General features: G+C 40.3%; 6 protein-coding genes and 1 long non-coding RNA gene across 12 annotated transcripts; 2 read left to right on the forward strand and 5 right to left on the reverse strand.

Moving 5' to 3' along the window:
* Positions 1-29,254: 29,254 nt before the first annotated feature.
* rpap1 (RNA polymerase II associated protein 1) lies at positions 29,255-44,152 on the reverse strand. Of its 3 annotated transcripts, none has more exons than XM_044166684.1 (27): positions 44,128-44,152; positions 43,041-43,240; positions 42,678-42,826; positions 42,331-42,423; positions 41,897-42,083; positions 41,546-41,710; positions 41,181-41,378; positions 39,548-39,663; positions 39,284-39,382; positions 38,828-38,929; positions 38,572-38,739; positions 38,245-38,424; positions 37,964-38,098; positions 37,694-37,864; positions 37,261-37,418; positions 36,942-37,112; positions 36,643-36,838; positions 36,214-36,323; positions 35,911-36,106; positions 35,434-35,580; positions 34,992-35,134; positions 34,216-34,648; positions 33,557-33,675; positions 33,222-33,453; positions 32,870-33,046; positions 31,939-31,995; positions 29,255-30,566 (listed from the first exon to the last, which is right to left on the reverse strand). In XM_044166684.1, exons 1-27 carry the CDS (start codon positions 44,136-44,138, stop codon positions 30,417-30,419), a joined length of 4,263 nt encoding a protein of 1,420 aa, XP_044022619.1. In that variant the 5' UTR covers positions 44,139-44,152; the 3' UTR covers positions 29,255-30,416. The 3 variants fall into 3 exon arrangements, with proteins under 3 accessions (XP_044022619.1, XP_044022620.1, XP_044022621.1); XM_044166685.1 differs by lacking the exon at positions 44,128-44,152 and adding an exon at positions 43,971-44,066; XM_044166686.1 differs by lacking the exon at positions 44,128-44,152 and adding an exon at positions 43,833-43,970.
* si:dkey-13p1.4 (transmembrane protein 151B) lies at positions 44,144-50,027 on the forward strand. 2 transcript variants are annotated; one of them, XM_044166689.1, is made up of 2 exons: positions 44,144-44,660; positions 47,628-50,027. In XM_044166689.1, exons 1-2 carry the CDS (start codon positions 44,538-44,540, stop codon positions 49,260-49,262), a joined length of 1,758 nt encoding a protein of 585 aa, XP_044022624.1. In that variant the 5' UTR covers positions 44,144-44,537; the 3' UTR covers positions 49,263-50,027. The 2 variants fall into 2 exon arrangements, with proteins under 2 accessions (XP_044022624.1, XP_044022622.1); XM_044166687.1 differs by having other exon boundaries at positions 44,145-44,660; positions 47,625-50,027.
* Positions 50,028-51,800: 1,773 nt separating this feature from the next.
* lrr1 (leucine rich repeat protein 1) lies at positions 51,801-56,467 on the forward strand. The gene is made up of 5 exons (XM_044166130.1): positions 51,801-52,395; positions 53,654-53,752; positions 54,499-54,751; positions 55,015-55,489; positions 55,592-56,467. Exons 1-5 carry the CDS (start codon positions 52,213-52,215, stop codon positions 55,845-55,847), a joined length of 1,266 nt encoding a protein of 421 aa, XP_044022065.1. The 5' UTR covers positions 51,801-52,212; the 3' UTR covers positions 55,848-56,467.
* dnaaf2 (dynein axonemal assembly factor 2) lies at positions 56,426-59,315 on the reverse strand. The gene is made up of 2 exons (XM_044166128.1): positions 57,144-59,315; positions 56,426-57,070 (listed from the first exon to the last, which is right to left on the reverse strand). The coding sequence occupies exons 1-2, from the start codon at positions 59,010-59,012 to the stop codon at positions 56,630-56,632; spliced, it is 2,310 nt and encodes a 769-aa protein (XP_044022063.1). The 5' UTR covers positions 59,013-59,315; the 3' UTR covers positions 56,426-56,629.
* Positions 59,316-61,233: 1,918 nt separating this feature from the next.
* Positions 61,234-65,046, reverse strand: LOC122861555 (Krueppel-like factor 11). Its single transcript, XM_044166129.1, has 4 exons — positions 64,850-65,046; positions 63,721-63,996; positions 62,280-63,270; positions 61,234-62,024 (listed from the first exon to the last, which is right to left on the reverse strand). Exons 1-4 carry the CDS (start codon positions 64,886-64,888, stop codon positions 61,723-61,725), a joined length of 1,608 nt encoding a protein of 535 aa, XP_044022064.1. The 5' UTR covers positions 64,889-65,046; the 3' UTR covers positions 61,234-61,722.
* Positions 65,047-75,892: 10,846 nt separating this feature from the next.
* Positions 75,893-92,909, reverse strand: grhl1 (grainyhead-like transcription factor 1). Of its 3 annotated transcripts, none has more exons than XM_044166801.1 (16): positions 92,733-92,909; positions 90,326-90,515; positions 89,974-90,047; positions 88,827-88,960; positions 88,504-88,739; positions 87,821-87,903; positions 87,325-87,478; positions 87,096-87,207; positions 86,484-86,578; positions 84,126-84,369; positions 83,216-83,343; positions 81,300-81,328; positions 80,938-81,023; positions 79,172-79,257; positions 78,502-78,566; positions 75,893-77,272 (listed from the first exon to the last, which is right to left on the reverse strand). In XM_044166801.1, exons 1-16 carry the CDS (start codon positions 92,750-92,752, stop codon positions 77,158-77,160), a joined length of 1,851 nt encoding a protein of 616 aa, XP_044022736.1. In that variant the 5' UTR covers positions 92,753-92,909; the 3' UTR covers positions 75,893-77,157. The 3 variants fall into 3 exon arrangements, with proteins under 3 accessions (XP_044022736.1, XP_044022737.1, XP_044022735.1); XM_044166802.1 differs by lacking the exon at positions 92,733-92,909 and adding an exon at positions 92,488-92,712; XM_044166800.1 differs by lacking the exon at positions 92,733-92,909 and adding an exon at positions 91,490-91,527.
* Positions 92,910-105,101: 12,192 nt separating this feature from the next.
* Positions 105,102-106,748, reverse strand: LOC122861789. Its single transcript, XR_006374570.1, has 3 exons — positions 106,095-106,748; positions 105,886-105,979; positions 105,102-105,747 (listed from the first exon to the last, which is right to left on the reverse strand). It is a non-coding gene; the product is annotated as an uncharacterized LOC122861789 (long non-coding RNA).
* Between the last annotated feature and the right edge of the window lie 19,348 nt (positions 106,749-126,096).

Genomic DNA, 126,096 nt, shown 5'->3' on the forward strand with positions numbered 1-126,096 from the left:
CTTAATATGTATAAAAAAAAAAATACCATAAGTGTAGAAAAAACAATTTACTGGTAAAGTCGTACATTCAGTTTATGTATGTAAATTACATACATACATACATACATACATACAGTAATCAAACTATGAAAAAAAGCTTTTTATGAGGTTAAACTGCAGCCGTTCTTTACCTCATCCATGTTCAATTTCCCATTTACTACTGTATGTGCTGCCATGTGTTTCTAATTAACTGCTTAGACGCACATAAGCAAACATCTTCTCTGTGTTGAAGACGTTTTCACAGTAGACTATTGCAATCCTTCATTTATGACAACTGGTGTTTTGAATAAAAGCAGAAGTAAAGATGTTGCACTGATGTGTAACTCATGTGTATGAATCACTGGTGAACGTGCAAAACTGTGTGGATTCATCTATATTTAGGCTCAGTTTGCACAATGCAGACAGTCATGTGTATTTTAGAGCCTGTAATCAAAACATACTCTACAACATACATTTTACTAAACTGTACCATGCTATCTTCATTCATTTACAGCCAAAATTGTCTTATAACACACACAAAAAATATAATTTTGCCTCTTTGTCTCTTACTGTGTTAAAGTATAATGGTGGAATAACGAAATCCTCACAAATGCCAAATTGTCAAATCTTCGTTTTTGTTTTCTTCTACTCTAAGTTACAAAGAGAACAGTCTTTGGCTCGTGTTCATAGCTGTCCGAGGAAGAAAACTGACTGAAGTGTGCAAAAACCAAGTGAAAATTGTTCCACAGCTTTCTAAACATTATATTTGAATTCATTCTCTTTATTTCTGTTTTACAATTCATGCCTATCCATCTTTCTCAAGCGTTCTGTTTCACCGTTTTTCTCTTAACCCAATGATCGCTTTACATGGACGCACCTTTGTGTTCTTCAGACACAAGTGCTTCAGTCACACAAGGCTTGCTTCTTCAGCCCACTGAAGAGCACCTTTACGTTCATTTGTGAACGTGTCAACGTCAGTACGAGGAAAATATTTTTTACCCTTCAGAGCACTTCACACTGCAGATTTGCAGAGCGACAGCAAACGTGAGGGTGGCTGTGGAGAGGGAGGAAAATAGCTTCAGGATAGAGGAACATAGAAAGAGCAGAGAAGACCAAAAACACCAGGAGATATTCCTGATTTTGAAGGGTCATCCTCTCAAAGACTTTAAGAGCCAATCTGATGGATCAGGGGAGATTTAACCTGGACACTGATAGAAGAGACCACAGGTGGCAAATACGCCTCTTATACAGAAAGGTGCTGCTGAATTACTAATGAGAATTTGTTACAAATGCAGCATCCAGGTGGAATGATAAGCACAGGAAATGCACAGAAGGTGGAGCACCCATAATGACGCCATGTGCCCATTAAAAGGCTTTTAGGACTTTAGTCATCTAATGTTTATACCAGGAACCACAGAGTTTCAAACTGGCAGATCTTTGTTGTATGTTTTTCACACTCTCACCTCGTCTGTCTTTCTTCTCTGTAAACTGTCAGCAAAAAATGACTGAAACTATCTTTTAATAATTCAGTATTTTCCCCAGAATGAGGGCACCAGACTTGATGAGCAGCATCCACAGATGTTTCTTCTCATCAGCACTTTGAAAGTTGTTGACCCTTCTAGCCATCCTCACCTGTGTTCATACGCCTCTACAGGATAATGTGGCCAGTGCTCTAACTTGTGAGACAGACGTGGGTGTTTGAATTTGAGAGTAGATTCATGATGCTAATGAACAACACATTTTAGCATCCTTTGACCTTACTGCATCATACATCTTATCATATGTCAGCCATGGGATTTTCTTTAAATACCTTCCTATTTAAGTCAGAGACACTTGCCTCAATGAATTAACCATTTTTAACAAACGATTATACAGTATACTTATTCTAACCCCCCTTAATTAACACATAGATGAACATTAAATCTTGTTTAAATCAATGGTGTGAGCATGTCAGCAGAATAATACTGAGAATTGTCAGTGGCTGTGTTGTTACACCTGCAAGAATATAACTGGACATTGCTAGTCAGCTGATAAATGAACCAATGATTGGAAAGCAAAGATGAAACGAGCAGGACTTAAGCGCTCTGACTGAACTGACTGAAGCGCTCTGCTTCATTTAACATGCATGAATAAATAAAAAATACTGGAAAGTTACAAGCCAGAACAAATGTCTGTCGCTAAGCATACAAACCCAGGCGTCCTGCTGCCGCCTTGAATAAACTCTCCTGACGTTTCCATCAAGAAATATCCTTTATCTAATCCTCTTAGCATACACTGCAAAGGAGAGACCCCTTTTCACCCTGAAAGCCAGAGGTGAGTGAGTTCAGGGCAAACAGGCCACTTTCAAACTCTCAACTATTATCTCTACTATTAATAACTAAGATAATAGATATTTTGTATGCTTTTATGCAGCCTCTTTTCTTTGTGGAGCTTCCCTGAGATTGTGTATCTTTAGACTGATTTTAGATATCATGTTGTATATTTATTTATGTATTTATTACCAATTCCGCATATAGCTTTTAAACTTATAGCATTTGATTGTTTTTTAGTTTTTTGATTAACAGTGTTTTGTGAGAGTTTTTCATTCTCCTATCCATTGTGTGTATCGACTGATGTAGGTGGCAAATGGTTAAATAAAGTTGAATTGAATTGAATAACGTGGACTCTTCAAACAATATTAAAACACACTTTCATGACTTCGTTTAAAGCATTTGTTTTTATTATGGTGCCACTACGTGCAAACAACTCGACAGGTCTAGTTTACGGGCTTTTAAACGTAAACTGACATCTGATTGCGAAGATTGTTATTGATGTTTGCTATATTTTTATTGATTTCTTTTTTTTATTGTTTGTTTTCAAATATGTGCACTCACTGGAATATAGCATGGATTTTATCCTGGTGAAATAAAACAAGCTGAATTGAATTTTAAAACACATATGAAATGAAAAACATGTAAAAATGTATCTCTACTGAGAAAAAATGTCTTTGCCCTCTCTCCGCCACCATGAATGTGCATTTACCAATTACACTGCAAACTACATTTTTTATTGGTTGAGGGAAATAAAATATACACCATCCAGTGTGGCACTAAGCAGGCCACCAAACACATAAACACATCAAGTGGACAGGTTCTTTCCTCTCCGGCCATGTTGTTGCCACAGTTCAAGGTCAATTTCAAGTTGGTAGCAGGTTTGCCAAGTACGGTTCAGGAATCGTTGTGCAGGCTCTTAGCTCAACTTCTGAGCGTCCACTTTCAGTTTTCAGTTAGCACACTCTCAAAGCCCCAAACTCGAAATTTCCCTCATGTACTCTGTGGGATCCTTCTGCAATTTTGTCAGGGGAAAGGAGAAAAATAAAAGGATTTCCACATGGTGATTTTGGCCACACTGGTTTCTACAGAGCTCAATCATTGCAAACCACTGATTGTGATGTCAGTCTCGTATTCTCCAGAGAGATCACTGCCAAATTTGACCAATGGATGACCTCAAATTGCCCCTCTGCTACGTCTGCTGTTGTACTGGAGAATTCCCCATGTACGAATTATAAGACAGTCGTTGCCTTTCAGCATCCAGTGTCTCTACATCCTTTTATCTTTACATTTCAATGCAAAATAAACACCACTGGACATGTTCTAATGCTGCTACAGCTACACAGTATGTTTTTTTTACAGGATTGTATTCTAACAAGGCTGTGAAAGCTGTCCAAGGCTAATACGCAAACTCCCACCTCTGCTCGTCAGTGTGCTATTGTCATTACAAAACCACATATAGATTCTAAGTCAAATACAGCAGCGGTCTGGAAAGACATAACATAAGTCAGCGGCATCTCAAAAAAAGACACTAGAGACTAAACACATGGAGCAAATCAGCTGAGATCAAAATTGTTTGTACATGTGGTTTTCTTTTCTCCACTTGTGCCAAAAAATCATTTCACAGGTATTTTTGGTGAGGGGAAAGGCATACTGCTGTCAGTGAAGCGACAACCCTGCTGCGTTAACCATGCACAAGATACAATTATAGAGATGATAGAGATAAAGATGCGATGTTAATAAAAACACAAGTCAACATTTTCAAGTAGAGAAAAAGAAAAGATGGGTCCGATTTAAGATGTTATCCTGTTGTTTTCTTTTTCAGTTTGATGTAAATGACATTGAACCAAAACAGACTAAGAGAAGGAACTGCAGAGACTTTCCTGTATTTGCACAATCACATAGAGAAATAAAATAATGGGTAACATATTACAACACCAGAGAGGTCAAGACTGTTTCCTGGTCTACATCATTACGGACTCTGAACATTACAGAGTCAGGATACTTTGATGCAGTTTAACATATACCACCTTGTTGTTGGGGTTAATGTTTGTCTTGTTTCTGTGGTAACCTAGGAAACAGAGAAAACAGATCACTGTAGTTCACATAGCTTCAGAAGTACATGATAGAATTTGTTTCCACTATCTAAAACATTAACTGTATCCTGAATCGGAGGTTTCAGTTTCAGCACCACAAAACCAAAGAGCAGGAGTTTTGTTTCTCCAAACTCAATAGACCAGAATGCAGTGCAGCTACAACTTGCAGGTTATTGCAGGTGTTCTTCACATCTTTATGTTCTTTATAAGCTTCTGGGAAACATTGGTCAGAAGTAAAGTAGAGAGGCCAGCAGGAGGTGAAGTAGATTACAATACTTCATCATAAAATAACAGCTGGAATGCAGTGAACATCACAAGCAGATGATATCTAAATGTGTAAGATTATGCAGGGGTGCATTTATACTGGAACATGTCAACTCCACTGATCAAACTGTAATTCTGATAGTATCATGAAAGACTCAGGTAGAAATGAGCACAGCCTTTACATTCATTGGGGTTACTTAAAGGCCACCAAGTGTCAGACAACAGCAGCTCACATTTTCAGTGTGGACTCAAAAAGTAAAAGCAGCTGTAAAATCAATATTTTTATAATAATAATGGATCAAATGACTTCAAGTGATGTGAAAGGGATTGTTTGTAGTGACAAACTCATAAATAATTAATTCAGAAACTCAGCATCTTTCAACTGGTTGTTTTGGTTTTTCGACCTGCAACTTTACTGTTTTGGTTCAGTGCCGTCATCAGCACCGTTTCTCTTTTTCAGGCACAGCAGGCCTAAAAGCCAAGTGTGCACTACCTGTCTAGCACAAAACAGCAAATAGACAAAGTTAGCAACAAACTGGTGAACAGGGTGGAACATTTAACAACAAAAATCTCCACAAATATTTCCTTCAGGAGCTGGTGGGGACTAAAACAGAGCTAAAAGGAGAATTACAATCACCATATGGCCAAAAACACAACTCCAAATGAATGCCAATGTTTGTGTAAATAATGTTTGTTGTTTACAAGTTGGCCATATCAACTTACAGTAAAAGGTAATGATATGTCAATGAGTGTTTCTTTGGGGTCTCCTTTACTGCGCTGCCCTATAAACTAGAGTATTATGGAGTGTCTTGAACTTTTTATGTATGACAGAGTGCTTTGGTCTACTTTTGGTCTACTGCTCAGGTTACATATCATGCCTGCATTAAGGGGATTTCATGATATTCCTCGAACAACTTGCAGGCCGTCCATGTACTGACTGTACATAGTGTCCGAGCTGGAGTCGTCCAGCATTAAGGCACCTAGCTGTCGTCTCTCTCTCACCACGTTCCCCTGACCTTTGTTTGACTACGTATACCATCTCTCAGGATGATCTCAAATCTAATCATGTAATCCAATTAGAAGAACCTCATTACTTTGAATCGCCTGCAGAAGTAAGGCTTTGTCTCAGGTCTCATTACGTGACATTTCTTCTTCCATGAATGGAGTCTGGTTTGCTGGCAGCAGGATGGTTAACAGTGGTTCATTTGAGAAAACAAGCCCACAACTCTTTCTCCTTATCAGAGGAGTATGAGCTATCTGTCAGCGGCAGACATTTCATAACTTAAAATACAGAATTTCTAAAAGTTCCTTTCTAAATAATCTCTTTGAAACATCTAATGTTACATTTCTTTTTGGGACAGTGTCAGTGTTGATTAAATTCTTTTTGACACTGCAATATAATATAAAGTGTTGCTGTTATTTTGTGTGTGTGTTCGTTTGAGACAAGAGTTGCATTACACCGGCAGAGCATGTGGTTTCAAACTTTTCTGTGAGTCACATCTGATTACCCTGAAGAAAAATAATGTGGCATGTTTTTCTTGTTATCCCATTTAGCATTGTTTGGACAAAATTTCTGGAAACACTGGTTTGTCTTTTTGGAAAGATTCTGAGACCGTTTGTGCATTTGAAAGTATGTATCATTTGCCAAAGGAGAAACACATTGATTGAAACAGGCTTTTTTTTGTTGACATCACAGTGTCTGCTTTTGTTTTGGCGTTGTTACAGGTACAATCCACATAATACAAAACTCATAGCCTTGACAGTTTATTGTTCGGGAAATGTAATTCCATTTTTCATGTGCACTTAAGGGAGTTCTGGATCAATTGCACCTTTTGTGGAGCTGCTGGGGGTTTGATGTCATACTCAAGGACAATTCAGACATGGTGGTTCTCTGGAGATGCAACAACTTGAACCTCTTGATCCTGTGATTGCAGGGCAGCAGCCAGATAAATCAGGTTAATTTTATGTGGCTTGAGTTTTTAGTGCCAGATTTCCTACATTAAAACTGACTTGAGCTGTTCAGAAATGTTTTCATCTTGCACTGCTGATCATACAAATTGCTTACACTGACATCTAAAATGTATGAAGTTATTTACATATTGAATAACATTTATGCCGTGAACACAGTTGATCTAGAAAGGCTATGAACCTAGGGAGTGACCTAAATATTCAAAATGTCACTTAGGATGATAAATGTACTGCCTGTGTGCATATTTAGAACATTTTATATGTTTTCCAGATCCTGCATTTGTACTTCTGTTTTACTGTATATCTAAAAATACTAAAAAGTAATAAAAGGCAAAATGCAGGATCTGAAACTAATGAGGATGACCATTAAAACTGCAGTAAGTTCTTTCTGCAGTGTTTCCTTTTCACTACCACATTTAATCCCTTTATTGTGTACAATATGCTAAGCCTCTTTATATCCATCACTGTATTATCATCTTCATTAGCTAACAGACAGATGTATTGGCAGACGCTGTCATGTACCGGTGAGCATGTTGTTTACCACCACAGTCAGCAGGAAACGACTTGCTCTTGATCTCTAATCTAATAAATGTGAAATATGAAGCTGTCTGGGTCTGTCAGGAGGTGTTTCCTCCATCTTTAGTGTGTTTGTCTGTGTGTAGAAGACTTATCAGGTCCCATCAGGAAGTGTCTCCCCATTTATTGTGTCCCAGTTAGTGTAAACAAGTCTCCCCATACCTCACAGAGCTGTTCAGACAATTCCTCTGTATCAGTTTGACATGACAGTTAATGGACCAAAATGCACCTAATATATCATCCAGTAGCTCTACAAGAAGTGGACAAATGAGATCTTTCTTCCTCTCTTCTCCTCTTGTTCTCTGTCTCTGTTGCTGCCTTATTGTTCTGTTGGCCGTGTTGACAGAACAGTTAATACCAAGCGGATCAGGTTCATCTAAGTCCATAAATATCACATTTCCCGGTTGATTTTGTGCACTTTAGCTCAAGGCCAGTTCATTTAAACTCTTCTGGGGACATAAAGTTAGGTTTATGAGTGTGTGAAGGAGAGAAGAAGAAGAAAGAGTTGTAAAGGCATGTTTTTTCTGCAATTTTCAGTAAAGATTAGACATATTCCAAAATTGCATGACAGTAAAATCTCCAACTGCATTTCATTTCCTCCCTTCTGGCAAAAAATCAAAACCTGACGCAAACTTTTAAACTGTTGGATGCACTGTCGAGGACCTTGACGCAGAGCAAACAATGAGATGATGCTCTCACAAACAGAAAATACCTGAACAGTCAAGGACTGCAAATGGTATACAAACTAGAGAAGAGCAGAGGAGAGAAGATTAGAGGAAATGATGAAGAAATGAATGAGAGAGAGAATAATATTAGAAAAAAAACTAAAAGAATATTGTCCTGAACTTAACTCTGAAATATAAAAGTCAGCATAATAAATTGAAACATACAGGAGCGTTATACTGTACTAAATTCAGTAACGTTAGCTGAAATAATTGACATAAAGAAAAGCAGAGGGGGAAATCCAAAGAAAACAGAACTGAGACACAGAGAAAGAAGTGACATGTGGAATCAAATCAAGAGACGATATTAGAGTACAGAGAAAAAAGTAAGATTTTGTCTGGAGTCTGGAGACAATTTCATAGAGCGCTGTGAGCCAAGTGAGAGAGGAGGAATGAAGGGGGGGGGGGCATCAGAGTGACAGAAGGAGTACATTGGCACTTTCTTCTGCACAGTCTGTGCAGCCTAAAGCAGTAGTTTGACATTTCAGGGAAAATACAGTTATTTGCTTTTTGGTTTTTTTTTGCTGAGAGTTAGATGAGATGATCCATACCACTTCCATACCAGTGTGTTAAGTATGAAGCAAGGAGACAGCAGTTGGTTAGTTTAGCTTAGCATAAAGACTGGAAGCAGGAGGAAACAGTTGACCTGGTTCTGTACAAAGTTAAAAAATTCACCTGCTATCCCCTCTAACCCCCCGCTCCCTAAAACAATTAACTGACATTTTTATATTTCTGTTTTTGTACGTTTAAATGATATACAACATATAAATTATTGAGCTTTAGAGGTGCTGGCAGACAGATTATATTACCTTTGGACAGAGCCAGGCTAGCAGTTTCCCCCTGTCTTCAATCTCCTGGTTGTAGCTTCAGACAACATTTTGGGAAATACGATAATCTGCTTTCTTGATGAGAGTTAGAAGAGAGAATCGATACCACTCTCGATACCATTTCTCAAGTATGAGCTTAGCATAAAGACGGGAATCAGGGGTAAACAGCTAGTCTGGCTCTTTCCAGTGTAAAAAAAAAAAAACTACCAGCACCTCTAAAGAGTAGTGAAAGAAAAGCAAATTAGCGTATTTTCCAAATGTTGAACTACTCCTTTGAGCTTGTCTTTGAGTTTCTTACAAAGTTAGGATGAACGTGAGAGGCAGAAAACAGTTTGAGGGTGCGTTTCAGTGTTTAATCATCGCCAAAACCAGGACCGCGATCAGGTCTCTGTTAATGTTACTTCTGGCTGCTAGCTCTGAAACGCTGCTAATCGCACTAACCACAACCTTCTGAGAAAAGAGAACAAGCCCAGCAGGGAATATTTTCTCAAGTCCTTTCAGAGGTTTGAATGTCAAAAAGACAAAACTGAGGAAAATATAATTTCAATAGAAGTAAGCCACAATGTAACATCAATCAGAAACACTATAGGCTTCTTTTTTGGATCAGTTAAAAGACATATCTCTATTGTCTGTGTATTTGCAGAGACAGATGCAGTCCTAAAGTTTGAAGACATGTTCCTGTCTGCCGTCCTGCCAAACATTAACCTCAGATCACATCTTCATTTATATTAGATATTACAAGAGGAAGTCGTGGCACAGACGTGAGCTGCGTAAAGTAATCCATCACTAAGCATGGAAAAGTGCATTATACAGCATTAGAGAGCGTGTGTGTTTGTTATTACCCATACTTACCACACGTCAGCAGGCCAAATTGTTGTTCCCTGCATGATTTCCGCTACAGAAATTCACTTAATAACAGACACATGTAGATGCTGACTCTTGTGCTCACTGATAGCAGCATCTCATCTCTTCCAATCAGATACTCTATGTCCACATACCATCTTAAATATTTAACATGTTGGCCTGGTTATTTTGTCTTTTCATTTTCCAATAATAACATTCCAGATGGAGCAGTACTGTCTCTGTAGAGATAAAAATCTTTCTCTAATAAAATTAAATATATCCATCAGTTATTTTCTCAGCAGGGGACTTTGTTGTGCTGGCCCTTGCATGTTGAAAAAATGTTAGACCTCTCTACATTTACACGTAATGACAGGGCTTCCCTTGTTCAATTTTATTTTTCACTTCATGATGTCAACTAAACCTGTCCAAATAGAGCCAAACTTTTCTGTTTCTGCATGGTAATGGCAACTCTTCAGTGTGTTACGTGAACCTAATGATTTAAACAACACCCCCATGCGTAAAAACCCTGAAAAGGCGAGTATTTGCCTGAAAGATGCATGGACACAAACCTTCCTCAGATCATGTGTATAATGACATAACCACATACAATGAATACAAATGCTAAAGTGTCACAATACATTCAGTTCTCTTGCTAAATATCTACAGTACAAGCTGGGAAAACGTCAGCCTCTTGTGATATCATGGTTACCTCCCTTGATGGAAACATACAGTACCTCAAGACGTATCACACCCTGCACTCTTGATCCTGTATCTGTTGATTGTTACCATCCTGCCCCTGTGGAGCAACTGGTCCGCTGCCTGTTTACGGTCATCTCATCATGCTGAGATGCCAAGAGAGACGATACTCTCCTCGACCCGTGGAGCCAGTACACCATCTATTACACAACGTCAATTTTCCCCTTGGAAGATGGAGGTTCATCGACTTTCTCTGCACTATTGTGTTATAGTGCAGGGATATTCATCTTACTCCTGGGTGATGATGGCGTCCAAAGCAAACCTGTTGCACATGGATCTACTCTCTTATCTTCGTCTCAGGTGATTTTTTTTCATCATGCCCTGTAAAATACTGCGATTTACTGCAGTGTAAAACTGCTGTGTGCATAGCCTATCGAGTCACCTCCCGGTCAATAAATACATCTACCCCCCCAAGCATTGGATTTTTATGATTTACAGGTCAAGACGTCTAGACTAGGCTAATTTTGGTTGAAAACTGTCTGAAAAAAGAGTTTTATAGATTACTAGATTTTAGGACTATATTTCAGCCTACTTCACTTAAAAAATTGTTCATCTGTACTGAACTTTTCATGGCAGGTTTAGTTTAACTGCTGAAAATAAAAGTAATTTGGGGGGGGCTCCGTTGTTAAACTTTAATACAACAATAGGGTTAAATACTGCTGAAACAATGGTTACGGTATATGTGTACTAGATGTTCAAACAAATTTGGACTTTTCAAACAACTTTGACATCTACATATCTTGTGACCTGCAAATCAGAACAATGAATGCTTACTGCAGTTTGTGTACGTAACTTGATGGGAAGGTTTTATGTCTGCTTGACATGCTGTGTGCTCTGAAGGTGCAATAGACACAAAGTTGAATATGTCATGAGATTATTGAATATTTTCAGCTTGAAAAACACCAGGACAAGATATGTAAGACTAGGTGCAGTGACATCATTATATCTGTTGTGTTGTTTATTATAGGGTCCTATGGCATTTTAATACAACAATTAACAAATGATAAAAAAAACTTGATAAATAAATAATAAACACTTGTTGTTGAGGTTTTCTTTAGCTCCTGCCTCTCTGCACACCTGAAACCAGTATCCCCTATTTACCAGACTCACAAACTGACAACGTGCTTCATGGTCAATAGGAAGCCCACTGCTGTTCACAGCCAGGCTTTAACATAATTGCCATCATTAAAAACAGGTCAAATAAGCTCACTGACCTGTTAGAGCCTCTGCAATTTGCAACAAACAGCTCCATTAAAACATCAATGATAAGCCATGCGGGCGCTTCACTGTTTCATTAAGGTTCTTCTAACCACACCAGTGTGGCTCTGGCTGTGCAATACAAGCCACAATACTTTTCCACCACAGAGAAAAGAAATATAATGCATGAAAAACACATTTATTAAATAATAAAGGATCAGTGTTGTAAAGCCAGGATTTGAGGCATGTAAACATTTTAAATGATCCAAATCTATCAGTACATATTTAATGGTCTGATGAATGCGGCCATGCCATGAGATTTGATACACACATTCCTGTTCCCCTCAGGATGAACTACAGTAACTTGATCCTTTGACTTTTCATCCAGCACCATCATCAGGTCCACATTATTTTATTCCTTGCAATACTTTGGTTTCTGACTAAAAACTTGCAAAACTAATGTAATTCTCATCAGCTTCAGTTGTACTTTGTGTTTAGTGCTAATTACCAATTGTTAGCATGCTAACATACTAAACAAAGATGGTGAACATGGTAAACATTATAGCTGCTTAGCATCAACATTTTAGCGTTATTATTGTGAGCATGTTAGCATACTGACACATAGCCACACAGAGCTGCTAGCATGGCTGTAGACTCTTAGTCTTGTTTCCTTGAGTAATGATGAAAATTTGTAAGAATAATGAAAATATTTTAGTAGCAATTACTCAAATACAACAAGCCAAAAAACTAAGAAATTAAAAGTGTGATTTTTTGTCAGATAGAGCTGCCATTTCTGCAAGGGGATCACATGAAGGCATCTGTTTTTAGAGAATGTAGAGGGGCCAAAACACAGGGACTGTGAAGAAAAACACAATATAAATATGGTTAGAGACAAGCTGCTGTGTTTAGTATCAGTACGGTAGTGTGATGCAAAACAGGCTCAAAATGAAAATACTTTCAACAGAAAATGTGTACACCATCAATATCCTAACCACTGCATCAGAAAAACATCAGAAAAAAAACTCTAGAGGGCTGCAGTGTGAGTCTAATATTTCCTCACAGGGGACGCTGATGATTTATTAGCAGTCCAAAAACTGTAGTCACCCAATATGTTTTGAGAAACAAAACAAACAGCTGAAAGGAAAAAGATGTTAATAATTAGGCCACCGTTGTTGAAACTAACACAGAGTTTATCAACATATAATGAGAGCATCTGAGTGCAGCTGTGAAGAACATTAGGGTTTGGCTTTAATTCTGAATTGAAATATGTAACAGTCCATTGAATCCTGTAGGCGACTTTCTCTTGTGTTTGCCCTCTTCTCTACAACTTACACATGTTTATTCATTCATACTGTCATGGTCTGGTTCTGCTTCTCCCTCATCCCTAGTGTTTTCAGTTGTTCTCTCCCTTCCCTTGTGTTTCCTGTTTGTTTGCTGGCAGTCCATCTCTCTCCTATACACCTGCAACCAACCACTCATCAAGCCCTTGCCGCCAATTCCTCTGCACACCTGCGGTTCATCCAGGTTGCTTTTTTACACAATGTAGCTACTCGCTAGCTATCAGCTCCTTTAAAGCTCATTAATTAACATGATATATCTTGTGGTTTCATGGGGGGTTAAGCTAAGCTAAACTAAGCTGACCAGCTGCTGGTGGTAGCGTCATATATACAATGCTGACATGACATAAGCGTATTTCCCAAAATGTCAAACTATTCCTTACTTTTTTTTTCCAGAATTGTAAAAATATATCCAAGAAAGCTTAGTTAAAACTATCCTACTTTCAGCAAAAGAGTTCTGTGTAACTGCTGACTGTCTGTTTTCTATCCATTAAAGGAAGCAGAGAGGTATTGGGAACGATAATGACAGCTCTGTTTGCAGGCTGAGAGAGTGACCTGTTTGCCCTTCACCTCGCCAACCTCTCACTTCTCTTCAGGATTTGGCTTTTGAACAGAGCAGAAGCAGCAAATTGATTTAAGTGATCAAAGACGTTGCTGCTGCTGATTCTCCTGAGTCAACACAAACTCTACAGTGTGTGTGTGTGTGTGTGTGTGTGAGAGAGAGAGAGAGAGACCTGCAGGGCTCGTCCTAATTCATGCTTCAGATCTGCGTTTGGCACAGCATGCGGTTAGATTCTGTTGTATGTATTTCATACAAACTCATAGTGCTGTATTTGATCCCATGGATTTACTCTCCCTCTATTCATGCTGGATCAATTAATCCCTCTGTAAAATGGTGGATACATTTCTTTGAGTGTCACAACCCCCACTAAATGATATGTTTCACCATCAGAATTTGATCCATTTGGTCTGATAACATTTGGAAAGTCTCTAGTGTGCTTACTCTATGGGCCCCATGATGCAGAAGATCATTTTATACCGGGAAGTCGAACTTTTTGGCTTCATACGCCACTGAGCAACTTTCATAGGAATGAACAGGGCCCCACCTCTGACACTATATCCAGTTCTCTTTATGCATACATGGTTTAGTGTCTCCTACTTCTGCACAACTCCAGCCCCTGTGGCAAGCTAACACATCCCAGACTAGCCACATATGGGACCTTAGCACTCATTAGTACATTACTCCAATATTTGGTCAAATAGTGTTCCCTTTGAAAATCTTCTTTAAACGTTGGTTTTGCTTCCGGCAAACATTTTTCATTTCAGGCAGACAGCAAAAATACCTTTGATGCGGACTGAGAACAAGTGAAAAATAATGCTCTGATTTTTCCTCTAAAGTTTGCTGCGGTCATAAATGGGGATAGTCCAGGACCAGTCTCTCCATGAAGGGAGACTTATTATCAACCCTGCATCCGACTTCCAGAAAGATCAGCAAACAAGTTGACCCACAAATGTTGAAGTAACAGCGTGTTACAGGGATTAGTAACTGTAATGTAATCACTGAATTTCCAATTGTTACTGTAAGTAATATGTTACTGTCAAACTCTGTCTATTTCTTGAAATTAGCTGAGCTACTCATCAGTCTTTTCACGCACCCTATGGAAATGGTAGAAGCCCCCCTGAGAAGACTAGAAACACACTTAGTTGGTAATACATATCCACAAATACACATACACACACACACACACTACACACTCCAATCACTCATCCCATCATATTTCAGGCTACGTCCATCAGGCTCAAGAGGGAATGGTTAAATTCCACAACAAATTCTCTCTCTGAGCTGGAGTCAAGAAAGGCAACTAGAAATTTACCTGAACTCCTTCCTGTCTCCTCCCATGGATGCCACATTTACAGTATTTGCATGACCATAAATAGGAGAGGAAACAAATCCCAGGCAATGTATATACTGCAGTACTACTGTAGCTGGTTAATCTGACAGGACAAGCTACACTATATACACATGCCAGCTTCATATCAGGAGGTAGGGGAGAGGAAAAAGAAGATTTCGGTCCAAGAGGAAACAAAGAATCTCGCCCAGCTCATCTGACCTCAGAACCTGCACTCAGAGGGATTTATTAGAAGAATATCTTTGGTTGTATTTTTTACATGGGCCTGACAGTAATGCTACAGCTGGTGTTATTAATGACTGTGCAACTCTCTAACGTGCATTTCACTGTCTAATGTGTATTGGAGGATGACGGATGAGTACGGTGATAAGTAAGCACAGTGTAGTTCTTCTTCGGAGTCTGGAGATCACTTGTTCACAGATAATTTATGATCTCTTTGTTTCTGGCAAAATCATCAGTGAAGAATGTGAAAACAATACAGAGACATTCCTGTTGAGAAGAGCTCAAGCCAAACATTTTTGGTTGTGTCAATTTGAACAATGTCAGCCATTAATTTTTTACCATATCAGTATCTCCTCTTGTCCTCAGATGACCTGGTATTTTAATCTGCGTTAAGTCAAGTCAAATTCAGTTCTACAGCCCGATATTAAATCTCTACGGGCTCACAACGAGGAGCCCGAGCTCTTATAAAATAAGAAAAGCTTAGAACATAAAGGAAAAACATACATGTGGAAAAAAACTGAAGGACATACAGGGACAGTTGTCAAAATATTGTAAAATAATACAAAATATTCTGATATCAAACAAGACTTGGAGTCAACAGCTATGCTCGCAGCTCTGCATTTCTTCGAGCTAAATGCTAACATCATCTTGCTAACACACGCACAATGTCTAAGATATCATGTTTATGTTTAGCAGCTAAAATGCTTACCATGTTTACCATCTTAGTTTAGTGTGTTAGCAAGCTAACATTTTCTAGCACTAAACACAAGGAACATCTGAGGCTGATGTTAGTTTTGCAAGTTTTTGGTCATAAACCAAAGTACTGGACAAATTTAAATTTAATGATGGCGCTACATGAAGTCACGGGATAGTTAAAGTTATAGTCATTAATCAGTGGATCACCAAAGTCATGAGGATTCATTCTTTGGGGACCATAACTTTCTGTACAAATATTCATGGCAATCCATCCAGTTATTGAGATATTGTGGACCAAAGTGGTCGACTGACTGACTGACCAACACTGCCGCTAGAATGGCTAAAAATCAACAGAAGGTTGTGACAGGAAATTCAAAATACAACAATAAGATTATAATGGATCCAGTACTTCTGTGATGATCTTACTACATCTCCAGTCTGTTTACATTTTCATGTTACAGGCTCCCTATTCACCACCAGCATTCTCTTTTTCCATCCACAACATATACACAGTTCAGAAACAAACATGCAGCTCCAAGTTACACTTGAATCTGTTCTGGGAATTGTTGATTCTGACTGATGTGAAGAGCATTTCTCTGTGAAAACCTGTGAAGATTATGGACACTATACGGTCCTTTGCACAGCCAGGAATGTCATGGACGTCTGCATATATGGAATGTCAACACAGCAGCACACACACACAAACACACAAGTCACCAGAACTAATGTGGCTCAACCTGCCAGCTGGATGTGAGTGAATAACAGCAAGAAAGCCAAAGAAGCAGGGGAGAAAGACCCCCAACTGCTGTGCACCCTATCCAAAACACATGTGTGGAATACGGCATACTGTATCAATATGAGCCTGAAGAGTTTGAGATCTTCCAAATTGACACCAAATTAATCACATCAATCTCACACACCATGTGAGAGTGAAATATCTGGATCAGCGGGGAAGGAAGTTCAATTCCAGATTTTCCCACTGTCACAACAGCGTGAGCTGCCTGCAGCCGGCAGCAGGCAGGTTCGAAAGAAAAGTGTATGCAATCTGCAGTTGTTCAAGCAAACAGGGACATAATGCCTATTTGTGTGTGTGGTCATACCTCCATATGCGAACCAAATGTGCTCAAAAAGGATAGATGATGAAGAAAACCTTTCAGAGAGAGGAGGTTTTAGTTAGTATGCATGTCTTTAAGGGGTTTGAATATTGACTACTTTAGAGTATGAGTTAAAGCTGCCATAATAAATATTTTTATGTTAACAGTGGATTACATGACTACTTGTATGTGAAGGGGATCTCTCATAGCAATGAACCTGCAGAGAATTAACTTATCAGACTGCAGTTCCCCTTTAGCTCAAAAGGGCTATAGCTTCTTGTAGCAGCATTTAGGTTTACTGGCCTGTAACTTTACTGTTTTGGTTCAGTCGCACTGCTCTCATAGTGTCGTTTTAGCCGCAAGCTATCTGTCCATCAGGAAACTCCATAAATCGCAGAGAGTTGAGGCAGAGCAGCCGGAGGACATCAGAGGGAAAACCAGAAAATATTTTTTCCATGAAATATGATCCAGTTTCACCAAAATCAGTGAATAAAGTTGTGTTTTTGTACCATAATGAGCGAGGCCCCGCCTCAGAAACACTTCGGGTTGAACTGGTGTGAACTGACGTACTTAAGCTGTCCACTTGTGATCGGATCACCCAAGACGCATGTTAACTCATCCAACTTTAGTTGCACTCCACATCTTTCTTGTGCACCCCCAGTTTGGGAACCACAGCTCTGGATAGTCCACAGAACACACTGTCAAATGTTTTCATAGGGATTTTTTTCTTCAGTAAAAATTAATTTATGGTCCAGTGAAAACTGATCATTTGTTCCAGAAGATGCCATAACTACCACAAAACGTTCCCATCCATTGAATTGGTGTGGAGGCAACATGAGAGGGATATTACTCAAAAAAAAAAAAAATGTCTGCATCATGAATTGATAAAACTAGGGGTATGGTGAGTTTTTGTTTTTTAATTTTGGATGAATCAACCCTTTAAACATGCTTCATGTAGTGGGTTGCATACATTGTTAAAATCAACGAGCAAGAACCAAGTCCTTACTCAGTCATCTGTGTCTTTTGGATGTTTCCAAAAGTCTGTCTCAATGACCTCACACACACACACTCGCACACACACGCACACACAGCCCAAGGCTTGGCTGGGTCATTAACTGGGTTGACTAAATCCTAAAGTATGATCATCCTGCACACACTCACACAATCAATATCTCAATATCTCTCTGTGTTTGAAAGTGCATGCGTGTGTGTGTGTGTGTGTGTGTGTGTAAGTGCATCACATCACACTGAGGGTGTTTAAGAGATAATGATTAACACAAAGCTCTTATTCAAAGTGATCACTTCAGTATTGATGGTTTTAATTGGGGGAAAAAGTGCTTCCATGCACCCACAACCCCTCACACATACACACACACACACATACAGAGCTCTTCGGTCTAATTAATTTGTGTGTACTGACTCATTCACTCTGGCCTGTTTCATCACCTGTTTTAATGGCTGTACTGGAAAAGCTTAATTTACATATACATCTTTTCCATTTATGTGGATGTTAATGTGTTTATAAAACACTCGTGGGTCATGTAAACAGGGATTAATTGTCTGTGGTGCCATCAGAACAGATTCGCTGTTATGAGTGCAGCCTTGTTAAATGATGGAAAGGAGCCTTAGAAAGGATCTTGTCCCTGACGCAATGAGCAAACAATCTGTAATATTTTCTTTGTGTCCCTAATTATCAACGGTGACTTTACAAAGTCATAAAACACTTCATAGGCATCAAAATAAAAATGAGTCATATTAAATTGGATGGCAAACAGCAGTGTTTGTCAGCTACAATAGAGGTTTTACAATCAGCAATGATTGGTGTCTTGCGAAAGGACACTTGGACAGAAGGAGCTGGGGATCGAAACACCAACCTTGTGATCAGTGGGCATCCCGCTCTATCGTCTGGTACCCCAGCATTGGGGTGCAAAACAAAAGGTCCTGCCCAGGGAATTCAGATGCCCGTCCAAGAAGTTTCCTCTGGATTGTGTCCACCAACTTGCACAGATTTTTTAGTCTTTGATAGGGAGAAAGTAGCATAAACCTTCCGACTGACTAAAGACACTAGACAAAACACTGAACGACTGGCAGCAACAACTGGAGTTCTGGCGGTAGACAACCCCGCAAAGGGAGATAGAGGGAATTGAGGGTGAGTGAACTTTGTAAAAAGAAACTAACTTCAATTTAGGTAAAGCTGTTTATTTACCGTTACGTCTCCCTCAGGTGGTACTCAAGTGATGTCATCAGTCACCAATGTCAGTCTCAAATATGAAACATGTTTTAAAAAACCTTTTTAAGAACGACTCTCAGCAACTGAATCTCAAGATTTAAGATTATGATCTTTACATATCACACACTATATGATTTTATCTTCCGACTGTCAACACCAACTGATCCAGACTGGAACCCACCCTGTCCAACTTGGGCCCATGAGTCGTCACGCCCAGATCATATTCAACAATCCAAAGTGTGTCCCCGCCTTAACTGGAATGTACTCTAATCTCCTGCAGTTTATTGTGTCTCAGTAACTCATGAGAATACAAAAGCTTATCTTCATTGATTTGATATGTGCACTCAAAAGACGAAGTTTTTGTTCAGCTGCGGGTCTCTTAACTTCAACAATGAAGTGTGAGTTGATGAATCATTGAGCAGATGTGCACATTAAGATCATCCATGGACGACAGTGTGAATTGAGTCTTATAGTGTCCTCCTGTAGCCGTTAAAGGCCCCATGAAGCTTCATGTATGTGGGCATATTGAATCCAAAGACAACTCTGTCAAGCCACCCTCATGAGCACTGAGGAGTTATAAATGTAATTCACGCAGAAGGAATCCACGAGCTGCTTGGATCCACCCTGTCCAACATAAAGTATCATCAAAGAGAAAATAAAGGCATTTGGGGTGTTGATGGAAGATGCAGCGGTGTTCTGTATAACTTACAGAGGTTATACAAGGACGAATTCTTCCTTGTTTTAAAGTGTGACTCGGTCTGAAAGCATATTGTTCCTAGCGATATCAATAACACTGTACTCGCCAAGTTAATTGCTTAGATCTGGGAATGTGACAATATTACTTAAAGCTGCAATAATCAATATATTTAAGTCAATTTATGCAACTATATGTAATGTGAAAGGTGTCGCTTGTTGTGATGAACCCATTATAGCACATTTCAGCTAATTGTTTTGGTTTTACACCTGCAACTTTACTGTTTTGGTTCACTCTCACCACTCACATCAACCTCATTTATAGCAGCAGCTATTTTTCCTGTTGTGTGAAAAAGCTCCTGTACGCTACCCGTCCAGCACTAAGTTCAGACAAAGTTGACTGGTGAACAAGGAGCATTTAGCAGCTAAAGAGCCAGATATTTTACTCAGGAGTTGGTGCAGATCAAAACAGAGCTAAAAGTATCAGACCTACATTTGTTTGTTTGGCCAGAAAAAACTCCAAATGAATACAAATGTTGCTCCATGTCTGCTGAAAGTGTAATAAGAAAATGTTTTGCTAAGATGTTAGCCATAACGACCTTATACAGTGATAATATGTCAATGTTGTGTTTACAGGTTGTTGCACTGCACCCAAGTGGCCAAAAAAACAACAACCCAACAATAATTTATATTACTTTAAAAGAAGTCAGACGTGGGAGGAACATTTGTGATTAGGCAGTCATACAGGTTCTGAACAATCCCCCAGGTTAGCCAGATTAATATAGGGGAGAACTGTGAAATTATAACCAAATTGTCTGTTATAAACATCCATCACAGTTTACATACTTTGCAATGAAGAATATACCTCCAAATAAAATGGTTTAGATACTCTAACTAAACTTGCTTGTTTACAACCTGTCTGACTGCTCAGGTTTGGCCCTGTTGCACTCTGTTGCAGAAGTCACTGTTTTTTTTTAAATTTTGTTTTGAGATCTCAGCAATTACTTGTATTGCATGTATTTATAGATTTTTCGGCCTCTTGGAGGCAGCACAACAAGCTGTAAACAACATTGACATATTAACATTTTTGTTGTTGGTTGTTTTGGTTATAAAACACTCCAAAGAGCTGAGGGGATCTGAAGAGTTGGGTGATAATTCTCTGTGGGTTTGTCACTATGAGTGACACCTTTCACACTACACACAGTCATTTGAATTAAAAAATATGTAGGTCAGGTGGTTTCAAGTGCACATGTACTACAAGTACACTGCATTACTTCCAGCCCACACTAACAATCAATACTATGTCTGGCAGTGGTTTCAGGTTCATAGCCTACACCTAACAAGGCAAATAAGGAACACCAAGTTACATAAGACCAGACTTAAATCCAGATTGACTCGTGAAATGGAATTTTTCTCTCTCTGCTTCTCCATCTGTTAATGTTTTCCCCATCTTTCTGTTTCTTTCCCACATACACACACACACCCTTGTATTTCTATCTTTATGAGGACCGTCATTGACATAATGCATTCCCTAGCCCCTTATCCTAACCATCACAACTAAATGCCTCACCCTTACCCTCACCCTAATTCTAACCTAACCCTTAAAACCAAGCCTTAACCTTCAAACAGCCCTTTGAAGTTGTGAGGACCGGCCAAAATATCCTCACTTTCCAAAAATGTCCTCACTTTGTGGGTAAAAACGTGTTTCAGTCTTCACTATGTAGCAAGTACAAGTACACACACACACACACGCATAACAGACAGCGGAAGTGAAGGAATTCCCAGGTGGCTTCAAGTCAAAAAACTCATCTTTTTTAAAATGAGCTTCTCATCACTTGACGGGGGCCTTTGAAAGAGTAATTTGGTGAATCCCATTCGCTCCCTTGCATGCTGGGACACATTGCCCCTTTAAATATCTCAGCCCGGCTGGAGAGGTCCAGCCCTCGTTAGCTGAGTGTTAAATATTTAATACTCCCCAAACTATAGAGGAAGAGAGAGACAGTGGACAAGAAAGCGAAGAAGAGAAAGCAAACCTGACGCAAACATATAGTGGCAGCGAGTCTGTGTTGTGCTTTGAACATGTACCCAGCAGATGACGTAGTTTGAGGGTAAAAATAAAGCATTATATGTGTAAATGTAGGCATTGATGAATAGTTTCTGTCCTCTTCCTGTCTGGTTTGTTTTAAACTTTTTAATGAATGACCCGGGGAGAACAGGCCATTTTAGAAGTTTGTAACACACACACACACACACACACACACACACACACACACACACACACACACACATTAATGAACACACCAGCTCCTCAACATTAACATTAATGTATTCAGTGTGTTCTTTTTTTCTTTTTCAAACCCTCAGTGAGGCTTGGTGGAAGGCACACATCTATATAAATTAATAAAGCTTTTGTGGGATGTCTTTCAGTAAATGCACTTAGTTTACATACTACACACAGACATAAACATGCATCAACACAGTCAAATGATTGCATGCTGATCTTTTTATGAATGCAAACTGCGAATGCCACACATACCCCTTAAAAAAAGGTTCACACCAGCAGCTTTGTAAAGTCAGATTTGCATTTCTAGCCTCTTTGCCTCTTACTTCATCTCTCTCTTCTTGTTTTTCAATTTGCCATAAGAGTAGCTGTGGCCTGAAGTCAAGCTTCGGGACATTGTGAAAGCATCACGTCCCCCCTCTAATATAATCAGTTTCAGTGAATTACAACAGCGCCTAATGGCATTAGGACCTGGTGACACTCATTTACTCCACTTACGTCCCTGCATGTCTCAGACTTTGGAAAGTTGGAGCACGGAGCTAAGAGAGTGACAGCTGTCTAAACAGCATCTCTTCCTGGTGAGACAGGAGAATTGCAATGAGAATTTTTCACACTCCTGAGCATGAAAATCTCACTCCAAAGTTGTCAAATTCTTCAAAGAGCATCTCTCATCTTGACTTGAGGCACCATCTCAATCTTTAGCTACAATAATCTGTCTGAAGGGGATTTTAAGGAGTTTAAATGAGTTGAGCTCCATTTTGTCAAAATTTAACATATTTGTCCAAAATGCAAATCCAAATCACAAACATCAGAGAAAGAGGAATGCTCTTCCTTTCCCTCCACACTCGGACATCAACAAATGATTATTTTCATTATAAATTAATCTTATGATTATTTTCACTATTAATCAAATGGTCTATAGAGCCCAAGATGACATATTCAGATGGCTTTTTGTGCCTGACCAACAGTCCTAAATCCAAAGATATTAAGTTTCAATAAAATGTCAGACAAGGAAATGCTGCAAATTTACATTCAAGTAGCTGGAACCATAAAATGTTTGGCATTTCTGCTTGAACAAGACTAAGAATATTAAAACGATCGCATGGATGAAGACAAAATGAAGAGATACCTTCATGTGACCGACAGCCTGACATTGCTATCCCTAGAGCTCCTTTTTTTAGCCACGCTAGCAGAGCCAAATGCTAGAGTGGCTAAAAATTACTTAAACTGTTAATCACTTGTCAAAATAGATAGCGATTAATTTTCTGTCCATCAACTAATTGACTAACTGGTTCACACAGAGCCCCTGAAAGGTCATGGTGGTATTTTGTTTCTGAAAAACTTGCATTCCCTCTCAATATGTAAATCTGGGTCCTTTGAAAAACGTCATGTGCCGTCTTGCCTGTATGCACTGAAAACTTAAATATTAAGAGGTTTTAAGATGTTTTGTATATATTTCTACATTTGATTTTACCTGTCTACAATAATCATGTGCCTATTTACTTGTCCATAGTGAACATGTGACTACTTGCTAACATATGTAAGCAACAGCCCAAAGGCGACCATTTTGTATTTGCCCTGAAAAAGGCCTTAATGGCTGCAACGCGTAGTCATGTGTTTAACTGTTACTATGACTAAATAGCTGTGAGATATTAAAGGCTTTTTAAATCATTACCCTCTTGAGTGCCTCAAATTTCTTCACCAATTCTAAACTATAGGATCCCCAAACTGAAGAGCACCAGAGGGACATCTTTTTCACACCCGAACAACACTCCATCCAAACTGTTTTGTAATAAAGTGGAAGCTTTATATTACATTTGTATGATGCCACTCTGTTGTGTTGTGACTGGTAGATCTATTTGTCTTTTAAATTAAAATTTTAAACACAGGAATGTAAGAAACTGTAATGTTAGTATTTAAAGTAGATATGAGTAGTGGAGACAGAAATGCTAAATTAATGCTATTCCGATGTGTGTGCGCGCACACATACTTCATGCCTGCATGAAGTAAGTGACCCACTTGGGCCACCCCAGTCAAAAAAGGACACGCCACTGCTACCGTAGCCATATGGCACCATAGAAACAACCACAACTGTAGCCGTAGCCCGAGCAATAACTATGTCCACAGCTTCAACCACAGCTCAACCCACAGCCAGGCAGCGCAGCAGCAGCTGTGGTTACAGCCAGTGGCTGTATACTGTTGGAGCTCTGCCTTTTGAGGAGTAATGAGCAATAAATGCATAATGTAAAGTGTCCAATCATCTCTCCTTTCTGTAGCATCTGCAGAATGTTGCCCTAATCTGGCAGCTCTCCCAAGGATTGGACCAACCCACTAACTCTTCCTATGGATCATTAGAAAATGTATTTGAACCAAGAAATAAAGGGAGCCAAACAGAGACTGTTGCTTTGGTGAAACATAATCACCAATTTCAGATTAAGTATACGCAAGCAGAAGCAAAATCAATTCCTGCCATAATTTATTCATACCTGAGTTGCATCTCTGCTTGCTCATAGCATGTTAAACACAGCAAGTGTGGCCCTTACACCTCTGAAGATGCTCTGCACTCTGTAACTAGAGATGAGATTGAGCTACACATTATATACAGTGAATGATGATGATACTGAGCTCAAGGGGGCCATAATTTATACACATACGTACATAGATGTATTATTATTCTACTTATGCAGCTAAGTCATTTAGTAAGCAACACAGTGGTCATAAATGATAGGCACACTGTCTCAGTCTCTTCCGGGGCTCAAATGCATGTTTTTTATTATCACAATAGGAATGTTAGCCACTTTCTTGGACATTGTTCCTTATTATTCCTACAGGAATGAGCATCTGACATTCTTTGCATTGCAATCACTTCAAACCATTTCTAATCACACTTGATGAGAAAAGACAAGATTTTAGATCTGGGTGGCAGTTTTCTTTGACTCAGCATGTTCATAGACAAGCTCCTCTGGGAGCTGCCCTGGTGTATGAATTTTTTATCATTTGACTTCTCAAATGAAAGGAATTCATTAAAGAACAGCAGCAGACTGGGGCAATAAATGACCATCTTTCTATTCTATTATTTTGTACTTGTTGCTCTGAAAATATAATTATTGTATCATGTTTGTATTCATTTGATATTTATACGTAGTGTTGGCAGATATCTACCAACATGGTATCAAAAGTCTGTTTATACAATACGTGTTCAAGGAGTTTAGATGTGCATGATTAATAGACCAATCCATATCCTGACAGCAGGTGAAGCACACTATACGGTGTATAGTTCATACAGTGATGTAGGTTGAAATCACTATGACAGTATTAATAAGAATATTTACTGATATCAATACTGTATATATCACAACATGGTAATGTACAGTGGTGGAAGAATTATTAAGATGTTTTAAAAGTAAATTGTAAAAGTGGCAATACCACAGTGTAGACATGCTTTGTTACAAAGTACAAAAGCTATCAAAATATACTTAAAGTACCAAAAGTAAAAGTACTCATTATGCAGACTGGACCATTTCAGAAAAATGTACATTATATTAATGAATTATAATAATTTATCACTTTTTAATGTTGCAGCTTGTAAAGGTGGGGCTAATTTGAATTACTTTATACACTGCTAGCTTGTGAATTTCCTCCCTTATCTTATCTTTTTATTTGTTGATTATATTTTGTATTATTAGTCTGAATCTGTAAAGTTTCTAGTAACTAAAATTATCAAATAAATGTAGTGGAGTAAAAAGTACAATATTTGCATGTACCCAAGTAGAAGTATTTTAAAATTGTACTTAAGTATGATGCTTGAGTAAATGTACTTACCACACTTAAATGTTACTTTCCACCACTAGCAATGTATGCAAAATCACATGCAACGCAATGAACTGTGTTTCACTGTTCGGCATCACAGGAGACCAAAGTCCTCATACAGTATGAGCTAAACAAAAACACAATAACATCAATGACAGGATGTAATCATGTCATCACAATATGATCCTACTGAAAGTCAGTAAACAAACCTCACACTGATGATGAAATATGTGACTGCTATGTTTATAAAATGAGTTAACTTCAGAGTCCAGACCAGCTAGACAGGGCTCTCCTATCTTGCCTGCAACACCCATGCAACTAGACAGTGAATGCACCGTGCTCTGGATGATTCGGCCTCTGTACTCTTCCTGCCTGCATTGTATTGCTCACATCAGGGCAGTTCTCAGATATGCAAGGTCTCAACTTTTCCACCCCATTACGTTTTGACAGCACACCTACATCAAAACCTTGATCTTCATGAAGCACACTCTTTGGAAATAACTTAACCTTTTACACGCATTGATCATCCTCTGAATTTCCTCAACAGTGAGCTCTTTGTGTGGTGCACCACCTGGATTCTATCTGCAGAGCTGACCATGTTGGTGTTGACTGGATTATCCAAGATTAGAAGAAAAACACTGGTAAACTGCTTTAAATTAGATTTTACGATCAATTTATTGGCTCTAATTGTCATACCTGAGAAGCATTTTAAAGCAGGACTTTCATAAGAGGAATAATCACCCACGATATTGAAACTTTCCCAGTTTATGCTTCCATCAAAGCAGAAATAAAAACTAAGCACCCACTTACTCGCAATTATTCATCCTCTTTATTTAAAGGTTTAATCTCAGAGGTATTTCTTTAATTGCCTCTTGATTCTTTTTAACTTCCTGTGTTAAAGCAGCTGAGTAAAGCAGGGTGAATCAGAGGAGATTAGTTTTCAGCTGTAGGATGTTAGAGAGTTGAAATACTATTCTCCAGTGTTCAATATTCTATCCTAAAAAGCTTTATTGGCTGGCAGGAGAGTGAGACGTCAATGAGACTCCTCAGATTGGAGAAAACCAGGCCCTGTAGGGTTTTGCCATGCTGGCTACGGGAGGAATACTTCAAGACACTTCTAAAACTTCAAGACAAAAAGGGGTGAAATTGTTGATGAGGAGGACAGACGAGGACGGAGAGAAGCAGTAGGAGATGAAGAGTTAAGACGAAGTGTTATTATGTCAGTAATACCTTTGTATGCTATCTTATTACACATAATTCAGTTTCGAGACTCAAGAGGAGGCAGGTGAACTGTAATGGTTCAACATTTTGGGAAATATGCAATTTCGCTTTCTTGCCGAGAGTTAGATGAGAAGATCGATACCACTCTCGTGTTATAAATAAATGTAAATATAAGGCTTCAGTCAGCAGATGGTTAGCTTAGTTTAGCATAAAGACTGAAACCAGTAGCCTGGCTCTGTCCAAAGGCATCACAGCTTGTCATTCTGATACTTTGATTTTTGTACGCATTAAACTAATGACATACGTGTTAATTAGTGAGCTGTGGAAGTGTTGGTAAGGAGATTTTGTTATCTTCAGACAGAGCCAGGCTAGCTGTTTCCCCGTTTCCAGTCTTTGTGCAAAGTTAAGCTAACTGGCTCCATATTTACCGAACTGAAGTTTTAAAGGTGTTAAATCAGGATTTTTCAGTTAAAAGAACTAACTTTTGATTTTGCAATCCAACACACCAATCACTTAATACGCTACTGAGTCTATTGCAAATAATGTGCTCCAAGGCATCTTTCAACAATAATCCATGTTCAAGGTTCAAGCACACACTCATAAATCATCCAATGCAAACAATACAGAAGGGATATAAGATCCTGATGGGCTGGACTGTTGTGACAGCTGTAGGAACAAAAAAAATAGAAGCCATGTATAAGTTCACTTACATAATGTTTTTTCTACAGTGGAAAAGCTCAGAAGAGGCTTGAAAGCTCCAGGACAAACAAGGATTATTGCTGAGAAATATTATGTAATCATCTTGGAAAAATGTATGTTTATCATTAAATATTTAATATACAAAATACTTTTTGGTCTTGTATTTTGTGAAAGCAGGTAGGACGTTTTTCAAGTCTAAATGTACTTTTGAATCGCATTTGCAGTCAATTTTGCAATTAAGTTAAGTTTGTGCTGTTTGCAGATTCCTCATTTTTGTAGCAGAACAATTCTGCACATTTCCCCATGAATGAGACCAAATACAGACCAGATGTGGAGCGAACCATGTGACCAGTATTACTGCCCACAGGAGGTGCCATTGTCTTTCACCGGCTAATTACATGCAAAGGAATTTCACTGGGAAACAAGAATCTAGAGCAGCCGATAAATCAGTAGACTTTTTGTCTGATGCCAGTCCACACTCTGACATGTTGGAAAATGGTGAAACTAAAAAAAAGAAAGAAACAAATTAGTTTGATCAGAAGCAGAAATACACCTTGACAACCATATCATTATAGAATAGACAGAGGCCAGAAGCTGAATGTTTCATAAGGAGTTCATGTTTGTGCTTGTGATGTTGAGCTGGGGCCTTTAAAGTATCAGATCACTATTATTTTATATGTAGTGCAAGAAGGAATTTGATACCTCCCTAAAACATGCAGGAGTTTGGTGTTCAACTAAAAAACATCCTGCTCATTTTGACAAAGATAGACTCCACCTGTTTCAGGGATCAAAACAGCCACATAACTCTCTCCATGCATTCAGGTCATCTCACCATGAGCTTCAAAGGACATCAGGTAAATGACTGTATGAACACAATCTGAAGACGCATCAAATAGTCTGTTATGAGGCTGATCTCACTCCAAAAGCATCTCTCAATTTGAAACAGGGAAGGTGGAGAGTGGGTTTTACAGCTGCAGTAAAATCATGAGATGCGTTGCTATCAAACATTTAGTAGTAGCCACAAAAATGCAAACAAAGGATCCAGTTGTGGTTACACCTCTTTGAAGGAATTGCTCACATTCTTTCTTTATGATGGTGTTGACTATGTTAGATAGTTATTGAAGAGCGCTTCCATCAGCCCACCAGCAACACGCTATGGTTCTGCAATCTGTACAAACCCTGGAGGGTTTTTACTTCTGAAAACACCATGTTTTCAAGTGCATATGGTCCCTCTGAGGCTATACCGCCAGCCACCGTGAGCATGAAAAGGATAGGAGGTTAAGAGAACGTTGAGATGGATGGATATACTTTAAATCAAAAGTTTGTGTGTGTTTGTGTGGTGTGTGCTGGAATTTTTATGCTTATAAATGATTAAAATCACCAAAACCTGATTTAGGTTTTCTGGTAATATCTTTCAGAATATTTATAATGTGCAAAAGTAGTTTGTAAGTTATATCTAAAAAAAAAAAAAGCCAAATCCAAGTGGAATATTAAGTATGAAGTTTAACTTAAGTTGTTGTGCAGTGGGACTCAATCCATTCCCATAACAACAAACAAGGGACGTACAAGCACATGCACAGGCATAGAAAACACACTGGCCCTTTATGGGCATTTTTCAAATCTGATTTAACATTGGCAACAGTTAGGGTGTTAAATAGGGTCTTTGTCTGTGAAGGACTTTCAGAGTGAGTGTTATTGATCAGTGACACTGAGAGGGAACAATGCATCTGCTTATCTCGATAGTCCCCAAGAGACCCACTCTTGATGGGCCCATTTTAAATTTGTTAAAACCCACTGGAAACTGTTTGCTGCACTGTTTTAATTAAATTGTGTGTGCTTACATTTGTGGTATGGCCGTCAATAAAAACAGGCCCTACAAAATCATCTCCAGTTAAATAGAATGCTTATGGGCTATACTTGCAGTGCTGAGACATAGTGATCAAAGAATAAAAACATTAAGGTTACACATACTTGAAATCAAGTTTTATTCACAAAATTAAAAAAAAAAAAAGACCTTTTCAGGCACTTGTAAAGTATGGCATTTGTCTTTACTCTTGAGATGCCAAGAATGGTTCTGGTCTGTTTTCCAAACTCATCAGACACACAGTAACTCTGGCGTTGTGCTGGTGTCTCAAGGAAAAACACTGAATTCCTCCCATTTGCTTAGAGGAAAGGTTTGCTGCACTGCATCTGCACTTCATTTTTAGCATTTGTATTTAACCTTTGGGTTGACTTGACTGGTTGTGTTTCAGTTCACACAAGTTAAAGTAACCTTAGAAAACCAAAACATTTAACAGACTTTCAGATCATTTCCACTGATGGTCTGTGAAATATAGTCTAAATATTATTTGCAAATGCTACTTCATCGAATAGTCGGCCAGATCTACCTCAGATTGGGTTCCCTTTAAGAAAAGAGGCCACGGAAAATCATTTTGCGACCTCGGTGGCTCTTGTTCCAAGTCAGATCTTGATGAGACACCTTTAGTAGTTGAAATTAATGTCTGACTTTGTCTCCCACCGCCTTCTCAGCATCTTCTACTCATGCTCTAGTCTCTACTTCAATTTGCTCAGTCCCATCCTGTCCCTTCCTCTGTATCTGCTGTTTTTGGCGCACTATTTTTTTTTATGTTTCCACTCCCCGCTGCCTTCAGTCTCCTTTGTCATCGCCACTGTCCTGCAGTCTCAGGATGCTCTCCAAACGTTTTGCCCTAATGGGAGGCAACTGATCATACATATCGAAGCCAAACTCTGAGTGCTGTTGTGGCAGACGGAAGAGCAGCAAGTGGTTCCTCAACACCTGGAAATGAGACAAACAGAGTGAGAAGGAGGTCAGAAGAAGCAGCAGAGGTGGTGGTGTAAACCAGTGATTCCCAACCAGGGAACTACTTGTACCCCAGGGGATACTTTTGTAGTTGCCAGGGGGTCTGTGATTGTGGTGTAGCTGAACTGATTTGAAAAAATTGAAAGAATTATTTGATTTAAAAAACATATACATTTTGATTAAGCTGTAACATCAGCGCACCAAACTAGTTAGCAAGCGAGCCAAGAGGTCTAAACAGCTAAAAGTAAAACGAAAAAGGATCGAAATAGATAGCTACAAGTAATGGATAAACAATTTAGATAGATAAAAGTATTGGGTAAATGGTTAAAATAGATAGGGTAAAGTGATGGAATAAACAGTTGAATTAGTTAGCTAGCTTAAGGGTAATGGATAAATGGTTGAAATATTTAGCTAAAAGATAGACTGACATAGCTAAAAAAAAAAAAAAAAAGGAAAAAATAAGACCAGCTTCTGCCACTAAAAGAGTTAGTAGTAGGAATTCAAACTTTATCAAACCAACCTAAATATTGACAGTTCAATATTGTATGAAACATGTATGAAAAAAATATTATAACAATATCCACTTTATATAAATTATTAGTGTTAAATAACATCCAGTTTAAAATACATTCAAATGAACATATTAGGAACATGGCATGATGTCTGTCGTTTGATCTGCCAGGGCTGTGCCAGGGTACATCAGACAAAAAGGTTGGGAATCACTGGTGTGAATAAAGCCTTCAGGTAAAGAACCACCTATATATATATATATATATATATATATATATATATATATATATATATATATATATATATATATATATATGTCACTGCAGGACTTAAAGTTGCAGTGTTAAAGATGGGATGCTGACCATTAAATGGTCTGAGTGTTGCAAATTTAGTCAATGATACTAGGGGAGCAAGGTTATCACTGAAATTACAGAAAAGCTGGAACTATAACAACAACTAGGTGTTAAAAGACATTATGGAGAAACAGAAATACTAAAACAACACATACAAAGAAAAAGTAATTACACAAAAAAAGAATAAAGATGTGAGGATCACCACATACATAACTAACCCTAAGACATAAAAGATTTAAAACAAAAAACTCCAAGCTACAATAACCATAGATGGTAAGAAAAACCATCCAGCAGGATAACAGTGACTTGGATGGTGGCCAACGAGATGAGAAACAGCCAGAAACAGACTGGTTTGTCAGAGGAATGTGGAGAGATTGTGGGGAAAACATCATCAGAACGTTACGTGAGAGGCGAGGTGAAGAGGTGGTACAATCAATAAACAGCTTGCAGTGTATAAAGATCAGAGAGAGAGGGAGTGTAAGTACCTCATCAGTCAGGTAGTAGATTTTCCTCAGCATACTGTGTCGAGCTGCTTCAACCTCCTGGAAAAGGACGAGGGGATTAAAGATCAAAGGCCCCAGTGATGTATTATACTGACACACTTTACCTTTCAGTGTTAACTAAAAAACTCTCCACCTGCATGTATGAATGTTTTCAGCTCCACTGCTCTAAAATAATGTCTTTGTGAATGAGTAAATAACTTTAAGTCACTAAATGTGTTTCTTATTCTTGGCTAACTTGGCCATAAACCACATATCGTAGAAAAGGTTTCAGTCATAGTCATCTGGACAATGTTTTGTCCAGATGACTGAAACCTTTTCTACGATGGAACACTCCTGGACGAATGAGGGACTACACTGTCCCATAAACCACATAGTTAAAGAACAGTCACATACCATGACTTAAATCAATATTTATGAACAGGAAGGAGCTAAGTTGAATGTGTGAGACCAACTCAGAGGCTGCTCCTTTCACAGCCAATCAATAACATGAGGACCGGTTTTGGAGAATCATAAAAAAAAAAAAATTTAAATCAAGATTCTCCAAGATTTTGAATCCAGTGAGCTCATATTTGGCACAGAAAACATGCATAAATCCCCATAAACCCACTAAGTACTTCTCACAAATCCAGTCTCTAATTCAGTGCAGCTGCAGCACCTTCCGGATTTGCTAAATCATTACATATGTGGCAGTTTCACTGTGGCTGATTAAAAAAAGCCACAAAGCACAATTTTAACATGAATACATAATCAGAAAAATTTGAGAAAGCAGGACAATAGACTTCATCAAGAGAGGCTTGGAATTGTTTTTGAAGCCTTTGGGAAAGCATAAATTATAAATAAAGGAAAAGACTCCCAGCTTTCCATCACTTTCCTTCGTGCAGGGATTACATGTGTGTGCTATGCGATGCTGTACCTGTGCTGCAGCGTCCTGAGAGAAGATGAAGGAGTTGACGTGAGACAAGGCAACCACATATAAGATAGGACACCAGCGGGGCTTCAGGGCCCCCGTTACCAAAGAGCGGAAGTAGAGACGGAGGAGAGGGAGAGAGTCTTCAGGGGGGGACGTGAACCGCTCGATAGGAATGGAGAGCTTCAAATGAAGAGACAGAGAGATAATAACTGAATCCAAATCATGTGTTATATGATCATAGAATATTTATGTTATAAAAGAGACAGACAACAATTGTAGATTCACTTCAAAAGGCTTCTTTACACATGAAAAGGCAACTAATGAAAATAAAAAGCAGTAACATCCTCATCGTTACCTGTTCCAGGGTGACTCCCAGCGACCTCAGCATCCCCACATGTTCTCCAAACACAGCCAGCTTCATGGTGGTGCTATACCTCCTCTGCAGGGGTAAGAGGACCCAGCAGCCAAACAGCCGGTCTCCAAAGGACACCGCTTCGTACTGGGTCACAAGAGCAGAGTACAAGTCCTGGAAGGAGGCTAGACCTGGAGGGGGGACGTTCAGATCCAAAGAGTCCAGCCTGGATTGCCTGTAAATGTAAGAGATTCAGTTTAAGTGGAGCTTAGCCACCTCTCTCTGTGATCAATTTCGATTTAGCACTATAAGACCAAAGATATTTAACATTATCAGACCTGGTCAGCAGTCTGCACAGACCCCAGGTCAGTTTCTGAACAGGTCTCTCCAGGAACAAGTCGCTGGAACACAAGAACACACAGGACAGGCGGGCGAGCTTGGCAGCAGGAAGGATCACCTACAACATGACAAAAAGTTCTGGACGTTAGTTCCAATAACAAATTTAATGTCAAGTTGCCTGACAGACACACTAGAAGAGAAGCTTGACAAGCAGACGATCAAAATGAATGACTAGTATTTATTTAACATAGAAATATCGATTAGGACAACAATTCACTATTTATTTTCATTATTGATTAGTCTGCTGATTATTATTTATTGTTTTTAAAACAATAAAATGTCAGAACATTTTTCAATTCAATTCAATTTTGTTTATATAGCGCCAATTCATAACAGAAGTTATGTCATTGCACTTTTCCTATAGAGCAGGTCTAGACCGTACTCTTAAAAGTTAAAATATGTACTATGTTGGCTAATATGCAATATAATTTCGTTTTTTTGTTAGTCTTACATCGCTCTCACAAATCCGTATCAATTTAGCTTACATTACAAAACACGCAAAAAAGAGATGTTTTGTTGTTTTTGGTGTGGACTTGTCAGAGTTAGGGTTAGTTTTTTTGTGCTATACAAATAAAATTGACCTGACTTGTTTATGTACCTTTAGTGCTTCCTCCCTCCAGACCTCCAGCAGCAGCAGCCACTGCAGACAGTGGGTCACTGCCTGCAGAGCCCCCTGTGGGAGCTCCTCCACTGCTAACCCTCCACCATCACACACCCCTGTTCGCTCATACAGGCTGACGAGTGGGAGGAAAGGCCAATCGGATGGGACGGTGGGGCCAGTGAGCTCTGGGAGGAGATGGGAGTTGATCCATTGGTTACGGCCAAGCAGAGCGTCTCGAGACATCAGTACGGATGGCTCAAGGTGGGCCAGGTGAGTGAGGTAGCAGCCTCGTATGGATGGCAGCTGGACGCAGGCTTCTCTCAGGAGAGCTCCGACGGTCTGGAGAGAGGGAGAGGTGAGGTGTTGCGTTTCCTCTTGGAGTTTCAGCTCTCCCAGCTCTATAGCCTCAGGTCCTCCGCTGTGGCCCTCTCTGGAAAGCAAACAAATAAAAATAAACTGAGTAATATTACAATAAAGAGGAAGCAAAGATTGTGGAACATCACTTTTGGTGGAAATGGGTCACCAGATAAATTGATCCAATTTCAAAGAAATGTAATTCTGAATAAAATAGAATTTGTGAAATTAGATTAAAATCATCTGCCTCGTTTTTCAAGCACTAATCTAAACTATTATTTAGAAAGAATGTATTATATGCAGTATACCAAACAAATAAGTAAAAAAAAAAAACATTTCAGGCTCTTTAGGTTGATTGTGTTGGCACTTAACTGGCAATTAATCCTAAATTAAACTTACTAAAGTAAATGTAAACTTACGATATAAAGTCCTTGCTGAAGATGATGGTGGACAGCAGTTCATGTGCCAGGTATTCACTGCCTGGTAATAACCATGGCAGCAGAACCAGTGCCACCTGGTGGTACAGTGATGCTTGCTTGGCTACTTGTGGCTCAATGGGAACCTGAGAGGAAATGAAAAGAAATGAAATTGGTTTGATGAAAGAAATGCAGCTGAATTTACACACAAACTGTCCATGGATCAGAATGGAAGGAAATCACACTGACACACACCTACTGATACTCTCTTTTCATACAAGACTGTGAAAGATCTGGTTTTTAAAATACAATAAACTACAGAATAGGGTGTGTTATTAGGCATTACTTCCAGCTGATAATGTTGCTGAATGAAACAAAGCCTAAACTGCACGTTTCATGTCAACAGAATACTGTTTATGGGGATTTGATTGAAGTCAGAGCCTACCAGTCTGCGTGCCAGCTGGAGCAGCAGGTAGAGGAGGTGGTGTTCATGACGGAGAAGCCAGGCTCTGGTGTGAGACAGGGTGGGCGTAGCCTGACTGCAACTTCGCAGGTAACCAACCACAGGTTCTGAAAGGAGGAGACCAGTGAACTAGAGAGTGGGAGAGAAAGTCAAACACAGAAAAGGGAAAAATTTAGATAAAATATATAGGATTTTGTGTGTCACTAAAAGATGGCAACAAAATATATGTTGCTCAGTGACAGGACAACATGTGCACTAGACTGCCAAGAGGCTGCAAACAAAGACTACAGTGGATGATTTTACTGATTAGTTCCTCATCTTTGGCTGAAGATGTGCTTAGATATAATCTAATGAAAAAACCTGCGGACTCCGCATTCCTCTGCACGTTGTCGTCTGTCCCGGTCCTCGCATGATAATAAATACTCCCTAAAGTTGTTTAAACTCTTCAGTAAGACCTACCTTGGAGCTGAGACCTTTGTGGATGCCTGTGACCGTTTCCAGGAGGAGCCCCAGGCCTGTGAGAAGAGGGATGGGGGAGCTGGGAACAACCGGCCCCGGACGGTCCCTCCATCCTGGGCAGGCCAAACCAGGGAGGCTGGGATTGGTCTCTGGGCCCACATGACTAGACTGGACATTACAAATGACTGAGGAAGACCTGGTGTAAAAAAAATGTAATAGAAAAAGTTCAGTTCAAAAGTGCAATTGATGAAGGACAAGAACAAATGTTATTACAACATTGGTCTCACAGTAAATCAGACTTACTTTAGGTTCTTTATCAGGCCTTGAACAACATGGTGGGACAGCAAGGGGAGGAGAACCTCAGACGTCAGCAGCTCCAGTTCTTGAAGAGTCTCTACAGGCTTGAAACAGTTCTGAGGAAGAGAGTCACATTAAAGTAGTTTTATTCAGCAATTTGTTTGAATTTTACAGTTACTCTCCTATGTTACATTTTATTGACGTGTAGCCAGAGCTAATAAATCTCAATTCTTGGGAAGTTTGATCACTTTTCAACCATATTGATGTGGTCAGATATTTTACACCTGAGATTCCACTGCCCTGTCATCTTTCAGGCATTTATTTAAATGCCTGAGATAACTGATAATGGATTTGCAAGTTCCAAAAAATTTGGCTTGGCTATGAGACAGTTACCTCCACACATACAGGTAAGAAGTACACGGCAGGACACAGTACCTGTCTGGAGAGCTGATGGTAGTAAGCTTCTAGGTAGGCCAGGTAAGCTGGTATCACAGCCAGGCTGCTCTCTTTCTGGACTGGATTATCAAGGCTCTTCACAAAGCCCTTCAAATGTCCCAACAGTGATGTCTGCAACCCTGTGACATGACCCCAAGATACTGGAGGAGGAGGAGGGCACTCTTCTCCCCGAGAGCTAAGAGGGTAACACGTAGATAAAAAAGGATTCAAAGGTGTGTTAATGTGATGCTTCATGTAGCAGCATGGTTTCATAAAACCACTTTAATCCTCATCTGTACCTGACCATGCCAGCCTGTAGCTCCTGATGGCAGCCAGCAGTGTGTGTGACCTGTGTGAGCAGAGAAAGCAGAGCCAGGACCAGCTGGAGCTGCAGAGGCAACAGAGGATCTGAGGGGTCCAGGACTCTGTGAACTGACTGTAAGGTCTTCGCTAAACCTGGATACAGGTCTCTGCGGAAATATAATGACAGTATAACAATAAAAGACGAGAACTGTGAGAGAAGAGCAGAGAGGATTAGACGGTTCTTATATGCGTTTTTTGTATGTATGTTTGGGAATCTTTCTGTCCCTGGTGGTCAGCTTGAATGTGTTAACTTGCATGTATAATTTGCAGGCCTGCCCATAGCCGGCTGCTACAGCCCACAGCCTGTAGGCCTCAGTGGTGATCCTGAGGGCCTCGGATGGTTCCAGCAGCAGCTCACTGGGCTCAGCACTCAGCAGACAAGACAGACGCTCCCTCACTCCAAGAGAGTTTAACTGGGGAGAGGAGAGAGAAAGAGATACACTAATAATGCTTATAGATGTGGGAATAATGGAATAATTCAGATTAAAAATTGGTATGATAATGAAGTAAACCCACAGGTTGGATTTCAGATCCATGAAGTTTAAAATAACTTGAACATGATCAATAAAGAAAGGTGTCTGCACACTTCACACACCACTGGATACTTTCATATACGCTAGTCAGTATCAGTATAGACACAGTTCATCCCTGACAGATTCCATGAGGAGGAGTGCCTAGCGATATTTACCAGTCTTGCACAGGCATGTCTGCCAGCAGTAGCCAATACTCTTAACAGCTTCATGGCGCTGGCCAGTGGGAGTCCGTACACAGACTGGGGAAGGGGCAAAGATGGCACTGTCCAGGAAGTGGGAAGGAACTCTAACAACACCATCTCCATCAAGCGAGGACAGTCAAGCACCTGAGAGAGTGAAATACATTTTTACTGAATTTGGCCAGAAGAAAAACATAGACAATAATAATTAAGTGTACTGCAAGCATGACATGAGATTGTTGCTACCTGGGTGGCAGATGAGGAGGAGTGCCTAGCGATACGAGTCAGGATCTCCAGGACGTCCTGGACCACTCGAGGAGAAGGTCGGACCACCTCAAGGATGTAACGTAGCCTGGGGAGCAGTTTCATCTTTAACAGACCCTGAAACACAAACAGAGAGCCAACAATAATCATTCAACCTTCATCTCCAGAACTTCTTAATTAATGCAGATTTTAAAAAAAATTAGAAATCTGACAAACCCAAGGAAAACAAGTGGAAAATGGAAAAATTAATTCTGCTTGTTTACCTTGACAACATCCTGCCTGGCCACATCATGATCACTCTTCCTCTCTTCCTTCTCCTTAGCTGTCTCCTTCATACTTTCGGGCAGCCCTTCATCGTCCTCATCTTCCTCCTCCTGAGCAGACGGCAGCAGAGGGAAGGAGGCCAGGCCGCGGAACCAGGAGAAGGTGCAGTCCAAACACTCCTGAGAGGGTAAACACTATACACTGCACTATACTATGCAGAATCACTTCATAATCAAAGACTTTGGAGATAAAATGACACAATCACTTTGTAAATGAAAAAGACTGAAGGTTTTAATGACACCCTGTAATGATTCAAGTTGTCTTACTTCATCCTCTGCACACACAAGGAGTGCTTTAAGTGCATGCACAGCTGCAGACATCACTCCCTCCACACCGTCGTCCAACGCAAAGCGGAGCAGGAAGAGCAGGCCGGCGTCGAGCAGAGTGGACACCACGCTGCCTTTCAGAACTGGCAGGTACTCCCCAGCACGAGCCTACAGGTTGAGAAATGCAGCCACATGAGTGTCTACAGACATGTGCCTCTGCAGGTATGCGTAACGCTGTATTTGTCTGTTTGCGTACCTTTGAGAGGATGTTGGCCAGAGTGCTGAGGGCCAGACTCCTCTGCTGGATGACCTGACTCCGGGACAGCAGGAAGAGTTCCTGCAGGGAGTAACCTGCCCTCTGTAGACAAATCCTCAATGTCAAGAATAAAATCATAACAAAACACCAGACCAAAAACCAGGAGCCTTGTTTAAAGAGCAAACTTTGAGATGACCCTGGTTTGACATAACGACATTTAAAACTACAGGTAAAATGTGAAGTTGTCTTGCTAATATCAGAATCTAACTTTGTAGTTAGTTGGTACTGCCATTATGTTAAACTTGCTTTGTTAGTTATTGAAAACAAAAGAAAATCATGGAGAATATACCTGAAGGTGTTATATACATTTTATCAAAGACTTAGACCAAATTAAAGACACAACGGAGAAAAATTGATAATAGTAATAATTTAGATTCGGACTTATTGCCTACCGACCTCAGGCTCCTCTCCATGGTGGTGCAGGCCTAAGTGGGTGGGCAGATCCTCAGTGGGTGGAATCAAGGTCCCTGCAAAGTCAAACCGAGCCTGCATGGCCTATCAGGACACAGAACAACAGAATGTGTTGGCTCACACATCTTTTCACCTGTCACTAAGGCTTGAATGCAGAAAAACACACTAAAATGCAATATTTGAGTTGAAATGAATGAAAATGACATTCTTCTTTTTGCTCTACTGGTATCGTAAAAAATATCTCTGTACCGTCTTGGTTCCTTTCCTTCTGGGTGCAGGCAAGTCTCTCATCCACTCGAGCTTCTCTGGCTCCAGCTTATTCATGTGGACCCATTCCTTCTGAGGCTTCACCGGCAGGTCCTCCTCTGAATTCACACACATAGGAGGGCAAAAGTATGACTAGTAACAAGGTATGATTGCTTGTATTAATTGGTACATCTGTTGTAGCCAGCACAAATAAAAGTGACAACATGTGCCACCACTGTAAACACAAACTACTGCTACACTGACAAAATAATCCACAATTGTAGCAATTGTGCTTCCTCCTGAGCCCTTGAATGAAGCCACAGGAACACATTATCAGCAGGGGTGCAGATTTTCCAGTTTAAAAAAAAAGGAAAAATCACTTGAACAAAAACACATTATTTGAATATAGAATATTACACAAACTCACCGCTACACATATCAGCAAAAAAGCACAGTGTGGGGTCCTAACATTATTGCAAATCACATCTTGATAGCAGATATGACGTTATGTCAGTAAAACAATATGATGATATGAAAACGGCAAAGTTAGGAAATGAACTTTAGCCATCAAGATAATTACACTTACAGCACAGAGTTGACCATCATGACAATACTAAACTTTTTAAGTGCTGCTGTTGGTTGAAAAATTTAACTTGAGTATTTATTTCATGCTGGAGAGACAGATCAATAAAGACAAAAAACTATAGGACACTATACAAAACCACCTGGAAAGCTTTTTTCAATAGTTAAAATAAAAAAAGATAACACAGGTAACAGTAACCAGGAGAGGTGGGTTGTAATGTGACAGAAAAAAAAATCATGCAATATTGCATCTTGCAATATAATATACCCCAGTCACCTGGAGGCAGGGTGCTGCAGGACCCTCAGCACCTCTACTTCCCATTGCTATGGTTCAAGATGCTCTGTAAGAAGCTGAGGCAATGTCTGGCTATTTATTCTCAAGTGTTGTTTTCTCTAAAAGGGAAGGTAGAGGAGACACTAAATCATCTTTGGCCAGAATAACAGAATGACAGAAACAGCTCTGTTCATTGCATTTTTGGGGAAAATAGAATAGTATAAATGATGTGCAGGATCTGTCTTCATATGATCTATTATCAACACTTTCACCAGGACTCTGCGTATTCTTTGAATGATCTGCAGTAACTTAATTGCAGAGAGTGGCTGCTTCTGGCTCGGCCTGGCCTTTTTGTTAATCACACAAAGTGAAGTCAATGATCAGCTTGATGTCTGGATTTTAGCCATGCAGCTGAAGCATCCCACATTAGTTATACAATTAGAAAATTGACACTTAGGAGAGTGAGGAGAGTGAGAGCAGAGAGGAAAATGCTCAGGTGAGGGAGATAAAGGCAGGGATAGAGTCGGAGAAAGCCGGCAGTGGACAAACTCTGTCTCATTTACATTTGATCTGCTGTGGTACATTTAGAGCTTCTCCCCCAACATGTACAACTGATTGAATAATTTCACAGTCTTAGCAACAAGGTTACAATTTAACTTAAATACTTAACTTTAATAACTTAAATAATGTTGATTTATTCATATCAGCAGCAACAGCAGAGACCAGGAACAACTGACAAGACAGAAGTGATGAAAAGGGTTTATTTTGAACCCATCATACCTGTCACAGCAGGTGGCACTTCCTCCTCCTCTCCTTCCATCTCTACTTCTTGGGGTTTCTGAAACAGCACAGCAGCACTGGAGGAGTCTGACTCACTGCTCACATTTTTGCTTTTGCCCCGGGGGTGTTTGGATGGGGAGGTAGAGGATGCGACGCTCTGGGCTTTGCGAGATCTAACAAACTCCACCAGTCTAGGATCTGGGAAGCAGAAATAATCGTATTATACGCAGTGGTACCAACAAAAGGGGAAAAAAAGGTTTTGACGTACTTTACTAGCTAGGATACAAACTCAATACAGATCATGTCTTCATCTCTACATATATTATATACTAATTAACTATCATTTGGACAACATCATTGCCTACCAAGCTGAGATAATAGTTTCTTCTGCTCCTGTAGTATCTCAGACTTAGACATCCCCTGGAGCTTAGCCTGGTTCTCCCTGTGGATCCTTATGGTCTCTCCTGAGCTACCTGGGCCCTCAAGCCCCTGACCAGACACCAGCCTGGGACCTGAGACTGCAGTTGGCTCTGGTGATTGGAGAGGAGCGAGCAGACAAAGAGAAAGGGAGACAAAAATAATATGAGGTTCTGTGGTAAAAGAGAGAGGATACTTTTTTCAACAATTAAGGACCAACTCAATTATTCTTTAAGAATTCCAACATATCCGCTGACATGTGTGTTACATTTACAATAATATAGCTCAAGCCTACTTACGATCATGTGCAGCGTCACACTGATCTGTTTCCATACTGGTCTCAGGAGGAAGGTTCTGCTCCGTGTGTCCAGGTGTCTGAGCAGCTTCAGGTGAGCAGTGTAACGGTGCCTTTCCCTCTTTAAGTCTCTGAGCTGCAATCTGACATGCAAAGATACTCTTCTTTCCACCAGCTGAAGACAGTGGCCCCTGGTCGTAAGGACGAATAAATTTATGGAATTAAGATAAATGCAAACTAAGTTTAATTTACCCATCTCCAAATTATTGCAACAATACAATGAGTGAGTATGGACAAACTTGCTAATATATGATTCTGTACATATAGAGAAGCTCTTTCCTTCATTGTAAATGGCCAGAGTTTGTTGTGATTTCTTATACACTTTTAAGGTTCTATAATCACACAATTTATGAAGATTGGGAATTTATGTCTTTTTACCTGACTGCTGGTTTCTGAGCGGTGCAATACTTTGGGGAATGCCATGCCTGTAAATGCTGGTAGAGATACTGGTGTAGAGCTGGTATCTCTCTCCTTAAAAAAAAGAATAATGTTACAGATCCACTGGTGTAATAAGAGGAAAAAATCAACTACAACTGTGTATTATGTCAAGCAAAACATGATACCAGCAAACATGGATAACTGAGAAAATCTGCTGAACAAAATTTAAGTGACACACTGGATGCATGTATACTTGGAAAGGTCCAACTGGGAGAATATGCTACTTTATTTAGTACACAGTCACTGATTCACACTACACATTTCTAGGTTTTACAACAGGCACTTACAACAATCCTGGAGAGAACAGCACTGATGTGAGTGTCATGTCTGTCCAGCCTCTCCTCAGCATCCTCAGCCTCGAAAGTGACACGGCTGGCTTTAAAGCGAGACTTCTTAGGAGGCGCTGGCGTCAGAGACGGGAGCTGGTCTGGCAGATCTAGAGGAAACACAGAATTTTGACATATTAAATCATCTTACTTATATATGGTCCATTGTTAGCTGTTACATATACCTTAAAAATATGACACCCTTAAGTGTGTAACTTATGTCTGTTGAATATCATCTGACCCTCATGTTGATCCTGGGGGAAAAACCCCAAATTATTAAACATTTGTGATACTAAAAAGGAGAAAAAAACAGAAATCTTTTACCTTCTATGGTGACAACATCCCTCTTTCTCCCCTCATTCTCCCCGTTATGATCCCCTCCTTCTCCTCCAGCCTCTCCTCTCCTCTTGTCAGGTCGGCGGACCACATTGGCAGCAGACGGGGCACCAGAGGTCAGAAACTGCTCCTGCTCTCTCAGGAGGTCTGCCTCAGAGTCACTTGGCTTGGGACGCCGCAACATTCCTCTGAAGGACACAAGAGATGATTTTAAATACATTGACACTGTTGTGTCTAATTCTCTTTCCCTATTCAATTGTGTGTCTCCATATTTCTACCTGAACCCAACCTGTTATTTCTCCAAATGATGGAGAAACAGACTTTGACACAAGACTACTGGAGTGGAAAGGTTATGATGATTCAAGGGGCCCAAAGCTGGTGGGTGCCCACAAATATAACTGCGTTATGCCCCTGATTACAGATAAAGGATGACATTTTAACTGAATTGAAACTCATTGAAGCTGTCATCTGGTTCATCATAACGTGCTTAGCTGATAGCTAGATATGGCAGATAGAAGACCATCGTAAATTAAGAAAGTACTGTGAATTCAACATGTCTCATCTGCTTTCGAAGTGAGGCTGAACTTGGTTAGCGTGGCTAATCTTAAGGCTAACTAACGTTATCTCGGAGTATAAGAAAGGACAAAAAGCGACAACCTTAAACTAATTAACCTAATAAATTATCCATATCTAACGTTAGCTAACTACATATTGCTTTTTTTGTTTTCACGTGTAACGTTAGCTGTTAACTAACGTAACTTAACTACATCCGACACGCACCCGGGATGAATGTAACGTTAGCTTAACGTTAGCTTGAAATCCCAAACCTCACTCAGTTGAAACTAAAATACCAAACAGTAGCACAACAATGTGGCTGCGTTTGTTGCTTTGAAATGTTTTACAATCGTGTTAGCTAACCTTCAGTTAAGTGCTGGATCCGTGACACAACACACTCAGTTGACCACACGGAAGATGTTTTAAGTGACACCAAGCTCCGCCTTCAAAATAAAAGCTTTGCCAGCATAAAAAGAAAGGAACGCGATTTGTCGTGGGACGCCAAGGGTTTACCTCATACCTAAGCTGCATCTCGCGTTATCTTTCCTCCCTCCTCCTCCGGGACACTGGACAGCGCGCCAGGCATCTGGATAAACATAGTGCAGTGATGTTTTTTGTATGACACATGGTTTTATTAGTTCATTAAAACTGCCGACCCCTGGCTGCTGACAACAAGCTTCTCTGACTGCATCATGGTCAACCTCTGCTGCCTTTGCTGCGGTGAAATCCCTCAACCCCGCCCCCCTCCGTCCGGCCAGTCGGGACCACCGCGGGATCCCCGCTCCGTGCAGCAGCAGCAGCCTGCTGGCTCCGGCCCAGACGGTGTGTTGCTGAAGGGGGGACAGAAAGGGGAAGCAAACGGAGGGAGTAAAGCCAGTGAATAAAAAAGAGTGAGTATATAATCTCTCTCTGACATGCGAAAAGTGCAGCATGCTCTCTTCCGATCTGGACTCTGCGGAGGACACGGCGGCCAGCGCTCCCAATGATGCTGAGGGAGAGGAGCAGGAGGAGTTGGAGGAGGATTCACCGGCTGAGAGTGATGTCCAGGAGGAGGTAGGTGTGGACATACCAGCCATTCATTATCTTATTTTTAACTTAAACAAAAAAAAAACTTAAAAACATGAAGAAACATCAGCTAGGAACAGTTCTGATCAAGGAATTATTTTTAGAAAAGTAGAAGAAATAACAGCAATTCTCACTTGTCGTGCAATAAAAATAAGCTAAGATGTAAGTTTCCTAAGCTTATTTGCTAGTGGCTCACTGGAAAATAAATCCTATATTGACATATCCTCTCTGTGCCATCACAGTGCAACCTCTTCCACCTGCAGCCTAACAGCCTCTCTGCTTGCTGAAATGTCAGAATAGTCCATTTCACATAGTGGCAGTTGAATCCAGTGATGTGGAAAGATACTCACTGACAAATTCATGCATGTTTTTTTTTTTCTCAAACAATAAAGCCAGACCATGATTTCAAGCACTGGTCAGTCCTTTAAGCGTACGTCTTTGTGTCTGCGTTTGCTCCACCATGCCCTCTGCCTTTACTGTCATGGAGTAATTACTGTGATTCCATCTGGGGGACTGGCTGTGTGCAACCAGCCATGGGCAGATAGTAAAAGAGCACGTTGTCTTACCTCAGATCCATCGTCCATGTAACTGCTAAGTCCTAATTTATACTGTGGAGTAAATTAAAGGACAATTTGTGTACAAGCAACTTGTGTCTTTTTCACAAACGCCCTATTTATCTTCAGCCAACAGATTTAGTTTAGCTGCTTAAAAACTATTTCTAAGGATATATTGTCATCCCATCTGAGTCACAGTTTATATTTGTTTGATTGGTGTAACCTTGGCTTGATTTGAATTTAATCCTTGTTTGCTCCATAAATAACTGAGGTGGAACCAGCAAAGTGACATCCCCACCCCTGTGTCCGTGCAGTAATGGATGGGCTGGTTGTCAACAGAAATCCTTTCACTCCACCAGAGGCAGTCTACAAGAGCCCAGGATTTCATGGGCACTGTTGTCACCACAAGAACCAGACAAAAATATTAGAACTTATAAAGTCATTCAGAAATCTTGATAGATGTGATGACAAGATGGGATCAAATTCATTTTTAAATGCTCCCAGACTACCCTCCTTCCAGATGCATGCATTAAATGTTGCAGTCCTGGTTTAATCTCTTGAAGCGTAAAGGGCTGCGCTCTGGCTTCTTTTACTGTTAGTGTTACTGATGAAATAGCTTTAGGCCAGTGTCTCTGCTGAATGGGACAATTCGACTGGTGGTCAGTATTGCAAATGTGAGCGCTTTCTGTTTGTCTGCCCTGAGCTAACTACCCAATACTCAGCAGATAAGTGTGTGTGTGTGTGTGTGTGTGTGTGTGTGTGTGTGTGTGTGTGTGTGTGTGTGTGTGTTTAAGCAGTGCTGGGAGAAGTATTCAGATTTTTTTCTGAGGTAAAAGTAACAATATCATAATTTAAAAATAGTGCATTACAAGTTAAAGTGCTACATTAAAATTGTTACTTAAGTAAAATCAATGAAGTATTATCATCAGCATGTTACAGTATCACACGTAAAAGTACTACTTATGCAGCAGAATGGCCCCTGTCAGTGTTTTATTATTATATATGATGTATTATTTCATTATTATTACTGATGTGTTAACATGTGAGCAGCATTTTAATGTTGCATCTGGTTCAGGTGGAGCGAATTTGAACTATTTTACACACTGTTGGATAGTTTAATGTATAACAATGTGTAATTTTTTATCAGCTATTAATACGGTTTGTAATAAATTATTTTTATTATATTATTCATTTTTAAAGTAACTTGTAACACAGCTGTTAGATAAATGTAGTGGAGTGAAAAGTACAATATAGAGGAGTAGAAGTATAAAGCAAAGTACGTAGTTATATTCGACCACTCGGTTTAACTGCATGAATGCATGCATGAGCTTAAGTGTGTCAGGTTGGGCTGCAACTAACAATGATTTCCGTTATCGATTTATCGTTTGATTATTTTTTGACTACTTATTAATCTATACAATGTCAGAAAGTAGTGGAAGTTCCCAGAGCCCCAGGTGAAATCTTCAAATTGCTTGTTTTTTTAACAAACAGTCCAAAACTCAGAGGTATTTAATTTAAAAACCACATGTAACAGTGAAAAACAGTAAATCCTTACATTTCAGAAACTGGACCTGAAAATATTTGGCATTTTTTATTGAAAAATTGCTTAAACGTTTAATCGGTTTTTCATTTTTCTGTAATTATTCTGTAACTTTCTGCTATTTTGCTGTAGCTAGAGCACCATTTCTTCTCTATTTAAAGCTAAGCTTCATTGCACGCCCATAAAGTTTGTAACACTTGTAACTAAAGACCTGACTAATGATTTGGCCGGCTGATGTTATCGGTCGATATTAGTTTATCACCTGTATCGGTGTATTCATCGGCCAGTAAGGAACAAGACATTGCAGTACAAAAATATGTTTGATGTAATTTAGAAACAGTGTCTCCATTAACATATTACGTCCACCAGAGAACACTCAGAATTCATTATTAACCAAATTTAATGGACCCTTATTAAATTGTTGTTTAATGTGTGTTTACTACTATTGGCTAATACTGTATATTGTTAAAAGATTTTCAACTCTCAAGTATCAGTACAAATGTTACTCTGTGATATTAATATGACGACTTGCAAGTACATTTGGCCTCATGCAATATAAATTAAATGAAACACCTCAGTTAATATTTTGTCCGTCAGCAGCTTTGGCTCACAGCCTGCCAGGGACACTACGTGGTTTAATTGAATCCTGCTGAGTTTTTTTTTTTGTTTGATTTACTCTGTGCTTAGGTATGGAAAAGCTTGGCAATTTATAGTGCAGCTACGTTCATTTGCATTTCTGCTGCAAGTCATAATGTCCCTGCCATGTTTCAGGGGCTTCATTGCTCTAAGTGCCTTTTCCTCATTACTCTCTCTCTCTCTCTCTCTCCTTCCTTTTCTTAATTATCTCTCTCTCTGCAGCAGCGCCCAGTGAAGCAGTCCCTGGGTGCTTGTGTCTGCCGGGAGTCCCATTGGCGCTGCCTGCTGCTCTCTCTGCTCATGTACAGCTGCCTGGGCGCGGTGGCCTGGTGCCAGCTGACCCGGGTCACCAAGATCAGCTTCAACTCGGCTCTCACCTCCTCCTTCCCGGCCTCCTTCACCTCCTCCCTGCGGGGGGCCTCCGGGATGAGCGTCGGAGGACACTCAATGATCTACCACGACAGCCCCTGCTCTGACGGCTACATCTACATCCCTCTGGCCTTCCTGCTCATGCTCTACGTCCTGTACATGGTGGAGTGCTGGCACTGCAGAGCCAGGAGCGAGCTGCAGTGCAAAGCAGACGTGGACAGCGTGTATGAGCGCGTGCTGCGGATGCGACAGGCCCAACCTTGCATATGGTGGAAGGCCATCAGCTACCATTTTGTCCGACGGACACGGCAAGTCACTCGATACCGCAACGGGGATGCCTACACCACCACGCAGGTGTACCATGAGAGAGTGAACACCCATGTGGCTGAGGGGGAGTTTGACTACAGCCACTGTGGGATGAAAGATGTATCACGTGACCTCAGTGGCTTGGAGGGGCATCCAGCAACTCGCCTGCGCTTCACCAAATGTTTCAGCTTCACCGAGGCCGGTCCAGAAAATGATTACCTCAACCAGAGAGCCAGGTTCTTCTCTGAGATCGAGGGTTTGGACGATTACATGGAGGCCAGGGAGGGGATGCAGCTGAAGAATGTGGACTTCAGAGAAAACCTGATAGCCTATGTAGACCCAGATAGGATGCCATGGTACACTTCTCAGGTTGCCTTCTGGCTGGCAGCTCTGCTGATGTTGTCCTGGCCTCTGAGAGTGCTGATAGAGTACCGCACTGCTTATGTGCACTACCGCATAGAGAAACTATTTGGGTTAGAGTACAGCCACAGCAGCCCCTCTCCTCTAGACGAAGACCGGCCTCTGGGGAATCACACTGGTTGTGTTATTCCAAGAGTAGACACACTGGACAGCACTGAAATGGAGTGGCACATACGCTGTAACCACCAGGTGATTCCTAGCTACTCCGAGGCCATGCTGATAAACATGAGCACAGCAGACTCTCACTCATTACAAGACACTGAATGCACCTCGTCCTCAAACTGCTTCCTCCTGGACAGCAGCCAGACTGCTCAGAGCTACGGCGCTCTCCAAAGCCAGGACGGCAGCGAGCAGCACAGCGAGCCCAACAGACGAGGGGATGATGGAGGAGGAGGCAGGACGAGGACCATCACCAGCTCCAGCTGTTCCTCCATCTTCTCCTGCCGCGGAGCGCTGTTCCACTCCCACCTCTCCTCGGACACGTCCCGCTTCTCTCTCTGCCGCATGTACGGCTCCCAGCGCACTGTGGCTCTGTGGAGGAGCCGCAGCAGCAACCTGACGGACCCCTGCTGCGTGGACGAGCAGTGCTGCCGGTCCGACTCCAGCCAGCTGGCGCTCAGTCAGAGTCCACCAACTTATAGAGACGCCCGGTTCTTCCCAGTTCTCATTATGCATCGGTCTGAGGGATTTGGCGGGGAGGACGGGAGGGAAGTGAGGCGTTATTATATACGGAGAGGGTCCTCCTGTGTGGAGACAGCTCTGTGAAGGACATAAAGAGACCTGCTGATAAGTCAAGATGGATTCAAATCAGTAATAATGGATGGTGTTGTAGGGTTGGGCACTATTTGCTCCATAGACAGAGTGACGTTAATGCTCTTTCAGGAAATTCCACTGTAAATATGAAGTCAAAGAAACTTAAATACTTTCTATTTTTTAACACAGACAGCAAAAGGTCAGAGTCCTCGTATTGAATTGCACATGTCCATATTATTACAGTTAAATTGTCTGTATGAAAACCGTCACCTCTGCAGTGTCACACTCTCCCTGAGGCAGCAACAGTCTGTCAGCTACTGTGTACAATGACAAGAATAACTGATTAAATGGTGCATACATGCCGCTGATACATGGAAACTGCACGACCTCAGCATCCTACTGTTTTCATCAAAATTCATATTTTTCAAAAATCACAGGAAACAAAGCTTCACCACTTCTTACTTTGACATTGTATGTGTTATTATGTGTGTGTGGGGAGACTTACTAAAAGTGTGCCACTTAGAGGCAGATGAAAGAATAATATAAGAACGTTGCATGTTATTACCAAAGGTATTGTTTTTTAGTTGATTCATAGACAGCAAGGTGAAACCAAAGACATGAGTGTTCTGTTTAGTTTTTTCCCCAAATGATTTTATTTAACACTACAAAGCATCTGTTGATGAGGGATATGCTGAGTGGAGAACATGAACTGGATGTCAGAATGTAAGCAATAAAAGTAGTTCTGAATTATTGCAGTATTTAATATCAATCAGGAGACTTGTGAGGTTTATGAGTCTGTTTACTTGTACACTGCCAGATTGACAGGAATATTTATAAAGTGGAAATGCATAAAAATAGTATGGAGTCATCTAACAGGATGGGGTTGTGGGGTTTTATTCTCTCAAATTAGTTGATTAAAACTTGCAATGAATCATATCACTGTGGCAAATTTGTACCGCCCCTCTGTGTGTTAATACAGAAGACGAGAAAGACAGGAGAGGAGAGAGAGCAGAGTTAAGTTTCTCCTGTGGTCATGTTGATCTGAGGTGACGATGTCAGACACTCTCAGACTCACAGCTCTCTGGTACCTCTGCCGTCCTCAAGTACAACTACAAGGGAAGAACCACTGTGGATAGATTCAGGAATGACTACATTGCAGTTGCAAAACAGAGGGTGGTTGGTACAAAAACAAAAGTTTAAATTCAGCATGTTATTTGAACTGGAGAGCCACTTCTGGGCAACAAACAGGTATATAGCTGAAGAATAACAGCAATATAGTGTTTTTTTATATTTTTTGTACAGTTCTTTCAAATTCATCTTATTCTGTGATCATATAAGTAAGGCAGTTTGTCATGATACTCTGGGGCCGGATAGTTTTTATTGGTAAAGATTTTAAAATACATATGAACTTAACTGACACTTGTAGACAAACCCAAAAGTGGATATAAAATTAAACTGTTGTTTTATACATCAGACCATGAACCTTCATTTTAAACGTTATGGCTAATTTTCAGGCCATGACCACAGGAATGATAGATAAATAAAGGTGGCATCAGCGGTGGAAGAAGTATTTCGATCTTGTACTTCAGTAAAAGCAATACTACAAAAATACTCCCATTACAAGTAAAAGTCTTGCCCCCCAAACGAAGGAAAAGTACAGAAGATATTATCAGCCCAAAATAATTGTAGAATGTTATACAGTAGTATACTATAGTATTACTTTACTGGATTATTATTAATTAATTATCAGTGTGGAGCCAATTTTTACTACTTTATAAACTACTGAGTAGTTCAATCCATAACAATACATCATGTTTATGAGACGACCATGTGATCTGTATAGAAGATCTGCAAAGTAACAACTACAGCTGTCAAATAAATAGTATATTTCCCTAATATATTTGGGAAGTCTTTCTTTCTGCTGACCACTAGATGCCACAATTGCTAAGGACTATATTATTATTGTTATATTCTGTAGTATATTTCTTCATGGGTAGCCAACATTCAACTGTTCACTCAGTTAACTATAAAAATGTTTACAAACCCATCTACTGGGTGAGCATGAAACACATTTTTGAGAAACCTTGGAAACAGCAGTTTGATAGAAAAATAAAATAATAATAATTCCATGGTAGCCTACACTTAATATTTTTTCCAGAGTTTCAATTGCATCTCAATCTTCCTCAGCAGATGGAGTTTTGCTCAGCTGTCACGGATTTATTTCAGTGGCGCAACGTTCAATAAAGAGAACCGTGGGATGCAGTTGAAAGCTCCAGAAAAAACTAGTAAGTGCACCTTGAGTTAATTATGTTAGTCAAACGTCTATAGGTTGCTTTATGACAAAGCATAACTTTAAGTTATCAGCTAGTAAGGTGGACTACACATAGAAGTGTTTGTTCTTAACTGTGACTGCGGTGGAGATTATTAAATAGTCATTTTTTATTATTGATTATTATTTTTGTCTGACAAAAACACATAACTGCGTCACTTATTACATATTGTTCATGTAGATAGTAATTAGACACCAAACATGGGGGCCTGTCCCTCTCCTGCTCAATGTGCGCCCGGGCCGAGTTAACGAGCGCTTCACTGACGTCACTTCCCAGGCGCGCGGGTTCGTGCTAACTGCAGCTAACCAGCCAACTGACAACCGGAAACTATCCGGGACGTTTACAGTTTGTCAAGATACTGTCAAGCTAAGTGTCGTTTCCCACGAAAGGCCAAGGCTCAGTATACCCGCTGTAGACTGTGTGTAGTGTCTCCGACGGCCGTTCAGATGCAGTTCTGTAGAGACGGCTGCGGTGTTGTTGACATCCATGACGAGCACGGGCGTGTGTTGTGTCACTAGTCACTAGCTAGCGGTACTTTTTTCGCGGAAGTTTTCTCTCTGGTATGCATTCAGACCTTTAGTCCGCTCGGACGCGGCATTAAGCCGGACTTCAGTCTGTAGTATTTGGCTGCGATGAAGCTGCAATGTGATGTCGAGGTGGTGAATCGGATGCTCCCCACGTTTGGGATGAAAAGTCGAGGGAAGGGGACGAGAGCGGTGCTCTCCATCGGGAAGCATTTGGACAAAACGAGTCAACGCAGCAACATTTACATGATGATCTGCACAGCCAAAGACAGAGTAGGCTCCAAGTACAAGGTCAGGCTCTGTTGTTGTTATTGTTGCTGCTCTCTCTGTCCTCTGTACTGTAATAACTACTGCTGGTTGTTAAAGCTGGAGTTGCATTCATAATTTATACCGGGGTGTGTGGCCTCTGTTGTCGCTGTCCAAATTAGCCTGATTGCAAGATGCGTCTAATTATATTGTTTTTTTAAAGCTTAAAGATTTAGTTAAAATTTTGGTCAGGGTATTTTATTCATCATTGAAGGAGTATTTCAAGGGCAGCTAAAGTCTGAAAACTGTAGAGTAACCTCGTCAAAACACACCCATCACACACAGATACAAGAAGAGGAGATTTTTAAGTAAAATTACTGTGGCTGCATATTAAATATAATGTGAAATTTAGTTCCTAAAACATGCAGGTGTATTTAACAGTCTAAACAGTGTATTAAATGACAGTTTCAGTTCAATTCAATGGGGCTTTATTGACAGATGTTTACATTGCCAAAGCAAGTTTCTTTCACATTTAACAGTTAATAAACCTTTGTCATATTGAGGGTCTGTTTATCTAGGATCTGTTAATATTCATTTATATATGTTATGTCACCCATCCATTCAGGCATTTGGCTCCTTAAACTCTACATTAAAAAAGAAAATAGAAAATTAATATCTTAAAATGAATATCAAAACAAGGCAATATGTACTTTCGTTCACTGTAAATTAACAGTTTGATACACAATATGGTTCATCCAGGCAGCAGATCTACGACCCAATCGCAGTCTGAAATATTGTCCTCTTAACAGCTTGGACAGTGGACGCTGTTTTGAATGTATAGGTCACATTAAGCATTTTTACATGCTACATTCCTCTTAGCTCTCACAATAAGTATAGTTTAACAAGCCAGAAAATGCGAGCTCATGTTATAACTTATTTGTTTGTCAGTAAAACCTCCAGATCTTCTACTACAGTTTCTTCTTGAAATGGACAGTATCAAACAGACAATAGCAAAACATTTTTATTGACTGTATTTCTGCTTTTCAATTAACTTAATCCTGGGAGTCACTTAGTTCTTCTTTTTTAAATTACTCATCATTATCTTTCCCAGAGAGATGTAGATTGGAAACCCTAAAAGGTCATAGCTCTGTAAAGATGCAAACCTGCATGGTGACAAAAATGATTTCAGTATTCCTGTTTAAACTTGTTGAGACAGTGAATCACTCTTGGTTAAATGATGATGCACCCTAATGTTGTGAAATGTATTTTTCCATCACTGACATTTGCCAACTTTCTCTTGTAGCTAAAAGACAACATAGAGAAGTTCTTCACTTGGTTTGTGGAGGAAGGCAAGGCCACTGTGAGATTAAAGGAGCCTGCTGTTGACATTTGTTTGAGCAAGGTACGACATCCAACATGGTGTAATTACAGTCTGAGTATAAAAGTGTTAATAAGCAAGGTTGTTTTTGCCCAGAGCAAGATCTTCATGTTTATGATGAAACAACTTCATCTTTATTTCCTTGAAAAAATTCATTTAACAACCAGACAGACTCACACTGTTGTTTTGACTGCAGCTGATGTCTGGTCAGACACCATAGCAGCCTCATTGTTTCCAGCTACTGTAAAGCCCTCCTGGCTGTGTTGAGGCAGTGGTGACCTTTCACCTAGATTCTAACACAGTTCAACCTCTGTCACGTTGACAGAAATGCACTCACACACCCACAGACAGGCAGACATCACATTAGGCAGGTAAACAGGGAAAACAGGAGCTGCCAAATTGTGAGAAATGTGTAAACCAAACTTCCACAATTTTATAAACACCACGATACCACCGCCACAAGCTACGGCCTAAAGAATTACCATAAATTTAAATGAACACCTCAATGTGTCTTTGGGACAGGTATTCAAAAATTGCTTCTAATCCCTGTACTTTACATCCTGAATCACACACATTTATATTCCCAGCAGCAAAAAGATCTTCGCGTTCATTCAAAGGAAGTGTGTCAAGATATTCCAGGCCAGGGAATTTAGGTTAGATATTTCAAGGAATCCGGTCATACGCCACCACCTGAGAAGAGACTGATCTTCTGCTGTTTCTGTTTCTATCAGTCCATTGATCCGCTTGTAACTTTATTTACTGATTTTTAGGCCGATGCCAATAGCTTAAAGAACTTCCTCTCAGCTGCTCGTTTGGCGGACAGAGGAAGCGACACGAGCAGCCTTCCTCTCTCCACACTCACTCCTGTTCGCGCCAGAGACGTAGAGCAACCCAAGAAGAAGCTAACCATCGTCTCCAAGAAGGACTACCCCCTCACCTCCAGCTTCCCCTACTCTCTGGAGCAGCTGCAGGTCTCCTACTGCAAACTGTCACGGGTGGACATGCGGATGCTCTCCCTGAAAGGTAGAGTGAGTCGATGGGGTTGTTTGCAACATACTGAAAGTTAAAAATGTTAGCCTATTGGCATTATGGAAAATGTAGGATCCAGTGTTTTAAGAGCATGAGACTAAAAGTCAGGATATCTCGACTCCTGCTGCTTCAATTTTGACCGTTCTTTTTTTTAATTTATCTCTTGCAAGTCCTGCAACTTTATGGGAGTGCAACAATAAAGAGCTGGAGTACCCCTTTTTAAGAGGTTGTATTTGTCTTTGGTTTTGTTTTTGCAGCTCTCCGCAAGCTAGACCTCAGCAACAACCACATCAAGAAACTCCCTGCCACCATCGGTGACCTCAGCTGCCTCTCTGAGCTCATCCTCCACAACAACCACCTGGAAGCCTTCAGCGAGGCCCTCTGCCTATCCACCCTGCAGCGGACCCTCCAGCTCTTGGACCTCAGCCAGAATCGACTGCAGTCCCTCCCCGCTCGGTTTTGCCAGCTCAGGGAACTAGTGAACCTCAAACTGGATGACAATGAGCTCGTTTGTTTGCCGTTCCACATCGGCCGACTCTCGAAGTTGAGGTTCCTGTCAGCGGCACATAACCAGCTGGCTGTGTTGCCCGGTGACTTCCGTAAGCTGAGTCTGGAGAACCTGGACCTGTTTGGAAATCCCTTTATCCAACCTAACCCTCTGGACCACACAATGAAACTTACATTCCCCCTTCCACTTCAAGAGATGGCTTCCAGAGCTGTGGCCAACCTCAGGTTAGAACTAAACATGCTCAGTATATAGCACTGCATCTTCGCGGTGGTTCATAAGTTCTTAGAGCAAACTCCTAATTATATTCTGTCTCATTCACGTCACAGGATACCGTACGGACCTCACCTCATCCCTGCCCACTTGTGTCGGGACCTCGAAGTAGCCAAGACCTGCGACTGCGGCCGTGTCTGCATCAGTTTCTACATCAAGACAGCAGTCAGCATGAACCTGCACCAAGTCTCTCACACAGTGGTCCTGGTGGACGACATGGGGGGCACAGATGCTCCGGTGCAGCAGCACTTCTGCTCCCTCTCCTGCTACTCCGAATTTTTAGACAACTCCCTCCAGAGAGGAATCAGATGAAGAAGAACAAACTCTTCCGTTTTGACAGCAAACACACCAACAGCTGGAAATTGATTTCGCAATAGTTTGCAAGCTATGAGGTACTGTAGGGCAACAACAAGAGGAATCTGCAGTAGTATATCGCTCAGTGGTCCAGTAGTTTCTGGTAATGCCTTTGAATGAAAGGAGAATACTGACTCTCTTCAAGCTGCCTGTTTTACACTTACATTCAACTTATAATGCACTTCCCACACATCAAAAATGGGGTAAGAGACGAGCATAAAAATTTTGCACCTGCTCCATCTGTAACTCAGTGGCACTGGCTTTATGTAACTCACACAAACTCACAGCATACAGTGTCATACGTTGTCTTTTCTGCCTCTTAGAGCAGACTGCAGGTTCCCCTATTGACCTACTTCAACTCGGCAGGGGAATAAAGAAATTAGATGAATTAAGAGGGTTTTTTGTGTACACAGTGCCTCAGGGTCCATGAGCATTGGCTAAAGGGAGTTGGTTTTTACCATGCTAATGACCCACAGTTTTTATATATATATATATATATATATATATGTGAAAAAAATTCATTAAATAAAGTATTCTTTATGATGTCCTAAGTAGTTTATTCTGGGACATTGAAATGATTCATGTGTCATTTTTGTCATGTATTCAATTGTAGAAATGGACTGTAGGAATGTGAAATATGAACATCATTTAATCTCATTGGACAGACTTAACTGATAAAACCTGCATATAAAACCACTTTTAAAAAATGACAACCTTCTCTGAACCCATGCACACAGTCCTCAGTCCAGCTCATATATCAGAGAGTTTTGGAAGATGATCCCAGCAGATGTGGAATGATCGCTGATGATCGTTTCGTTTCCATCTTTATCAATTTCCCTTAATAACACGGGCGGTGGCTCGCTGTCGTGCTCTGGGTTTTGGAGGATTTGCTCTGTCGGCAGGTCATCTTCGTCTACGTTCTCCCTCTCCTCCGGCTTTACTGAGCCCGTGGCAAGTTCCTCAGACCGGAGGGTGACCCTGCTGCCTGGACCTCCTCTGCTTGACCTGTTCGCTTCATCTGTCGCAGGCCCCTTGCTGGACTCTTCAGTCCCCTGGGAAATGCAGCAGTCCTTTATGTTGTTCTGGCTTTGAGTGTTAGCTGGTGTGGAAGACACGGCAGCGATAGTAGTCTGGGACTCCTCACTGGATCCATGATGTAGAAATGCAGCATCTGTTTCCACCTAGAACAGAAAAATGTAAAAGTTAACAGCAGCTTAGTTTCATCCCACACACTTGTGTCAGAATTGACCTCACCTTTCCATCTAGAGTCTCTTTTGTCTTTTCAGTCTCTTCTTTGATGTCTGAAGTTTTCATTTCAGAGTTCAGATTTACTTCGCCCTCTTTTCCTTTGCAAGTTTTATGTTCAGCAGTGATTAAAACAGGCTGGTTTTCTGATTCAGGTGAAGCCACGCATGAGTTTTCTTCTTCGGCAGAAACGTCCATGCATTGGTCAACAGTATCACACTGAAAACTTGCTACACCAGAATCCCTTTTCTCTACTGCTGTGTCACATCCATCTTCCCTTAAAGTGTTATGTTCATTCATCCCTTTATCTTCATGTTGCTGCCTTTTCTGTGGGTTAAATTTTCCAACTTCTTTCTCATTCTCCTGCAATTTCTCGTCCTCCACACATTCTTGGCCTTTTCTTATCTGCTTCTTCCATTTTGCCACCCCCACACCAATTTCCTCTACTTCACTATTTCTCCCTTCCCTCTCCTGCTTTCTCAATTTTTCCTTCTCACCCACTACCCTTTCTTCTGCCGCTACACCTTCCTGGCCTCCCCTCATCTGCTCCTCTCCTTTCTCCCGACCTTGTTCTTTCTTTTCTTCACCTTTCTCAACCCATGTCTGCTGCTTCAAATCCTCCTCTTCAGTGTCTCTTTCTCCCTCAACGCCTCTTTTCTCCTCCTCCGCACTGTTCTGGCCTTCCCACTCCTTCTGCTTCCATTTCTCCTCCTCTTCGACCTCACTTTTTTCCTCCTGCCTCTCACCATCACTAACACTCGCAGCAGGCCCTACAGCGAAATCAAAAGCTTCATTAGAAGGAAGAACGGGCAGTGTGACTGTAAGCTGTCCTCTCTGTTTGTTGAACTTGGCCTCTCCTTTATCTTCATCCACAGGGTAGGATAAGGGCAGCTCCAGTCTGTAGGCTGGTTTCTTGGACTCCAGCAGCAGCCTTCCCTCTTTTACCTCAAGGCTGGCGTCTGCGACCATCTTTAGAAGTGGCAAATCGATGGTAACTACTATCTCTTTGGGCCTGGGGCTTTGGGCTGAGTCTCTAGAACACCTGAAGTCCTGTATATCAATAAAAGATCGATATTTTACTGTGTAGTTTGGCTTGGTTGGCTCTTCGGTTTTCGGAGGCTGGATCTGGAAGCTTTTAGGTTTAGCATCACTGCTGTTTTTTGTCGCAGGGGATTCTGTAGGCTTGGTTCGCGAGGGTGTGGTAGGTCTTTGGTCATCTGGGTATGGGAATGCGAGAGGGTCGGGCTTCTCTGAGGGCCCCTTGGTTTTATACCCAGGTATGGGTTTTCGGATGACACAAGGCTGCGGGGTGCCTTTGTATTTTGTACTCATCTCTCTCACATTGTTTTTATCCAGAGTCACTTTGAAAGCATTCTGGATTCCCTGCATGGCGGTGGTGTCCACCATATCCATGAATCTCTTGTTTTTGCTTGCAATGTAGAGAGTGTCGGGGTGGAAAATAACATCATAGATCATGATCTTGTTCCCCTTTGGGTCTGTGTCTTGCCTCCCTGGGTGCAGACTGTGAGGCAGGGACCAGCACTGTCCTCTGCGGCCTTCCTCCGACACCCCCCATTTACTTTCAGGCTTTCCAACTTTTTCATTGGCACAGATATTGATAAAACACTTCTGCTTGCTGTTCACACTCGTCCTGAGAGCCCTAAATGGTTCCGGGTGGATAAATTCAATCGTGTTTCCTCTTTCCTGCTCCAAAAGTTTGATCTCCTCTTCATACCTTTTCTTATTCTCAGGGTCTGCTAATTCTTGGGCGTAATCGCGCAGCATTTCCCTGAATTTCTCGTCTTTGAGAGCTTTTGACAACCTGTCGATTTCATCCACTGTCATGTTTAGTTCTTTCAGCTTATCTCCAACCTCCATGATGATTACGAGGAGAGAAATATAGTTAACTTAGAGGCGGATGAAGTTAGCGGTCGCAACCTGCCACACAACTTTCGTGAGCTAATAAACGTCCAAAAAAAAAAAAGCCCAGAAGCGAAGTTAGCTAAATTTAAACAGTGTTAGAAGCTGTCCTCGCCGGAAAATGCTGAAGTCGGTCTCGTTTTATGTCCATTTACATGTGTTTTAGCTCGCGTTGGACCTCCAACTGGCAGCAAACCTTCCTAGTTGTGTTGATGTAACCATAGCAACACGAGGGCCATTGGTGCAACAAGGAAACACTTCCCTCAGAAACATGTTTTGATCAATAAATGAAAAGAGTTTACTGAATAAATATAAAAGTAACAATTAAAAATGTATATAATTTAGGTTAATCAAAAGAAAATAATATCGGTTAAAAACACAAACCTATAACGGCTTAAATGTGTTATAGATTTAATTCACTTTTGATTAAATTTACCTTTTTGGCAATTGCTTTATTTTTTTAGCACTGTGAATTGACCTTATATATACAGTTGTACGCCTTTCTAAATAGGCAATTTTCACAGCAGAAATGTTGACATGTCACAGTAGTGCTTTGTTATATTCAAGTAACCCAGGAACAAGACAGTGTGACAGTGAGACAGTATGCACAATACCAGAACCAATTAAATTAGTTATTAATGGAGGATAATACAAAACTGTTCATTATTTTTTTAGACCACACTAGACAACCCCTGAATAAATTTTGGGTTGCTTATTTAATAGTGTAATTAAAAAGTCAGGGACAGAGGCACTACCTTTAAAACTAGCTTTATGTCAATAACACTAACCCCAATTGTCAATTTAACATCAATTTAAAGTCATGTAATCGACTTTGGATGATTACAATGGGTTTTTTCACAACTCATTAACACCAATATAGTTTCATGCACACAAAAAAAACACAAAGCGAGTGACATTGACTCTTACTTTACGCTATGGCATTTTTAATGACACATGAATTGAACTGTGATTTAATTTATATTTCTAGTTTATATGCCTTTTAATTAATTTGCAATTATTACAAAATCCCTCCTAAATTCTGTTTATATATTTAGTGCTGCAAACAAAATTTCCCTGCAAATGAAGGTAAGTTTAAAAACAAGTAATACTGGCAAAGGACACACAAAAATGTACATTCCCAAGTACCATTTTCTGTCTTTGTGCACCAAATGTGAAGTGCATTATGATCACCTCTACTATTAAACTGTTATACTCCACTAAACATGATAAATTATCTTCTTTTAAAAACTACAATGTTCTCCCGTAGTAGTGTAAACGGTGCAACGAAATGAATCCACCACCAGATGTCGCTGTAGACCACTGCTCAGGTGGCGCACAGCCAGTGTGTATGTCGGTCAGTAAGGCAAAGGGGCGGGTATGCAGGGAAGAGAAGTGATTGGTCGCACCCCCAACAGTTCATATTTCTCACTGTCTGATTGGAAGAGGTGTGCAGTTACTAGGTGTGGGGCCACTAATGAATGTGTGGGTGAGAGCAGCACAGAGAACCACTCTTGATCCAGCAGCATCTTAATGGCTTCTTTTTATTGTTTACTTAATAAAATTTCCACTCGCATCCTCCCAATTTCTCCAGTTGAAAATGCCTTCTTTCTCACACTCCATGTTCATTTATATGGCCAAGAATAGACTTCACGAATAAGGACAACTTTCTCCTTTCATTTGTAACCACAAGAACAGGAAGTGTTTGTTAATTACACCAGACTGAATACAGATTTTTGAATGAATAAAACTCAGTGGTGTATTATGCAAGAATCACACAGCCCCCACCGCCTCCTTGTCCCCATGTGACAGAGGTGAATGGGCTCAAATGATCTATAATTAATAAACTCATCACAAGAGGCAAACAAGTCTCTGTCTGTTTTGTCTGCTAACTCATCAAGCTCTCTGGCTCTGAGCTAATGAACTGGCAACTATGTCCCCACAGGGTCTCACCAATAGAGGTTTTATAACACCAAAAAAATAATAATTTCATATAGCCAATAGACCAAAAGAGCACGGTGGATGGGTGGGGGCCACAGTGTGACACACACAAGATGTGGGAAGGCACCACTCACTGTATTTCAGCATGAGACAACTGTGAATCATTGCTGACTATATCGAAATCCCACACCTCGGTTTTTCCTGGATTAGATATTTGAAAGGTCACAAAAAGCACAAAAAATGACTATTTTAATATTTTGTTTATTACAAATATGTATTAAATAATATGAAAAGTTAGACAGGGAGATATAATCAAGGTATAATCATAGTACTGATGATTAATATTCATATTTACACTGTTTTTCATGTTAACATTTTCCCAAATATGACAAATAAATGCATAGTACAACCAACAATACATTTACATAGACATATCTATCAAAAGTCTGTTGATCAAAAGTGTTGCAGGAGGGGTGAAGAAGGTGAAACGTAAAAGACAAACTTCATACAAAGGCTTTGGCAAGAGTGCATACATATTATCGATGATAGCAAAGTAAACAAAAGAAACCTTTAGAGAAAAACACATGTACAAATGAGCAGTAGAGAGGGAAAACGAGTCCAGTGCATGTTTTTTCTTTCATTCCCATGAGTAAAATAGCAGCAGCCTTATGTGCTTGGCTGCTCCCTGTGGTATCTTGGGAGTGGGTAAGATGGCAGCAGTGTTCATTGTCTACTTTGAGCCGGCAGGCACCAGCATGCTCAGTGTGGCAAGGCCAGGTTTTGAGGGAGGTGTTTTGCCAGCAGCCATTTTGTTCAGGCTTCGCACATCAGCCTGCCAGGAGGGAATTTTCTTTGTGGTCAAGTGGCGGCGGGCGTGTTTGGTGAGGTGATCACTGCGCATGAATCGCCGGTCGCACACGGGACACACAAATTTTTTCTCGCCGGTGTGTGTTCGCCTGTGGCGGGACAGCTCGTCAGAGCGGGCAAACCTCTTATCGCAGCCGTCCCAGCTGCAGCTGAAAGGTTTCTCACCTAAGGGAGGGCAACAGAGAGAGAAACAGGAAGAGTAAGGAGTCAGCAAGTGAGTCACACTGCAGTCATAAAAACCTTACACAACACCATGTCGTGTCTGAGATATAACAATGAGCTCACTCTCTTCCCATCAAGAATAACAAGGCCAAGAATGTTTTACAAACAGGATGCAACACTCATCTGTGGTCACATTTTATTCCACATCCGCACGATTATCACCCAAACCAAACACTTCCATATGCAGTAAACCCTCACCTGTGTGTGTTCTTAGGTGAGCCTTGAGGTGCGAGCTCTTAAAATACGTCTTCCTGCAGCCTGGGAAGTTGCAGACATAGTTTCTCCTGCGGGAAAAGTCCATCTTTGTGGCTGTTGTACCGCCGCTGGGCCCCGCTGGCACGTACACAGGGGCCGGGGCCAGAGGTAGCAGCTTGGTGTTGCCCAGGGTCATGACAGTCTGAGGGCAGTGAGGGGCCTGAGAGACGGAGGACTGAGGGAGAACCAGCATCACTGTCCCCTGGGGCATCGCTGAGCCCATGATGAGGGACTGCTGGACAGGGGCGGAGTTAGCTGAGGTGGGCTGGGGGAGGATGGACGCAGTGGCGGTCCGAATCCCGGTATTGGATGTCTGGACTGCACTGGGGATGAAGGCTGAGATTATACCTGATTGGCTGCTGACAGGGAACATCTGGCAGATGATTTGAGGACTGGTGACTGAAGGCGGGGACAGGGTTGCAGGAGCAGGGGGACTGTATGGGCTGTTTTGCAGTTGGGTCTTGACAGGAGTGGGGGTGGAGATGCTGTCCAAACAGGGTTTTGAGGGTCTGGCTTGCTGCTCTGTTTTTGAGGCGAATAATGTGGGTGTGAGAGGAGCAGGAGGAGATGGAGGTGTGCTCATCTGCTCAGTCTTTGTAATGCGTTGCTGCTGTTGCTGTCGCAGTTTTTGCTGCTGGTAGACTGTTGCAGCCGTTACGGTGTCTCTAGTTTTCTCTGGACTGGGGGCCACTGGAATGTGGTGTTGGCAGGGGGCGCTGTCTGCGGTGTGGCGAATGACGCTGGTCGCCATGGCTCTGCAGGACTGTGGCAGAGGGGGGAGGGAGGGGGTCTTTTCAGCAGTGGGTGCCAGGACAGGGTGAGGAAGCCCGGACCGACAGTGCTGTGAGGACACAGCCAGGCCAGAGCTGGACTGGAGCACAGTGCTGGATGTTGAAGTCTCAACAAAGCTGGGGCTGTGAGGGGGGGTCATACACTGGAAAGAGAAGGGAGAGAAGAACATTCGAAGAATTAACCAGTGTACCCCGGTACCACTGTAATAACATGGAGCATTTCTCTAGCTTTACAGGGGATAGTGTTTGCAGAGATAGGCATCACAGGTGGCAAACAGGTACACACGAGACTAATGATCACTTTGAGCTATAAACTGTGATTTTTATGACCCTGCCTCTGAGGGGAGGAACTCTGTCTGAAGGTCAAACCCCCTTACTGTATCATTTATTGCTGCAGCGCATCTCACCTGTGCCAGCCTCATGTCATAAACCATGGTCCCTCAGTTATCTTTACACATTCACATCAAAAGGCCATGGGGTTGACTCTCACGTATGTGTTTACTAAACAAACATGTCAATGGTTTCATGGCTCTGTGTGATTTTAGCACCAGCGTCTAGCACATGTTTGACCTGTACAGCATGATGTCACTTACCAGGGAGGAGAGGGACACAAAGTCCTTCGGGGGCTCTGGAAGTTCTGGTGGCAAGAGGGAGTCGCAGGAGTCCGAAGCCGGGGTGAGGGGCCTGGGTTTGCAGGGGTTGGGCCTGTTGCTGCCGAGGAAGTGGCCCTGGCCCCAGGAGCTCATACACACCAGTGCTTCAGCTGCCTCCAGGTCCGTGTACTCCAGGCCAGTTCCACTAGAGACAGACTGTTCGCTGTCATGCCTCCTTCTCTTCACGTATGCCTCACAATGATCCATGTACTCATTCTGAAAGGAGCAATAAACAAACATCAGACAAAGGAAGCCAAATGAAAGTACTTTGTTATTGCCACATCACGGGGTTATCGTGGTTATTTTCAACTGCATGACATGCTTTGTGTTGATTCAACTTCCACTCATGTCATAAATTCAAACAAAGGAAACTTTCCAATTCTATTAACCAGAATGGGGGCAATTTCCAGTTATCATCTGCTCTGTCAATGTTCCTAAATCTTAAGTTCCCGGCCAAACTGCACGATGCTGCCAAAAAGAGAGGGGGGTGCTGGTGACTACACCCCAGCCCAGCATGCACTGCCTTTGGCTCAGAGCCAGGACACCTCCCATTGCCAAATATAGACCAAACAGTGACGTGCTGCCGAGATGAGCCATGTGAAATCCCACAAAGCGGGTTTGCATCAGGAAGTGGGCTTATTACGTTACAACTTCATAAAACATTTTAACAGTAAACAAAGCATATCACTGATCCTCCTCAACAGAAACCAGATTAAACTATTTGTCGGCACTGACCGGCTTCCGTACATGTTTAAATGTAATTTACATTTTTATTTCACATTATCATATACATAGGTATATTGCCTTTTAAAGACTGAATAAAAAGCACCAAAAAAAGCTAAATAAATGTATAATAGTTTTACATTTTGATATAATATAGTTGATTTGGCATCACCGGGACGCTGACGTGACACAAAATAATATTAAAACTGTACATAAATGTTGAATTTAGCTGATGACTTGGATTGAGTACTGAAATATCACTCAGCCAGTAAACAAGTGATTTTTACTTGACTGCAAAATAAATGTCGCGCCTAAACTAAAGTAACAGTTTTAAAAAATGTCTTACCCCGTTTGAGTCCATCTCAGTAAATTTTCGCGATGGCATTGAAGAATAAAATATCTAAATATCACTTTTTGTGTTATCAAAGCCAGTGTAAAACGAAGAGACAGTGGTTGCCAGTGCTGCTGCCTGTACTGGGGCTGGGTTGAGGTCGTTTTTTTTCTCTGACTGGCTCCCTTTTCTCTCAGCTGTGTGTGTAAAACACAGGCAGGCGGAGAAAAAAAAGAAAAACAAAACTCACAACACGCACCGGCGGGTGGCAACACTCGGCCAATCACAATTGAGTGTGTGCGGAGCTTCGGCCAATGGGAGAGCAGAGAGCGCGTGAACAGCGCGTGCTCGCTGGACGGTTGGAGGAAATAGGGTGCGTGGCCGTTGGTGGGCGTGGCCGTGAGAGTCAGCAGTGTCAGAGTAAACCCGATGAACTGCCGTCAGCCAAATTAGGCGAAAGGTCGATCCAGTCTATGCTGCATTCACGGGGTGTAGGAATAACCTGCTGAACAAGACCTGTCCAAAAAATTATTTTATAAAAATACCTATTCGCCATTCAGCATTGTAAATCTGCTTAATTAATATATTATGTTGAAGATAAATTGCAATTATAGCCGAAGTGAAAGGCCTACGCAACAGCTAAGTGACAGACCAAATCTCTTTTTCTATAGTCTACACAAGGCAAACTCACAAAAATATAGATATGGCCTACTGTATTGTTGCTGTGCATTTTTAAGGCTAAAGTTTATCACGAGTTTTTATCAATGTAGTTTCTGAAATTTCAGTTGAGACCATATCATATTGAGACTAGTGCCATCTTTAGATCAAAGGTTATTTAAAACGTCCCTAAAATTCTTTTAGATTTTTAAATAAAAGTAAGAATATAACTATTTATGGCCAAAGGTCCAGGCATAACTGAAGTCAAAATGCAAAGGTTTGACTTTAGATGACTAAATAATTTCAACCAGCTTTTGAAGAAGTTGAGTTTATAGTTTACACTTTGCAGCAACTCTCGAGGAAAGATTAAGTAGGCTAGGTTAATACACATGATAAACTTAAACTAAAACTATGCATATATAACTTCTTGTTGCTACTGGGAAAGGTCCATCCAGGGAAACCTTGATTTTTCAAGATGAACTCTATTGTCATCTTGAAAGCGAGGGGTCCTGGAGGAAAGTCATTTGTACCACCTTTCCCACAATCCTTGAATGCAACACCAGTGCCAGCTGAAATGCGGGGTTCTGTCTTATTTCTTTGGAGCTGTTCTTGCAGCTTTTTCACAGAAAAAGCAGAAAAACAAGTGCTTAACCTTAACTGTCATCACTTTAACATTTCATAACACAAACACCAAGTCACTAAGCTACAAAGTAAGTAAAATGCTTTGTTTTACCAATGTTATCATTGTAGTCTTTAACCATATTACCTGTGTAATAATTTATCATTATCCCTTCAAAAGCAGATATTTTAATATTTTTGTGGGTTCACAGTAAACCAGGCCACCCATGAGAGGCCCCCTATTAAACTCTATAAATAATTAAATTAGGCAACAATGGTGTACCCCACTCTTGGTCATGATCTTGACACTGTTTTGTCTCTGAGTGTATATTTAAGGGTAATTATAATGCTGGGGTTGAGGCAACCTCAGTGCTTCATTTATATCCATATGGACTATATTAGATTTTTGATTTATATTATTATAGTTGCATTTGCAGACAAATGAATCCTTGAGATGAACAATTTTCCATAGGCATTCTAGTCTACATGGTGCAGGGAAAAGGATATTGTGCTTTGTTCTCCTGATGCTAAATATATAATTTAAACTTTGTAAATGTTAATGTATGTTGGGCTGCTTTTCCAGTGGCCTATTGCCTATTTCTATGAGGTCATTCCCACAAGTACATGTCAGAGAATTCAAACTGGTCTTCATCTACATTATGCTGTTACATCAGCTGCATTTGGAAGAAGAAACGTGTCAGACGTCCCAACAAACTTGTGGAAGCCATAATATGAAAAAGGCTCCAATTAAATGCTTTAAGAAATATTTACAAATCAATATAACAAAGATGATTTGTGTGTTTGTTTGCAGCTTGTCTGCAGCAGAAGGGAGTGTAGCAGGTGTGTTGGCCCGGCCCTGGCAGCGCCTGGCTGCTATCGAAGGCCTTGCCTCAGTATGACTCACATACACATGACCTCAGGGAGCAATGAGGGCTTGGAGCTGTGGCAGTGTAGCTCCAGTGCCAGCAGTTAGCAAGAAGAGAGGGGAAGAGGGAGGAGTTACGGGGAAAACAAGTTGAACGCAGGCATGACAGGCAGCCTGGCCTAAGTACAGCAGCCTGTTTGTGATATAAGTGGGGCAGTCCACTTCATCTTAGTTAGGGAATCTAGAGGAAAGGTTACACTGGCCCTATCTGGGCCTCCACATGCACACCTCCCCTGTCCAGCCAACTCCCCCAACTCAGGAACTCTAGGAGCGGACTCAAAAAGGGGGGAGTTGCCCCAGCAGGGTTAAATATACCACCCGGGGACTATATTTCACTAACAGCCTCGGAGCTCTGACAGGCAGTGTCATATAGACAAGAGTGCTACTTCCACAAGAAGTGTATCCACTCAAAATGTAACATGTTTTTATATTTGATAACAGGTTTGACCATAATCAACACATAGCTTATTATAATGTTGTTTTGTATTGATATTCATTTGAAAATATCCTTCAGATTGCTGTGAAGAGTAACGAGTAAGACTAATGAGGTCTTGAGCTGTTCACAAATTCACATTGTTTTAAATTGTTTCAATTCAGTCTCAATTCATTTTGGATCACCAAAACTCACACTGAAGACTGCAAATGTATGACGTGTTTGTCATACATCACAAGATTGAGATCAGATGTTATAAAAGAGCTCTCAAGGTGGGGATACTTCAATGAGATTGTTTATGTCTGGTTTTATGTTACATATTTTTAACATTTAAAGCTAAAAGCTACAGAAATTGTATACAGCATTGCAAAAAAACTCCCACCTTCCCCTTTACAGGGGTTATAGATATGATTATTCAACAAGTCCCTATGGTTAAATGACCCAAAATCATCTGACACATATTATCTTCACAGGAATACATGATTTCACTGATAGCTTTTACCATACTAATCATAGTCAGATTTATCCTTCCATACATTTGTTGGGACAGCCAACAGGAGAGAAACAAATGAATACCTTATGGAACAAAAGGTGTTGTGAAATCCCTTCGCTGCGCTCTTGTTTAGGTTTACATTTTTGTGTTTTGATGGAATGCAGTCGAAATAGATTTTGCAGATTGTTGTTGAAGATACTGTAGTAACACTTGGCTGTTATGCTTCTGAATTACTTTCCTACTTTTTTTTCTTATTACTTTGCAAGGTTTGGTGATAATGTTTTAATCACAGAAGCTAATGCCAACAAATATTCAGAATGCTTTGTGAGCTCAGCTGAACTCGTGGAAAACACTGTCAGTCAGTTGCTTCCCACCATCAGTACAAGCTGGCATCTAGGTGAAAGGACACAGCAAGTCAAGATACCACAGGATGTGACGAAAACCTAAAAAAAGGAGGATCCTTCCTTCCTTCTTTCACCTATCTTTTTGTTGCCTTCTTGATTGCTTTTTCAATTTCAGATCAATGCAAATACTGGACTTGGACGGGAAAAGAATTGGAAAACTCTTACTCTGCCCTGTTTAAGTATGTAAAATGTGATGGAGAAGCACATAACGGAAAAAAGACAATGCTTTACTATTGCAGACATCTGAAGTTCAGGCAGACCAAAATTATGTGTTAAATGACAAGCCAAAGTAAGTGGAGTTGGTGTGAGCAAGTACTCCTCCTGAAAAGATGAAATGGTGTTTACTTCCCCGATTTCTGTGCGTCAGAATGTTATTTTGGCCGTCAGTGTATTATTTATGCATGGTGGTCTTAAACAGTGGAGGTATAGACTTTCATGATCAAGGGTTAATAGATCATATCGTAATTTTAGTTTTGCAGTGAGCAATCTCTTTAATACTCAAGTGGGCCGGTTGATAGACAGCCTCGGATTCTTAAACATGGACAAGTAGCATGTTTATATGAGGATGTGTATATAGTTCATAGAAACAAAACAAAGTGAAAGTGAAATCTCCCTGTTAATGTCTAAAATGCTATACCATTGTTCTATGAACTGTCACTGAGCCCAGTGGTACTAAAGCACAGCCACTCTGTCGAGCTTTCATTTCCTGTTCCTGATAGAATTGTTATCCTTTGGTCTGTATTTTTTAAGTGCATTATGTGTTAAAGTGAACTCAAGGATCACTTATTGCTGGAAAGGAGATTTTTCATCAACGAAATAACACATTTGTGACTAATTTGTGTGAGTGTGTGTTATAGCTAGTAAATATTGCCTGACAACAAACCACAGATGATCTGACGTATGAGCCACCTCTTACAGTCAACTCTGCACTGAAGGATGCTTTGTGTACCACACAACATGCGTGGCCCCACCCCCTCTCCTCCTACACATTACAACGAAGGGACAACGGGAATGCCTCTACAATCCCCTGGCTCCTGATTGGTCGGAATGGGATTCTAAAGCCAATCTGTTGCTATGAGACACTGAGTCGTGTGCTGCTAGTTCGCTGTCTGTTGTCCTAGCAACATGGGGAACAGGAGGCAGCTTTGAGGGCTCCCTGGAGTAGCTCCCCTGGAGATGGTCTGAGCATGTGTGGTGCCTAATGATGAAGGCTTGGAAATCTGTGATATTATTAAATAACACACTTTGAATACATTTCTGTCTGGTTGTCTGGCTGCTGAGGAAAATTGTATTCTTCTGCAATTGCTTGCCATACAGTGCCCTATGATAGAAGTACATGCTGTTCCATTCATCATCTCCACTTTCAGAGACCTACAGTAGTATACTGAACAATTTTTGTATGTGTGCAGTGTTGCTGATGATCACAGATACAACAGACTTTACCTTCTGTGAAACTTCCATCTCAATTAGTCTTGTCAGTTTTTTTGTATTCTCACATTTGTCCTGTGGGACGCGAAGAGCGACAGCAAAGCTTCCAGTGAGGGAGTCTCCAAGCTGAGCGGTGAAGTTCTCCAAAGTTGTATTTATATCTGCCTGAGATGCACTCCTGAACATGCACTCCTGAAACATTGGTATGACAAATCTCAGTAGAGAGCGTCTGTACGATTTCAGTGAACATATCAGCCAGTGTAGCTTCTGTGTCTGACTCCCAGGTCCCTGCAGCTAACATACTCCACTGTGCTGCAGAGATTTTTTCAAAATGTTTCTTTACAATGGGCAGAAGAGCCGCTGGTGGTATGAGGATAGTGTTGTCCATCTGGGATCCGGATTGGTCCATTTTGGACAACACGCAGACAAACACGCGCATGCTCACACGCACACACACAAACAAAAATTTTGCTAAATGTGAACCAGCAATAATACAACGTAATAGTTACAGATGGAACATAAATGCAAACAGTTTCCACTCACTCACACTGAAACTGCTTGGGAGCTGTCAGCTCATCACTCCCGAATTAATGAGCACAGCAATCAATTAATCATTCACGAACCAACGCCGATCATCAAACAATGAAGACAAAGACAAAAGCTGCAGGATTTGTATTTTTTTTCCAAATATGTGGAAATAAATTCTCACATTGAATCAAAATATTTTCTCATATGATCACTGATTATGTTTATTCAGATTTCAAAATTAAGTTTGAATTAAGCTATTTTCTTGTATGATCAATAAATTATTACCACATGAAATATTGTTGTCTGTTTCACTGTATTTTGGTGCTGGGAACGAGAGAACATGCAAAGAAAAAATCTACACATTTATACAAATGTATGAAAAGTACAACATGGATCTTACAACTTGTGTGCACTAAATATGGATTTTGTGAGCCAAAAATCATCTTTTGGCCTTCAGGGGCTCTGTAATAATCTTGTCTGTATTTTAGTCCCATTGTTGTATAAAAATGTGTGTGTCCTAATTGTGTGCTTGGATACAGCTACTGTACAAATGTACAGTTTTGATAATATTCAATAACAGAAGAAGGTTTGCACTGGTCTGTGTAACATGATGACATCTATTAAAGGCTGATTAGTTTGAGTTGTTGTTCTGAATTAAATATTGCAGGTTGTCCAGGTCTGCCACATACAGTATTGCACATTTTGTTGTATTAAGATGGATAGCCTTGTCATTTACAGCAGAGATAAAGAAGCATTGATTTTAGAGATTCTAATACAGACCATCCACTCAAGAATATCATTAACATTGCATGAAATTTGTGCACACACACACAACCACTGCTGTGCTAACACACACACACAGGGAGCACTTTAATACTTTCTCTCATTTTGCCTCAGAAGGACTGTCGATGTGCTACTGCAAATGGACTTTGTAAGTTTCAACATCATATTTACAGTGTGTGTGTAGAGCTGCTGATGGCAAGAGGTTGAATAATAGATGAGAGATCAAGCTTTTTTCTGAACCTCATTAGATTCTTGTTCTGTGTTTAAGAGGCATCGACTTTCTCTGTAACAGTCTGTTTTTAATAATAATTTACTCAATTTGTTGTGTAATGCAGAGACAGATCAGAATATGATGTTTGGATTAATTCTGTCACAAATTTAGGTGCGATTGCTTGTTTTTCTGAGTGCTGTAAACCTCATTGTGTTTATTCAGTGGGTTGTGACTGCTAAATGACTATAAGAGGAGAAGGTGGTCTCCACTCCACATTATATTCATGCAACTTCTCATCGCACTAGCAGTCTGTCAAAGTCCTACATAGTGCAAGTGTGCTGGAAGAACAGTAAAAGGTCATGGTTTAACTCTGTGGGTACAGTAGGTGTGTGTCTATTTTCAGTGCTATATTGAAATCATCATAGATGCTATTTCCAGTACCTACAGACTGAATCACAGAGGTACAATAAATAAAAAGACATTTCATCCTGTTCACCAAGTCCACACATGGTGAGTGAACAACTTCACAGCCGGAGGGATTTTTTTCTTTGAAGAGTGGTTCTATAAAAAAAATGGCATGATTCATAGACACATTGGAACATACTGACTCAAACAGTGAGGACAATGCAGACTTTATATTTTATCCCTGTTGAATAGCATTTGAAGTCGCAAGTCTGTATTGCTGTAATTACAAATAGAATTGACAAAGCAAACAAAAATGTAGTGATGGAGCGGATGATCCCTGGAGAAAATATAAAAAACTTCATTCATTCTTATTGGAATATTTATGTATATGAAACCAGTGTAAGACTTCGAAGGAGACATTATCATTAAACTGTATGTGTAAACATTTTTCCGGACTCCAGCCTGATACCAGATATGGAACAGCACGTATTTCTGAGGTAACTTGAGAAGGATTACAGTGCTAAGATAGGAATGTGTTTAGTTTTCTCAAAGTGCGAAACTAGAGCTGCACTCGGGATGTTTGAACTGCATCAAAGTAGGTCACTTGTGGTCTGGTCTGCCAAGGGTACACTATACTGTAATAAGAGTGTGCAATTTCACAGGGCAGAACCCAAAGTGGTGCAGCATTTAACCTCAGACAAGTCACAGATGTCGAGATCTCGACTTGTTAGTCCATCAAACAAAATTGAGTCAGTCACCATGCGAGGTTCTTCAGAGAAGTAATTTCACAGTGATGTAGACTGGATATAATTTTAAAGCATCAAGACTGCAGAGTCAGAGTCTGCAAAAACAGGTAACATCTATGCAAAAACATAATTTACCAGCGGTTTGAATGATGAATCAACTTCATCTGCATCTAAGTGATAGCCCATGGTATTGTCATACGTAACATAGGTACCTTTAAATTTTGAAACTCTCCTCCAGCTATGTGACATGACACAACACTGAATCAACTGTAGCCAGTTTGTGAATGTCACAGCCATGGCCGTGCCCCAGTGTTTCCCCCGGTGTCTCCCAGTGCTCCCCTGTCTGTCTCTCTCTGTCTGTGTTTGGGCGTGGTCTCCCTTCCTCACTCCCCTGGCACCCGGCTCTGCTCAGCCTGCACACCTGCCATTCATCACCTCACCGCCTCTCCTGTATATCAACCCTGGCTCTTCTTCCACTCGTCACCAGATTGTTGTCTCTACTAATGTGGTAATTTACTTCTCCAGCCTCTTAGGCTGTTTATGCTAACAACTATTCCTCGTACTTAGTTTATGCTTGTGATTATTGCCTGCTTGCACCTCTCCAGCCAGCCACACTCACACCCTTGCCTCCGTTCCTGCCTAACCACGCTCTGCTGTTTCCCATCACCCATCTGTCCTCAGGCCCCTGCCAGCCATCATCTCCTCTCTATTTCACCTCCATTCCCCAGTACAATAAACCTTAATAACTTCACCTCACTTCTGTGTCTGTGTCCTGCACTTGGGTCCACCTTGCAACTACATCGTAACAGAACGGTATGGCCAACATGGTTCCAGCAGACACAGATGGCCACCAGCCTTGCTTGCCTTTTTCCTGGCACAGCTTTGGAGTGACACAGGATGTTTTTTATGAATATCCAGACTTCCTCAGGCACCTCACACGTTTCTGCAAACAGGACGCTGAATTTGCCCAGATGGTGGTATGTTCCCGGTGGCAAAGTTATATTTACTTTCCTCCTTGTCCTGTTCCTCCTGAGCCTTTCCCTCTAGCCTCCTCTGCACCCAAGCCTCAGCCCCAGGTCCCAGAGGATCAGCCTGCTAGCATCCAATTAGCTAGCCTTCAGTCTCCAAACCTCTGGCCTGCTAGCCATCAGTCTGCTAGCCACCAGCATGGTAGCAATCAGTTTGCACCCCAGCATGCTAGCCTCCAGCCGGCTTTCCAGTGTCAGCAACCAACCTGCACTCCAGTCGATTTGGGCTTGAGTTAGTGATCCTGCAGCCTTCCTGTCCTGAACCGGTGACCCCGATGCCTTGCTTCTCTGAATCATTCATGCCTTAAATGAGCTGTTTGAGGAGCCACCCTGACATCCAGCAACACCTGTCCCAGCTGACACCTGCTCAAAAAGTAATTTTTGTAACTGCAATCATAAAAATGTATAGAATAGAATCTGGACATTATTTTAATTACTTTCAGTCATAGATCATCTTTAGGGATACAAGCCAAATAATAATATACTACTTGTGTATATAAACATTCCAGGTTTTACCAGTGCAAAGCATCTGTGCATCCCTGACACAAAATCATACTCTGGGGTTTGTAGTCTTATGGCATATATGGACCCAAAAAAATGGAGGAAATTGATATGAAATTAAGAAAAAAAAAACACATAATTGTCATACCATTAAAAATACCATCACTCACCATTTTTTAAAAGTATAGTATATAAGTAAGTAAATATTTAAAAGTCCAAAAAGGAAGAAAAAAACATCTTAATCCAGACAAAAAACAAACAAGCAGACAGATTAGCAGAGATTAGTAGAGTTAAATGTTTGGCCAATACCCATATTATTCTGTACTTCACAATCACCGCTTACTCAGTTGGAATCATTAAATTTCTATCCAATTCCAGTTTGTTAACATAACATTTGAACATACTGTTAACAGGAAAATATGATGGGAATCGCTCAGAATCATCTATTCAGTGGACAGAAGCTGCATATTGACACCAACTGTGGGTTTAAATGAGGACATCTCAGGAATAAACCTAAGAAAAGAACAGGGAGAATGAGAGAGACAGTAAAAGAGGGAGAGACCAGATGGCCTTGCACTTAAGGGCAGCAGGTAGCATGGCAGCGTTGGCGTGGCTAGCTGGTTAAATTATAACTAAATGAGCCTTCCGGCTTTTCTGTACCTGCACGCTTGAACCTTTAGAGAGTGTAATTTTTTATGATGCTGCCTGTACAGCTATCAGACTGTTTTTGCAGCCCCATGTGCTGTAGGTGGTGGCATCATGAGTCCAACATCTGACAATTATGATAAACACATGAAACATACTCATGCCTGTCACACTGTAACTATCACATCATAAAAGACCAGTGAGAGGAATGTGATTTGTCCGCCTCCTGAGCAAACTGAACAGTTAAGAGCTACATTTTAATAAAATGTCGTTCAAATGTATCATAAATAATATGAAAAAGCCTTTCAGAAATCAAATGTATGCTAACAGGTTATTTCACACAATAGTGGTGGACTGTAGCAGGCGCTTGCAGCACTGTGAGGTTTTGCTTAGGCACAGCTGTGCTTTGAGCTAAATGCTAACAACAGAATGCTAACATGCTTACAATGACATTAACATGCTGATGTTTAACGTTTACCATGTTCACCAGTTAGTTTAGCGTGATAGCATGCTAACATTTGCTTATTAGCACTAAACACAAAGTACAGCTGAGGCTAATGGGAATGTCATTGGTTTTGCAGGTATTTGGTCTCACCAAAGTGAACACATCTGTACCAAATTTCATGGCCATCCAGGCAATAGCTGCCGAGACATTTCACTCAAAACCACAAATGTGAACCTCATGGTGGCTCCAGAGGAAATGTCAGGGATCACCATCAAGTCATCAGGATTCATCCTTTGGGGAACATAAATGACTGTATCAACATTTCATGGCAATCCATCTAATAGGTGTTGAGATATTTCAGTCTGGACCAAAGTGGTGGACCACCTGATTGACATTACTGTCCCTAGAGATAATCAAACAGCCAACAGGTTGAGATATAAATGAGAGCCTCCTTAAATCAAAGGGTTTGTGTAGAAATTTGTGGCCAAGTTTCCGACAGAGCAGCTTCTCTGCACCAGGCTGGCCTGTCATGCCTGTTTCCTGTCCACAGGGTTAGGGTTGATGCCCAGACATCTGTTCCTGTGGACAGACAGAAAACACTGGCACAGGCACAGTTGATCTCTGCTACAGCGCAACACATCAACCACTGACAGACCTACTATTACTTAATTAAACCATTTCATATCCATAGATTACACATCTATTGTAAGATGGAAAGTTTGTAATATGTAGGCTGTGCTTGAAAAAGAATAAAAAAGGTCAAATGGTATGAGTGAACATGAGGAAGAAAAAGTCTTAGACAACTACAGCAGCTACTGGAGAGCCTTTATTGGGCACTTTGTGCATCAGATCCTTTACAAAAAACATCAATTAAAAACACTTTTTGTCCCTTGATATGTAATGTTAGAATAACTTCATATAAAAAGGAAAAAAAACATTATATTATTAGGAATAATAGAAATTTGGATATATATAGTAAAAAACAAACAATGACCCATTTCCGTTCTCTTAATAAATATATACACAATAAGTACTGAGATATAAAAGGATGGATAGATCCCTTTTTTCAGTGGATATATACAACAATATTTTCATTTTTAAAAACAGTTATCAGTTAATATGTATTATATACTGTTGTATACTGTTTTTTTTTCTCTGAATGTGTCTGAACCTAAATATCATATTGCACTTCCACAATAGCCTGCGTGGACTGTACTAGACATTCATTGACCTATTTCATCAACATTCAGAACACTACTCACACTAGGGTAGCTGTGTTTTAGCATTATTATCAATATATTTAGTAACTATCTAATACTTACAAAGAGGCCATCATTTAAATTGATCTGAGGAAAAACATATTTTAAGCCATTTCACTCACAAACGTGTATCTTATGCTAAAAAACATTTATATAACATTTACAATACTCTACGCTAATTGTATGATGGTTGAAGAAGGTTTTACACACTAAATACTGCCATGTTGTTTAGTATTAATACACTGAACCACTGGGGCTCCATCAACAATTTGCTGTCTTCATTTTGTGCACTGAATATCCAACTTTACAGATTGTAATCATCAGTGCTATGGCTTTAGGAAGGGAAAGACGAGGCGTTTCTCCTCATAAAATTCCAACATATGAGAGACACTGCTGCTTGCATAGCATGAGGTATAGCAGCACCACAAATGCTCTGCACAAAAATGTACAAAAGTAGGCACTAATATTTGAGATGCAACTTACTGAATACAAAATAAAGGTGTCATAACAATCAAACCTGTCCTCACTTGTTGATTCTTATGCACAGAAAGGTTTTTAAATGAATCAAAAAGTATAACTTAATATCTAATCAACATTGCTGTCTATTAAGAGCTATGGCTTTTTAAATACCTCTTGTGGGACTTTGTGTTATAAAATCTGTTTGATGTTAATACAGCACAAAGACAACGATGTAATTTTCAGATCAAGTCCATAATCACTGCATGGCTACACGTGTAAACCACTACTCCTGATGGCTCTGTTTCATTCGTCCTCCATCCCTCTGTTCTGGGTGATGTCACGTCCTCCTGTCCAATCAGATTTCAGTGAGGGTGAGTTTGTACATGCCGCCCAGTTCCTCCATGGTGATCTGGAAGGTGTCTTCGTTGGAGTAGTGTTTGATGATGTTGTCGTCCATGTGGACTAGAATCCTATTATAAAACAGATATGTGTTAGTGGACTGTTTATTTCATCCTCAACCAAAAAAACTGAAGACTAAAATTCTGACTTATTTGTAAATAAATTGATTAAACTGAAAAATCAATCTACTGTATACATATATGTTTGTAAAATAATACTACAATAATAATTTTATCATTTACTTTTAATGCAGTACTTTGACATTTTGGGAAATACGCTCATTCACTCTCTTGAAAATGTAGCTACAGCCAGCAGCTGGTTAGCTTAGCTTAGCTTAGCATAAAGACTCAAAACACTGGGAAGCAGCTATCCTGGCTCTGTCCTATGGTAAAAAAAAAATCTGCCTACCAGCACCTCTAAAGCTCATTACTTAACACATTAGATCTTGTTTGTTTAATCCATACAAAAACCAAATAGTATAAACAACAGGTTGTGGTTTAGGGGACTTGTGTGCAGGACTATTTCTTGGTCGGGCATAGTATCTTCCTGGAGTCGTGTTCGCAGTGATATTTAGTGAGCTTTAGAGGTGCTGGTAGGTGGATTTTTTTTAACCTTTGAACAGAGCCAGGCTAGCTGTTTCCGGGCTTTGTGCTAAGCTAAGCTAACCAGCGGCTGGCTGCAGCTAAATTTTTACCGAACAGAAATGAGAGTTTCAATGGTATCAATCTTCTCATATAACTTTACGCAAGAAATAAGCGTATTTCCCAAAATGTCAAACATTGATTCATTGTACTACAGAACGATTTTGCTCAACACCATGGCTTTACCTTTAATATGCAAATGCAATCATTGCACAAGTTAATTTACCTTCAATATCCCAGTTATGGTGATGTCATTCAAGCCTGAATGGGTCTGTTTCTACAGCTCATGATAGCTCATAGCTAGTTTGATTGCTAATGCTCAATTAACTCACAAATGACCAACTAAATACCCATTAGATACATGTTTGAAAGTTTAAATTAGGCAAAATGTAAGTTGTGTTTGGTGTTAGTGTAAAGGACTGCTGTGTTGTGATGGTGTTTGACCTCCCTGTAACGTGGATATGACATAAATCAGCCAGTCATGAATCTGGGAAAGCCAAGGGTTTGATTGACACTTTAATTTTTTGCATTTTGAAGGAGACCTCAAATAATCTTTATTTGCCTGCAGCAAGCCCTTGAGGAATATCAAGTTTGGTCCTTCACAAAGTGTCAGACATAGTGTAATATAGTGTAGGAGTGTGTTACTGACTCATACTCACCCTTTCTTGCACTTCTTATAGACCTTTCCAACATTCTCCAAAGGTATTTCATACTTCTCTGCAATCTGGTTGAGAAAAAAATACAAATCACTGTTTAATTATTGAAAGAAACATAAAAGCTTAAACAAAGATTGTCCTTTACCGACACCTGGTTCACCAATCATAGCTCATGAACTCCACTGTTCTCCATAATTACTGTACATGACCCTTGTACTCTGTCTGTCACGTTAAACTTGATGACCCGTAAAGTAACCTTATACCTGCCTCTTTCTATTCTTCTATTTCCTTTTGCACACCATTTTCCCACATTCTCCTCTTCTTCTCTCCCCCCAGGACTCCTCCACTTCCTCTTTTCCACAACTTTTTCCCATCCCTCCCCCCATTAGCCCCTTTTGTCCCCTCTCTTGACTTTATTGTCCCCGTGTCCCCTTTTTAGCCCACACACACCCTTTCTCTCTCTCTTTCCCCAATCCACTCCTTGTTCTTATTCTTCCCTACATTTTTCCTGGGTCGTGGTCCTGTCACAGCCCATTTAGCCTGCCATAATTGCTTGGACACACAAGAGAGAACTGGGTCTCAAGCTGCAGTGTGCACGGCCGAGACCACCAACATGAAACAGAAAAGGTGCAATACTAGCCACTACCAGTACAATGAAGTAAGGACAACTTACAGCTTCCACCAGGCCTTTCAGCGTGGGATTCTTCAGCATGAGGGCATCAAACACCTCCTCTGTCTCCTTGCGCACATACAGCAGGACTGTGTGGTGAGAAGAGGGAAAAAAAGAGAGAGAGAGGGAGGCGTCAAAGTAAAGCACGTATGTTCATGGATTGGACACAAAAACAAACCCAAATCTGGCCTCAGACAAAAGTCACTGGCAGGCGTGAAAGCGTGTGTTTGCGTCAGGCTGAACAGCTTGACTGCTGGTTTGGTTGACGTGTGTGGGTTTGGGGATTTGTGGCTTTACAGCATATATGTCTAGATTTTGAGGTAGTGATGCTCAAGCACATGCACACATATGTTTAATCCATTAGTAAATTTGTAGATATACTGTATAACGCTGCAGGCCTGCTTGAGTACTCCAGACTCGAAGTGGCACCGGGCCCAGACAAAGCACACCTAGAAAGCACACTCATCATACATGGTTGGAAAGAGACAGACCCACCTCTCATTCACTACACTCAGTCTTCTCAAAATAGATAATGCTCTAAATAGATTTTCTCATATTGTTTTCCAACCTGTTGCAGGAACTTGTGATATTTGTGACCTCTAAATACAACAAATACTCTTTTTGTTTTCTTCCATTTAAAGACGTAACTATGTGCACAGGAGTTTTCACAGGGTGGAAAGTGACTGTATGGTGGTCTTTGGTTTCATAATGCTACAGTATATATAGGCCACAGTTGCTTCGCTCATTGTGGTCTGGAGCTGCCATGGATAACTTTGTTTGATGGACGTCATTTCAAGGAGGCTGTTCAACACATGATTGGCAGTTCTCTCTTTCACTCAGACGTCAACGTGATCCCTTCCAAACCATCGCAACACTGCCAATTTCTGAATTGAAAAAACATGACAGCTGTTGTGGAAAGATTGTAAAACATCACCTAAACCTTTAACTGAATTTAGTTTGCCATGTTTTTTTTTTCTGAATCTTGCTTCATCTTATATTTATGACACCTACTTCAAATAGTTCCTAGATTCAGTTGCAGCACTGTCTAAACCAGTGGTCCCTATGTTTTTTTAGCTTGTGACCCCTTAAAATAAAGTCATGTCTACTTGTGACCTCTCATCACAGGTGCTCTGGTCTTATAGTGTAACATGAGTTGTGAGCAGTTCAAAAACCACCAAAGAGTCATTTCAGCTTCTGGGATTGCTCATTTGAAGGATTTTTAGAGGCCTGATGAGGTGAAAGTATCCACCTTTTTCACAAGAAAAGCAAAAATCTATCTATCTATCTAAAGTATCTGGTGAAGCCTCAATTTTCAACCTCACTGCAAGTGTATTCACGCAGACTCTGTGTGAAACAGGTTTTAAATGATCAAGGTAAAGGCCAACTGTTTAAAACTTTGCTCTGCTTGCTAAAATACATCTTAGAGCATCTATTTACCTATTGAAAAAAAACCTGTTTTATACCTATGAATAGGATATAGGGTAAAGGGCACAGGCTTGTGTGCATGTGTGTGTGCATGTAGTGATCAGAGGTATTTTGTTGGGTCAGTGGAGGCCTCTGGGAAGTGTTTTGAAAGACCTGGAATGATCACATGGCCCAGAGAGTGTGTGTGTGCGGGTTGTCCTCAGGGGCCGATCACACACATGCATGTGCTTGTGTACACACACACTTTAACACACTGATTTAGCCCCTGAGAAGAGCATCACTCAAAGACCCCTGATCAGCATGTGAACAGTCAAAGCACTACACTACAGAAACACACACAGTACCTTTCTTTGGTTCCTCCACTCTCGCCATCTTGTTAGGGGGTGAACTAAACTCATCATCACTGAAGGGTAGTCTCTTCATGCTCGAGCTGCAGTGGACACACACACACACACACACACACACACACACACACACACACACACACACACATACATCAATCACTGCTTAAATGCCTGTAACTACCAGCTAACAGGCTATAAAACCCACACATATGCACACAAAGCCCACGAGCATTTCTTAGAAACAACACATGTATCACTGTATGCCTTTTACTGGGAAGGTGCCAAAGGTTGTCTCAGCTCAAAACTAATAAAAAGCTAGTGTGAAAATAGAAAGTGAGAAATCAGGGCTTCTGTAAACTCACCTTTCCTCTCCATCTTCTGTCGGGAAAGGCTGCAGAAGAAACAGAAACAGACAAATTAACCTATATGAAAGATAAAAGTAAAAAAAAATAACAACCAACCATATACAGTATAGTATCAGAGATGGCTTTAAATTGCTAATAGTATTAGCTATAGATGTCTTAGAATTGAGTACCCAATATTTATGGCAATAAACAACATTAAATATGATTTTAATGTATATCCTGCAATGAAAGTGCATGTTTAAAAAGTACAACTGCTGCAGTTCTAACTCTGCATATCAGCAGCTAAATCAGTCAGCCAGGTCAAAGGCAAAGTCAACAGCTAAGTCCAAAAGGTTTCCTATGTTGACCCATTTATTCTTTCTTTCTTCACTGAGAAATGAGCCTCGTTAACACAAACCAGCTACTCAGCTGTCTAGTTTTATATGTGGAGCAAAGGTTGTACAGTTACAGCTACAGGGGGTCACAGAATCATTTTCAGGGGTCACAAGGTAATTTATACAATAGGAAAAACATGTTTTCGAGATTTCACAAATTGATCTGATCAGTTTTTCCCCTACTTTGAGCAGATTACTAATAAGCCTCTTGATTAATAAATACATAGGGACAATTATTTATTTGAACTCTGCTGCTCTGCATATCAGTTGCTATCATATCCTCTTTTTAGGCAAAGCAAGGCAGTTTTATTTCTATAGCACCTTTCAAACACAGAGGCAATTCAAAGTGCTTTACACATGGTGAAGAAATGCATTAGAATGACATTTATTATAATACGATAAAAAGCTAAATAAAATCAATTAAAATTGAATAAAATGAGATTTTCAAAATTCTGGTGGCTGCATTTGTTACAGTAAATCACAAAGTGCCTTCAACTAATTCATTATTTTAAATAATGCATGAGATCAATCAAAAATATGTTGTTTTTTTAATTCTTGGAAAGTTGCCTTATTTCAGAGGCTTTTGCCCTGCGACTGTATTGATCGCAGGCGTTGCTGTTAATAGAATTCTATTCTGAAAGGGTAGCTAAACCCAGAATGTATCAGAAACTGATAGCAGCTCTGTCAGGTTCAATGTCATCGGCAGCACCAAAAATAACCTCCTGTCCCTCCCTCAGCCTCGCTGGTACCAAAGTAAACTTTGAGATTCAGAGAAAGGGAGAAAGAGTAGTTTTTTGTTACTTGTACTCAGCTGGGACTGCTCATAATTTGACCAACAGGGGGCACTGAAAGTTTACAAGAAGTCCAATGTTTCCTTTTTCCTGCAGAGTCATTTTGCTCATCGTTCATGTCACAGAAAACATGAAAAGTGCCTGAAATTACCCAAATGACCTAAAAAACGAATGTGTGCATGCCAGTTGTACATGCACACACACACCTCTGTAAGTGTCATGTGACGTGTTCGTCCTGACTGGAAGAAGCAAAGCTCAGAGTCCAGTCACCGAGAAGAGGGCTGCTGCCTGTCAACACTGATAAAAACCTGACAAACTGCACGCATGCTTGCTGTTGCCTGCTGTTAAAGTCCTCTCTCTGTCTCCAAATCTACCTCTTTATTTCCCTCTGAGCATGCGAACACATTAAGGTGACAGTGGTAGTATCTTCTGAACCCCCGCAGTTTGTTTTGAGTCACTGGTAAATGATTCATCCTGTATGTAAGCAGTCTGAAATACAGCCATCAGTATGTAGGACTCCAATCAGAGCTGGAAACTAGAACTCTCTGTTCCTGCCAACTAGCAAGCAAGCAGGTCACCTCGACCCAGCTGGCTGATGAGTGGGTGGAAGCTGAAAACAACAAACTGTTTATGGACCACCTAAGATGCTACGAATGGTACATAATGGTCAGAAATGACAAACAAGACATGTGATTCCATGCTGTCCTAAACAGAACTGGTGTTTTTTGTGTCTGTGACTGGCACTCACATGGCGCTGTAAGGTAGAGAAGTGAATGTCAGGAATGAAAAGGACAGGCTGGGTCTCGAAGTCAGTCATCATCTTGAAGATGGTCACATCGTTGCGTTTCTGGAGGATGGGCACTTTGACATCTGCAACTGGGAGGAAAAGACACAACAGAGAGCAGTTTAATAAGAATGGCCACTTGGGGGCAGCACAACAAGCTGTAAATGGTTTGGTAATTTACATGTCCAGCAAACAGAGCAACATTAGCATTTATTTAGCCGCAACTTGCAAATGTTAGTCCAATATTAACTCTATTTTTAGCTCTGTTTTGGGAAATATCTGGCTCTTTAGCTGCTAAATGCTTCACTATGTTCACTAGCTAGTCGCTAACTTTGCCTGTCTGCTGTTTGGTGTTGGACAGATAGCTTACAGTGGGTCTAGCAGAGCTTTTTTTTTGCTGAAAACAACAGCTGCCTTCTGTGGCTGGAAACAAGGCTGATGTTGACAAAAGTGGTGAGAGTGAACCAAAACTGTAAAGTAGTGGACAATAAACCAAAACAATGAGCTGGAACAAGCTAAAACGCTTTGTAGAGCTGAGAAGAACTGCACAGTTGAGTGATATTTCTCGGTGGGTTCATCACGCATCCACTTTCACATTACACATAGTAATTTAATTTGACCCATTGTTCACGTAAAAATATTGATTAGTGCAGCTTTAAGACAAAAAAAGGGTGAGAAAGAGGAACTTGTCTGAATTTGTCATCTTGACTTTGACATTGTTTTGTTAAGTGTAACAGATTGTTTCACTGTACACTCATACAATGAAACTCTGGGATTAGATAGGAAAAAAACCCTGATCAAATAACAGCAGGTTCAGTTTCAATCCCCTGCTTGTGCATATTATACAAGGTTAAAGTGCTCCTGAGTGACTCACAGGTCAGGCCAGGGTTGAGCTCGGTGACCTTCCCTTTCCGGCGGGACTGCTTCCTCTCCTCGTCTCGGATCTTCCTCTCAGCTCCTTTGTCACAGAAGACTTTGATCTGGCAGTAGGCGCGGTGGATGGGCTTGTTGCTGCGGTTGTTGTAGCTGTAAGTGTCGATCTGCAGGTTTAGAGGAAGACCCTTCACGCCCTTCTGAGAGGAGAAGTCTGTGCTCAGACAGTTGACAGAGATGAAGATCTGCGGAGAGGGGACGGAGGGAGAAGACGGGACAAACGAGACAAAGAAGATGGGAACAGTTGTGTTTAAAGCAAAGAGAAAATGTCCAACTTCACATGTATGAAGTTGGGGAAATTAAACATAAAAACAAGCTTTTTCAGTTAAAGTCAACAACAACTTGGTGATTTCATTATTAAATGGCTGCTTCTAAATCATAAAGAAACAGAGGTTTTCACTTCGCATCACTGAAACACTGAAAACCTTTCTGCAGCAGATGGCTCATTGTTCAGTCATCACACTGCATTCAGTGTTCTGTGTTGCCCTCTATTGGTCAACTCCAGTAATCACAGGCTCATATTTTTTCTAATGAGCTTCTCCTTTGTCCTCCTGGTGCTTGTATTGAAAACAGGTTATCATTGTGTCAACAAAGCACACTATCATAACAGAGCGTTTAATAGAGAGGATCCAAGGGGTAAACAGCAGATATCACTGATATTATAAATATTATATAAAGGCTAAAAAAAATCTGTGTGAATGCATTTAAAACCCTCTGGAGTCTGTCCGTTCATCGGTGAGCATGTTTAAAGTGGGGCATTCACACACTATCTCATTTATGTCTGTAGACCATAAGACATTTTGTTTTGAAAGAAGATTTTAACTTTGAATTATTCATATTTTCAGTGATTTACTGGCATACATAGACCTTCAATGAAAAAGGCACAAAATGTTTTGATAAAATCACTTTACATAGACTAATCTTACATTTTTCTGCTGTATTTGTGTGTATAAATAGTAAAACAATATTTTTTACAACCTTGAAGTGTTCAACAATAATATTTGTGATTATCACTATAGATTGGTACATTTTTAGAAGCGTCTGTGTGGTTTTTCTTGTCTTTTGGGTTTCTGACAGCTTTATACTTTGTTAAATAAGTGATAAGTCAGACTTATAGCTGAGTTTGTCACACATAGAGCAGAATGTGATAACACCAGTAAATTGCCCCAGAGCAGGCAAACATAAGGGAGGGGCTGCCTTTTGCAAATACACTGCAAATACATATGCTGCAGGGCAATCACCCCAGGGGCAAGCTACACATACACACACCTGCTCACACATACACACACATGCACACTTCATCTGTCATCAAACAGATCGATGAGGTCAATCATCATTGATGAGATGCTGAAACAACATGGCAGGGCGGCACTTCCAAAAATACACACACAGTGAAGTAATGAACACACACAAGGATGAACATCCTATAGACACAGGCCTAGAGTCATGAGACAGTTAGACCCACATCCTGGTGTGTGTGTGTGTGTGTGTGTGTGTGCGTGTGTGTGTGCGCGCAAGAGTGGTTTGTGCATGCAACTTTATTTATGTTGATTGTAGCCTAGTCAGTTTGTTAGCCACGTCCTCCATCCCAGCCTGACAGTGGGTCAGTGCCAGAGAGCGACATGAGGGTCAACAACAAATGAAAAATCAAGAGTGGAAGAGGACAGGAGCTCCTCCTTTCTGTCACCTCTCCTGCCTGTGGAACAGGATTTTATTTCTTAACTGTCCAATGCAGCCCTCGCCCCCTCCGCTAAGTTTCCTCATTCCTGCACTCTTTGTTGCTGCTGTCTGGCGTGCAGAAATACTTTAACACGCAGCATCACAATAGGGGTGACAGGCAGGTTGGACCAGTCAAGGCTGTGTATATGCACAGAACAGGACAACTTACACAAGCACACACACCTCCATGTCTCTACGCAACAAAACTAAACACACAATTAGGTGACAGCATCCTCACTTTTCTATTTAAGCCCCTATTTTCTTTAACAACTGTTTTTGGAGGATCACAATGAACAAAATGGCTGATGATCATCAACAAAGGGGTGTCAACACCTGAAACCTTAATTCTGGTCTGTGGTAAAAACCACACAGGATCTTAAAAAGGAGGAGTAGTCTATTTTTGGCTTAAGTGTGTTGATGTGAAAAGTTTAAGGCTCATATTAAGAGTTCAAGACAAGGAAGTATATGGAAACCAAACGCTGCTATTGTTCTTACATGAACACAGAAGGGCAAACAGCAGCCTTCATACAAACATGTCTAATTGTGTGTGTGTGTGTACACGTTTCTTTTATTGTCTTACTTTGGCCTCATCATTGGTATCCCAGGTGAAGGAAATGGCGTTATAGGAAATCTCCTCGATGTTGCCGATGGTGTTGAAGCTCTCCTTGTAGTCAGCTGTAACAACAGACAAGAGTTCAGTTTAGAAGTAGACTGAGATACACAACTGAACCAACCAGGCTTGTGTAAAAGTGCAAAATATCAGAGGTGTTGTAACTGCACAGAATGTATTCAGAAACAAATCGATCCTTTAGTCGGTCAGGACAGAAAGAAAACTTTACTTTTATTTACTAAGTTACTGTATGACACGGTGAGCTTTTAAAGGCTGCAGAATTAATCCCTAGCCAACCCAAATGAACTGTCACAACCAAACAACACCTTTTCCTGTCAGTTACCGCTAAGCTGCCCTTTCAACCAGCCACTTAACTGTGCAGACACGGGAGGATTAATCAGCCCACTCCATGACAAAACCAGGATGAATCATTGAAATAATTTCACCAGCAGTGCACAGTTTATATGACCGTTTTTAATGTGACCCTTTATTGCAGCACTCTTGTTCTGCCAAATAGTACTAATAGTAGTAATCTTTTTTTAATGTAACTGACAGTTACATAAAAAAAAAAGGACTTCTTACCAATGTCCAGACACCTCTGTTTGGCAGTGTGCTGTCTGGAGTGCCAGTACTTCCAGTGTTTCAGCTGATCATCTCTGCACTTCTCCTCTCCAAACACCACCATCACTACACTCTGGCAATGCATTAACACACACAGTGACAACTTAGTATGTTATAATGATATTCAGCATGTGATTACTGTCAGTAATCCTAAATTGTTACTTGTTTCAGGTTTATCTTTCGCTCTTACCCTGACTTTGGTGATGGGTTGCTGCATGCCTTTGTTGTCAACCTCCCTGAGGGTGATCGGGTAAAACTGGCCCTTGTTGAGGTACGTCATTGTCCCGTCACCTGTCTTCTGACGCAGAGACTTGGACGCCTCAAGAGTGTACTCGAAATTATTCCTTAAATGCAGTGAGAAAACGGCACAAGTAAGTAAACACAAGAATAAAACATCAAGAGACAGCATTTATTTTCTGTAAAAGTGGATAACAATGCAATAACACCATTAAAAAACTTGGTAAAGCATAATGGGGCACGCTTCACTTAGCCGCTGCAGCTAAATCGTGACCTAAAATCAGTGTGTTTTCAGATAACTCCCGTGTGTGCAGATTCTTGTCTTTCACACAGAGGGGGAGTCTGGTGTCTCCCCTGTGACTGCGATGAATGAGGCCATTCTGCGCTGTTGTGTCAAATGCTGAATGGCATTGGAAGTCGGACGGTGGGCCGGCGGCAGTGCGACTTACCCCGGCACGGTGTCAAACTGAGGGTACTCCTCAGGCGTCATGGAGGCCATACGTAACTGGAGATCCCCTGGGAAGGAAAACACCTGTAGAACACAAAGAAAACAAATAAAGCATGAAGTGAGGCGCAGCAAAAAGAGGATTTTAATCAGCTACTTTGCTTTGATTTTAAATTATTTGTTTTAATAGCCTCTTCCTATAATTCACCAGAGGGATAATAGGATTTTAATTTAGTGCCCCTCAGGGACTTTTGTGTAGATTTTATAAATTTGTTCTTCCACTTCATCCCCATTTCTCTTTCAAATGGCTCTTCCTTCATGCTGTTAAACCCCCTCCTGTAGAGGGGTTTTGTTGGGTTACTCTTTTCTAAGGTAATTCCCCTCCAGATTAAATAGAGAAAGAGGACAGAGAAAGGGCTTTGGCTATTGTGGGAGAAAAGTACAGCACTTTATTGTGTTGGTGAGACAATGGCATAATAACACACTGGCCGCTATTTTGGCATGTTCAAATAAAACCAGGGAAGGCTGAGCCCACCGCTGGCTCCGTGGGATCAGGTGAATATCCTATTGTCTGATGGCAGAGATCTGAGAGAGGAGAGGAGAGGAAAGCGAAGGAGAGGAGGAGGAAGGGGGGGTTGTAGGGAGAGCATTAGCGGGGTTTACAAAGAGGGGGATCGAAACACACACCTCCTGGGAACCATCCTTGAAACTCTCGGAGAAGGTGGAGTCAGGGGGTGTGCGGGACTGGGTGCTGGGGCTGAACTGGACCGAGTTGTGGGTGAGCTGGCGGTCGAAGACGCCCACATGGTTGTTGGTTTCGGTGCAGTTGTTTGGTATGGTCACTGAGAAGCCATGGGTGGGCACCTCTGTCTTGACGGGCAGGTAGTTTGGCACGGTCGCGATGGAAACTGTGACGGTCGTGTCTGAATAGTTGAAATCAGCAAACTGACGATCAGGTTTTGTGTTTATAAGCTGCTCATGTCTGCTTATGTTATTGAATGTGAACAGACCTGGTGAAGGGAAATGGGCCCTCTTGTCCTGGGCCAGCTGAAGAATATTGATGGGCCCCTTGAGGACCTGGATCCTGTTCTCCATACCAGCTTCCTGAAGTGGAGCTGTAGAGTGTCCTGCCTGGATCTGGTGTCTGCAACAAAGAAAGACAGCACATATGAAGTAGTGGATTTAAAGTGTTATCCAGCATATTGTTTTTGTATAAATTATCATAATCATGATGATATTCATCTATAAAACTCCACTGTCATAGTTTCCAAACTGTCTCACATGTCTTCTCTCATTTAAACCTTGTAACTACAGTACATGAGTCCCATACGCCAAAACTGACATATACAAACTCTTTCATATACCCAGACATGAGCACATATACGCATTCAGGACCTACATTTTAAATAACATTAAGATTCTATATTTTCAATCATATTTCAACTTATTCTTAGCTGTTATTTTAATAGCTTTAACTTGTACTTTTGGTTGTATATATGTGTTCATGTGCTTTGTGTTTTTTATTGTATGTTTTGTGTTTCACTGCTGCGCAACCAATTGCCCTTTGGAGACAAGTAAAGTGATTGCTTGATTACCCTTAGTTAACCGATACGTACGCACTAATCTTGGATTAAACAGCTCTCAAGTTAAATTCTTTTACTCTCCTTTGAGATTTTAAAGCTTTATCTGTTACTTTTATGACACTTGTGACTGTTTTTATTTATTCTTTTTGTGTCACTTGGTTGTGTGACTGTAAATGTCTTTTACTCTCAGGTCTCTCTTGAAATAGAAAACTTGATCTCAATGAGATTACCCGATCAAATAAAGTCTTGTGAACCTTGTGTTTTAACTTCTAATGAAGAACAAATCTAGTGGGTTGGACTCCTAAATTGTGTTCACGCTAAAAACAAGGCTGTTATTCTTCCTGAAACAAGGTGCTTTCTCCAAAGATGAACATGTGTGTGGTTTTAAATAGATTTTAATAAAATGAGCTGCATTCTGTACTGTACTCAGCTCCCACATATATGCAAACAAACACACAATTCAGAGAATGTGAAAGAGCTTAAATCTCTCCATTCCCTTCATGCCATGGTTCCCCTCTGCTGTGCTTTTATTTTTAAAGAGGGGTGGTGTTAGGTGAGGGCTGCTGCTGCTTACCTTTTGTTGGGATCCACATCACAGACCAGTGCTTCTGGCTTGCTCTGGGGTATTGTTCTCTTTTCCCTGGGCACCTGTATGGGAGGGTAAACACAGCCGCTCAGCGTCTGACCACATCACATCCAACAACACGGGTCATCCTGCTGTCGATATGAGCAACTGGATCAGTTACATGACATTGGCTCTGCCTCGCAGATGTTGCTTAGTGGTCGGATGTCAGCATGAAGACAGATCATACATGTAAAGCCTGTAAGGATTCGGTAACTAATCCCCTGAGATACGATTTTGCACTTTTGATTTATGATAAAAAAGCTTAGAAAGTTGGAGAACTTTTCCAAGGTTTTCCCGATACCTTATAGTAGTCGTAGAGCAGGCCCAGAGCTGCGGCGCTGTCCTCGTCTCCATTTATACTCATCATGGCCTTGGTGGCAGCCGTCAGCGGGTTCTCCAGAAATGATTTCCAGGCTTCATCTTCTGTGGTGAAGGAGCGACGCTGGCCGCCGTAGCCCGGCTCGTTCTGGAGAACCAGGACCGCACGCTTACTGTGGGAAGACAGAGTTTCATATGTTACTGTGTACAAGCCGATTATTAAGATGTTAATGCTTTTTTTAAAATGCAGAGATCTGCTTATGTGACGTCATTTTAAAACAGTAGTATCACATGATACTTCAAAAAAAGCAATAATTAAAGGCATTACTTCAAATATACTGTATGGACACTACTTATATAGACTCTAGGATTAAGCTCTCCTTTTATGGGCTTCTCCTTCTCCGAACTGACTTCATTCACAAAGCCTACAATCACGGCCCTGTTCAAAACAGCCAAACAGGTTGTAAGAGCGAGAGATCAACCATGCAGATGTTCTTTATCTGTGAGACCAGTTGTTCAAGCTTTTCAACGATTGTGCAACAAATCTCAGCCATCGAACCACCGAGGTGTCTTGAGAAAAAGATGCTCTACAGGCTCGTCCAGTGTGACGACTCTGGTTCGGGGATCAGTCATTGGCTGAGAAGGTGTGCAAGTGACACGTCTGACTCGGCTACATTCCTGTGTTTAAACGGAGCCATGTTACTGTTTTCGTAAGAGAACCTGCTTGCAAAATAAATAATCAGGAGTTTTTTATGCACAGTCACCACCTGCGTCTTTCTCCTCTTCTTCCTCTTCCATCTTGTGAGGCCTCAAGAGTCATTGCTTTGTAAACAGGACTGAGTTGGACCAAAAAGAATACACCAGCGTACATTTTTTTAGTTTCTCATCTGCTTGCAATGGTCTTAATACGTTAATTTAAGCTCAGTGGAATGAAAATACAGCACTCAGTTTCGCCAAGTGAGAAAATATTGAACATTTCAACACTGAAATTGTCTATTTACAGTAAATTTGAATGTTTGCTCAACTTATATTTACTTAGACATGTTAAGCCTATACTGACTAGAGCAAAGTAAAGTCATTAGTCAGGCTCTTGTTATTAAAGCTTCATCTAGATCATTTTCCTTGTCAAACTTTGGAAACTACACACCTGTGTAACACATCTTCAATCATCCTGCCACCAGATCCATTTGCTGATTTTCTGCCACAACAGTAATTATGATAATGTGTAAACGGACTGGTTCAGTTTCCATGTTGAGTATCTACAACAAATACAGCTTTTTTACCTCTCAATGGTCAAAGCAAAGTGATAATTAGTAATCCTATAGCTAATTGTCCTATTCAGAAAAAGGCAACCTGATAAGATCCATTATTTACTGGCAATAAAACTCTAAGGAAATGTAATCCATTACTGAAACAAAAAAAGAGTGATTTTTTTTCAAACAGAGATTAAAATTAGATTTCACTTGTAGGAAAATAAGTATTGCAGCATGAATTCACAGACATCTGTCACTTTTAATGTACAAGAGCATGAAAAAACATTTTTTTTCTGTGTGAACATTTAAAGAAGTGTGCATGAAGTCTCCAGTTTTGACACAAAACATTTGAGTCACGTAGAGTAAAACATATAACCTCATATAGCCCCGTGCTTGCTTACATTGTCTGTGCAAGTAGTCGGGCCAACGCCTAACAGGTGTACAATTTCACTCCCCTAAAAAGTCTCATGTCGTTGCCCTCAAAAAACATAGAGCATATAAACTAAGCATTTACTCCAACATGAAAAAAATAATCTTTTTTATGTCTTTAGCGAAGCTGTTGATCAAAACTCTTACTTGGAAATAAAAACATCAGAAGAGACAGTTTTCTTTAGCTGACAGCTCCCTGCTGAGGTCCATGTTTATTCCTGAACAAATATCATTAAGACTATCCACATAACTGCTGGAGCTTAAAGCAAAATCAAACACTAAACCTCCCATCGCTGTCACGGGACTGTTTTTAATTCTAACAGGCGCCGCTGCTCGCACGACAGGTGGAGATACACCTGTACAGGCTTGCACATGACAGGTGAAACGAGCGGAGTTACACCATGGGAAACTATGAGATATAATCACTTTCCCGCTTGGCTGCCAGTCTTTAGAATAAACTCACCCTTAAAAAAGAAGCCATAATAATCAGAATGCTTAAATGTTAGTAAAATATCAGGCAGCAGCTGCAGGTCAGAGGTGGACCGCAGTGTGACCTCCACTTTCACAAATCCGTCCGTGCATGGAGTCAAAAAAAAAGGTGCAAAAATAGTGTAAAGATCCAAACAATATTTAGAGTCAGTTTTACAAGCTTATAGAGTCAACCTGCCCTGTTGTGCTGTTTAACAGTGGAGAGTCAGGGCAACTTACTTGTCATGCTCCTGTGACATCTCGGTCGGTCGAACTGGACTTTCTAGTTGGTACTGAAAATCCGATCCGTCTTCTTTACCGTAGAAAACTCCGCTGGATGAGGGCCGCGGCAACAAACAAGGTGTCCCCTACTGAGAGAACGGGTTTTGTCAGCTTTTCTCGCTTTTTTGGAGCAATGCTGAGAAATTGAGGCCGGTTTTACCTGTGACAGGCCCGCGGATTGGATTACTGGTGGACAGGAGGGGCGGGGCCACACTGTCAATTACCCTCTCTGAAGTTGTGATTGGCTCACCTGGTGGCCTACCTGGAGCTGGAGAGGGACTCAAGGTGAACCAGCGGAAGAACAAGGTTTAACAGCTGTGATTTGATCATGTTGGGTTATTAAGTGGGGGGCAATATACCGTATATAGCCTATGCAAATACTTAGCCTAATTATTTTTAGGCTAAAAAGCAAAATTAAAAAGGTGATTAAAGGGTTAAAGGTAAAAAATGTTGATTAAAGAATAAAAAAGATGATACACAGAAGGACATACAAATAAAAACTAAGGATGCACCAGTATTACAACTGAAGCCTTTTTCTAAGACACTGGAGAAAATTAAATGTATTTACACAACCCAGTGGTTGGGTGCTAATTTAAGGACTGGAGGAGCAAGGAAGACTTCATTTGGGCATGATCACTGCAGCATTATACATTAGCAATAAGGGTATGTGTTAAGTAAGAATACTTTATGTTCATGTGTGGACTGATGAATGCCCTCCAACGAGAATCATTAAAAAAGGTTAAAAAAAATGAATGGGTATCTGCAGATATCAAGTGCTGATCCGATATCAGTGCTTTCTTTTCCCCAAATGTAAAATCTATACCTGTGTGGAACTCATTACAATCATTTTTATGTAAGTTAACATGAGGCCAGACATTGCTGTGACCCGAAAAACTGACCCAGTTTATAATGTCATTTACAAAGAAGCTGTTTTTATAGGACAGGTCCCCTTTTAAAACGATAATCAGGTGCCCATATGATCATTGAAACAGGTTTTACTTGCTGTAATCATTCTTCCTGTTCATTTTGGCCATTATGAAATCCCTTTCTAACAGGCTTCCAATGTAAAAGGTAAGGGACAAAATCCACAGTCCACACACAGACTTGAAAAATTATGAACCTATTCTTTAATGTGGATCAGTTATGTCATGGCCGATATGTAATCAGCTTAAAAAGGTCAGTTTTGGCAACAATATCAGTCCGGTGTATTGTATTGGTGAATCATGACTCAAAATATGCAACTTTCTGACCACGGCCGTGAATGTGTTATGCACTGTTATAGAGATTTATAGTGTTTGTGGTGGTCATCAGTGACCTCGTGGTGACCCTTATTACAATTAATTGCTAGGAAAAATGGAAATTTGAACACCTACAATTTCCAAAACAACTGGGCAAACTACATCTCCTGATGAAGATCCTGTGATATGGTCGAAAGCTCCACAACAGAGAGTTTTCCACTAAATGGACCACTTTAAAAACATGATGTAGGGCCACTTCAGTTCTTTTTTCCTGAGAATCATAAACAACCAATTGCATTTTAATCCTACAAAGTTTATCTTTACACACTAAAAGCCCTTGGATCTGTCCGTTTACATCTTTGAGCATTTTGGAGCCTGAAAATTTGGGGAAATCTAGTTCAATAAATAAAATAACAAAATAAAGAGAAATAAAAGGAAAGTAAAAGCAGGTAAATGAGTTTAGGTGAGTTTTTCTTTCCTGCATTACATCCCTGGAAGGCACACTGAACCCTAAAATCTTGTTTCAGATGACCACGCATGCAAACAAAAAATGTAATGTAATATTTTCCTCCGTATGAGAGTCAGTTTTCCATCCTGCTTAACTGTAAGTGAACCTTTCTCATTCTTTATGAAGAAATACTCCCACCTGTAACCGGATGATGACACAGAGTTGTTTACATTTTCCTGGAGGACAGATTACCATCAGTCTGCGCAGCTGCAGATCAAAAACAGGCAAATTAGTCCTGAAACCTACAGAATCATCAGAAGTGTAAATATAAAAAGAATTATTAGCATGCAACCAAATTAGGGGGGCCACTCTTAACGGTTAACGATCTACAACATCCTGAAGGAAGCGGCATGAAACAGGAGCAAGTTACTGTCAGTGGGGCTGCATAAAATGGGGAGTTTTTCTATGGAAGTCTGGTATAGAAAATTAAAACAATTAGTTGCCAACTTTAAACAAGTTTAACATTAAATGGCCCTGGGAATATCTCTCTGTCACATATTTTGAGCTGCTCTGACATATATGTTTGCATTGCCCCTACTCTTTATAATCCTCTACAACTAGCTGTGGGCTGATTGTTATAAAATAAACATACATACATACATGTACAATAAAACCGTAAAACCCAAAAACAACAGATGAAAAGAAACACGCTGAGTGAAAACAAACAGCTTTGTTAGACACAGAGGGGGCTTAAAAGATGCTATCAGCAATATTCAAAGTTTCTCCCTTCTGAGACAGATACTAACAGTAATCCCCCCACCACACTCTCTCTCTCGCTGACACACACACACACACCAACACATACACAACCTCCTGCTCCTGGATCCTGGTTTACTGTTTATTTATCCCAGTGGAAGGACACCTGCTTCTCCTGGAGCTTGTTTGTGTTTGCACTGAGGACATAATACAGTGAGGGAGGGATAGGAGGATGTGTGTGTAGTTTCATGTATCTGTGTGTGTGTGTGTGTGTGTGTGTGTGTGTGTGTGTGTGAGGTGAGGCTGGGAATGTGTGCCTGGGCTGCTGATGGTGGGTCTGACTAGATACTGACTTGACAGCGAGCCGAGAGGCCAAATCATGGGGGGAAAACAGACAAAAGGAAAAAAAAGTACGGATCAAAGCGTGGGATCAAACCTGAATAATGATCTGCCAAGTTACTCTTGCGAAGTGGAATATACTTTAGACTTGGGCAGATAATGAGTAAAAGTACAAATACAACAATGCAAAATTACTCCATTACAGGTACATGTTCTGTATTCAAAAAGTTCAGAATTGTCAGCAAAAGTACTTTAACATAAAAGCAAAAGTACTCGTTCTGCAGAAAAATGTCTATGACTGACATATTATTATATATGACATTATTAGACAGTTAATACTGAAGCATCAGTGACCGTGTAGCATTTTCCTGTTGTAGCTGGTCGAGTTTGAGCTAGTTTATCTAGTTTATATACTTTATTTACAGTTAGGTATTTAGTCCTGTGGTTCTCAACCTAGGGATCTGGCCCCTCCAAAGGGTCACAAGACAAATCTTGAGTGGTCAAGAGCTGATTAATAGGAGAGGAAAGAAGAAAAAGTGACACAAATTTGTATTCACCTTCTGGACTTTGCTCTTATCTTTGCTTTTTTGTGAAATATTGGATCATTTTACCTCTTTGAGCCTTGAACAGTTATTTAAATTAAACAGTCTGAGAAGTGTAGAGGGAAAATGTCTCTTTGGTGGACGCTAACAACTCAAAGACATCTGAAATGTGATAACAGGAACCACAGGTTTAATCTTTAACAATGCATTGTATTTTATAGTCTTAAATGTTTTAAATTTTAATGTAAAATCTAAATTTGTAAATAGTAACTATATCTGTCAGATAAATGTAATGAAGTAAACAGTACAGTTTTTATAAATACAGGGGTGTAGAGGTGGCAAGTGGCATACAATGGCAAAACTCAGGTAAACTAGCTCACAATCGTACTATTGAGCAGTATGTAACTCAGTGTTCTGGTAGCTTCAAAGAAGGCGTGCCACGATATACCGGTATTGATGATAACCTTGATATTTAAAAATTAAATATTAATATCATGTTAGAAATATTACACATACGATAATATTGTGTAAATAATCCAGCGCCTCTTAAATCATTTTTGTTTCTTTCCGTTCTCGCTTTGTTATAGTAGGTGGTTGCCACCCGCCATAAAACATAAAGAAGAAGAAGAAGAAAATGAAGAAGACGCAGTAACTAGCTAGTTAGCTCGTACCACAGTGTGTGGCTACTACTGCCGTGCAAAATCAAGTTATGGTTACAGACTCTCTCTCTACCTCCCTACACTTGTGTTTTGAGTGTAATTCTTTCACCAAAAAAGAGACAAACACACAATAAACAAAGTTAAAGATGAATTTGACTGATATCTCTTTTTTTCACATTTTCTATAGATATCGCGATAATATCGTTAGCGTGAATTCTTTTGGCCACGATTATCGTGTAGTGAAAATCTGATGTCATGACAGCTGTACATCAAAGACAAAGACATCTGTAGAGAAAGTAGTTGTTTCTTGATGAGTTTCAGTCTGTCTTCCACTGAAACAGCACTTTTCAGAGTCTCAAATGACATATTGATGCACAGTGATGCAGGAGTGTGTTTTGGTGCTGCTGGATCTCGGCAGCTTTTGATACTGTAGACCACAGCATCTTAATTGACAAACATAGGCAGTGGGTCAGTATCTCAGGGTCAGCTCTGGAGAGGTTCCCACCTCTCTGATAGAAGTTTTTCAACTTTGCATCCTCATCTCCATCTCTGTCTTGTGGTGTCCCCCAAGGTTCTGCTCTGGGTTCTTATTTTGTTTGCCTTGTAAGAACTTTTAAAGGTATGTCTTATCAAACAAAGCAAGTAGAACTTACTTATATAGCATATTTCATTTTCATGACCTCTGATTTATATTGGCTCAGCAGGTCAGAGAGGTACTGTGGAGCAATGTAGGTCTTTATAGGCAACATTTTATAATCAAGTGTTAAACTAACGGGAAACCAATGCAAAAAACTCTCCCCTGTTGGATTTAAGATCTGTGGACACGGTGGACACCTTTTAAAAGCAACTCAAGACCCACCTGTTTAGACTTGCCTTTGCTTAGTTTTATTTATCTATTTTTATCTCTGTTTAATTTATTACTTTTATATTGTGTCTGTATTTCATGTCTTTCTTTTTTTATTGTGAAACACTTTGTGACGTCCGATCGAGAAAGAAACTTCCTTCACTTAATAACTTACAAAAACAGGAGTAAGAACCCTAAGAAACACCCCAAAAGAGAAAGAAGACCCAGTTTAATAATTCCTGTCTTAAGGAGAGAATTCATTTTTGTTTCAAAGCAAAAGAACAACTCATTCAGCAAGTTTTTTAAAGCTTTAATTAAAGTCTGCTCTCCAACAGAAGGGAACCCACACCCAGGCCAGGCTTGCTGTAGTTACTGGTGTTCAATAGCCCGAGGCAAAGAGATGAGCTCATGGAAGAGACGGAGACACACAAACATACAGCAAGAGATGAAAAGCGCTGCAATAAACCACAGACAAGTGGACACCTAAATGTGCCATGAGTACTTTCTAATGTGCACCCTGTATGCACATGCAGCCGATCCCAACAGCTTCCAACGACTCAAACCCTCCAGGACGCTTTATGTCATCTTTGTCAATTTACTTAGCGGGATTCAGCCCCCCGTCCTCGCTCCCATCCCTATTTTCCACCTCCCTCATCCCAGAAGACAGTTGGTTTTTAATGCTGTGCCGCCTCACTCCAGGCATCTAACCGGGATGGAAATAAGATGCAAATCCGTCCCCACTTTTCTAGCATGTAAGCGCTTGTCTGAGTCGAGAGGACTTGTAACTGTATTGAGGTCTGTTTGAGTCACAAGGACCCCTGTCAGCTCAGGGTTGAAGTCAGGGAGCTCATGGTGAAGCTTGCTGTTATTGGGTAAACATGGGAAGAGCATATATGAACAATGAAATGTGTAATGTGTTTGAAGATCATTATCATGTGTCTCTCTGAATGTAGACACTTTAAGGTTTGAAATTATATGAGATCTGTAGGACTATCATTTACATCTACTCAACTCTACCTTAACAGATGAGTCTGATCCACAAATATAATTTATTGACATTGTGGGATTGTCCTTGCTCCTGTGTAACTGATTACTTGTGGTTTTCTTTTGCTAATACAGCCCCACCAGCAGGGACTTTCTCACTCTGTCATTCTTACATGAATTCTTGATTTATTTTCTTGATTTACGTTTATTTAGTTTTAATCGGAGGATATTTTAGCGTTTCAGGGTTGAATCCAGGCAGCTCGATGGTCGTGATGTTTTTCACTGTTTTGCTGAGGCTGGGGTTAGATGGTATCGCACTGTTCCCACTGATGACAGTAAAAACAGTCGCCGACACTGAGGGTACGGCAGACCCGCATGCTGCTCCGCAACTCCCTAAACACACACACACACACACACACACACACACACACACACTGAGAAGGAAACAGGTCAGTACTTTTTCCAGGTGTTATGGGATTCTGGGATTCTTAATGGAGTGTTTGTGTGTGTGTGTTTGGCTTCACAACACTGCTGATGTTTTTAGCTCTGAGCTGTGGATGTAATTGAGCATTCAGTCTGATTAAAGGGGCCATTATTATCCACAGACTGAAGCAGACGGTGCAAAGAACTGAAACCATTAGTCGATTAGTCAGTTAGTCGATTGAGGAATATTAATCGGCAACTATTTTTATAATTAATTGATTGTTTAAATAATTTTTCAGCTTCTCCATTGTGAGGATTTCCTGCTTTTCTCTTTTTTCTGTCAGTGTAAATTGAATATCTTTGGACTGTTGGTTGAGCAAAACAAGCAATTTTCTGGCCCTTTTCACTATTTTCTGACATTTTATAGACCAAATAAATAATTGATCAACTGAGAAAAAATCTGCACATGAATAAAATTATCATTATCTAATAAATTTGTTATCTAATAAATCATGGGCCGAACATAGCAGATCAGTTAGTTCAATCAGATCAATATCCTTTTATATCTATAAAATCACGTTCCTCAGATCTGGATCATCATTCCCTCTTCAGTTAATCTTATTTTAATTATAATTCAAATAAAATGTCAAACCACTAAAAACTGTGATGAAAGAAAGTCTGAAAATATATACTGGAAAAGTGCAGATATTATAAATTCTAAATGATTTTCTTTATCACTCTTACAGGGAAATTTCTCCTGGACAAGGAGCAGCAGTACCAACGATATAAAAACACCACCGGAAAACATCGGATGAAACACATCATAGCGTTGGTCGTTATAGTAAATAGATAAAAGTGCAAGATGCTGTGTGGACAGAAAATAAAGATTAAAGGCTGTAGTTAAAAGGTTTAAAAGGTTTAACTGGTTTAACTGGCACAAAAGGTTTAACTGGCACAAAATAGAGATGATGTGGGATGTTGTATCAACTAATTGCAAAAAAAGGTTAATTGTTTTTCAGAGAATTTTTAGTATTAATTTTTCCACTAAACATATATGTGCCATCATCCATCACATATATCTGAGCAGCATATAAGCAGCAGAATGTGGCAAACCCCTTAGCTCCATTTTCTTTACCTATATTTTCATCCACTGTTACATATACACAGTGTTTTTAGGGACCAAATGTCAACAATTTCCACTTTGACATCTACAGAAACAAAAACAAGAAACAAATATACAACTAAATAAATAAAAAAACAAATAATCCAACCTTCCAACACTTGCAAGGTCATGTGAAGATTTCCAACATCACCTGAGCTTACAGTACATAATGGCTAAATGGCTGCCAGATTTCTTCATAAACACTGGGTTTGACTCTCAAAGTGTATGTTATAAATTCCAGTCCCATAAAATGTGTCATATTCACATATGAACAAACGTACACTCTTTTTGCTCTTAAATTAAGATCCAGAGTGTATAAGTGAAATTAAAACACTGGAATATTCACAATCAGTATTTCCGTTCAGGCTTTACTCTATGTGAGGTCTGCTCTGATTTTCATTGTTCATATATTTTGTATTGGCATAAATGTTCTTTATGGTGAAGATGTTAAACATGTTGTGGGACGTCTTCAGGTTTACATATCAACCAGGCAGTGATTTGATTTCATGGCACAGTAGCTGCTCTGTGATATTATTTTCAAAGACCCAGGACTACACACACACACACACACATACACAAACATATATACACACATACACACACACACAAACAAACAAACAATCCAGTAGTTTTCAAAACTGCAGCAGCTCAGACACAATGCAGATTACACATATCCCACATTCTCTCAAACCTCAGCAAGATTAAAAACACAGACATAACCCTAAAGATTTAAACAGATTACATATTTATTATATTTAGCATGCGTTTACTGAGGTCGCACTTGTTGGTTGTGAGAAAATTCCAATACGCACAGATTTGATATTAAATTTAATAAATTATGAAGTCCATATAATGACTAGTTTGAACAGAAGAAAGAACAACAGGATGGGTGTCTCATGCTGGATTATGTTAAAAGAAAAACTCACAAGTCATCTATTCAACACTGACACCAATTCTTCATGCCTCATACTGTAAAATGCCTCTGCTGTAAACCAAATGAATGTTTACATCTCCCTTCAGCTTCATTTACCTAACAACTCATTCAGAGGTGAGATGATGATCTGGGAGCCGTTAGTGTGGGCTTCAACCGCCTGACAGATGCAAACACTCACAGTAACCCGAGCACTGTATTGTGGAGCGGCTCTACAGGTCCAAACATTTCCATGGGTACATGTAGAAGGATGTTTGAAGGCAGGATATACCCAAATTACACTCAAAATATATTCTACAGTGAATTAGAAGAAAATGAATTTGTGTGCATCCATTATCTTCCCAATTCACCTTCCTCTCTGAGTGCTACTGTACCTGTCAGGCTGAGTCTCTATTTTCATATATGTTTAATCCCATAAAAAGTGACACCTTACTAACTGTTTTGTATTTACAGTCAGCTACAAGTGTGAGGTTTTCATAAGCAGCCAGCGCTGGCCATGTGTTGGCTATTTGAGGAATGCAGGCAAACAGTACACACCACATTCCTACTTGATCATAGACGCTTCAACGCGCTATTTTAAGACTCATATCCATGAGAAATTTGTCCCGTTCATACACACAGACACATGTATTTCATGAGCAAAGCAGACATAAGTCATGAGAGATACAATGACAGAAATCTTTAAATTTTCCTGCAGAAAAGGAAAAAAAACAGCTCAGTATTATCAATTTGGATCATGCTCTCCAGTTTTAGTTACTATCGGATGCAAAAACATTCTACTATTGTTAGACTCTGCACTCCTTTGAGTGTTTTAGTAAAGAGGTGAGCAAGTGTGATCATGTAAATCACTTCCTGCTGCTGTAAGATCCCAATAAAACGAGATCTCATCAGATTAAATTCCTCAATCTTCTCATCAGGCCTCAGACAGAGGTGGTGGTTTGTGTGGATCTGCTTGATTGGCTGCATGTTTACAACCTCTACATTTCATATAATATCAATTTTGCAGCCACCCTGAGCTGATAAAGCATCCAAGCTTCAGTGTTATCAAACAAAATCCTTTGATGATTGTTCAACCTTCACTCATCACAGTCTTGTGACTTAGAGGCACCTTCAGAAACACACAGACAATAATGTGTGCATTATTCATGATGAACAGAGAGTGGTGGAGGTTCATGGATGGGACAGGTGAGGTGACTTGTGACTGAAGGCGGTTATTGTTGAAGAAAGCGTGGGAGACTGCCAAACAAGCTCTGCCACTTGTCACCTGGTTCAGCCTCCCGTTCTGCCCAGTCCAGTTTGGTTTCTGTTGTGATTGATTCCCTTCTCACTTGCATAAGCAGCAATTCTCACTTTTTATTGCATGGAAGAAGTAGTCAGATCTTTTACTTAAATAAAAGTAGCAGTACTATAATGTAAAAATATATTTTGTGATGGACATTAACATTTGTAACGGAGTATACTGTGTTACAAACCCTATTCAACATTTTACTTACTTTTACTACTTTGTGTGTTTGTGTTATCAGCAAAATGTACCTAAAGTATCAAAAAGGAAAATCTCTGTCAGTATTCTATTTTTGTATATTGCTGGACTACTATTACTGATGCATTAAGGTGGAGGTCATGTCAACTTTTCTAAAATCTATTCAAAAGTTGTATTTGTCACATGCACAAACAAGACGTGGAGTGAAATGTAGTGTGGCTATTCTTAAGACTAGTGTGAAGAATGAGAAAAAATGAAAAGGATTACAAAAAATCTAATTATACAGTAAAATGCTCAACTGTTAACATGCAAACGTGCAGAGCAATGCAAAGGATTCACAGAGGACAACATGCTAGGTATTTTTTATAGTGTTGTAGCGTCGTTGCATCATATTTTATGCTCATTGCCGGTTTTTAAAAGCTTAATCTGCAAAGTAGCTATAGCTGTTTTATATAAACGTGGAGGAGTAAAAAGTATATTTGCTTCTGAAATGTAGTGAAGTGGAAGTAGACAGTAGCATAAAATGGAAATATTCCGGTAAAGTAGGAGTACCTCATAGTAGTACTTAAGTACAGCACTTGAGTAAATGCACTCAGTTACTTTCAACCACGTGCATGGACTTTTTGGCACACTGCAGTAATACTGTAAAAATGTTGTTTCAGAGAAGCTGTTTGAAGAATTTGCCATTTTTCAGCCATCAAAAGGTAAAGAGGAGAAAGAATAATCTGTCGGCAGCTGAGAAAGAAGAGTTTAGAAAAAGCTGGATTCATGCGTGCTTTGGGACTTCATGTCACCTTCATGTGTTCGGGCATTTACGTTCACTCTCACCCACGCACACACATTCACACTCGGAGACACACCACTCAGCAGAGAGGAATCCTTCCTGAACAGATTTGCTGTCAAACCTGAAATGTGTCTTCAAGAGGAAGCAGGAAACAAAAGCAGCATCTCAAAAGTTTCTAGAAAATATTTTTAGTTCTAAAACAACAGGTTTCACAGACATTCACAGTCATTCTGAGTTGGTTGCATGTTTTCCTGAAGTTACAGTGTAATCTCTCTTAGATAAATTACGTCTTTTTTTAAACTTTCACAACTGTCAAAATGACATGATGAAGCCGCTGTGTTGAAGGCCCTGTGCTGGGCCTGATGCATAAACACCACATAGCATCAGTTATGTTTAAGTTCACCGAGGGGACTTTGTACAGACATGTTGTAGTTCCTTTCTCCACCTGTTGGTAGAGATGTTGCAACACTGGTCAAAGTGTCATCAGGCCTTTTTTCTGTTTCACTGTTCCCCCCTAAACAAAACCTTCAGATGATACGACAGTACAACCAGAAATATGTAAGGAGGAACTAAACTGTCATTTTAATTCAATTTAAATCCTAGTTTGTCTTTAAGACGTTACTGGAATGGGGTTTATTTTATTTTATTTGGAAATTATTAGAGGTCAAATATTCAGATAGTGTCTGTAGACAACTTAACCCTATATTTACACAGAAGAATAAGAAATTGTTTGACTCCAGTAAGGAGAGATGTTACACATGAAAAGTGTAAACAACTTTTTCTTCATCAGAGTTCACAGTAATCAAAACATGTGAAGATGAGAACAGAGCAGTGAAGAGTGATATAGGAGAAGTTTCACTCAGGGATTATCAATTAGATTTATCACAACATACAAACATGCACACACATGCACACACACACACAGTCTCAGATTTGATTTCTCTGTGGCGATACAGACAGCAGGATCTCAGGCAGCATGTATAAACCTGCACTAGTTTCTGTTGTCTTTAAGCCAACCGTTGCTGCTTGGCAATTACTGCGATCTTCATATTGTGAAGGAACTGCTGCAGTGAAACCCATTTGTCCTCTCCACCTGTTTAACCTGTAACATACAGAGAAGCAGCAACTGTGGCGCAACACTGAGCAGACCCTGCCTCATCCTACACATGCACAGTTGAACAGGAGGGTTTGGGGAAATCCTTAAGAAATTCAGAAGAACTGTTTTCATACTGCAGTCAGGTTTATTTTGAGTAAGTGAGTCGAGGAGGATCCCTGCGTTGGTGAAAAGTAAAGCGTGAACTACCAGAAAATAGGTTGGAGGCAAGTGACAAGACATAATAAAAGTCAGGCCCCGACAGAGAGCAGGAGAAAACAAGTTTCACTTGAACCAGGGCCAAACTTCTGAGCCGGAGGGGGGTGAGAAACAAGGAAGATTGTGATGAACACATTACATTTATAAAAAATTATAAAGTTGATTAGTGGAAAACAATAATGGAAAACAGCAGGAAAGTTCCTCATCAGCACAGTCATGCTGTATTTTGTAATAGTATTTTTCACTGAGTATAATTAAATTTCTTCTTCTTCTACTACTTCTTTTAGATCAAATAAATACATTAATACAGTTTTCAGCATTGCTCCGACAACATTTTATTCTCTGGCAGCATGGAGGGATGCTTGTTAAGACATTTAGAGTTTCTTGTTGGGAAATTTATTTTACAGGTCCATCATTTTCTAATAAATTTGTAGGAAGTTTCCCAGAAAAACATGCAGTATGTAATCTACAGGTAAAGTGGAGGAAATGTTCTAAAACGGGTCTTTTAGCTAGAGATGAGTTAGTTGGGTTGAGTTTATAAGCTGTTATGCGAATGCTCCTTTTAAATAAATCTTGCAGACAATGCAACTGAACAACTAATTAAATAGATAACGAAAAATCCAGTTACTAAAAAATGTTGAGATGTTTGGGGGTGGGGGACTGACTGAGTATTTTAAAATTTTAAAATTTGTATTTTGTCATTGGAAGTATTATTAGTTCTAAAAGATATTCATATTAATCTCCAACCAAATTTCAGGTTTTCGCAATCTTTACAATCTATATAGCTGATAAACACTTTGATTGCATCAGTAAAATCAATCTTGACTTTCTTCTCTCTGTCTCAACATCACATGTCAGGCTTTAATGTGTGAAAGTACAGCTAAAACAACTTCTTTACATGCATGTCTTTTGTTAACTGTTCCACAGACCAGTCAAACCAGCAACACCTCTGTCCTTGGTCCATCCCAGGGTGGAGCAGAGAAATCACTGCAGTTGACAAGTTGGGTTAGGCTAACCGTCACCTCTGTTTGTTTTTTTGCTGTTATGTGGGTCAGGGTTTGACTCTGTGCGCTGAGATTTGTTCAGAGAAATGTATGAAATATATACAAACACATGGATGAAGATACAACTGCATGTTCTCACAGAAGATCTTGAGAGTTTGTGGCATATTTGTTTTATTTCATTTAGAATATTCTTGTTTTTATTCACTTTTGTGTCTTTTGAACGATCCTGTCTGTTGTAGTTGCGAGGTTGTAGAGGTGATCAGTTAGTTGCAACAGTGAAGACGCAGAAGACTTATAAACTGTTCAATAAAAGGATGAAGAGACTGAAACAGTAAGCTGGGAGACACAGAAGAGGATGATGAAGATAAAAGTATTGATGCAGACTAAACAGAACATTGTATTTTTATGATGTACCCCTCTAAGCCAAGTGCCACTTTAGAGTCAGTTGATTTTCAGAAGCAGAGCATCAGCATGATCACTCCCTCTCTGCATTCACAGGAAACGTCAACAGCACCACATGTGTCTGTGCAGCAGTGCAAGCTAAAGGCCAGAAGAGGGCAGTGTGTGATAACATTTATGTGATATCAACATTCAGTAATCAAACCCACTCCTCTAGCTCTGTTTTAAGAGAAACAGGTTGTATAACATTAATCTTTTTCAAACATTTTTTTCAACACACCTTCTGTTCTGTTCTGCCTGAAGGCAAGAAACCGAGCTTCACACACACATCTGCACTGCCTCATACAACACACAACTTCACACAACTAAAGAGGGCTTTATATGCTCTCAGCCTTTTCTGACCCCTCTATTTTTATGCAAATGTCTTCCTGTAGGACAGTGTATAGAAGCTCTCGTCTATGGAAATTAGTGGCAGGCTGTAACTGACGCTGCAGATAAAAGACAATGTTTGATATAAGGCCTCTTAGCTGGGAGGCCTCTTATGAGGATAATACACTGCTTTTTCACTCACACACATGCATGCAGCGCACACATGCATGACTCTTTGTCTCTTTTCTTTCTGCTCTCCTGTCTCTTGCTCATGAATATTTCACCATTTTCATTCCCTTGTTGAGTTTTGCTCTTGGTTAGAGAGAGAACCCCCCCCCCCCCGCCCCATCTTCTTCTCTCCCACCTTCCTCATTCTTTTATCTTGATGAGTGATATGATGAGGGGGTTTGGTATTGATCTGTATGTTTGTACTGAAGGAGCAGTACTTGCAGGGTAATGCCTAAACACCAGGGGTGCTCACTAGATTCATCATCCATGTCCTGGTGTATGTTTTTCCCTTTTGTCTGCAACTTGAAACCTCCCTCTGATATCTGAAAATGATTTCTGCCACAATTAAGAAACTGATTAAGGAGAAAACCACTCTGCGCTGCAGACATGCAGCAAGGAAGTTAAGGCAGTAGAGGACATAAATGATCATTTGAAAAATAGTAGACAAAGGGGGAGACATGGAGGATGGACAGATTCTCCGCTCCACGCAGGAGAGGAAACAGGAAACAGGAAAGTAAGACGGGAAGTGCAGCAACAACATCATCCCTCCCCTGCTGTTCCTCCTCCTCCTCCTCCTCCTCCTCCTCCTCCTCCTCACCACACACTCACACACAGATGTTCCCATGTACTTTCCCCTCCCTCCCAATTCTCTGCACTTGTAAAACGTCAGCGTGCTGCTGGTAGCCATGGAAACCGCTGCGTGCCGGGCCCGCTTGAAATGTATTCATAAGAATCATGGCGTGGAAAAAAAGGGGGCCATCCCTCCCACTAGAGGAAAAGAGGCTGCATTCATCACCATGACGAGGGCAGCGCTGGGTGTTAATATGGTGGATTCTTGGTTGTGTTGTTTCTTTTGTTCTGACAGCGTACATGGACATATTATAAACACAATCAGAGTTACAAGTTTTCAAGAACAATGGCTTAAACAGCAAGAAGGATGTGGACATTTTGAATGGATCCACTTAACATGTAAACATCACACACTCATACACCTACAGTACATGTCAATGTATACACTTACAGTTTATATACACATGCTCAAAGGATGAGGGCTGCAAATTAGCTTCATGTAGACATTTGTTATACTTTACATCTGTTGCATTTGTCCTTCCAATGTAACAATGTTTATCTGTATTGTCCCTGTTAAATAAACAGACAAATGAAACCACTAAATAACTTCTCATAATAATGAATAACCTAACAATAATAACTTACTTACACCTACTTTCTTATGTGTCTTTTTCTCCTTCTCCACGTCCCCAGAAATCTGGTAGCCTAGTGGTTTAGATGCACGCCATATAATAGCAACATTTCAAGGCATCAAGGTATATTATTACTTACAGAAAAGCTGTCAAAATATATATGTGACTTTATACTATATATTATTGTACAATTTTGTGTACTTCATGAATAAAAAATAAATCACCCACCTACACACCTTCCAGTCTTGGTTTTGGCCTGGTTTCTCTCATCATTGTGTCTGCTGGTGCACACTGCGATCCAGTTATCAGCCCAGTTAACGCCCAGGGACAGCTGTCATGGTGGAATGTAAACAGCACTGATGGAGTCACATCAAGACTCACGATTAGAGAGAAAAACCCTCTACTGTTAACAGTAGAAGCCACAGACTCATCCTTTATTCTGTCGTTCTTCCTTTGTGTGTGTGTGTGTGTGTGTGTGTGTGTGTGTGTGTGTGTGTGTGTGTGTGTGCAGTACCAGGTGTCGGCCAGATTACTAACCAGTCGGCGATGACACACTCTCCTGGCATCCTCCCTCTGTCTGCCCCCCCCAGAAAAATCCTGTCTGTCTCTGTCTGTTTGACTCTCTTCATCTGTCTCGCTCTCTGTTGTATGCACTGTATGACCTCACTGCCCAGAGATCATACAAGGATGCCAGTGAGCATGTCAGTCTGGTTTTTATTCTTTCTTCTTTACTGCCCTTGGTTTCCATGGCAACAGTCAAAGTCAGGGAGTGGGAGAGAGAGAAAAAGAGACACTGAGAGAGGCGGGTTTGTAGACATTAATCACGGCAGGATGCAGGCCATTTAAGGCCCTGAGTGTGACTGGATTTCATAAGATTAGTTTTATGAGCGACTGCACTCTACAGTAATGGATATACACTTAGTTACCAGTTTATTGGGTACTCCTAGCTAAAACTAATGTAGTCTAATACAAAAGCACTGCAATAAATACTACCTTCATGTAGGTTGTATTGTTCAGTTTTTGTTGAAACAGTTTTAGGGGAGTTGATTCAACTAGTTTAGAGGCTGCTGTTTGAGAAATACCTCTCAGTATAATCTAAATAATGGTGTATAGTATATGATGATGAAGGGAACACATACAGTTACAATAGAACAATAAGACTGAGAGTATAGAGCCATGCTAGCAACTGTGTTTAGCATGCTAAGTTTGCAGACATTTGTCAGTTACAGATTACAATTTGTTTTCAAATAAATTGAAGGATTAAGTGTTCGTAAACTGGAAAATGCATCGTCACAAAGCTGAAAACAGGGCTGTTTTTTTTTTTAACTCATGAAAAGTTGACTTTTTAGAGATACGTGGTTCTCACAGGACAGCGACACCACAAACATATGATGATCTTATCGAATATGATGCATTGCTGTAGATTAAACTACCCAACAGTATATAAAGTAGTTAAAATTTGCTCAACCTTCAACACCTACAGCAGTAAAATGCAACAGACATTAATGCAGCAGTAATATTAATCCAGAAACATCAGATATAATAGTGAAACACTGCAGGACTTTTACTTGTAGTGGAGTGTTTCCACAGAGTGGTATTGCTACTTTTACTTAAGTAAAGGATTTGAATACTTCTTCCACCACTGCAGAAGAGAGAAATTTGGTGCAAATTAGCCCCTTTTCAAAAGCTCTCTGCTGCATCATCACAGATCAGGGTCACCTTGGGAGAGGAGAGGAGAGGAGAAAATAGAAACGAGAGCAGAGTGCTCGTCATCAGAGCAGAACGTGACCTGAGGCCTGGACACAGATTGAAGCCTCTTTCTGTCTCTCTCCCTGCTGTCTGTGCTCCTCAGCCTTTTAGCCAGATATACCTCAGTGAAACAAAGCCATTGTGTCGACATTGTGTTTTGCACCTGTGAGAGAAAAGCATTGATCACAAGTGTAAAAACTGAAGACCATGCAGATCTCCATCTGTGTGAGTCTGATAGTGATACACAACCAGCTCAGAGCAGACAATAGCATAAAGTAAAAAAATAAATTAACTGATACTCCTGTCATACACCGCTGTATTGTTATTGTTGCTGTAAATATGCTTTTAAATTTAGGATGATTACAAAACCCAAACTGATGAAACACATACAAGCACCAAACATCTATCTATCTATCTATCAGACGTTCCATATTTGGGTCATAAATCATTTCCTGTTAAAGCACTTTACTTCCTCCAGGGATATCCTTTGTATGTTAATGGCCACAGGATATTTGGACCAGTTCTGTCTCCATGCCTGTTCCAAATATAGCATTTAACACAGTAAATTAATATAAATAGTGAATGAATGACATTTTAGCCCACTTCTTTATCAGTCACTAATTCATCATAAAGTAACCGTCTAATGATAAAAGAAAAAAACATTTTTAACTGATTACAGTGGTGTCTGAAAGTTTACTTTAGATACTCAGGATATCTTCTCTGTTTTCTTTTCTTTTTGTGGAGCCATTTTTAATGATAATAGAGAGCGTGGGCAGGCAGCTCACATTGCTATGGTGACAAGACCACAGGAGGTGAGAAAGGCAAAAGAGTAGGAATCATGTTAGAAATAAAAGCACTGACATGGAGATAAAGAGGCTCACACTATGGCACAGGGAAAGAGCCTCTCATATCATCTCTAATGAAAGTGTAATGTTATAGAGGAAATGTCAGCAGCTCAATGGTATCTACAAACACTTGAGTTGAAGGGCCTTGGCATGGTGGAGGCCTGTGTGGCATTCAAATACACCTCCGTACAAACACACACATACATGCAAAACCCCACAGTGAGCCTGGTTAAAGATCCAGCGGCTGGTAGCTCCGTCAAACTACATTTTGTGTTATGTTTTAACCTGTTGCTGAAACATAATTGAATGATGTCTGATTGGATTTGATTTATAGAGCTGAGGCAAAATTGTTCAAATCGATTGGATCAGAAGATTTTGACTATAGCAAAGGTTGAGCGTGCAGATGCTGCTGACTGATGCTCCTTCGAACTCCACTAGCTACATTCTTGTTTTTTATCTGTTTTTTTTTTTTTTTCCGCTTTATTGTTGAAACACCTATTGCTTTTGACAGTAATGCATCATCGTTATCATTGGAAAAAAAGGAAGCTGGGGTTTGGATTAAAGAGCAACGGACTTTGAGCCAGATCAACTGGACTTGGCAGGCACCACGGCGGCTGCTGTGATCGCCCAGGAGGAGAGGAAAGACAGCCGGGACAGGAACCATGCTGGCCCAGCTTGGATGTAAGGCTGCTCCTGTTGCCTGTCTGGTCTGGACGAAATGGGACTCAAGCGTATCATATGTATATATGTGTATAAATAACTGTATATATTGTTTTATTTTATAATTTATTTTATGTTACCCTATTTTAATATGAATTCAATTATCTGTTATGTTCTATGTGTGTAGCATGAAGGGGCTACAAACTTTCATTTCATTATACAACCTTGTGTTGTAAAATTATAAATAAATTACCTTGTACCTTGTAGACGTGAAGCTAGAACCAGCAGCTGTTTAGCGTAGCGTAACACTGGAAACAGGGGAAAACAGCTAGCCTGGCTCTGTCTGAAGGTAACAAAATCCACTTAACAGCACATCTAAAGCTCACAAATTAACATGTTATATTTTTTAATTTAATTTGTAAAAAAACTGAAGTGTAAAAACAACACATTCTGATTTTATCTGTGGTTATGTTCTAGTTGCATTTACTGCATCCGTCCAAGAAATAGTCTTGGACAAAATGTTGTTTTTACAGTTCGGTGTTTGTACGATATAAACAAACGAAATGTGTTCATTAGTGAACATGACTTTGTTACCTTTGGACAGAACCAGGCTAGTTGTTTCCCCCTGCTTTCAGTGTTAGAGCTAAGCTAAGCTAACCGAGTGCTCCTTTCATCTAAGTTTCAGCAAGAAAGCAAATAATAATTTCCCAAAATGACAATTCCTAATGATATGTGTACAGTACATATTCAAGTGTGAAGTATTCCGGTTAATCTTCTCTTTGGTTTATCTTTTAAACTTTTCAGTCATCATTTATTCCGAGTAAAATGCTTAATAAGCCAACAGAACTAACTGTCTCTTTTCTGTAATTTCAGTGTTAAAGCTGACCTGTTTTACCGGCTGTGTCTCGTATATTCTGGTACAAACTGTATCCCCCATTCACTCTTCCTCATTCTCTCTCTCTCTTCCTCTCTATTAGGGCTGCAGTCTGACCCGGCTAGCTGTTGCTAAGTTTATCTCTCTGCCAATCTGTGCCCCAGAGGCATGCAGAGGCAACCCAGAAAAGACAGAGTGCACTGTCAGTTAGAATAACCAGGGGAGGGAGGAGGGGATGAAAATTCAAGATGGCCTGCTCTGTTTTACACGAGCTACAAGCTGCAATCTACCGCAGAACAAGGAACCGTGGGCGAGTATATGTGTGCAAGCTAGTGGTTTTGTGAGCGTGTGGGTGTGTGCGTTGGTTAAGCGTGAGAAACCATTTGCATCACATAACAGTAGCATCAAAATATTAGCTGCAAATGATAGCAGGGTGCTTTTTAATCATTAGAAATTAGCTCAGCGCCCTGTTCTTGGTGACCTTTCTGCTGCTCTGGAACTGACTCAGCCACTTAATAATTTACACCAACCCCCCAAAACATTTCCATGCTAATTACTCCATGTTTACAGAAGGACTGTACTGTGTGAATGTCTGGTTGATCAGCTTACTAGGTTTCCAGTCAGCCATGTTACAGCTTTGTAGGTAATATGTAAATGACAACAGATTACAATCTTTTGTCCTTTGTCATAGAAACTTCTCTACAATGAAACTCTCTAAGACTTGACTTGTTTGCACAACCACTCATGACCTAAAATAAACATGTGTGGTAGTGCTTTCAGAGAACACCAGGAAACCAGAGTATTTATGGTCCCGAACAGCACAGCAAATGCACTATACTGTTTTAACTGGTGCACTGGAATATACTCCGAACCCATTAGTCAATACATTGATCCGAAATTAGGCTTGCTTGTGAATAATTGAGTTTGTGACCTCTATGCAGTGAGATGACATCATCACTCTGGGTCTGGAGCCAAACACCCCGCTGCACTGGAAAAGCCCCTGTGGCCAGGACTGGGAGACCTCATCCCTGCTGGTGGTGTGCTGTATAGGGCCAAGCTGAGAGCTTGATATGATGTCGTAGCTCACAGATAGGGGACCTTTGGCTGAGGCCTTAGATGTAATACTGCACTGTAGCAGGGTGTTTGACTTAGTTTTGAAAAGCGATTGTGCAACATGTCCCTTCCTATTACAAATTAGGTCAAGAAAGTCTTCTAAGTCATCACCAAGGTTGAAATTGTTTCTAGGGGGAAATATCTGCAGGTTCAAATTGATATGAAATTGACCCTGGCCAGAAAATGTTAATGCTGTTTTTAAAAAGGCACAGTCCAGATTTTTCCTTTAAATAATAAATAAAAGCATTACAGTCAATGATATGGACAAGATTAAGTATTTCTCGTTTTTTTTTTTAAAGGCTGAGGTTTAGAGGAAAGAACCACAAGAAGAATATAAAACATAATAGTTTGAAGGTTATCCCCTGTTTGGTTGGATACCAAGATGCGCCACAGAACGATTTAGAAGGTATTTTGTGCGCCCAGCAGTGAAACTTTTGAATGACATGATACTTGTTTGTTTCCTGAGATAGGGGTTGTGTTTTTGAAATAATTGTTTAAGGTTTCATTTCATTTGTATTGTTTTTACAATTATTTTTTCAGTTTCAGTTTATATTTATTGCCTGTTTTATTTGGGCCGTTTTAAGGTGCATCACTTATGGTCAGCCTTTTATTTATTATTGGTTGATTGTATTAAATACATTATTTTTAAATTTACTCTTGGAATATGTTTTAGTTTGTGTTACTACTGCTGTGGCAGTATGTCTTTCATATGTTGTCTGCTGTGACATGTCTGACTTTAATGTAATCTAATCTAGGGGCTATTATGACCATCTGCTCATTTATTACCAAAATAAACATCTTTTTTTCTGAATTGTTTTCTAAAAGCCTCACAGTTGTACATAAATGTATCTATAAAATCACACTGCCAGCAGGAGCTTTCTCTTTGGGCATGTTGAAGCACAGTCAGGGCAGTGTCTATTTGCCTATCGGCCCAGTGGTTGAGCCCTGCCCTATGATGACTCATTAAAAACTAAAGACAACAAAAAAAGGACATCCGTACAGGCTTCTGCACTTTACAATTATGCCTATCTCTTGGTCAAACTGCTATTTTGTTTGTCACAAGCAAATCCCTGCATAAATTAGTCGTAAGCTGCTCATCTGCGCTACAGCCACACAAAGGACACGCTCGGTCACAGAGCATGACTATGTACAGCCGCATGCCACTCAACTCACCTTTGAGTAAACCACAGGGAGTGGCCGATGTATCATAAAACCAGCTTTAGTAACTTTCCATTTCAGTTAACCTCACCACAGAGGAGGAAGGGAGAGGCTGCAGACTACATGCTTGAGCAATGGGTAGTTTTATTGTCTGTGAATAATCACATACACCTCATTAATAATATCAACTTGAAGGATCATACCAGTCTGTTATATTTTTGTTCCTTGACTATTAAATATTTGATATTACATACATTTCTGCTGACCAATTTTCAATGCATCATAGTTGTATATTTTTGAAGCATGTCTCTTACGATTCCAGGCATCCACTGTTTTCCATTTATTTGGTTTAACAGTTCTAAAATCAATGAGTAGACTCATAAAACTTGTAATCTATCACAGTGAACATTCAAGTCTTCATTAATATTTTTGTCAAAGTTACCTTATTGTTGTGAGGTAACGCAGTGCAGACAGTTTTATCCATCTGTGCTCCAACTGCATTATTATGCGACAAATAATGTAACATTGAAAAAAAAATAATCCAGACTCCATGTTTAAAACTCAAGCAAGTTCTCAACAAGAATCTGTTGATAGATTTTCATATTGTACAGAAATTAATTTAAACCAATGGATGCCTGGAATGGCAGATGAAATGCATCCAAATCACTAAAACATGATGTCAGCAAAGCTTGCTGAATAGTTATAATAATAACTATTATAATAATAATAATATACAGGTGATTTGTAGTAAATGTGCTACAAAAAAAGACAAAACCACTGGCATGATCATTTAAAAACAGAATCCCTCAAGGTAAACGTGACAAATATGTACAGAAAATGCTTTTTTGCACAGGATCTGCTTCCTGCCACTAGTACACAGTGCACTCCTACCAGCACACCGACGCTACTCCCCTCAGGAGACACATGTCCTTATCATGTGCACTTCCTGGGAGAAAGCATTCACTTAATGTTTTACGGTTTCCTCTACCTTCATTCTTGGCTGCATTCCTGTGCAGAGCTGGCTGCGTCTCATCTCTGCAGGTTGACACAGGAGCCTATCAGCCCTCCTGTCTGATCTCCCATACACACAGAGTGTTGGTATTTGGGTGTGTACCTTCCAAACACAGAGCAACAATGCTTACTACACAGATAAAGGGGTGTTCTTTCCAATGGTGATATTGCATGTGTGTTTATGGAGAAAGGGAGTACGCTGTTTGTAAGCCAGCAGCACAAAGCACAAATACATTGAGGGAAAGAAGGGAATGAAAATGAAACAATGTGACAGAGACAGATGGCAAATGAGAGAGAAACAGCAGCACTTCAGCCTACTCCTATCATTGTTTCATTTGGCTGAGTCTCTGGTACTGTAGCACCCTAGGTGGGAGTATTGGAAGTCCACTTGTTGTGTAACACCTTTTCCCTCCTCCACACTATTGCCAAACTCTGCTACAACAAGGTTGAATCACAACAGCTTTAATTTTTTTTCATCAACAGCTTTTCGTTTTTTTTTATGCTGTTTTCATGCTTCGCCCTCTCCCCACTTCCCCTTAATATACTGTAAAAAATCAGCAGATTCAGTCAATCAGTGAATCCGACTGTGCCAACTGTGTGCAGTCAATCAGTTAGACCAATATAGGTCAAGCTGTCCTAACTCAAAGAAATGATTTAAATCAAAGTGTTGTTTTTGTTTGAACCTGCTGCCTAGCTTTACACCATATGACTCGTCTGGCACTATAATGACGTGTGTAAATGTTCAGAACATTTGAAAACGGGTGACAGCCATATTGGAAGTCTTCAGCTGACTGTCTTTCTCAATGCACAACTTTCTGCAATCTCCTAAGACTCCTTACTGAGAAAACCTGTAGTGCTGCAACAGATTTGTCGCCCTACTCCTTTTTGGCGACCTGGAATAACATTTTGTATATGCTTACATATGCTGAAGATGGACTGATTGTCTTTAACCCCTGCTTTTTTTTCTCTTTCTCTCCTTTTTTGAGTTTATGATGTGAAAATGAATATCAATATAAAAAAAAAATATTTTGGATTTGAGAGCACTAATGTTTGGCGCGTTCAATATTAAATAAATAAATTATCATGAAATAAATAACCATATGGTTAAATTGTGGAAGATATATAAATAAAACAACAATTTGTGAAATACTTAAAAAAATTATTAAAACTTGATTCATTATGATAATTTTTTTGTGACAGTGGCGTTGATAATGTTACTCAGTTCACACTGTGACCACAACATGTCCTTTTCAGAGATTTCTAGCCTGGGTTTTATTTTAGGGCTTATTTATTTACTGTTTTTTTCACTAAACAGTGTATTATATCACACCAAAGTCTACATAGAATTAGACTTTGGCAAAGTCTAGGAGTCCTCAATGTTCCATAAAGCTGCTGCACATGAGGCTAGTGACTTACACTGTCATATTGCTAAATAGCAATAATGCTTCCCGACAAGCCTCATTGATTTTTCTGTGTTGATTTGCTCTTCGTTGACCTCAACAATTGTTCTCTATAGTGCTGAGTTGGAGATTGGCTTCCTTGCATCTCTAACTTCAAGATTAATGGAGACAGTGATAAAACAGCCTCTGCATCAGCATCTAATGGTAACTCTGTTCGACATTGGCTTCTTACTGTATTGGACCAGGCCAGTGACACCACCGCTGACTTAGCCGGTGTGGCTGTGAGACTGATTACAGAACAGAAATCCTGTTTTCCGAACATTTCATTCATACAGCAGGAAAACTCAAAAGAATTTGTTGTAATGATAACCTTTATCATATTACATCCTGCATTTCTCATTTGTCTTTCACTTTCTCTCAAGCCCCCCCCCCAGCATGTTTTCTGGCTCACATGGAGCAGCCCGGCAGAGAAGCACAAAATCTTGCCAGAGTGTGCCTCGCTCGGGGCTCTTCTGCAGCCAACTGCCACTCCACTCTGCAGTGAGTTGGAATGATGCTTGGCAGCCGCAGCTTTGAGCTGAAAGTGCTGCAACGTGTTGTATGTGTGTACGGGAGTGCTGGGGGAGAGGCAGTGCACAGACACGTTCATTTAGGTGCACCAACCACGCTTGTTAAAAGAACAGGACGTGGAGAGTGAACATAATGGGGAAAACGGGCACGGCTCTGAACATGCAGCATGATTTTTTGCCAGTGATGAGCCAGTGCATATGTGTGTCTGAACACGTTTGACTGTCGAGCATCCCTGGAAAGGCTGAGTCAGTCAAGAGAAACAGAGTGAGTGAAAAGAGACAGGGAGAGCTGGTACTGAGCAGGCTCCATACATTATGAGAGTAGGTGGAAAAGGGAAAGAGACAAACATCACAGAGGACACTATCTGAAGGGTACTGCATCTTGATTAACCTCAATAAAAATTTCAAAAATCTTTGCAGAAGAACCATAGTAAAGGTTTTCTGTCCCATTTTTTCTCAAAGCACAGAATTCAGGATTAAAAACCAAAAACCAAATCTGCAAAAAAATGTGTGACTTTCAACAAAATCCACATCAAATATTAATAAATATAAACAAATATTAATATAATAATACATCTATCTATATATCTCAGAAGCAATTTCATAAGAGTCAAATGATTGTACCAGTCTGCATTAAAGGTGGAGTCTTATGTGTGCACTGCATTTAGCCGTTGGATCACTTGCATATCTTATTTGCTAAAAGAGAAGAGAAGTCTTTGCTCTGCAGCCAGAATCTCTCCTGTACTTTTTGGGACTTTTTTTTTTTTTTTACAGATATCCTTTCCAAACATTTCCAGACTTACATGTCATTGTTTGAACAGTGATTGTTATGTAGAAGAATGCACAGACTTATGTTGCAAAAACCTCTTTGCATCGTTATGCTAATGGTTCTTGTTATATTCCCTCTGCCCCCTCCCCCCAGCCATTATTGAAGGAATAACTTTAGTATGTCAATCAGTGAGGATAGCATGTGTCAAAGTACAAAAGACTTCCTGCTATTGTCAACAAGCGACCATGGCGACAAATCTGTCAATCGTCACCACAGTCCCATAACTCCGCTTTAGATCTAAATATAAACTGCAGAGGTCACTGGTGTTTACATTAGCTGCCAATAGAAATGTGTGGAATTTATCCTGAAGTCACAGAAGAATTAAATGTTGTCGGGATAACATGCCTAAATCTTAGTTTGTCAAGAAAAACATTCACTACTGAATAATATGAAGGTCCTCCCTACCCTTTGGGCATCCAAGAACGATTATCTGTCTCAGGGTGCCACAGTATAAGCTGCATTTGCTTTCCTACAAGATAGCAAGATACTGTACAAACTAACTGTAAACTAGAAAGGAGAGGAGAAGGCTAGTAAATATAATTCAGCTGCCTGATGAAGGTCATGCTATACAGTGAGGGCATGTCCTATTTGACAGAAAGTTTGATATGTATATGCGCACACACCCACACATGCATATATATATATATATAAAGCTTTGGTGTTGTGAATCTCTACAGCGATGTGGTGCACTTAGTGAGCACAATTGATGTATTATTCATATAAGCAGCCAAAGAATGAGAGAGTGAATGCAACCTGCATACCAAGCTAACTAATGCTCACACACACACACACACAACAGTTTATGCAGCTAATTTTCCACATCGGCCTTAGCACATAACCTCTGTTTAAAGAGCAGTGGATACAAATGTGCAGAAGCTGATTTCTGGTGTGAGGACAGATAAGTAGAGAGGCAGCTTACTACACAAGCTACGAGGAAAAAGCACACTGACATTACTGCAATGCAGGAGGAGAGTCTAAATCCTACTTGATAATTCATTGACATTCTCAGTTGGATTTAATTAGAGCCTAGACCCTTTTGAAATCCCAGTGTGTGCTTGCATCTGTGTATATATGTGTCTGTGTGTGAGACAGTGTAAGGGAGAGTGAAAGAAAGTGTTTTAATTACCTCTAATTAGAGCTGAGAGATGGGCTGTGAACTGGAGCACAGAGGTATAATTGTCATGAGACGACCTCCCACCACTGCGCGGTGTGAAGTGGAGACCACCTTCTCCTCTTACGGTCAGTCATTTAGCAGTCACAACCCACTGAATAAACACAATGAGGTTTACAGCACTCAGAAAAACAAGCAATCGCACCTAAATTTGTGACAGAATTTATCCAAACATCATATTCTGATCTGTCTCTGCATTACACAACAAATTGAGTAAATTATTATTAAAAACAGACTGTTACAAAGAAAGTCGATGCCTCTTAAACACAGAACAAGAATCTAATAAGGTTCAGAAAAAAGCTTGATCTCTCATCTATTATTCAACCTCTTGCCATCAGCAGCTCTACACACACACTGTAAATATGATGTTGAAACTTACAAAGTCTGGACAACCTGCAATAAATGATATTTAATTTGTTTTAAATTCAAAACAACAACTCAGACTAATCAGCTTTTAATAGATGTCATTAGGTTACACAGGCCAGTGCAAACCTTCTTCTGTTATTGAATATTATCAAAACTGTACATTTGTACAGTAGCTGTATCCAAGCACACAATTAGGACACACACATTTTTATACAACAATGGGACTAAAATACAGACAAGATTATTACAGAGCCCCTGAAGTCCAAAAGATGATTTTTGGCTCACAAAATCCATATTTAGTGCACACAAGTTGTAAGATCCATGTTGTGCTTTTCATACATTTGTATAAATGTGTAGATTTTTTCTTTGCATGTTCTCTCGTTCCCAGCACCAAAATACAGTGAAACAGACAATAAAGGTCAAGTCGAGATATTAACTTTTTATCATAGTAAATATAAGTTATATTTTGCCTGGTGAAATAAAGTAGAACACTGGACATAGACTTGCTTCTACCGAAACCATGAACCGGTAAACTCCTGTGTGGGTCTCGAGTTTATTGTAATGCCCGTGTGTCATGTGCTCACAGGTGGTCGCAGACTATCGGCAGGTGTGAGTAAAAGGCGCATTTAAGAGCATTTAATTCGTTAATAACATCGATATTGACGTGACAGCATTGGTTAACTGGCTTTGTTTCTCCAGCAAAATTATTAAGAATCTGTAACCATTATAGGCCGTGCTGGCACCTATGAGGAGAGGCCCGGAATAATTTATTGGTCATACAAGAAAATACCACCAATAATTCACACTTTTCTTATTTTGGAATATGAAAAAAATAAACAGTGATCATTTGAGAAAATATTTCGATTCAATTTGAGAATTTATTTCTACATATTTGAAAAAAAAATACAAATCCTGCAGCTTTTGTCTTTGTCTTCACAGTTTGATGATCGGCGTTGGTTCGTGAATGATTAGTTGATTGCTGTGTTCACGGTTGCGTGCGCGTGCGTTTGTGTGTGTGTGTGTGTGTGTGTGTGCCCGCTAAAATCAAAGGCATTCTAATGACACATCATTCCAATATTCTGTTCAGTATTCTATTTGCACGTACTATGACCTAAACAGTTCCATGTGATGTCATACAACCTTTGATGTAGGTTATAAATAGTGGGCTGGTTTGTAAAATCTGCATTTCATTTTCACTCTTGACAAGTGACTTCCAGACCACAGTCAGAAACCATAGTGAGGATTTACACATTATTGAATAATTTACAGCAAGTTTTAAACAACAAGAAGAAAAGCAGCCTTGTGAACGAAGAGTTGTCCAAAATGGACCAATCCGGATCCCAGATGGACAACACTATCCTCATACCACCAGCGGCTCTTCTGCCCATTGTAAAGAAACATTTTGAAAAAATCTCTGCAGCACAGTGGAGTATGTTAGCTGCAGGGACCTGGGAGTCAGACACAGAAGCTACACTGGCTGATATGTTCACTGAAATCGTACAGACGCTCTCTACAGCCGTCCTGAGATTTGTCATACCAATGTTTCAGGAGTGCATGTTCAGGAGTGCATCTCAGGCAGATATAAATACAACTTTGGAGAACTTCACCGCTCAGCTTGGAGACTCCCTCACTGGAAGCTTTGCTGTCGCTCTTCGCGTCCCACAGGACAAATGTGAGAATACAAAAAAACTGACAAGACTAGTTCAGATGGAAGTGTCACAGAAGGTAAAGTCTGTTGTATCTGTGATCATCAACAACACTGTTTGGCCATCAAAGCCTGCCATTTTTGTCACTGGCTCCATGTCCAACATTGCATCTCTTCGTGACATCGTGTTTCATGCTACCAAATGTCTGAAAAGATATTTAGGTAAGCTGAACTCCCAGTGCCTGGGACTGTGCTGGCAGCCAAAAAGCATTGAGTTTGCTCCACTCAAAAGCTCAGAATCTCCAGTATCCACCCTGGATATCAGACCAGAGAGATGTGCATCGTCTCAGAGCATAAAATCCGAGATCTCTGTCCCCTCAGCAACCAAAGCTGTGACTGAAATCCTAGTCAAACGGTCTAGTGAGACAACACACACCGCAGAAGAAGCTGAAAATTGTGCCCTACCTCTCAGCACTGCTCTGGATGCTCATTATGCAGCATCTGAAATTGTCAACGACATAATTGAGGACCTGCATTTTCTTGACTCAAGAGATGAAGCCAGTTGCTCATCAAGACCTAATTTAAATATGGGGTTAATACTTCATAAGGTGAGAGACTTCTTTGACTCACAGGCCACACCTTCAGAAGATACCACCAATGCCAACCAAGGAGTTCGCAAACGCAGCTTTAGCAAGTTTGCCCAAAAACAGTTTGAAAAAATGATGGCAGAGATTAAGAGCACATTTAAGGCAAAAGACATCAACTTCCTTGTGAGATTCAAACAGGATCCAGGGTCCTCTCAGCGTAGACCCACAATAGAGGATTACTCTGATGAAGCTATTGACAACATTTTACCAGGAGCTGTTCCAGATTCTCCAAAGCCCAAACCCGAAGCAAGCGCTCCAACCAGCAAGACGACAATAATCAGTGTAAGAAAGCAGCTGTCTTCTCCACTAAATTTTGAGAACATCAAAGACGATGTTGACTGCTTGTTTAACAAATTAAACCTGAAAGAGAAACCTGCAGCACAATCCAACAAAGAACTGGAAGTCATCATGTCCAGTGACGAGATCAGGAAGTTTTCAAAGGAACTGACTGATAAAATGTACGATCATCTGGTGGCTAGCCAGACATATCAGATTCCCATGGTTCCAATAGGAAGAAGTCTCTCTGACTCTGTCATCTCTGAGCTCGGGAGGAAGGTGGATGCCACTAAGTCCCACTTTTCTCCTGAAGTTCTGTATGTCATCACAGAGGACGCAGTGGGAAAGTTCTTGCAGCAGGTGCTACTCTGGATGGAGACGGAGCCATCAAATAAAACAGCTCACAGCGAGGAAGTGTCTAGTGCACTAACTGACATCGAAGACCTAATCACAACAATGCTGACCCCACCAGCAGAAAACGATGACATCTGGCCGGAGTCCTCTGAAGCCAGCAACAGGAAGACTACAACACCCTCTCATTCGGATCGGGTGTTATCTGCTAATGATGCTGCACGATCTACATCATTGAACATTGAAGTTGATTGTGATAAACACTTGAATTTCAAGCTCCATGTTGATTGTCAGCATTTGATCGAATGCAATGTCAAGGTAACTTCAGATGTCAAATCTCCTGAAGTAACCTCTAAGCCTACAACCATCTCTTACCCCTGTCTTCCAGTGCCTCACCACAGTCAGGTGTCATGCTCTGAAAAGTCAGGTGGTAGTAATTTAGCAGTGTCAACTGATACCACATCTCCTACAACAGAGAGGATGACCAACAACCTCATCACTGCTCTGCTCATAAGGCTCATCACAAAGGCCCCTCGAAAAACCAGAAGGTCTATGCAGACGGCAGACATCAACGCCATCATCAAGCGTCTGTCAGACAAGGTGCAGGATGAGATCAACATCACCGGCTCTGCTGTCAGAAAAACCAAGAACAACATGAAAAAAATCAACATAGCCGTAATTAAAGACCTTGACAAGGAGTTTGGCTGTCCAAAAAAGATACTGGAGGCAGCAATGGCACCAAACAATACATCTTTTGATGATGCTGTTGTCAAGTATCTGCAAATCCATCTGAATGCCCTCCTCAGTTCACCCCTAATGAAGTCCGCAGTTGCCAGGTTCTTTTCAGCAGTGGGAAAAGCCTTAATCAAGCCCTTCAAGTCGTGCATCACGGACAGCTACGAAGACTGAATCACCATCTCCCCTTTGTCACTGCCTCCTGCTTCTTTTAACATCTTGAAGCACACCACATTCATCTTGAAGGAAACAATTTAATAGGTTCACAAAACATCACACCTTCCATCTCACCTGACTTGTAGTAGGTCCGATGAGGTGGAAGGTAGTGGTGTGACAAGAAACCCTAGAAAACTTCTTTCCTTCAAGATGAATGCCATTAACAGACCTTTCTCACAGCAGGCATTTTGACATATAATAGCAGTTATGTGTTCCATTTAGATTTGTCAGTAAGTCCCATCTAAATCGAATGGTTAACACTGTGGCCTCACAGCAATGGTCAGGATTGGATTCCCAGCATCGATCTTGGCTGTATGGAGTTTCTATACTCCCTGTGTTGGCTTGGGTTTACCCCGGGTGCTCCGGTTTTCTCCCAAATTTCAAATCATAATATCTCAATTAAAAATGTAATAATAATAATAAAATTAATAGTCAAAAATAAAGTTTCATTGTGGTTGTGTTTTCTGCTGTTGTCAGATGTTGACAAAGTTATAAATACTGAACTCAGGTTGAATCTGACAAAAATTGTTGTTGCATGTGTGCATTACGTGCGTGTCTCATTTTCAGAGCAATACAACAAAATGAGCTTCACAATAAAAGATGTATATTTTGTCTGATGGAATTAGAAGACAAGGAGTCATTTGCCACTGTTAAAACCTTACAACACTGAACATTCAGAGTAACAAAAAGTGGCCTTTCCTCTTTATACACTGTTATTCTGGGATCCTATCACTATGTAGAACTTTCATAGACTGCTCGTACTATAAAAAGTTACATGACTATGAACATCAAATTAGGGCTGCGTGATATGGATAAAATTCACAGTACCTGCAATTTTCAAGTGAGATATAAATATATTTTGGGATACAGTAAGGTTTCTGGAAAACTACTGAGACATTGTTAATGGATAAAGTAAGGCAGGTAGAAATATGTGTTTTTGTTTCATCATGTGACTTAAATATGACATAAAGCTACATCACACACTGATGTAAAAATTACACAAAAATCCACTACTGCCATAAAGAGGTGCTGCTCACTGATTTGAAACATTACCCACAAAGGCCTGATACACCCTGGGATTATTTAAGGGATAGATACCATGGTATAAACAGAATGGCAAAAAAAATGTATGTTGTCTAACTGTATATCATCATATTGCCTACTACTATGTAAAATGTGTGGTGATAGAGTCTTGTCTTTTTGGACATTGTGGTCATTGTGTTAAAAACAATTACAAATTCCAATGTAAATGAAACTCATTCCTTTGACTTGCAGAGATACATATCAGCAACATCTGTCTAATGGTGAATATGCACAAACATTCACAGAAACCTTAGCAACACAAATATACCCTATTTACATTAGAACTGTTCAGAAAAATACTTATACTAGTATATACTTATACTATGGAGTCAAGTCAAGATGTTTGCACTTGGTATCCATGGCAACGACTGAGGTCTTATGTCGTGACGTAATGTGATGAGAGTGAGCACCACAGACACGTTACAGTACTAATTCATTAATTAAGTTGCAATCTTATGAACACGCCATTAGCAGTTTCTAAAGAATGAACTAACTGCTTCATAAAAGGACAAAGAAAACAGACTGTCGTATCATGTTTCGGGTCAGTTTTGGTTTCTTAAAGCTTCAGGTTCAGGTCAGGTGCAGATTTGGTTATTTTACAAATGTAATTTGTGAAGAAATTTTAATCTTTAGTAATGGATAAAACAAAGCAAAAATGCAGCTTCAGGTCTCAGGTCGGGTTTGGGTCTTAAAATTGGCAGTAGTCAAGTCAAGTCTCAAAGTCATGGGTATGGGTTGGGTTTAAGTCCCAGTTTTAGGCCCGTGCAGAACTCTACGGTGACGAAACATTTCTATCATCCACTACAGCATTTGAGCAAAATGTTTTCAAACCTGATATTTTGGCTGCTCCACATATCAGATGAAACAACAGGAAATGTGAACCTGAGGTACGTGCAGCCGCCATGCTACTGGCTAAAATCCACACAAGCATCTCAAAACTAGAGCTGAAGCCATGGGATTTCCCAACCTATTAACCATTACTATTTATAGCTATGTGGCCTACTGTGGACAAGAGACTCTTCATCTGAGAACGCCATGTCTAACGACAGTAATAGCTGTCTTAGTTCTGAGTCTGTGGAGTGTAAGGTGGTGATTGAAGTTGAGGGAGATGACTTGGTTGTGTTGGAAAGTCAAAATGTATTTTTTGCTGAAGATATTGAAATTGGAAAGACAGATTATTCAGAATGCATATCCACAGAGTAGCTCCTATACACTTTTAGCCATTTTTCATTTCCATGACAACATGCCTTATATGGACAAAGCATTTACTCACAATGTCAAATTATATATTTTTAATATATTAGACATTATACAAGACATTAGATAGATTTTGGAGAAGATTCGACAGACATTTTGCAGAGTTGGACTTGGACTAATTAAGATTTTATAGAGTGAATTAATTAATTTCAAATGGAAATTGTACTGCCAACGATACGGCTTGCCTCAACTCTTCACTTAGGGCACATTCACACCCAACAGGCAGGTTTGAACAGTTTATTCAAGCTCTGGGGAGTTTTGTG

This window comes from Siniperca chuatsi, linkage group LG15 (genome assembly GCF_020085105.1).
Source record: "Siniperca chuatsi isolate FFG_IHB_CAS linkage group LG15, ASM2008510v1, whole genome shotgun sequence".
NCBI lineage: Eukaryota > Metazoa > Chordata > Actinopteri > Centrarchiformes > Sinipercidae > Siniperca > Siniperca chuatsi.

Coding starts and splice junctions, on each gene's coding strand:
- rpap1 (XM_044166684.1), bottom strand. Junction 42,827..43,040: donor GGATGTTGTCACCATAGAAG/GTAAAAGATTTC, acceptor TGTTTCCTCTAG/ATCTGCCAGACCAGCTCCCG. Junction 38,740..38,827: donor TGGCCAACATCCTCTCAAAG/GTACGCAAACAG, acceptor CTCAACCTGTAG/GCTCGTGCTGGGGAGTACCT.
- si:dkey-13p1.4 (XM_044166687.1), top strand. CDS start 44,538: ATGCTCTCTTCCGATCTGGACTCTGCGGAGGACACGGCGGCCAGCGCT. Junction 44,661..47,624: donor AGAGTGATGTCCAGGAGGAG/GTAGGTGTGGAC, acceptor CTCTCTCTGCAG/CAGCGCCCAGTGAAGCAGTC.
- dnaaf2 (XM_044166128.1), bottom strand. CDS start 59,012: ATGGAGGTTGGAGATAAGCTGAAAGAACTAAACATGACAGTGGATGAA. Junction 57,071..57,143: donor AAGAGACTCTAGATGGAAAG/GTGAGGTCAATT, acceptor TTTCTGTTCTAG/GTGGAAACAGATGCTGCATT.
- LOC122861555 (XM_044166129.1), bottom strand. CDS start 64,888: ATGCCATCGCGAAAATTTACTGAGATGGACTCAAACGGG. Junction 63,997..64,849: donor CTGAGATGGACTCAAACGGG/GTAAGACATTTT, acceptor TGCTCCTTTCAG/AATGAGTACATGGATCATTG. Junction 62,025..62,279: donor TCACCTAAGAACACACACAG/GTGAGGGTTTAC, acceptor GCCCTCCCTTAG/GTGAGAAACCTTTCAGCTGC.
- lrr1 (XM_044166130.1), top strand. CDS start 52,213: ATGAAGCTGCAATGTGATGTCGAGGTGGTGAATCGGATGCTCCCCACG. Junction 54,752..55,014: donor GCGGATGCTCTCCCTGAAAG/GTAGAGTGAGTC, acceptor TTGTTTTTGCAG/CTCTCCGCAAGCTAGACCTC. Junction 55,490..55,591: donor AGAGCTGTGGCCAACCTCAG/GTTAGAACTAAA, acceptor TTCACGTCACAG/GATACCGTACGGACCTCACC.
- grhl1 (XM_044166800.1), bottom strand. CDS start 91,512: ATGATTGAAGATGTGTTACACAG. Junction 90,048..90,325: donor TGCTCTACGACTACTATAAG/GTATCGGGAAAA, acceptor CCTCCCATACAG/GTGCCCAGGGAAAAGAGAAC. Junction 87,904..88,503: donor TCAAGGATGGTTCCCAGGAG/GTGTGTGTTTCG, acceptor TGTGTTCTACAG/GTGTTTTCCTTCCCAGGGGA.